Source organism: Neofelis nebulosa, chromosome 4 (assembly GCF_028018385.1).
Source record: "Neofelis nebulosa isolate mNeoNeb1 chromosome 4, mNeoNeb1.pri, whole genome shotgun sequence".
Taxonomy (NCBI): domain Eukaryota; kingdom Metazoa; phylum Chordata; class Mammalia; order Carnivora; family Felidae; genus Neofelis; species Neofelis nebulosa.
This window is the reverse complement of record NC_080785.1, coordinates 47,169,311-47,291,845: the sequence shown is the minus strand read 5'-3', so window position 1 is coordinate 47,291,845 and position 122,535 is coordinate 47,169,311. Positions and strand designations below refer to the sequence as shown.

General features: G+C 51.3%; 1 protein-coding gene and 1 long non-coding RNA gene across 8 annotated transcripts; both read left to right on the top strand.

Annotated features, from left to right (window-relative positions):
* The first annotated feature begins 7,688 nt into the window (after positions 1–7,688).
* ADCYAP1R1 (ADCYAP receptor type I) lies at positions 7,689–108,110 on the top strand. 7 transcript variants are annotated; one of them, XM_058724678.1, is made up of 18 exons: positions 7,689–7,913; positions 60,346–60,484; positions 62,003–62,108; positions 76,251–76,358; positions 78,934–78,954; positions 79,998–80,039; positions 82,429–82,538; positions 83,146–83,243; positions 83,707–83,839; positions 84,775–84,928; positions 85,351–85,411; positions 85,944–86,013; positions 90,016–90,107; positions 93,007–93,090; positions 97,098–97,181; positions 100,310–100,439; positions 101,816–101,857; positions 103,302–108,110. In XM_058724678.1, the coding sequence occupies exons 2-18, from the start codon at positions 60,434–60,436 to the stop codon at positions 103,488–103,490; spliced, it is 1,575 nt and encodes a 524-aa protein (XP_058580661.1). In that variant the 5' UTR covers positions 7,689–7,913; positions 60,346–60,433; the 3' UTR covers positions 103,491–108,110. The 7 variants fall into 7 exon arrangements, with proteins under 7 accessions (XP_058580661.1, XP_058580662.1, XP_058580660.1 ...); XM_058724679.1 differs by lacking the exon at positions 7,689–7,913 and adding an exon at positions 48,712–49,134 and having other exon boundaries at positions 97,101–97,181; XM_058724677.1 differs by lacking the exon at positions 7,689–7,913 and adding an exon at positions 48,712–49,134.
* Positions 108,111–114,808: 6,698 nt separating this feature from the next.
* On the top strand, positions 114,809–117,610 carry LOC131509172 (uncharacterized). Its single transcript, XR_009260338.1, has 2 exons — positions 114,809–115,572; positions 115,831–117,610. It is a non-coding gene; the product is annotated as an uncharacterized LOC131509172 (long non-coding RNA).
* Positions 117,611–122,535: the final 4,925 nt, after the last annotated feature.

Here is a 122,535-nt window from a genome sequence, read left to right as displayed (position 1 = left end):
GACGGCCCACACAGGGCTACGAAGCCTTCCTTCCGTGTTCTGCCTCTTTGGACTCCTCTCCTTTTTTTCTTTCCTTCATTCACTTGGCTCTTACTATGCTGGCCTCCTTGCTGTTCCTGCCCCAGGGCCTTTGCACTTCTCATTCCCTCTGCCTGGAGCAGTTTCTCCTCAGATACCCTCAGGGCCACTCCTTTCCCTCAGCCCAAATGGCACTCTGCAATTCCAGCCAACATGCCCAGCATGTCTTCTGCCACTTCCTCACTTTACTGTCTTCTCTATGGCACCTACTACCAAAATACAGTCTGATTTATCTCTCTTGTATATCACTATTCTCTCTCCATTAGAATGTAAGCTCCACGAGGGTGGGGTGTTTTGTTTAGTTTGTTCAACAGTGCCTAACACAGAGTAGGCCTTAGAAAAATGTTTGTAGAAATGAACTGAAATAGAATTAAAATAGGCGTAAAGAGGTCCAGAATTCTGATTTCTCCCATGACTTCCCTCAAGCTCCCATATCTGATTCTTTGAAGCCAAAGTCATTAAAGAACTCATTCTGTGATGTTCCCACTTTGCTCTAGGCCTCTCCTGAGGCAGGATCCAGATCTGATTTGGGGCCTGGCTCCAGCACGGCCTCCTGGGTGCCAGGCCTTGTGCTAGGCACGGTACATACAGATGTGAACAGAGATGCCCCCCTGCCCTGCTGGAGCTTGCAGCCTGTTGAGGGGAGGGGTGGGAGAGGGTGACAAGGGAATAGGCACCGATGACAGGAGTGTGAGAGGGAAGCACCAGAGGCTGTGGGCACCCACAGGAAAGGAGAGTGGTGCGGAGGGAGAGAAGAGCCTGCAGAGAACTGCTCCCAGAGTGAGGGCTGGTGGGAAGGGGGGTGCGGGGGGGGGATCACTTAAGTCCTTACAGCCTGCTTTCTCAAGGTGGGTGGGTCAACTTGGAGATTAAATGACATGACAAACTAGGGGGCACTCCAGGACTGAAAAGTGACCTGCAGATACAGGTTTTTATTTTTTGCTCTTCACATAGAGGCAGAAAGGCAGGGCAGAGATTAGTAGGCCCATTTGACAGATTTTGCCATGTTTATCTTTTCCTGTGCATCACGTCCTGCTTTTCAGTCACACGGGGAGCTCCTGCAGGCTGGGACCCTGTCTGCTTCATCTTCCCTCCTTCCTGCCCCCATCTTGGCAAAGCCCAGACTTGTCCTTTGCATGTTAGGACATTGGGACTCAGGGAGAGTGACTTGCTCGTGGTTACACAGAGAATCAGAGTCTGGGCAGGGACTGGGGCCCAGTCCAAGGCCCTCCCACTGGCAGACATGTGTTCTTTGGACGTGCCGCCTCTAGTCTGGGTTTCCCCGGAGGATGCCATGACCCCTGACCCTGATGGGCCTTTATTGATTCCTCCAGCGCTCCTGGGGCCACCACACTCAGGGTTGAGGGCCTGTTAGGGCTGGCTAGAGGTGCGGGAGTCAGGGCAAAGCCAATTCTCACTGAGGCCTTTGCATGCCTCCACCGGGGCTCTGCACTGCCCTCTCTCCTCCCCTCCTCCCTCTGGTGAGCACTCTTTTGGGGCAGACTCTCCCAAGGCTCAAGAATACTGATCTTCAAGGCTGGAAGAGCTGTCATGACGTTCAAGATTGCACCTCTTCTTGCCATACTGTAGAGAAGGACGCTGAGGTCCAGAGAAGGCGAGAGGCCTGCCTGGGTCCCGGTCTGAGAATACCTGCTCTCTCAGGGCCTTAGGTGTGTTACATCCGGGCAGCATCCTGGACTTCTGGTTACTTCTGGGCAGCATGCTTCAAATGACGGGGGACTCACTACCACTGTGTGCTTTCCCTTGGTCTTTCTCCATTTCTGTTTTTCTGACCTCTGGACCCAGGCTTTAGATGTCAAGTTTCCTGCTTCTGACCCTCCCTGTCTTCGTGGCCAGTGCTCCTAAGGCCCCACACATGCTTCTTGTGTAACCGTGTTTATAGAAGGGACTTCCTCTGGCCACCACTTGTCTGCTCCACACAGCAAACCAGGTGTCTGAGACCAGGTTTGCTCATCCTTGTCACTCCTTTATTCAAAAATCTCTGTTGAATGTATGTTCTAATACGTACCAAGTACTGTTCCAGGCACTGAGGATATACTAATGAAAACAAACAAAAATGTCAGTCAAAAAAGCACAAATACCTGAACAGTCCCTGATTTAGATACTTCCTCCCCATTACAGAGCCTTGTGCAGCTGTGAGACCAGTGGACAGAGGGGCAGACCAGTAGGGCAATAAAGAGACAGATGGACAGAAAAAGTGCTCAGAATGGAAGTGGGATGAGGCACACGGAAACGGGACAGAACCGCCGGCCCCCGTGGTTAGCTCTGGTTCCTCTGCCAGGAAATTGCAAGGCTGCCCTTTGGCCTTCTTCTGGACTTGGAGGCTGGAGAGCCCTTGGGAACATCTGGAACATCTGGAACATCTGTTAGCTGTCCTCTCCCACTGAGGGAGCCCGGGCCAGGGGAGGGGTTGGGGAGCACAAGTAGGTCCCGCAAGAGGCCCCGAAGGCCTCTTTCTGCTTCCAGATCCCAAACAGCACTTCAGAGCCGGGGCGGCCTGGCGATTCCCCAGCCTCATCACGAGACCCTTCTCATCCCGCCTGCCGCCTCCGGCCTCTCAGAGTGGGCCAAGTTCTTCCCAGCACACGGCCTGTGCAGGGTCTGGGGGGATGCCCGCTCTCCTGCGGGAGCCCCCGGCTGAGGGGAAGGGCTGCCAGCTGGGCCCAGGGGAGCTCAGTCTCTCTGGGCAGTCGGGGAAAGGGTTGTGGGAGATTAGAGCCCAGAAGGTGAGGGCAGATGCAGCTGGGAGGAGGCCTCCTAGGAGAGCACTCAGGGAGTCCTGACGGCTGAGGGCTGAGGTGGTGAAAACACAACGGGCAACTCCAACCACAGACTGAGATGGATCGAGACATCCCCCAGCCCTGCTCTTGGGGCTGAAACTGGAGGATGTGTTATGGGCTGACTTGTGTCCCCTCCCAAATCCACACGTTGAAGTCCTAGCCCCAGTGTCTCAGAATGTGACTGTATTTGGAGACAGGGCCTTTAGAGAGGTGGTTATGTTAGGATGAGGTCATTAGGGTGACCCTAATCCAGGTGACTGGATCCGGTTGAGGGCAGAGCACGTGAAGACACAGAAGGGAGGCGGCCCGCTGCAGGCCGAGGTGAGAGGCCTGAGAGGAAACCAGCCCTGGTCACACCTGGATCTTCGACTTCCAGCTTCCAGAGCTGTGGGGAAATCATTTCTGCTACTTAAGCTACCTGGTCTGTGGTACTTGTCACGACAGCCCCAGCAACCCAATGCGGGTGGGAAGCTATTTGAATATGGCACTACCTTTGTCTTAAGCAAGGGTACTTTCTGTTCCCATGTGCCACGTAAGAGGCACATACACCTTCGGGTCATACTCCTGGATTATGTCCCCATGGATCGGGGTCAAAGCTGGGGCAGCTGGAGAAGCTGGTGTTGTTCGTAGGGACTAGACAGGAAACCAGTTCACAGCGGTGAGTTGTAATTGCCTTAAGAATGTAGGAGAAAACCAGGTGCTGTTCTTGACCCCCTAGCCCCCAGTTCTGCACAGACCTGGCCGTGGAGCTGCCCTGTGGGCAGCAAGCTTGCGTACTTTTCACGCACTTGGAGGTCAGGGACTCTCGGGACAGTCTTATGCCATATCTAATTCTCCCCTGGCCACTTTACTTCCTGAGGACTCAGTTTTATATCCTGTGGTGGGGATAACAAGCTGAGACAACTCCCCCCCCCCCCCCCCCCCCCCCCCCCGGTTCATGCTCAGGGCTGTTGAGACTGAGGAGCTTGGGGGAGAATGACTGGTATTCTCTGGTAATCACCGGTCGATTTCTGTCTTCCCTTGAAATAATGCCAGCACACACTTGGACTCTTCCCAGAGAGACTTTAGGAAAGAGGAAGGAAGAACTTGCTGTTAGTGAGAAAGGGGCAAGGTGGCCAGAAGAGACCCAGCTGGCCACGGAGTCTTTCCTTCTGGAGACCTGCACAAACGGGACTGGGCTGGACGGCATGTCTCTGGGGTCCTGTTTGGAGCTGGAGCCATGATGCCCACCTCCAGGGAGCCAATGGGAAGGGCTGGCCTTAATTTCCAGCCAAGACTTGGGCTGCTTTGTCAGGGTTGCAGTGGTGGACACGCCAAGGTAGGCAGTGGCCAGAAACAACGTGATATCCCTAGGCTGTGCTGGAATTTGCCACCAAATAAACACCTGGCAAACCTAGGGTGCAGTCATGCATTTCACATTTGATAAGTATAGGGAAAGTGACTCATTGTGAAGCTGGGAAAGTAAAAAGGGGAGGGGACAATGATTTGACTGGCGTCTTTGCTGTGCCCTTAACAACCACCACCTGGGGACATGAGGGAAGGAAGCTGGCTCAGGGCAGAGTGATTTGTGTGTGTTTACTGGCTGGACTGGAAGGAGAGAGAAGAGATAGTGCGGTGGCTGCAGCAGCTCCAGGGAAGGGAAATGTGGACTTGAACTAGGCAAGGAGTGCCTGATGGCAGGAGAGGGAGTGGATGAAGTAGGGCTAATCCTCAGGAGGGGGCGTGGTGGCTGACTGGCTGTGGGGACCCTAGCTGCCCCTCATCTACCACACCTGGCTGGGGGCTTCCTCTTCACAGAGCATTCTGGGAAAGGCTACCCCTCCTGATCTTTGGTCCTGTGGGTTGGGGGTCGGGACCAGTCCCAGGAACCCAGCCTTCTTGCCCCGCCCCCCCAAGGAAGGGCTTGTCACCAGGAGAAGGATAACCCTCCCGTGTCCGAGACCTCATTTCACTTGCAGCTGGGCGCTAATCCAATTGCTGGCTCTAACCTAATTCTCCATTGATGCTTGAGTCCTTTGCCTGCCGATATTAAAACTCTTTTCATTTAATTGTGCAGAAGATAGATCCTCCTCAGCCGTCAGGTGGTAAATATAGAATAGCTGATGTGTAGCTCTTCATTTCTTCCCTGGCAGGCCTCCCGCAGCTCTGAGTAATTGGGGACCAAGACGTTCTGGAAGGAGGGGGCCAGGAAGGAGGGAAAAGGGAGACAGGCAGAGGAGCTGGGACCTTGCCGTGCTCAGGAGGTTATAGATCTAAGGGAGCTAGTCTAAGGTGTGTTCCTGACCTGGTCCATTTCTACAGGGCCAGTCACTTCTCTGGATCTGTCACATTGCCTGGTGACTGGTGTCCTGAGATGTTGTGTGAGGTGCAAGTGTTTCTGAACCAAGGGCAACCGAGGGGGAAGGGTGCTGTCCCACTGTAACGAGTATGGGAGGTCACGGGATCCCCCAGAGCTGGGGGCATGGAGAAGTGATCCTGATAAGCCCGCTTGACCTTGCTCATGGCAGAGGGCTACTCCAGTCTCTATACAGACTCACCAAGGAGCCCCACAGAGTCATGGCTTTTGATGCACCAAGACCCACTGAGATGATTGTCTGCAGCCCCCTATTTGCTGTCCACGCCTGGTCTCCCAGCCAGGCAATGAAGAGCTGGTGATAGAGTGCAGGCTTCTTGATTTCCAGTGTAGCGTGGGACCTGGTGGCCACTGTGTGTTTCCATGGTGGGAAAGGGTAGTGTCATCACAGTGAGATGTGGAGAGTGAGATGTTCTAATGGCTCATTAGAACACTTAGGCTCGACGTCCTCTTCCATCCACCCAGCAGAGGCCACTTAGAGTCAGCGCTGCCCATCTGCGTCGTGCCCTCACCCCCAACGCACACGGGAAAAGCAGGATGGATGTAGAAACCACATGGCCCAGACAGTGGGTCAAGGGCAGGGCTCCAGCCTGTTACTGACCTTGCACCTGGCCACAGGGAGGCAGGAAGCGTCCTAGGAAGAAGCACTAGTCACCAGACCCTGTTGTCTCTGGCAGCTCAGCCCCAACTGTGGCTTCCCACAGCTTCCGAGGTTCCCTTGGGCTCCGGAAGACATGGTCCCCACTCCATTTCCTGGGGGGGTGGGGTGGTGGCGGGCAGGGAGGGCTAATTCTTCCTCTCGGTTACCTGCTTGGCTCCTAGCACCTCAGAGCTGCTGTGCCTGACCATTGGTGGGTCTGAGCTCTGCAGATGGGCCCTGCTTCCCTGTAAGAGGCTTTGCTGGGCCTTATAGCTCCCTGAACCACTCCTCTCCATCACCCCTTGCCACTGGCTGGTGGGGACCTCGGTGGTCTCTCTTCTCCTCTCCTTTCCTTCCTGCCTTGGATCAAGGCACACCTCCAGCATTTCCCAAGGGCTCCTTTCTCCTGAACACCTGGGAGACTCTTGGAGCACCATCCTCTCCTGGTCCGGCCACCCCAGGGGCCTCTGGTTGAGCCTGCTCTGTCTGAGCCCACCTCAGCCACCCCCCCCACCCACCCAAGATCTGCTCGCCCTCACACCCACTGCCTCTACCCTTGCTGAGCTAGGTGATCCATGGACAAGGGGAAAGCAATGCCTGGGACTTGGGATAGCTCCCTGACCAGGAGGTCCTGAAGAAGATGACAGGGTGGCTGACAAGACCCCAGCCCCGAACCCTGTCATAGTCTTTCCCTTCAGAATTTGGAGCCGAACCCCTGACCTACTGACCTGCAGGTCACTCTCCTCCATGGCATTCTCAGAGCAAATACCGATAGGACAGGTGTCTTCTGGGAACATGGTAGTCCAGTCACAGGATCCCTGCGTATCAGGGCCGGAAGAGCCAGCGCAGCTGCTGAACCCCTCTGCTCAGAGGAGGAAATGGAGGCCCAGAGACAGCAGGTGGGTGGGTGTGTTTGCCCAGACTCATGTAGTGACTCCATCCTGAGACCCTGGCTTCCTGGCTCCGGACTGGCCTCTGGACATTTCTGCTGGTAGAGTCAGAATTACAGGGTGTTTCCAAGCATGGGGGGCAGGGTGACGGGGCACCAGTTCCAGCTCCCTCCTCTTCCAGCTGTGGGAACTCCAGCCAGTCACCTGACCTCTTTGGGTATCAGTTTCCTTATCTGCACAATGCGGGTGACAAGGACATCTATCTCATGAGGCGGCGTGAAAGTGCTTCTAAAGCCCCAGCATCACATCTGGCACATGATAAGTGATTATCAGCTATTATGCAACATTCAGCCCTACTGCATCGCAAACATCCTTAAAACTAGTGTGAACCATAACGAGCATTAGCTATTCAAGCAATGAACAGGCATTCGATTTACTCCCTCAGAAAATTGAAGGGTTCTGTGTCAAGGGACTGTTTGGATCGGTTTTCCGAAAGAGAAGGTTTCACAGATGACATTTTGCCCTTCGTGGAAGTTTCCCGGCGCACGGCAAGGGCAACAGAGCCATTCCACTCTTCCTGAGGCTGCTCCCGGGAAGCAGAGGGAGCCAGCAAAGTCAGGATCCTGCCCGGTCTTTTCTGGAAGCACTCTGGGTGTGCAGGACTGCCCTGGGATATAGCCCACCTTCATCTGAGCAGTGTTTCTCATGCTATGCCTTTGTGCAGTGATTATGCCCCACAGTTCAGGCCCTGGCAGGGTGGAAGAAACAATGCTGATGCTCACCAGGGCCAGAACTAGGGCAAGGAGAGTGAAGTGCTCGCCTGGGGTGCACGATCTAAGAGGTGCCCCAAACTCAGTAAATCAAGACTAGTGATTTAATTTCTTACCTCCTATGCCCCCACTGTCAGGAAATTATTGGAGGATGCACACCACCGAAACAAGGGAGCAAGCCCGGGAAGAGAAAGAAAGAAGATTCCAGAAATGAGGCCTTGAACATAGGAAGTCCAGTGAAGGCATGTGTCAGCAAGAAAATGAGGAGTGCCCTCACAGGACAGTTGAGTATCAGGCCCTGCAAACAACACATCCAGGTTCTACAAAGAAAATGGAGGGAAAATGGACCTGAGGTGTTTGACCGGAAACTACTATTGACAGGTGAGTGGCAGAGGTATTGAACACTTAGAATTAACAATTAACAATAGATACTAGACATCAGGCAAATAAAAGAAGGCAGTTGTGAACTCCAGAAAAAAAAAAGGGTCAGACAAAAAGAATGCAGTTATAATGCACACCTGGGCTCAGTGGTACTTTAATTCAATGAAAAATTGGAAAATGACGTTATTGGGAGGATGGAAGGAAAGGAAACAGGGGAGAGATAGGAGATTTACGTCTTTATTTACCATGGCAGGAAGTCAGGAGCTAATGCCTCAAACTGAAATATCAAAAAATACCACGTACGCCTGTATTTTTTTTTAAATGGAGCTAAATACTGGATGAACTACCCAAAAGGATTAAGGGTGATTGAAACCCAGAGGTGATGCTGAGCTTGGAGAAGGTGGAGCAGAGCTTGCTGACTTCTTTCTAACCTTCAAGTACAGTTTTACTTTAATTATGTGCTGGTATTAGTTCTGAGTTCCTCAAGTAGAATAAAAAAAAAAAATCAATCCTTGTGTCTCTGCAACCCAGCCTGTCATATAGTAGGTGGTTCTCAAGTGTGTGCTTAGGGAATACATAGAAGGAGAGATCCCAGTTGCTACAGCCAATGTCAGAGAGGTTACTGCCTATGTTCTCCTCGAGGATTTTGATGGTTTGCTGTCTTAACATTTAGGTCTTTCATCCATTTTGAATGTATTTTTGTGTATGGTGTAAGAAACTGGTCCAGTTTCGTTCTTTTGCATGTTGCTGTCCAGGAAGGGGTTTCAGGGGCTTCCTGGAAGGGGAAGAAGGGGTGAACTGGGACTGGAGTCCACAGAGGATTTGGATAAGCAGAGAGAAGGACCCTTATCACCTGGAGTGGACAGGTGGGGCACAGGGTCCTCAAAGACTCAGCTAATTAATTTATTGTATTGTTTAATCATTCTAAGAGTTTCTGAATTTTATTTTATTTTTTAAAGCTTATTTTTATTTATTTTGAGAGAGAGAGAGAGAGAGAGAGAGAGAGAGAGCAAGCAGGGGAGAGGCAGAGAGAGAAAGAGAGAGAGAGGGAGAGCATCCCAAGCAAGCTCTGCAATGTCAGCACAGAGCCCAATGCAGGGCTCGACCTCACAAACCATGAGATCATGACCTGAACAGAAAAGTCAGACCCTTAACGGATTGAACCACCCAGGTGCCCCTGAGAGTTTCTGCATTTTAAAGACAAGCCCACGGAGAAAGCCCCAAAGGAATGGAGGAGGAAAGGAAGAGTGTCAGCGCCCCTGGCAGATAGGGCATATATCTCTTAAATAGCTGCAGTCCCATTTCAAGGAGCACATGGCAGTCCCTCCCTTCCCCTCTGCAACTCTCATACCTACATTTGTCACTACTTCCAGAGCAGGAATACTCAACCTCTGTACAGCAGAAATACATGCAGAATTTCCCCAGATAGGACCTCTGCCTCCTGGAGAGTCTGACCCTCCCCTCCTGTGTTGGGCAGGGAGCCTGGCTTCAGCGCTGAGCGGGGACTAGGGTGAGGTAAGTAAGGCTCTCTTGTGTCACTCTCAGTGTCCTGCAGGGCCAGGGGCAGATCCCGTGGAATTGAAAAGTGTCATGTTTTGTTCATCATCAAGCCTTTTTTTTTTTAAAGTTAAAAATTTATTGGGCCATGACACATGACATTGTATTCGTTTCAGATGTGCAACATAATGGTTTGATATAAGGAGACATTGTGAAACGATTACAACAAGCTTAGTTGAAATTACTTTTAATATATTAAAATATTTTGGAATCCAGGAGAAGTGGAGGGGAAACAGCTGAGAGATGTTTCAGAAGTGGAATCCATAGGACTAATTTTTTCCCTGAAGTTATTTCTTGTTTGTTGCTTACTTAGTTTTCCTATACCTACCATGGTTCTTCCCAAACTCTCCAGCAAAACCTAAAACTGCTCTCAATTCTACCCGCCTCCTCAGATAATCTACACATACAAACCATGTCTCTTCTCTGGCTGTCATTCTAGAACTGTCCTTCCCCATCTGCCTGAAGAGTTCCCTCTCTTCCTCGTTAGTTGACCCCACGGTGTCCTGGACCCAGTGCCTTCCTATTTCTTGGCTAACTGCCTTTGGTGTAGCATATTCTCCAGCAATTTCTTAAGAAATACACAAAAGACATAAATTTTGTGAATCCTTGCATGTCCATACAGAATAAATATGTGTTTATTCTATCTTAAAACACACACACACGCACACACACACATACACACACACAAAACCCCTATTTTACTTACGTGATAGTTTGGCAAAGCATGGAATTGTAGCTTGCAAATAAATTTCAAAGATTTTGAAATCTCAAAAGATTTTTGATTGTTCAGTTGTTTTCTATTTTCCAGTTTTGTTGTTGAGGAGTCTGATGCTAGTCTAAGTTTTTACCCCTTATATGATCTGTCCTCCCATTTTCTCCTTTTCAGGTTTTTTTCTTTGTCTCTGACCCTCTGAATTTCATGATACTATGCCTTGGTATGGATCGTCAATGATTCATTGCTGCTGAATGGGTGCTTTCCAAGTAGAGACATCCTTCAGTTCTAGAAAATCTTGTTTCATTCTCCCCTCTGTTCTCTCTCTTTGCGCTTATCCAGAAGTCCTATTAGTGAGACATGAGACCTTATGATTTGAACCTCCAATTTCTTATCTTTTCTCTCTTATTTCCTAACTTGCCATTTTGTTCTATTTTCCAAAAGATGTTTTCAGCTTAATTCTTTGGCCTTCAATTGATTTTTTTAATTTCAGCTGTATAGTTTTCTTTTTATTTTCCACGTTCTTTTGCCCATTCTTTGAATATTTGTTTTCACTTACATACAACACCCAGTGCTCATCACAATAAGTGCCCTCCTTAATACCCATCACTCATTCAACCTGCACTTCCGTCCATCTCCCTCCAGGAGTCCTCAGTTTGTTCTCTATAGTTAAGAGTCTGTTTTCTGGTTTGCTTCTCTCTTTTCCCCCCTATCTTCACCCATTTTGTTTCTTAAATTCCACATATGAGTGAAATCATATGGTATTTGTCTTTCTCTGACTGACTTATTCCACTGAGCATAGTATTAGCATAATATTCTCTGGCTCCATCCACTTCATTGCAAATGCCCAAAAGATTTCATTCTTTTTTATGACTGAGTAATATTCCATCATCTATCTATCTAGCTGTCTATATTTATCTATCTCACATCTTCTTTATAATATTCCATTATATATATTATTTATATATATTTGATTATATTAATATGATTATATTAATTATATTATATTATATTATAATTTAATTATATTAATTTAATTATAATATATATAATTTGGTTATTATAATCTGGCTATTATAGATAATGTTGCTATAAATATCGGGGTGCATATATCCCATTGAATCAGTATTTGTGTATCTTTTGGGTAAATACCTTATAGTTCAATTGTTAGATCATAGGGTAATTCTATTTTTAGCTTTTTAAGGAACCTCTATACTGCTTTCCATGGTAGCCACACCAGTTTGCATTCCCTTCAACAGTGTAAGAAGATTCCCCTTTCTCTGCATCCTTGCCAACACCTGTTGTTTCCTGTGTTGTTAATTTTAGCCATTTTGACAGGTGTGAGATGATACCACATTGTAGTTTTGATTTGTGTTTTCCTGATGATGAGTGATGTTGAGCATCTCTTCATGTGTCGGTTAGCCATCTGTATGTTCTCTTTGGAAAAATGTCTATTCATGTCTTCTGTCCATTTTTTAACTGGATTATTTGATTTGGGGTGTTGGATTTTAGAAGTTCTTTATAGATTTTGGATACTAACCCTTTATCAGATATGTCATTTGCAAATATCTTCTTCCATCCTGAAGGTTGTCTTTTGGCTTTGTTGATTGTTTCCTTTGCTGTGCAGAAGTTTTTATTTTGATGAAGTCCCAATTGTTGATTTTTGTTTTTGTTTCCTGTGCCTCAGAAGATCTATCTAGTAAGAAGTTGCTATGGCCAGTGTCAAAGAGGTTACTGCCTGTGTTCTCTTCTAGGATTTTGATGGTTTCCTGTTTTACATTTTGGTCTTTCATCCATTTTGAATGCATTTTCATATATGGTATAAAAAAATGATCCAGTTTCATTCTTTTGCATGTTGATGTCCAGTTTTCCCAACGCCATTTGTTGAAGAGACTTTTTTCCATTGGATAATTTTTCCTGCTTTGTCAAAAATTAGTTGACCATATAGTTGTGGGTCTATTTCTGGATTTTCTACCCTGTTCCACTGATCTATGTGTCTATTTTTGTGCCACTATCATACTATCTTGATCACTATGGCTTTGTAATATAACTTGAAATCTGGAATTGTGACGCCTTCAACTTTGCTTTGCTCTTTCAAGATTGCTTTGGCTATTTGGTTCCATACAAATTTGACGATTGTTTGTTCTAGCTCTGTGAAAAATGCTGGTGGTGGTATTTTGATAGGGATTGAATTAAATGTGTAGATTGCTTTGGGTAGTGTAGATATTTTGATGATATTTATACTTCCCATCCATGAGCACGGACTGCTTGTCCATTTCTTTGTGTCTTCTTCAATTTCTTTCATAAGTGTTCTGTAGTTTTCAGAGTACAGATATTTTACCTCTTTGGTTACATTTATTCCTAGGTATCTTACGGGTTTTGGTGCACTTTTAAATGGGATCAATTCCTTGATTTCTCTTTTTGCTGCTACATTATTGGTGTATAGAAATACAACAGATTTCTGTACATTGATTTGGTATACACTTTACTGAATTTGCGTATCAGTTCTAGCAATTTTTTGGTGGAGTCTTTTAGGTTTTCTGTCTAGAGTATCATGTCATATGAAAATAGTGAAAGTTTGACTTCTTCCTTGCCAATTTGGAAGCCTTTTATTTCTTTTTTGTTATCTGATTGCTGAGGCTAGGACTTCCAGTACTGTGTTAAATGACAGTGGTAAGAGTAGACATTCCTGTCTTGTTCCTGACAGTAGAGGGAAAGGTCTCAGTGTTTCCCCATTGAGAGTGATATTAGCTGTGCATTTTTCATATGTGGCCTTTATATGTTGAGGTATGTTCCCTCTAAAACCTACTTTGTTGAGGGTTTTCGTCATGAATGGATACTCATGATAAAGCAAAAAGAGTTCCAGCAAACAAAAGTCTAGCGCCAGATGGCTTCACCAGGGAATTCCAACAAACATTTAAAGAAAAGTTAATACCTATTCTTCTCAAACTATTCCAAAAAAGAAAAAGAAAAAGAAATGGAAGGAAAACTTCCAAACTCATTCTATGAGACCAGCGTTAACCCGGATTCCAAAACCAGACAGACTCCATTGAAAAAGACAGTTACAGGCCAATATCCCTAATGAACATGGATGCAAAAATTTTCAACAAAAAACTAGTAAATCCAATCCAGTAGTATCTTAAAACAATCATTCACCCTGATCAAGTGGGATTTATTCCTGGGTTGCAAGGGTGGTTTAATATTCATAAATCAATCAATGTTATAGACCACATTAATAAAAGAAAGGATAAGAACCATATGATCCTCTCAATAGATGCAGAAAAAGCATTTGACAAAGTACAACATCCATTCATGACATTCTTTGAATATTTCTTTAAAAAATGGCATTCTGTTCATCTCTCCCCCCTGCCAGGTATGTAATACATTTTTTTGATTTTCTGAGAATATTAGCTATTTTTAGTTTTTCCCTCTCTACTTGTCTCTGTTTCCTCTAAGTTTCTTTTCCTACCTGCCACATCCCTTTCTTGCTTCCCCTTCCCTCTCTCATGTCTTTCATGTTGGAGGCCTTTCTGAAATGTCTGGAGACCCTGGGCAGACAGATAAGACCCTTCTTACTTAAGACAGAGGCACCAACAATCTGACAGGAAGCTCTGTGTGCATAGACAGGGCTTGTCCTTGGATAGGCTTCCCAAGAGGTGACTGGGTATTGAGCCTAAATGCCACTATCTCTAGGTCTTTGCTCTTGAGCTGAGTAGTATCCCCCTCTTGCCCACTCCAAGAGGAGATCTCTAATTTCTGTTGGGGGTTTTTAGCCTTCTGCAGGTGGAGTAGCAGATGGGGGCTGGAGGTCCACAATTCTGTATTCAGTCCCCGCTTCAGTATGGTGCCTTGTTCCCACCCTCCACTTCACAGTCCCTGTGTCACCAAGGTTTGTTTAGTCTCTCTGGAGAGGAGGCTTTCTCTCCTCAGCTACGTGGGAGGGAACTTGCAGGGGGGATGGGGAGGGCGGCTCTGACTGCTTTCATGCTGCCTCTTCTGTTTCCAGCCTCACTCCTGCTCTCAGAGGAATCTGGCACTTCTCCTTCTAGAGGCTTTTCAGGCATCAAGGCAGATCTGGCTTGCTCCTTGCTGCCTCCCCTCCACGGGCACTTAGGTGTCTGCTTTCTCAATTCTGCCAAGGCACTTCCGCTTTTCCAAAATTTCCTTGTCTCTTATTGTCTCTTCCCTGGTTGTCTGTCCTCTTCTGTCATTTTAGTCGGACTTTGTGGGAGTGGGGGCAACCCGCAGGGCTTACTTGTACAGGTGTCGTGACACAGCTGCATGGACCTCATGGCATATCTCCATGTCGGTGATCCCTGCTTCTGCTCTCCTGCCCAGCCTTCCCCCCTGAGCCCAGACCCGTGCACCCAGCAGTGTCCTGGAGTTGTCCTCATGTGGGTCCCCAGCCCCTTCAAACTCAGCATACCTCCAGCTGAATTCATCATGGCGCCCTCCACACCTGCCCTCCCTGCTGAGTCCTGCAGTAATGTATGCCCCTACCGTTCACCTGTGGTCCGGGGTCCGGGTCCGGGTCCTTCCACTTGCCAACGAGATAGTCAACTATCATGCACTGTCAGTTCTACTTCCTCAGCACCTTGTGAGCCCACCCACATGTCTCTACCACCACCCTGACCAGTGTAGGCCACGCATCATGTCTCACCTGGACGGCAACAGCCCGACTGCTCTCCTTTTCACTGGTGGGGCTCAGAGAAACCTCTCTCAATCTGATCATGCCCATTGGTTGCCCATTGCCCTTGAGGTAACCTGACCCTGTCACGTGGCCTGTGAGTCTTGCTGTCTGGCCCCAGCCAACCTCTGCAGCCCCATCTCCTGCTTCTAACCCTGAATACTCTAGACTCCAAACACTGTATGACGTGTTTTCTTCCTCCTAGCCTTGGAGGTAGGCCTATCTGTTCACCTTGTTCCTTCCCTGTCTCTTCTGTCTTCTCTCTTCTCCCTGCCTCTTCCCCATTCATTGTTGTAAGATTAAACCAGGAGATATGTGTAAAGTTCTTGGAACAGGGCCTGGTGCACATAAGCCTTACAAAAGTGTGGCTCATTGTAGCTAAGTAGGTGCTCAGGGAAGTTTGTGGTGTAGAACTGTGCCAGGGGTGCTGGAGAGAGGGCTGTCTTCTCCTCTCTGGACAACCATAGTCTCCTCGCTGATCTCCCTGCCTCCCAGCTGACCCCTTCCCCTCTGTCCTTGCACTGTGGGATGGCCAAGGCTGGGCTCTGCCCTCTTCTCTGCCAGCTACACACATGTGCACGCTCACACACACACCCGTCCTTGGGGTTCCCTATGCACCTGGCTGGTCCCACTCTCTAGGCTTTGGCTCATAAGGCTCTCTCTGCCTGCAGGCTGCTGCTCCTGCTGCCCCCCCCCCCCACATGACATCCTCACATGGCCATGGGTTGTTAATCCCCTTCTCTGGGAAGCCTTTTCTGCTTAGCTACCTCAAGTTCAGGTATAAATGTGCCCACCTCACACTCGCCTGCCTTGTTCCTCCTGCCAGAAGTTTCCTAAGGCAGACTCCATCCTCGCAGATGCTGCAGGGAATTGCAATTACTTGCCTGCGGGTCTCCTCTGGCATTAGAGGTGGGTGTGAACCCCCAGGGTATGGTGACTTCTTCCCTGTTCCGGCACAGGCAGCGGGGGCTGCAGGATCCTACAGGCAGAAGCAGCTCTTTAGCCTGCCCCAGGTGGCTGGGGTCCTGGCCATCTTTGGGGACAGGGGTCAGGACCATGCCTGCCTCTGCTCACCACCTCCATACCCACCGTTGTCCTAGCCCTTTCTTCCTTCCACACCCCCAGACTGAGCACCTGGAGGTCAGAGGTGAAGGGGGGATGTCCCTGCCCCCTCAAGCCCCCAGGCTTGCGGAACATCACAACACTGTTGTCTCCACAACAGTCCTGTCCAACCCCCCTCAGAACCAGGAGGCCAAGGCCGAGAGAGGGGAACAGTTTGCTAAAGGAGACATTGCTTGCTGAGGGTGGGGCTCAAAGCAGACTGTGCCTCTCTTGTGCTCTTATATACAAATACCAAGTCTGTAAGGCTGGCTTCTGCCCTCCTCCTGTTCCTCATCGTTCCTGCCCTTCCTCCCTCCCACAGGTCTTCAGGGCCCCTTCTATAGCCAAACACTGCTTCCTAATCTGGTCCATCTTAAAGGGATGGCACCAAGGGGCAAGATGTCCTTAAGCTCCAATGGTGACCATTCCTGTGGCCCTATATGCTGTGGGAGAGCGCCGTTGGGTTAACATGGCTTCTAGAAAATGTTCCCCAATGCCCAGCCTGGGATTATAGCCTTATCAGCCTTATACCTCAGGGTGAACGAGATCCTGACTCCTTCTCAAGCTGGCTTTTAATAATGGGATTTAAGGATGGATTCAGGGCCCCAGACAGGGAAATGCCTTTGGCTGAGGTCACATAGCGTGGGCCAGGTAGAGATCGGGAGCCTGGGCTTGTCCTAAACATACATTTCAGGACAGGGGTGCCTGGGTGGCTCAGTCGGTTAAGTGTCTGACTTTGGCTCAGGTCTGATCTCACCGTTCGGATTCAAGCCCGCGTCGGGCCCTGTGCTGACAGCTCAGAGCCTGGAGCCTACTTCGCATTCTGCGTCTCCCTCTCTCTCTCTGACCCTCTCCTGCTCACCTCCTGTGTCTCTCCCTCTCAAAAATAAACCTGAAAAAAATATTTATAAACATACATCCCAGGGCCATAGCTGGTCCTCTGGGCACCTGCACCGTCCCCTCTGTCCTCTGCCTGCTGCCTCAGAATGGAGGCAGACCAGGTAGCTACTGTGGAGGAGCTGCTGGGCCAGATGTAAGCAGTGAGTGAGTATGTGGAAAATGGAGGAAAATGAAACCTCCCTTCAGACCCTTACCCCACCCCACTCTGACTCTGCCAGCTGAAGATTCCCCAGTTCCCAGCCACGCACTTCCTCTGGGGGGCTGTGGGAAAAGGGCAGGACATCGCACCATGTGCCTTCCTTCCCGTTTTGCCTACACCTGGCCATTGCCTCCTCTCCTTCTAGTGGAAGGTGGAGCTTTTGTTGTTGTTTGTGCTTTTGCGGCGTTTTGGCATAGAGGGTGAACTCTGGTTGTCATGGCAACTCCAGCAGAGGGAAGGAGGGAGAGGGCCTGAGTGGGGTGAGTTTATCCCACTGTCAGCTGGTTCTCTTAGTGGGGATCTGCAGAGCACGAAGGCTGACGACCCAGACAAAGGCGCTGGCCTAAGAAGGTCCTGTGGGCCCTCATGTCTCCCTGCTCGACCCGTGTCTCAGCTGGCTTCTGCACCATGTAAGCTTTCCTTCTTTTGAGGGAAACATGGGCCTCGTCGCTGCTACCACGTGAAGTTCTGGGTCTGGAGAAGGATGTGTTAGTGGGAGTGAAGACAGGTGAGGGAGAACCCCCCCCCCGAGAAATCTCTGGTGGCTGGGGCCAGTGCTGACCCCCTGGTCCTATGGGGGCAGCAGCCAGGGGTGATGCAGGGCCAGGGGGTCCTCTGGGTGGCCTGAGACACAAACTTAACCACCATAAGCCTTGGGCTGGGTCATCACATAAGGGCACAGTATCCAGCATCTGATGGTTAAACACTCTTCCAAGGCAACAGTCTCCCCTTGCTATTTGTTTCTTATAACATATGTCCCTCCAATTCAATTTTCCACTCTTGACAGTGACAAAGAAATAGTTTTCCACTAAAACAACAGCACACGGCCAGTGCTAACTGGCAGCTGGTGTTAAGAATGGGGGCGATGGGGAGTGGTAGGGACCATAGCCAGATGGAGAGCTTTTTTTTTTTTTTTTCTGGGTGACGGGCAGTGTGCCTACTCACTCCAGTTGACTGTTGCCATGTGGACGTGCTGGCTCAGTTGCTCAGGAGAAGCCAGGAGTCCTGATTCTGCGAAATTTCCTGAATTTTACCTTTTTCCTCACCAGAGTCCTGTGCCCACCTAGACGTAGGACTTCTCAAGATCAAGACAAGGGGCCCCTTGCTAGCACCTAAACAGTTAAAAGGGACTAAGCCTTTAGAAACAATCTCATTTGCCTCATCCTGTGCCAGATAAGGGTACTGGGACCCAGATAGGGCTGGGACCTGCCTGGCCAAGGGCACGGAATACCTTGGTGGTAGGGCTGCAGCTGTAGGTGCCTGGTGCAGATCAACAGAAAGACAACCCAGACTGCATGTGCTGCCGGGACCCATGGCGAACACAAGGGGACCATGGTGAACCTTGCCCCATCAAGGTCCGACTGGAGAGGCGCCTGGGTAGCTCAGTCGGTTAAGCGTCTGACTTTGGCTCAGGTCTTGATCTCATGGTTAGTAGGTTCGAGCCCTGTGTTGGGCTGTGCCCTGACACTGCGGAGCCTGCTTGGGATTCTCTCTCTCCCTCTCTCTCTGCCCCTCTCCACCCCCCACCCCAAGATAAATAAATACACTTAAAAATAAAAAAGGTTATATGGGACCAAGAGGACCCAGGAATTATAATCATTTTAGCTAACATTTACTCGGATGGTTACCAGTCTTGGTGCTTTACCTGTATGTGTCCAACAAGCAGAGCTTGTGTCTTTTGGAAACAATTTTATTTTTGTGTCCTAGAGCCCCTTGAAAATGCATTATTGGGGAACTTGTCTCCTGTTTTGTAAGATGAGAACTTGGGCACATCCCCTGTCTTTTCTGCTCACTCTTAGGCTGCAGAGAAGATGTTAATTATAGATCTGAAATAGATTTAACAGCCCTTTTCCCTTGCCTGGCTCAGGTCTACAGTGGGAAGGGGGCACGTAGCTGGCTTCTTTGTGCTTCTTCCCTCTTCCAGCCCTTGTCCAGCTTGCCAGCCAGTTTCTGACCCCTCCTGGGTATGGGAGAGGCAGGAGGGAGGTGGGAAGGGTGAGCTGGCAGCATCATGAGCTGGCTTTGTATCCTGAGCCTGGCAGGTGGGTAAGTGGCTCTTCCTCTGCAGTACCCGAGTGGGGGCCATCTTTCTTCTGGTAGTCCAGGGAAGGAGATGGCCCTCGTGACAGGTAGCAGTGCCTATCCCACAGCCCACCACCCAGCCACAGGGGCCTTTCATCAACTGGATCAACCATCCCAAAGGAACTTGATCTGTGTAGGATGCCTTATACTTGGGTCACTTGCCTGCTGTGTGACCTTGTTAAAGACCTTGTTAAAGGCTCTCTTGGTCTTAGTTGTCCTCCTCTATAGAATAAAGAGGTTACATACTTTGCACAAGGCCATCTTTCTGCTGACCGGGAGCAGGCAGGTTCTCTGTTCTCCTGGCTCCCACCTGGGCCCCAAGCAGTAAAGCAAAGCCACTCCCCAGCTGCTCGAGGATTCTGAGTTCATGTCTCCATCAGAGCCTTCCGAGTTCCTGCTCCTTGCTGGGGACACCCTCCAGTCTCTGAAGTCTCCCTTGCCCCTCTGTGCAGTGGGAGAGAGGTCAGGATGTCCCTGCCCCTGCCCTTATCCTCCTTCTTCCTGAGCACCATGTGAGGGTGAGGAAGGGGGAGCATTTGACACCTGGTGTGTTTCCAGGCTTTCTCCTCCTCCTCGTCCTAACCTCACTCGCAGCAAGCACAAGGCCCTGCTGGTGGGGAATTAGCCGTGGAGGAGGGTGAGGACCCCAGAGGGCCAAGTGAGTGCTTGGATGTGGGGTGCAGAGGAGGAGGGTGGGTGCCCAGCTGGAGCATGATGCTGGTCTTGGGTAGAGGGAGAATTTGCTATGAGGCAAGGGGAGTGGGTGTAGGTTTCCCACCTGGTAAGGGGTTCAAGTTCTGGGGATCCGGTGCTTCCTTTCCTCTCTAATCAAAATGCTGGGGAAGCATGCCCCTGACCTCTTGTTGGCTGGGACAGGGCTGTGGGGGCAGGGCAGAGACTGGGTAGGGGGATGGGTTCATTACCAGGAGTCCTTGCACCTCCTTCAGGCCTCAGCACTTATGTCCTGCAGGTTGGGAGTTAACTTTTATTTTCAGATGAGATGGGGCAGGTCAGGTTAACCAAGAAATATCTAGGAATTGGCGCCTAACATCTTTGTCCTAACTCCCAGGGAATAGCCCCATTACCCGGGCTCCCACAGGCCTCCCTGCTAATTCCCCTGGTATAGCCCTTCACACGCTGTAGGGAAATGACCACTGTGCCCATCCCCTTCTTTGAGGCCCAGGGCCTGGCTTGTGTCCTGTTCGCCTCTGAACCTCAGCACTGAGCCCCATACCTGGCATGGAATAGGCATGTGACCAGTGTTTGCTTAGTGAATGACCAAATGCATCCAGGAAGAAGCAGGGATGGGAAGAGGGGAGATGAGATTGAAGGGGTGGGAGTGTTAGAGGAAAGTCTAGGTGTGGGTGCCAGTTCTGGCCTGCTGGTTCATTTCTGCCTCTCAGCAGGAAGCACGGGGGCACGCTGGAGGGCCCTCCAGACCTTCTGTCTGCTTACTTACGTGGGGTGGGAGGTCGCACGCCCCTAGCCCACCAGCTCTGCAGCCAGGGCAAGCAGTGAGCAGCCTAACCCTACACCCCTCCTATCTTGGGGAAGGGGAGCTGCTTTGGGGATGGTAGGGACAGGTAGCTGCAGAGATTTGGAGTCAGAGGTAGGAGCAGGTGGAAGAGGGCGGGGGGGGGGGCGGGAAGTGGGGGTGGAGACAAGCAGAAGGGGAGAGATCAAAGGGAAGAAGCAAGGATGGAGAATCCCAGAGGGTGCTTGGCCTGACAAAGAGGAAGCTACCAGTTTGTGTCCAGGTTTCCGAATCTGGCCCACCTCCTGTGAAAGTGGGTGTGGCTCCCAGGGGGCTCCAATCCAAGCACTTGGGGCATGGCTGACCAGAGCCAACCAGGCTCTTCCCTTCAGCCCTTAGAGTCAGGGAGACTTGGTAGTGAAGGAATGTGGCACTGTGTCAGCTGCTCGCTAAGTGTCTCTATGGACCTGTTGCTTAAATGCTGTCTGCCTCAGTTTGCCCATCTGTAAACTGGGGATCATAATAGGACCATTTCATGGAGGTGTTATGAGCTTTGAATGAGATAATCCAAGAAGAGGCCCTAGCCTGGGACATCATCAGGTCTCCATAAATATGTGCTATTATTCCTTGGGGTTCTGTGAATGGGTGGGGTAACAGGCGAACTTTGAACTTCTGCACACTTGTGTTTTTCTCCACTGAAAGGGTGAGAATGATCCTGGTTTAGACAACCTGCCAAGGATGGAGAGAGGATCCAAGCTGATATTAGACAAGAACATCAACAGTTCATAATCACTGGTCTCCTCCTTGACTTTTAAAAACATTTCTAATCTCTGTTTAATTCTTTGAAGAGAACATTAAAGCCCATTGTACAGGTGAAACGATGGAAATGGGGAAGGATAGGTGTTTTGCCCAGGGTCACGTGCCCAGCAAAGGAAGCTGGGACCCCCTGTGTCAGGAAGGGCTCCCCCTGATTTGGGTTCTGGGGAGGGGGTTGGGGGTGTTGAAGTGGGGGACAGGAGGAGGAAGTGCTCCTGCCTTGTCTCAGTCACTGTTTGTCCCACGTACTGCCCCTTGCTGATTCTGAACAGCATACTCCAAATCTTAATGCCTCAATCACCTAGCTATTTAAGGAGAAAATTGGACTAAAATGGCCTGAAGCTTTCAGCCTCCAGTTCAGGAGAAGGGAGGGCACTGGGCTGCACAATGGGCAGGGAGGAAGAGAGTGGCTCCTGAATGTGAGAGTGTTCTCACTGACAGCGCCTCTGGAAGTGGCCACCCCAGGCCTGGTGGGTGCCCAGGGAGGGGGTAGATGTCAGGTGTCAGGGTCCTAGACCCTGGCCTCCCTGCTGTGAGATGTAGGCTCTTAAACCCCTCCTCCCTCAAAAAGACATGGTGCAGAACTCACGCAGGACCACTGGGTCCCAAAGTTTTTCTCTGAGCAAAATAAAAATAAAAGAGTGGAGGGCGTGGGCCACCTGGGTGGCTCATTCAGTTAAGCATTGGACTTTGGCTCAGGTCATGATCTCACGGTTCATGAGTTTAAGCCCTGCATCCTATGCTGTGCTGACAGCTCAGAGCCTGGAGCCTGCTTCAGATTCTGTGTCTCCCTCTCTCCCCAACCCTTCCCATCTTGCATTCTGTCTCCCTTTCTCAAAAATAAATAAAACATTTAAAAAAAAAAGTCTGGAGGGCATGAGTGGTCCTTCCAGATACTGAAGGAGGCCCTGCTTCACACTCCCTCCCCCGAATCCTGGCCTTCATTTGCTTGACCTGCTGGAAAGACTGGGGTAGGAGACCTGGGTCCTACCCCCAGGAAGTCCCTAGCTGGTGGAGGGACCAGCCTCAGCCCAGGTCAGCCAGAGAAGAGCCCAGGCTCAGATGAGAGCTCTGGTGGGAGGGTAGGCTCAGTTGACTGGGGCAGGGAAGTGCTGAAAAGGGAGGTCAGTGGGGGTTGAGGCAATTGGGGAGGCTCCTGTAAGGGGGCGGATAGAGCCGGTTCTTCAGGACTTGGACATGGGGATTGAGGAAGAGCCCTCAGGTGGAGGCATTGTCTTGCCCTAGCTGGGGCAGAGTTAGCAATGAAAGATGATACAATGGGGGAGATGAAGGAAAACTCCACCTAGTTAGATCAGGGAAGGGTGGAGTGGCCAGTAAGTCAGGAAAGAAAAAAAAAACATAGACTTGGAAACTAGTTGCAGAGATAGTTGGGCCGGGGGTGTTAGACATGATACAATGGGAAATAGAGAGCCGTTGAGGATTCTAGAGCAAGGGAATGGCTTGGTCAAATTAGCAGGTGGCAAAACTTACTCTACCCCTGGCTGGATAGTGGGTGAGAGTAGAGGCTTGGTGACCAGTTGGGAGAACAACGTAACCGGTGAAGGGCAATGGTGCCCTGGTTTGGGCAATTCCCGGTGGTTGGAAAGGAGAGACCAGATACCTTTGTAATGTAGATGAGGGATAGGCTGGGGTGGATTAGATGGGGATGGGAATCATCGATGCAGAAAAGGTGAATTTCTACCTATGGTTCTGGTTTTGACAGGGGGATGGATGCCATTTGCAAAGACTGAGAACATGATAACGATGAGCTTGGCTTTGGACTGGCTGACTACCAAGCATCTGTGAAGCATCAGTGTGGAGACAGTCCACTGGATGGTGGGACAGATGGGGCGGGGCACAAATGAGGGATGTGGGCCCACTGGCAAATAGATGTGGAGTAGCACGTGGTGCTCATTTGGGTGGCCGTGCATAGCAGAGGCTATGGGGAACATCTCTGCCCCCTCCCACAGACACTGTGCTGTGACCCCAGTCTAAGTGCTGCCTGAGAATTTCTGCTACAAGTGAGAAGAAAGTCAGAGCCCAAGTCTGGAGACCACCGTCATTCAAGGGGAGGCAGAGGAGGAATGGCAATGGGTGGAGTCGAGGAAGCCAAGGGGCAAGGTCATGGGTGTCTGGTGTTGAAGAAGGGAGTGTGGCGAGGCCAGGGGCTAGCGGAGGTCACGAGGCCTCCAGAGTCACAGCATGGGGTTAGCTGGTGGAAGAGCCCAGAGCCCGCATGCCACCTGCTGTTGCTGGTGCCCCTTGGGTAGGCTGGGGTCTGCAAACTGTCTTGGAAGCGATGTGGGGGCAGACTGCCCTGGGCCCCCAAGGCCCCAGGGAGGCCCCCCATCTTGTGCTCATGGGTTGGAGTTGCTAACCATTTGGCCTCTCTACCCTTTCCCAGCCCATGTGTCCTATGTCTTGGCCATCTGTCCTCTTGGCCCTCCTACCCCCTTTCTGTCTTCCCCTCACTTCAGAGCCAGAGGCCTAGACCATTACAGGCCTGACTCTGTTACCAATTTCTGCACCCCGGTCTTGGGACCCAGGACTCCCTTTCCAGGGGTGCAGGAGTACCATGCAGACTAAACCTGAATCGTATGTTACCACTCAGATCTCCTATTACGTGAATACCCCATGGCAGGACTTGGGGGAGGCTCAGGCTAGGACCAGACTTTGAGGTGACAAAGTATACCAGCAAATTGGCCGTAGGGACACTGCAGGGAACGTGGATGTCTCTGTGCCTCTCACCCTGCTGCAGTGATTAAAGATCAGTGCCCACAGCCATGCCCATGACTGAGGAGGCAGTCAGCGCCCGGGTATTAGGGAGCTGATAGCACGGGCTCTGAGGTCCACACAGGGGGCACCAACCAGTCTAGGAGCGGCTGAGTCATCCTCAAAGCTGCTGTGGCTGGAACATCCAGTCCCTGCTGGTGGACAGGAGCTTATCTGGGCCACTCGCCCGCCCATCTGATGTGATCTCTGCTAGGAGATAGTGTTCTCAGCACTTGCCCACAGCACAGAGCCCTGCAGAGCTGGGCTGATGGGGGGTCAAGGAGGGCCCTGAAGTCCGTGGTCCCTGCACCAACACATAAGTCTTGGACTCAGAGGCACAAGATAAGCTCCTGTCTAGAGAGAGAAGGGACCCTAGCCCCTGCCAGGTGTGAGCCCCTGAATTGTAGTCCCTGATAAGGGGCACCTGGATCTCACCTACTGGGCTCAAATGTCCCCTGAGATCAGGAATGCCCAGCTATGCCCAAAATGGAAGCTTGGTTTTGGTAGGTGGGCCAGCAACATGGGGCGGGGGCAGGGAGGGAGGACTTGAAACATGGAAGGATTTTTACAGAATGTCTTGTCTGGTGTGGGGTTTCAGACATTTTTAGCAGAAGCCCAATGACTAAAATACATGATGGTAGTCACTCTGATTGCAGTGGGGATGGTGGGCTGGGGCCTACCTATTGACTCCTATCCTTGAAGCCCACCCCAGCAGCCTCTGGCATGTCCTTGATTAACCCCTGGGGCTCTGGGTAGCACAGTTTGAAAAACTAGTGACCAACTTCAATCTCTGAGTGATATACTTGGTCTACCTGTTTTGTAGATAGGTACACTGAGGCTTCAGAAGGGGGAGCAACTTCTATAGGTTGTTTGTGGCAGAGACAGACATGGGGACAGGAACCTAGTTTCCTGCATCCCAGCCTGGGGCCTCCCAGCTGCCTGATAGAACTCTATCTTGCCTACTGATTGGATTCCAACAGCTCTGTTTTGAAGAATAATTGTATTGTCCTAATTATGCATCCCGATATTCTAAGCCACCTTACATCTGCTTTGGAAGCAGGCAGAGTAAGCATCATAGATGCATATGTAAAACCATTATGCTTCCTTTTGTTCAACTCCGGTCTCTGCTCCCCTGTGGGGGGAAATCAAAGAGGGTGAATCTGGCCCCCCTGCCCTTGATGAGCTCACAGTCAGGATGGGGGATGGGGGTTGGGGGAGAGGGTGGCCCGCTCTCAGGAACAGCAGGCAGGTGGGGGATCAGAGCTGGAACCGTATAGTGTGCCACATGGGGGGTGGGCTAAGCAGCATGGTAGACCCCTCCTCCCTCCCAGGGCATCATTCTGGTAGCTGCATGGCAGAGGCACGTGACCCATATTTCCTGTCTCTAGCCTGAATGTCATTAAGAACATGGACTCTATCACTTAATAGCTGTGACTGTAGGCAGCTTTGCTCACTTCTCTGTGCCTCAAGTTTCCTCATCCGCAAGGTGGAAGTTATGAATTACAGACCTCAAAGAGTTCTTGGGAAATTTTAGCGTGTTATCAATTTGCAAAACACTTAGCGCTGCACCCGGCGTATGGTAAATGCCCCTGTGCAGTTAGCTGATGATAATGATGATGTATGATTGGGTTGAAATGGTCTCAGGTGGAGTGTCCACCCTGGGAGGGGAGCTGTGGTCTGAGCTCTCCCAGGGGCAGGACTTCTCGCCTGAGGCTTGGTCATCAGACCCCACTGAATGGAGCAGCCTGTTGCAGAGGACATAGCCCCTGGCCTGGGAGCAAGAGGCTTGGAACTCAGATCCTTACTCTGCTGCCAAGGACCTGGGGCAAGGCTGTGTCTTCTCTGAGCCTCAGTTTTTGCATCTGTAAAGTGGGGAACATTCTACCAAACACACCGTGGTGCTCAGTGTTAGACCAGATGAATGTGTGAAATAGTGACCACTTGACCTGCCAGATTGGAGGCATTCAGAGAAAGTTCCCTCCCCCCCCCCCCGCCCCCCCAAGAGGATCTCAGGAGGCCCTGGGTAATGTATCACATAAGGGATACGTTCCCCAGGGTCTAGGGAATTTGGGAAGAAGATGGGAACGTATCCCACCAAATTCCCTAGAATTTGGGAAGAAGGTGGGAGCAGCAGCCGGCAGCTAAGGTAGATGGAAGCAGGGAGAGGAACCAGGCTGGGACAGAGGAAACGTGCATTTTCATCCACTGAGCACATTTCTCAGACATTAACTGTGTCTGGGCCCTGGGCTGGGTCCTGGGCAGACAGACGTGGCTGACATAACCCCTGCTCACAGGAGCTCCCAAGCGAGGGGCAGTGGGGTGAAGGTGTGCGCTCAGATGAACACTAGGCCAGGTGGAAGTACAAAGGTTGGCCTGCAGGCTGAGGATCCTTTAAGCTGGGGAGGACTGGATGTGGTTTGGTTTTGTTTGGCTGGGGTTTGAAGGACAGCTATGACAGAAGAAATTCAGGCGTGCCAGTGAGGTTGAAGAGCATCCCAGGAGGAGGGGACCCATAGGCAAGTGCTGGGACAGGAAATCATAGGCAAGCTGATCTGAAACCCTGCTGCATCCCTACCTCCTACCTGGGTCACCCCATTCAAGGAGGAACAGAACTCCTCCTGGAGGAGTCAGCAAGTCTTCTAGCCCAGAATTATCTCCAGAATTCCTACAAAGTGACCAGCAGTACAACTGATGGCCCACTTTTGAAATACAGACCAAAGCTCTAGGATTATGCAGGGGAATATTGACTGAAAACTCACCGCAGGCCCTTGGGGGGGGGGGTCCAGTGAAACCCGAAGGCAGCCTGGGCAGGGTCAGCCTAGGCCCGGAAGGCTTCTCTGAGGACGTGATGTTGGCGGAAGTCTGTTCGGGCGTCAGGAGAAAGCCAGGCTGAGAAAGCTGCATGCGTTCATTCACTTCCTATTGCAATCAGAGCTGGGAGTTTTCCTAAGATTACTTCTCACTAATAAGACAGGCCTCTTCTCAGGCACGACTGCTGACATGTTTTGTTTTCCCCAGATGGGGATAATCAGCCTGTTTGGTAGTCGGGCTGACAGCTCAGGCAGCAGGCGGGGGCTGGGGGCGGGAGGCCCGGGGTGGGGGGAGGGGGGCGGGTGTGGGGGGGAGCAGAGGCTGCCTGGCTGCCTGGGCGACAGCCCGAGCAGGTGGGGATTTCCGTTTGTGCCTCGGAGGAGAGGGCTGTGGGGCAAATAGCTCGGTTACGTGAACCCCAAGAGCCCACCTGGCTGTCTCCCTACTTAATTCATGCCTGATGTCAGTGCTGAAAAGCAGCCAGCCATCTCCTTGCTCCATGAGAGGAGACCAGTCAGGATCTGCGCTGGGAGCTCCCTCCCCTTCCCTGGGAAGATGGCCACGGCTTTCCTATCCCAAAGCCCTGAACAGGCCCAGCCTCGGACTCCAGCCCGAGCCAGGCATGTGTGCTTCACCCACTCATGAGCTGGGGGGTCGGGGAGAGGTACCCGCCAGTCTTGGGGTCTCCGTGGGCAGGCCATGGATGAGCTCTTCTTCTCCAGGGTCAGTACCCAGGGCCTTGCCCAGCCCAGCATCTCCAAGCGCTTGGCTGGGTGGCTTGTGACCTGAGCACAGCAGGGCTGACGAATGGCTGTTTTAGAATCGCCTTCAGCGAAACAGCCACATCCACCTTGAGGATGACGGGCCCCTGGAGGTCTGAGGGAGGCCACAGACCTGCTTCACCCAGTTTCAAGGAGGGGAACCAGCTGGACAGCCTTTCTGGATGACTTGAACTCTTTCCCCACCCAACACACTCTGATTTCCTCCTGTGTGGAAGGAAGGGGTGGACTGCCTCAGCAGGGTGGACACCTCCGCAGCTCCAAAGCCCCGCTGCCCCCACCTCGGCACCCCTTTTCTGGCTCCCCAGCGACGGCCCAGCAGAGAGCTCAGCTCTGGTCCTTCCGTGTTTCACTTCCGGTGCATCCAGGGCAGGGAGGCTTCCCCCAACTCCGCGGCTGCTCATTCCAGTTGCTCTGGAGAGCAAGGTATACCAGTGCCCTTTAACAGCGACTCTTTGCAGAGGGGCATGGTGGGAGACTTGGCCATGCAGACAATGTGCCCCTGGCTCTGTGTTCCTGGGCTGCAGCTCCTGGGCCCTGGCCCTGTCCTTGGTTCCTTGCGACTGACCCTCAGTGTGTCAATGAGTCAGGCTCTCCCCCCTCCTCGGGACCTCAGTGTTCCCATCTGCCTTGTGGGTGTCTAGAAGACCCCAGCTAGATGCAAAAGAGGCGGTGGCCCCCGGGAGAGGCACCTCGGGGACCACCAGCCATCTGGCCCTCAGTAGCCATGTGGAGCAGCTTTCCTCCTTCGTGGTCTCCCAGGCAACGCCGAGTGCCTGCCAAGCTCGCTGCCGAGGCCTGGCTCCTGCGCACATCTTTAGTGCCACACGGAGATGGCTGATGGCAGGGGCCAGGGCAAGGCCCAGCCTCCCCAGCTGTCACAGGGAGCAAATCAGACGAGAGCTGAGTAGGGTTGGGAGGAGGGAGTGCTGGAGCCAGGGGGACGTGGGAAAGAAGCTCAGAGGCCCTGGCTGCCCTCCCCCTGCCTCATCCTCTTAACACTGCCTTCTCAGCGACCCCTGCTTTCCAGAACATTCCATTGGAATCTCACAGCCCTGGACCTCAGTTTCCCCATATATCAAAGGAACGGGGGGTGATCTCCAGCCCTCCAGACTCTAATGGCCTGAGACAAGAGCCCAGCCAAGATGTCAGGGGCCAGTGGAATGGGCCCCGAACAGTCTTTAGGAGGGTGTGTCTCTCAAGGGCATTTATTAGGCAAAGTCTCCGGGACCATTTGCTCCAAGATCCTGAAACCACCCTCTACTCTTAATTCCGTGCCCCTGCTGAGAACCCTTCTCCAGGGGGAGCTTTGCTCTGTTAGCCTCTCCATCTGCCACTCCCAGGATTTGCAGGCTCTGGTGGCTGGGCAGTTCTTTCCTAAATTATAGTCACTCATGCATGAAGGCACCATTCCACCCTTGTCCTGAGAGATGTGGAAGGCAGAGCTGGCTCTGGGAGGGGGGGCTGAGGGGGCGTGCAGAGAGGAGAGGGTCCTGGGCACTGTGGCTTCTGCATGTAAACAGCTGAGGTGTAGGGAGGGCTCCCAAGACAAGGACTGGGGAAAGGGCTAGTGTCCCACCTCCACGGTTTTCCCAGGTCTGGAGGAAAGATCCAGGCATTCCGCATCCAGGCTGGGTCCTTGGATGCTCACCTGGCCTGGGGCACCAGAAGGGACCCCTGCTATGATGGGGTGTTCCACTGAGACTGGGCTGCAGGAAGCATCGGGTAGCCACGTAAGCAAGGATGCTGTCAGCTCCCATGGCCCCTTCCTGTGAACTGGAAAAAGGCACGCTCTCTGGGCAGACATGGCTGTGCAGTGCATGGCTTTCAGTCCCTCAACACCTCCGCAGACTGCTGCTGCAGGAGGCAGACCTGAATTGCCATCCATAGGGGCCTGCCAAGGAGAAATTGGAGAGGCAGCAGCTCTGATCAACCCACTGGAGAATCAAGGGACATTGCTGGCATGGTGGGTGGGGGAGGTTTTGGCGTCTCTAAGCTGAGGACAGATGCCAGAGCAGAGAGGGAATTGATTCCTTCAACAAGTACTAATTGAGAGCACCTACTCTTTGCCCGGCTCTGTTCTGGATGTTGGGAGCCTGGTGATGCTCACGATAGACAAGGTTCCTGTGGTCCTGGAGCTTGTAGAGGAGAAACAGTCAATAATAATCTAAAAATATCAATCAGGTGGCATGCAGAGGCATACACCATGCAGATGGATGGTGAGCAAAGTGCCATGATGGATTGGGGATGGGTGGGTAAGTCTGGCAGGCCCCACTGAGCCTAAGCTGAGAATTGAGTGATAAGGAATCAGCAGAGTAAAGGTCAAGGAGAAAAGCATGGCCAAATCAAGGGAACAGCTTGGCAAAGGCCCCACAGAGAGAAGAAATTTGGCCTATTCAGATGCTGCAAGGAGGCTGGGAAGACTGGAGTGTGGTGGGCGCCGAGGAGAGAGGAGGAGAAGCACTTAGCAGACAGAGGCCAGATCTGGGGACTCTGCCAACCGTGGTGAGGAGTTTGGACTTTATCCTCAGTGTGGTGAGAAGCCAGTAGAGGAGTCTAAACAGAGGAGACCCAAGAGCAGTGATTCTCACCCAGGAGTGACCCTCCACCCCAGGATATTTGGCAGTTCTGACTCGGGGTAGGAGTGGGTGCTCTTGGCACTCAGTGGGTAGAGGCCAGGGATACTGTTAAACATCTGACATGCAGGACAGCCCCACAGTGAAGAATCATCTGGTCCAAAATGTCAGCAGTGGTGGGGTTGTGAAATCATCTAAATGCTGGTGTTCCCAGGGCTGCTCTTCTTTTTAAATAACCCAGGGTCACACTGTACTCACATCTAGCTCTTTCTATATATACTCTGGGTTCAAATTCTGTTTCCACCACTTGTGCAAAATGTCAGTGGTGCACAGGTTAAGAAACTCCACTGCAGAAGAAGAATGGAAACATGGACACTGCTTAGACCTGCATTGCCCAATGCGGTGGCCACTGGCCACAGGAGGCTTTTGCACATTCACATGTGATTAGCCTCAGCTGAGATGGGCTGTGGGTATAAACCATGCACTGCATTTCAGACTTGATACAATACAAATGGTGTAAAATATTCACATTTTATGTTGATTGCATGTGAAAATCATACTATTTTAAAAAAATTTTAATGTTTATTTATTTTTGAGACAGAGAGAGACAGAGCATGAGCATGGGAGGGACAGAGAGAGAGGGAAATACAGAATCTGGAACAGGCTCCAGGCTCTGAGCTGTCAGCACAGAGCCCGACGTGGGGCTCGAGCTCACAGACCGTGAGATCATGACCTGAGCCGAAGTTGGAAGCTTAACCGACCGAGCCACCCAGGTGCCCGAAAATCATACTATTTTAGATATATTGGGTTAGATAAAGTGTTTTATTAAAATTAACTCCGCTTGCTTCTTTTTATTTCTTCAAATGTGGCTACTAGAAAAATTTAAACTACACATATGGCTTCCGTTTGTAGCTCATATTATGTTTCTGTTGGATGGTGCTGAGTTAGACAGTGATAATGTTGATGAAATGGCTTCCTATGTGCTGAGCACTGTTCTTTTTTTACATACATCACTTGACTTAATTTTAAACTTAATTTGGCAACTTTGTAAGGGAGATATTGTTATTATCCCCACTTTGATGTGAGGAAGCTGTGGTCCAGAGAGGTTAAGTAAGTTGCCCAAGGCCACACAGGGAGTAAGGGTAGAGCTGGCTCCAGACTCTGTGCTTAACCAGGTCCCGTGAAGATGATGGCTAGCTTATCATGGAAAAGATGGAGTCAGACAGAAGTGGGATAATTCAAGATCTACTTGGACTCCACAGGACTCACTGATGGGTGGATGTAGGGAAGGGGGCAGGGAAGGGAAGGAATCAGGAATGCCCACTAGGTTTGCTTTGAACAGAAGACAGGGGGTGATGCCATTCACGGAAATGAGGTATCTGGAGAAGGAAGCCCGAGTGTTCCGTGCTGGTCCTGCTAAGTTCAAGATGACTGTAGATATCCAACTAGAGACGTCAAGAAGGCAGTGGGGTTTGCAGGGAGGGAGGCATTTGGGACGGACATGGACATTTGGGAGTCATCAGCAGGTCAAATTTAAGGACACGGGGGATGATTTTATCACCCAGAGAGAGTATAGATGTTGAAGAGGAGGTTGCTCTGGATGGAGCCTGGGAGCACACCAACATTTGGAGGGTGAGCCACAGAGAAAGAAGCTGAATGGGAGACTGAGAGAGAAGCCAGTGGCTTAAGAGGAAAACTAGGCAGGAAAGGAAGATGTCTGGGGAAGGAGGGTGAGGTCAGTTTTCAGGCTCAATGGACAGCCTGTGAGCCTCTGGCTGGTTGGAGCAAGTGGGGAGGAGAACTCACTGGCCCAAGGTAGGATGTCTGGGCTGGAGCCTTGCAGGCTGGCCAGATTCATGCCAAGTCCCTAGAACGAGGTATCCCTGGTTTCTGAAACATCAGGGAAGGGCCATGTCAAGTGGCCCCAGCTAAGGTAAAAGGAAGGCCCAGGGATGTGGGAAGAGCGACCCAGGCAGCTTGTTTCATTTGTCAGGAAGTCCTTCCTTATGTCTGACTGTAATCCTAACTGCTTCCAAGTGAGCCTACAGTTCTTTGTAGCTAAGCCGAGTAGACCACCCATACGCATCCTTCCAGGGTGGAAGACAGAAAATGCTTCTCCCTCCCTCCCCACCACAAACCTGCCAGCCCTGTCTTTCCCAGGATTCTCCTTTCTTCACCTAGAGAAGTTTCTCCTCCTTCCAACAGCTCACAAATTCAGCTCTGGGCTCGGACAGTTTGCAGCTCAGGACCCATGAGGAGCAATAGGTAGAAACTCTGATCTGAGCTTCTTGTGTCCTGCCTCTCAGACGCTTCCAGCTGGCCCGCATCCCTAACTTCACCATCTCTCTCAGCCGATTAAAAAGGTCTCTGTCTCCAGGAATCTGTTCTCAAGAGCACTTGTTTCTGGTTTGGCAACTTGCTCTCTGCCACCTGGCTCCTGACTGCAGCCCAACCTGGCTTCTGTCCTTGGTCTGTTCACTCTTGGCCATTTGGGGCACCGCCGTCCCTAGTCCAGGCCTGATCTTGGCTCTCTTCCCACTACCTCAGGGCCGGCATCTCAGCGCACCAGCCCCTGTATGTCCCCCATCGCTAATCTCTCCATCAGCAACTTCTCTTCAACCGCACTGCCCACAGGACCAAGTGCTTTGTCGATGAAAAAGCCCTTTGGGGGCAAACACAGGAAATTAAAGCTTCGGAGCGCAGTAAGAAAACCCATTCTTTTTCATGGATTTCTGCAGCCCGATTGTGTTAGTTTCTGCCGAGTGCCTGGGATATTCTGGTGTTGCTCACACCCACAGGGGCTGGCTGGGGGCGCGTGACGTTAATAGGGAGGGCCTCTGTCTGAACTCCTGCCAATTCTGTTCATACCTTTGGGGCCGCGGGGCTGACCACTCAGTTGCTGGGGTGTCCCTGGCAGGAGGGAGCTTTCAGGGCATTGTCGGAGGCTAACACCTGGAGTAGATTTGTTGATGGCCAGCTGAGAAGAGCGTATCCTGCCAGAGGAGAAGCTGGCAAGGCCAGCTGAGCTCTCTGACTCTGGGTGTAAAGTAGGAAGAGAGTGGCCCTCTGCAGGGACAGGGGGGAACCGCCATCTACTCTCCATGACTACATCGCTCAGTCTCAAAATGAGGGGAGTTGGAGGGACAGTGTTTAAACTCCCTTATGGGAATAATGTATGCAACAAACGTTAGTAGAACTCCATTCATGTGCCAGAACTTTCAGGAGCCTTCACTAAGAGCTCCCAGAGCCCCAGCTCCAGGCAGCAGCTACTTCCCTTACATCCCTTGGCTGGCCACCACTGAGACCAGGCTCAGCCTGCAGCCCAGCATGTGAGCTCACTGGCCTGGATCTTTGGAAGCCATTCTGCCACTGAGGGCCTCAGGAATGCTGGACTCCAGCAGGCACGTTCTCCCTCTCTGAGAACCTCAAGACTCCACCAAGGGCACTCTAATACTGTGGCTGGGCTCTGCAGACAGAGGTAGTGACTGGTGGCCTGCCTGAAAAGGTAGGCCAGGTGCTGGGGGAAGGAAGGCAGGGAGTGCCCCGGAGGGAAGCAGCAGAGTGCAAGGAGACGTGGCCTCAGTTTGGACCCTAACTTCTCATTTGGGGGAGCAGAAAGAGAAGGAATAAAAGGGGAAGGTGGGAAGAGCAGGACTTTGGGGCCAGATACATGAAAAACGCCTTCAAGTTATTCAGGCCCTGCTGACATGTCCCAGTGGGGGGACTGTGGGCTGAGGTCGCAGCCAGCCCTGGGAAAACCCTCCAACTCAGGGCTCTGAGGGGTGACTCCGGGCCGGGCATTGGGAGAGCAACTCCCACCACGGCCCACTGCACCATCCTGGCCCAGGGGAGCAACAGCAGTCAGAGATAGGGGCAGGAGGATCTGTTAGCCTCAGGGCAGGTGCTCAGAATCTGATTATTCAAGTCTGCCAGGTCCTCTGGTCCCAGCGGGGGCCCTAGGATTCCATCCATTCATGTACCCACCCATCCAAGAGACATTGTCTGGTAGGCCTTCCTTTGCCCCCTCCCCGACCCCATGCCACCACTGACCTCTTGCCCCAGAGCTCCTCCTCACCCTGCAGGCTGCGCATTTTATTCCCTGGCCCTGTGTCTGACCTTTCACATCTGCTCCTGCAGGAGTAACCCCAAGCAGAGTGATTGACTTCCCACTTTGTAGATGGTCATGACAGGCGCTGGTTCTCAACGCCCTTTCCCCCACCAGCCCATGACACTGGCAGAAACCTCACCCTTACAGAGAACTGGCAGTCTGCAGACTTTACACTTGCACCCCGCTGAAGGTTTACTTGATTAAACTTGAAGGAAGAAAGGGAACCAGTATGCACTGAATACATACTCCAGGTCAGGCATTTTCCTGACATATTAGCTCACAACCCTCTCTGAATTTGGTAAAATCCTGTTAAGAGCAAAAGTAGCTAATATATATTATTGACTACTGCTATGTTCTAGGTTATATGCTAAGTAATTTGTAGATGAAGACACAGGCTCAGAGGGGATAAATGCTGCATAACTCACCCAGTGTCACACAATGGGCACGGCAGCACGGATGTTCACACCAGATCTGGCTGACCCTTGCCACCTTCCACTTTCACCTCCCAGAACATACATTGGCCATGTGCTGTGGGGACCCAGTGGAGGGATATTTACAGATGAGCAATTTGAGGTCCAGGAAAACAAGATGGCTAGAAAGAGCGGAGGCGGTAGATGTCCCGATGACTCACTTGTGTGTGTGTGTGTGTGTGTGTGTGTGCGCGCGTGCTCACTGCGCAGGCCGCCCTGACATTGCAGACAGAGCACGTGGCTGCAGTGACAGCCTCATGGAATTGCCCTGGGCAGGGGGTCCTTCCCTGGAGGGAAGGCGGAGCCCCTTGCTAGCAGGCTCTGGCCAGGTCAGCTTCCAGGTCCAGTGAAGGCTAGAGCAGCTTCCTGAGTGAGTAATGAGTGACAAGTGACATGCAGGGAGCCCCAGGAAGGAGGAAAGGAAGGAGAGAGGAGGGGAAAGTACCAGTTTTTGTTGCTTTAAAGCCTTGTCACTCCTGAGAGGACCATTGTGGTTCCTATTTGGTTCTCCTTACTGCAGTCCATGCGAGGACTAGGATGGGGATAGCTGGGTGGCTGCTCTGGATCATTCATTCTCTCCCCTCCGCTGTCCTGGGAGGCATGGGAGGGAGGGCAGGTGGATTCCCTTCTCACTCCACCATCCTTCCTGAGGCATCTCATCCATTCCTGTGGTTTTGGTTATGGCCACACCCCTGCTTCCTCTGCCCACCCCCTGCACCGTGAGGATCACCTGGGGAGCTTTTTTTTTTTTAAAGTTTATTTATTTTGAGAGAGAGAGAGAGAGAGAGAGAGAGAGAATCCCAAGCAGGCTCCACATATACATGCAGAGCCTGATGCGGGGCTTGAACTCACAAACCACAAGATCATTATCTGAGCTGAAACCAAGAGTCTGACACTTAACCGCCTGAGCCACCCAGGCACCCCACCCGTTTTAATAAACATGGATGCCAGGCCCTGTCCCAGACCTAATAAATCAAAATCTCGGGGATGGGCCCAAGAATCAGAATTTGTTGTCTACTCTTATACAGTCAGGGTTGGGAACTGCTGAGTCCTCCAGGAACTGCCTGGTTGCACTTTCTTCCAACTGCCTCCTGTCCTTGAAGCTCCCTACCTGCTCCCTTCACGTCTGTTCCTGTCTCCTGTTAGGATGCCTCCAACTCAGCTTGCCCATCAAGTTCATAATCTGTACACCCCATCTCACCCCACCATGCAGCCTGTTTCTCCCTCAGGGCTCTCTGTGTTAGGAACCTCAATCACCTGCATCCAGTGGCATAAGTCCAAGACCTGAGGGAAGCCCTGCCTTTCTTGTCCATGTTCTTAGTGTCTAATTGCCACTTGATGGAGGTCCGATTCAGCACCTAGGACAGAGAGACCTAAATATGCGGTGCCCAGACAGAATCGAAGTTTCCCTCTTTTTCACATAAAAGTCTGGGTGGACAATTTGGGCTGCTGTGGCTGCTCCATAACCACTGGGCACCCAGGCTCCTCCTCAAACGGGTGCTTTTGCTCCTCTTCATAAGCAGCCTTCTTCTCCTTGTCCAAGATGGTGCTCTCGTTCCAACCATCACATCACCATGGCAGCCAGTGGGAAAGGACGACAAAGAGGTCATGGCCCTTTTTGGGGGCACAAATTGGACGTTGTTCACATTATTTCTGCTCGTGTCCCATTGAGAAGGATTTTGTCACAGGCTCACACTCAGCTGCAAGAGAAGCTGGGAAATGTAGTCCTGCTGATTTCATCTCCTCAGATGGTCTCCAGCACCCCACTTCTCTCTACCTCTTCCACCATTCCCTGAGCCCAAACCATAATCTCCTTCCTCCTCCACTGCAACAGCTTCCTCATTGGTCTCCCCACATCCTCCAGCCTGGTTTTTCCTTTGCATCCTGGGTGATATCATTTAAATTTTTTTTTTAATGTTTATTTATTTTTGAGACACAGAGAGACAGAGCATGAACGGGGGAGGGTCAGAGAGAGGGAGACACAGAATCTGAAACAGGCTCCAGGCTCTGAGCTGTCAGCACAGAGCCCGACGCGGGGCTCGAACTCACGGACCGCGAGATCATGACCTGAGCCGAGGTCAGCCGCTCAACCAACTGAGCCACCCAGGCGCCCCTGGGTGATATCATTTAAATGCAAAGGAGACCTGATCATCTCCTCAGCAGCTTCTCTCCACTGCTCTTAGGGTAAAGTCTGAGGGCTTTTGTTGCCCTTTGATCAGCCCCCAAGACCCTCACAATCTGATCAGGCCTCTGGCCTCAAGTCAAGCCTCTCTTCCTTGCTGTCTGTCCTCCAGCCACACTGGTCTGAGTCCCATGTGTTGAGTGAGGCCACCTCTATTCGTGGCCTTTGCTCTTGATGCCTTTGCTGCTGCAGCATTCTCCTCTTCCCACCTTCTTCTACCCCCTCCCACCTCCCTGCACTTGTCCTTCAGATCTGAGATAAACTGACAGTTACTCTAGAAAACTCCCTTAACTCCTAGGCTTATGGCCCCCTATTCTTTAATTTCAGCATAGCAAGTTGTATTATATTATTTGTATGATCATTGCTTAAGTTCTGGGTACTCATTTGAGTGTAAGCTCCAGGAGGGCAGGGCCACTGCAACCTCGGTGCCTGGCATGGGGCCTTGCCCACAGAGCATCCTTTACTAAATGGTGGTTCCCTAGATGAATCGTGAAGGATGGAGAAGTACCAAGAGTGATTCTCTGGTTTTGGGCTCATCAAGGAGTTGAACGTGGTGCCATCTGTGGAGATGGGGCAGTGGGAAGGGGTGCAGACTGGAGCAGGATCTTGCATTTCGTGTTGGAAGCACTGGGCTGGGATGTCAGCTGGGCCGTTGGACATACGGATACGGACCTCTGGGGAGATGTCCTACTTGAGTCAGTTGACCTGGGACTCTCTACCCAACCAACGTTATCATAAGTCAAGCGACCAGAAAGGCAGCCATTTGGGGTGGGGGTGGGAGGGAATCCTGGCAACGTGTTCAACCTTAGAGGGGAAGAAATGGGAAGAAAGCACGAGAAGAACTCCCTACTCCAGTTCTCCTTACTTCCGAGTTCTACTTTCTTCTGAGTTCTAGTCTCAGAAGGGCTTGCTCGGCTCCCTTGAGCCTGTCAGGGAGGTTGAGGCGCTGAGTGGCATGCACAGTGAGCATGGGAAGGGCTGGGGTGTGCATTCGCCCACCTGGTGACAGTGCACCCCCCCCCCCCGCCACCACACGCCACGGCTGCAGGCACTCTAGCTCAACAAACACAGATGGAGTGTCTATGGAATGCCAGGCCCTGGGTCTGGGGGAGGTGGGAGGGGGGAGATCAGTGAAGCAGTGGGAGGGGCAGGAAAGTAGATGTAGTAAGAGCTACTGTTTACAGAGGACTCAGTAATACCAGACACCATCTAGGCGCCGTCTGTTTAAACATATTTAATCTTCACGACAACCCCGTAGCATAACGACATGCCATTATCCTTCACATTTTACCTCTGGGAAAACTGAGGTAACACAAAATTAGAAATACGACCACGGCCACTGAGTGGCAAGAAGGAGAAAGACCCCCTTGCTTAAACAAGCTTAGGGGTGCGGGATTATCTCCTCGTGGTGGCGAGGATGGCTATTGTCGCTCCCACTGGACGGATAGGTCCATAAAGGGGTTTCTCGTGAATATAACACGTGTGATCAGCACTAATTCACTCCACCCTCCATGTATCCCCAGGGGTTTTCGTTTCAACTTCTCGCCTTCTCTCATAAAGCCTGGAGGTGGGTGGTGGGCTGATGTTGGCGAAACAGTTTCGAGGCTGTTCCCCTTGCAAGCCCTGCAGAGACAACCTGCCCAAATGGTTCTCAAGGGAGCAGAGAGTGGGCAGCGCTGAAAATGCAGAGGCGCGTTTTGAATGCCACAGTGGCCGGGCAACGCCACTAGCACTTGGAACGGGATTCAGGACGCCGAAGGGTGCGCATTGCAAAAAACAGCCTGGCAATAAAGACGTGTCCTAACCCAGACGCCCCCCCCCACCCCCGTACTGAATGCAGTACTTGCGAACTGAACGCAGGGGTGGGTGGCAGAAGCATCGGTCAGAAGCAGCGCTGTGACCCGGATTAGCAGGCAGGCCTCTTACCACCAGACAACGGCGCTCTGCACTGCACATTCCCACTCGTCACTGAAGAAGAATGAGTCCCGGTGGGGAGATTCGGGCAAGGCACTAAACGAGGAAAGTTGTCGAGGGGGTAGAGGGCCTTGCCCTGCAGCCTTCACATCCTGGCCACGCTGCGCCTGGGTGGTGTGGCTGGCACAGCCCCGGCTCTGGGGTCTACGGTTTCTCACTCCTCTGTCCCGATGACTGCAGCTGCGGGTCCATCCATCTCTTCCCGCCAGGACTCCTTTGATCTTCCTGGGAGCGAGTGGCGTGTGGGTCGGCCGTGTTAAGGGCCCAAGGGGGGAAGCAGCCATATTGATGGAAGAGGCCAGTTTGTCCCCCCACCTTGGAGATGCAGAAAGCAGAGCAGGAGGCATACAGAGACTCAAGTTTATTTGTTGCTTGAATTGGTACAGAGTTCCTCCTCGAAAAGTGCCAGGCTCACTGAGGAAAACAGTGACCTACTGCAAGATGCTGAAACCAGCCACGCTGAAGCCGAGGTGGCAGAAAGGAGGACAGTGCGACTGAGGAAGGGAAGTTAGGAGACCCGTGTGGGTAGGTGGCTACTGCCAAGCTTACAGATACTCACGTGTATTGTCATCTCTACTGTCAGAAATCATCAAGATCAGCGTCCCCAGGGCCACTCCACCTCCACCACCCCCAGGGCCACCTCTTTGGTCACTTCACCCAACCTTCTCACCACGGTCAGCGTCTCTGCCTCCAACCTCTGGGTCAGGTTAACCCCTGGTCCATCAACCTCCTTCCAGACTCTCTCGCTCACGTTGGAAGATGCCCGGGGTGGAGCAGAGCTACCTCTGGGCAGAAGACCCCTCCACACAGTGAGGGTGAGTCAGCTCGCTCTGGGCTCTGAGTGGGAGTTCAGCTCGAGTGGTCTTTGTAGTTGTGAGTTTCCAAAAGCCAGGGGGCTTTATTTCACTGTTTTAAAGAACGCTGCTGGTTTTTGGGGTTCTTTGAAGTGAAGTCTATTTTCAGAGATCTGTGTGCTCACTAAGGAGGAATCCATAGCTGGGATCAGGGATTGGTCCTGGGTGAGGGCAAAGGGTTATAAGTCAGTCTTGGCCAGGGCAGGGACTTCCTCTGAGACTAGGATTAGAGGCCAATTTGAGACAAGGTCAGGGTTCAGTGTCTAGATGGGTCAAAGCGTTGCCTGGGGCTGAGATAGTTCTCAGGGTAGAAGTAATGTCAGGTGTCCATTTATTGGACACGTCGGGTCCATTATGAACCTCTGTTTTATATCCAAAATTTCTTACAAAGTACTACCATTTTACTCCGGGTCAGTCCATTTCCTTGAGGGATTCCTCCACTCTCTAGTCCCCTTGCCACCACCTCCCTTTTAGCTCTTAGTCCCCTGGGGCTCAGGATGCAGCCATACTCCTGTTCTGGGGTATGGACTTCAAAGTAAGATAGAGAACATTCTGAATCCAAAGTCCTCAGCAGCCTGAGACTGCAATTGGAGAAAAGGGCACAGCCGGGCCTGGTGCCTAGCCAGCCCTGGCAGCTGGATGACCAGTTGTAATGGGATTAGGGTTGGCCATGCCCGCCCCACTGTATGCCGCCCCAAACCTTTCCCTCCCATCCTCCCCCTGTATCCTGATTAGGATGCAGCCCTGGGCTCTACCTTCCCCGCCAGCCGCATTGTCTCGGCCAGTGCCAGCGCCTAGCAACCCTCACAGGGGAGCCCTTTCCCACCGCCGTCCTGGCCCCTGTCCCTGCCCCTCTGCTCTGAGCACCGGCATCACTTGTGTTTTCACCACTGCAAAGAAGCCAGCAAAGCGGAGCCAGCTGGTCGCACCAGATTCTCCCAATGACCCGATTCCAACAATCTCTTCTGAAACTCTGGGCCTCCTTTCCAAGATTCCTAGGTCCTATCAGTAATTCTCAGATGACAAGCTGAGATTCCAGAGTTCTGTTCTGGAATTCTCCAAATCCTGGAGTCCATTCTGGGAATCCATGAATTCTACGATCCCCAAATTATATGACACGGGTCTCAGCGCATTTGAGTGTATTCTAGAATTTGGCTTTTGTATTACAGAGGGGTCTGTGGTTCCAGAGTGAAGTCATGAACCAGGGTGACAGAGGTCAGAAGGTGATGAGGGCAAGAGAGCTGCATTTTTATTCTCTTTAAGGAGCAACTTTCAGAGAATAATAAAACTGTTGCCTGGGAAGATGGAAGGCGGGACTCACCCACTGATTCAACAAACACTGTCCAAGCCCTCTAGGTGCTGAAATAGAGCAATGAGCAAAGAGAGACCCTGCCCTTGAGGGGCTTCCACTCTCTTAGGGGAGACAAATATTGAACAATTAGATAAATAATATGCAACTAAGTGCAGGCAGCATTAAGTGCTGTAAATAAAAAGAGCAAACAGAGGAATAATTAATATTTTATTGCACTTGCGCTGTGCTAGGCACTGTTCTAATGCCTTACATAACTTATTTAAGTTTTATAATAATGTGAAAAAATAGATGCTATTGTTTAGTCCCACTTTAGAGATGAGAGAATCAAGGTACAGAAAGTTACATAATTTATCCAACTAGCAGAACCATGATTTGAACCCAGGAGTCTGGCTCCAAAATCTATGCTTACCCACTGTGTTATAATGCAGGGTAAGAGGGTAGAGTGTGATGGAGAGAGGGTGCTGTCACACAGGGAGGGCAGGGACATCTGACCAGAGACTTCCCAGAAGGTGAGGGGGTGATGTAGGTGCATGTATGGGGGGTAAGCCAGGTCCAGTCCTCCAATGTGGAGGACCCTTGTTCTCTGCATTCTGGGGCTGGAAAAAAAACTTCCCATGGGGATCTGGTGGGAGGGGCAGGCTCCAAGAGGTGCTTGTCTCTGTGGCCATAAAAGGTCCCTTTGCTAACCCAGTCAGATTCCCTTGTGTTCTCCCTGGTCACGCAGATGAGTCCCCTCCTTTCCAGAGAAGTGCCTTCAGAACACAAAAGAAATAACTGAAAGAGACAATCCTGTCATGACAGGACTAATCAGGCTGGCTAATTATGAATAATTAGAACCCCCCACACACTGTGGCCCAGTGTGAAATGGAGTGATAACGTGAGGACTAAATCCCCCTGGGAAGAAGGAGGGTGGTGATGGTGGTGAGAAGCAGGGAGTGGGGGGGAGGTGGCTGAGCATCCTTGACCATCCCGTACACCTGGCCTTTTGATGATGCTGTCTGTCCGTCCCGCCCGTAGACACAGGCAGTGCAGCGTAGAAAAGGGGGGACATCAGGGACACTCGGATCAAGCCAAGTGAGCTTGAGTTCTGGCTTTATGATTGTGCTAATAGCATCTTTGGACGAGTTATCTTACTTCCCTGAGGCTTGTTCTCTTTGTCTGTAATCCTGGGGTAATCATAATCCCAAATCCTACAGCTTCATGATGACTCAAGGAGCTAATAAAAAAGCTGAACAGGGTGCTTGGCATATAGTAAATACTCAACACATGGTCGTGCTCATCATTGGTTCACCATTGTCATCTGTTGCCTTGGGTGACTTGAAACAGTTCTTTGTTTTCTCTGGGCCTTGGCTGTCACACCTGTACAACGGAGTTAGGAGTTGGTGACTCACTTATTCAACCAAGAAAATATTTCCTGAGCATTGACTCCATGCCAAGCACTGGAGATGGAACAGAACTGACACAGATTCTGGCCTCAGGGATCTTTGGTCAATGGGTTGCCCCCACCCCACTCCTCACATTCCAGGCTCCAGGTGATGGGGACTGTGGTAGACAAGAGTTGTGAGGTCCTCAAGATTGCTGCTGCCAGTATACAAGCCCATACAAGCCCTTCCTCTTGAATATGAATAGGAACTATAAATATAATGGGATTTTACTTTCTTGCTTAGGCTAGTAATGTGGCAAAGGGGAAGGGATTTTGTTGATGTTGTTAAAGTCCCTAATAAGTGGACTTTAAATTTGCCAAAAGGGAGATTACTCTGAGAGGGTCTGAACTAACCTTTTAAAAGAGGGTCTAGAAATCAAGGGCAGAGAGGCAGTAGGCTCTTTCCTGTTGGCCTTGAAGAAGCAAACTGCCATGTTGTAGAGAGGACCAGATGGCAGGGATGGCAGGGGCCCTCTAGAAGGCGAGGGCTGTAGCCCCACAACCATGAGCAACAGACAGCCAACAACCTTGAGAGAAGAGCCCCAGCTTCCTTTGAGACCCCAGGCCTGGCCGACACTCTGATTGACTGCAGTCTTGTGATGCCCTAAGCAGGGGTCCCGGCTGCAGTCCTGCCCCAAGGAAAGCGAGATGATCAGTGTGATTTGTTTTAAGCCCCTAAGTTTGTGGTAACTTGTTACACAGCAACGGAAACCTGATATACAAACCCTGCCCTTGAATGTATGCAAGGCCTTGGGTCAACCCCATCCTGCCGGCTGCAACTAGTTTCCCGGCCCCTGCTCAGGGCTAGAGCCCCCAGTGCCCCAGTGAATTCCTTGCAGACAGTGCTCCCATCTGCCGTGGCAAAGAGTTGTTTCATCAGCTGCCAACCTGCTCCCAAAGTTGGTCGTCAAAGAACGTTCTATTTGCCCTACTTTTAATATAATTATCAGCATCGTTTGCACGACACCGAGTCAGGGCTCAGCCTGTTTCAGGCCCCTATTATCCTGAGCTGCTTTTCTGGGAACGGCTGTATCCGTGCCTCATGCTTGCTGCTGCCTCCCACACAAATTATCTGTAATTTCCACACCTCCGTGCTTGCCGAGGCCCTGTGTTAAAGCCAGGACTGGTGGTGGGCTGGGTGCACTGTTATTTTCAAGGCAGCCAAGTCAGGCTCTGAAGAAACTGGAGCGAGAGCAAGTGGGACTTGGCTTTGAGTGTGGGATCTGCAAGGGGGCGGGGAGGGCAGGCAGAGGGGAGCGGGTATGCATCCCAGTAGGAGTTGGAGCCAGACCCAGGGCAGCGACCAAGCCCCTAGCAATCAGAGGGCAGGGCGTGCGCAATATGGCTCTCAAGCACACACAATATGGCCCATTTGTAGGATGCCCAGGAGGGGTTCTTTCTGCAGAAGACGAATACTCTATACCAACTCCAGTGTGCCAAAGATGGAGGAGGGGACGGGGGCAGGGATGAGCAAAGGAAGTCCTGTGGATAGAGAGGAGTTGGAGAGGAGAATAGACAGCGCCTGCTCCTTCAACCAGGGTTCCCTGCAGGGTAGTCAGCTCCCACGGGAAGACAGCTGAGTTCCCCGGGAGGGGACTATGGAAGATGAGCAAGAAATGTCACTGGCTGACAGTGAAGAAGCTAGGCCTCCGCAGACAGACCCACAGCCTGCATGCAATTCTGCAGGAGAGAGAACATCTCTCCATCTTGGTAGACAAGAGGTACTTTCATACCGCAGATCTGTGGATGGTGCCCTTGTGGGTGCGTGTGCGTGTGCGTGTGCGCATGCTTGGACCCTCTGTGACTGTCCCTCTGGGCATAGATATTGGATGGAAATACACACGTGTATGTGTGTGGAGTACATTCATGTGTCACAAGTATGTATATTCAGGAGTATGCATATTTGAGCCTGAGGCTGCATTTGAGTACTTGTGAACATGGGGGAGGAAGACCGCATCTCTCGCTTTTACTCTGGGCTTTAAGGGATTACTTCTTTGGCCACCAGACTCCCAATACACCCACGTTTCCCAACTCTCTGAGTTATCATGGAACAGGGAAAAGTCCAGAGATGTGGTATGTGGCCCAGCTCTGTCACCAGTTAGCCTTGTAACTTTGAGCCAGTCGCTTCTGTTCTCTGAGCCTCATTTGCTTTGTCTGTGAAATGGGGTGCTAACCAGTCACAGCTGCACTTAGAATTTAGGGTTCCAAGTCCCTGGTCCCCTGGTCCTACCTCTCTCGACACCAGACAGGTTCATCCTTATCCCCTGCCATGCCCTGCGGGGGCGGGGGGGGGAGGCAGGACAGTGAGACTCAGGACTCCTCAGCTGTGAAGATGAGTCTCCTTTCCTCCTGTACTCGAGGCCTTCCGGTGAGGCAGCTTCAAGGATTTCCAGGGCTCCTGGAGCACTGTTTAAAAACCATGGATATAGGCAGCCTAATGTTCTCTGCCTTGGTTTCTCAGAGAATCCCGAGGGTCCTGAGGACCAGTGTCCACAGGGGAACTGAAAAGGTGCTTGATGATGGCATTGGTTCATGGGATAAGGATGCTGACCTCAGATGAGAGGGCAGGGGATAAGACAGTACCTGACCTGGTGGGCTTGTTTCTGGAATGGAAACCATCCCAGGGGAGCCCAGGCCCTGACACCTGCAATGTCCCTGTGGCCTGTGTCTCTGTGGGGGAGGGGACCTTGATGGTGGCAATGGGCATCATTTACCCACGTGCAGGGGGGCTGAGCATTCCAAAGCCTCCCTGCTACTTGTCCTATTGTGCTTCCAGGCCTTCCAGTAGGCATTCCCTGGTGTACCTGGGGCTTCTCAGAGCCTCCCTGTGCAGTCTGAGTCCAGCACGGATGCAGGAGGTGATCAGAAGGCCTTCGGAATCAAACTTTCCCTGCCTAGCAGGCTGAGGGACAGTATCCCAGCACACATATAACCAGTTCTGGACATGCAAGGATGCCACCTTGGGATGCCCACATGTGAAGCATTTAGCAGAGGGCCTATGACAGTGGTTCTGAACCTCAGCTGCACATTGGAATGAGCTTTAAATACTTTTGCCCAGGCCTCACCACAGACCAACTGTCTAATGATTTCGGATGAGGCCCGGGCATAGGTATAGTTTCAAAACTCCCCAGGGACTTTGTAGCACCACGATTGTTGAGAAGCACTGGCCCCAAGGCAAGGTGACTGTTCAGCAAATGTCAGCTATCTACAGTGAAAATGCCTCCGTGTCCTCCCAATGTGTGGTCTCCTTGACTGAGCAGTGTAAGGGCTGGGATAGGGGGCCAGGAGTCATGGAGGGCACTGCTGCGCAGGAGAGATGAATGCTGGGTAGGGCAGCCCGACATCCATCTCCCTCAGCCATGTCTCAGTAAATTGAATTAAAACCCATATTTTTCAGCTGCTGCCCGCCTGGCTGGCTGGCTTGTGGAAGGGAGCTGAGGCAGGGAGCACCTCAGGGTAGGGAATAGCTGTTGAAAAGACCCCCAGCCTCCCTCCCTAGGAGAGAGAAGGCGACTCAAGGGGCCCTCTGGGAGGGCACCATTCCCAAGGGTGGGGCCCTCAGCCTCCAGTCTTCCCAAAGCCAGGCAGGTAGGGTGAGAATGGGCTGGCTGGCTCAGAAGAAGCGGGAGACTCTGGCCCTGTCCTTGGGCAAGCCCAGCCTGGGAAACAGAATTGGTGTAGCTGCTGCTCAAGGAGAACCAAGCTTATTTGGAGAGACCAGAGCCTCTGCCTGGATGAGCAGAGAAGAGTGCAGGGTGTAAAAAGCCCAGCCTGGGCCTCCGGCATAATGGGGGCAGCCTGCAGGTAGAACGCCACAAAGTTGAGCACGAGGACACAGGCTTTAGCCCCCAATCTGATGACTAAGTTGCCTGTGTGTCCTCAGGTCTAGTCCTGTGGTCCCTCTGGGCTCAGGCACTTCATTCATAGGAAAGGCGGGTAGACAAGCCTCCTGGACCCCAGCTCTGATGTTCACCTCCATGCCTCCCCCAGGCTGATGTTACCAGGCAGTCCATCTACAAGGTCGGCTGGCCCAGACAGCACTTTGGAGAGAATTAGAGAGGTGCCCCCTCCAGGACCAATTAAAAAAAGCGCTCACTGCCCACACCAAGACATACATGTGGGGACACAGAACAGACAGCAGGGGATCCAGAACCCTGAGTGGGAACTGGAACACTAAGTATAAAAAGAGGGAATAAACCTGGAACAGAATGCAGAACTTCAGAGCCAAGGGGACCTCTTCTGGGGCCCTGGTTATTGGCATTTCCAGCTTGAGCTGGCCTGCCATAGGTGACTCTTGATTTCCACCCTTTCTCACACTCCCAGGCCCCCTGCTATCCCGAATTCCCTGTTTTCCTCCAGACTCGGAGACTCCTGGCAGGCTTTCTTCTCTCTCAAGACACTTCATAGTTTACAGAGCACCTTCATACACAGCATTTCATTTGATATTCACAGCAGAGGAAGGAAGCAGGCTCCCAGGGGTTAGGGCAACAAGCTAGGAAGGGGTGTAGCCAGGTCCAGAGGGAGGTCCTCTCTGTGTCTGACTATAGTGCAGCACCTGGCTCTCTTCTCTCCAGAGAGATGTCACTCTTTATTGACACAGAGAAGGACTGACCTTCTTTTCCTCCAGGAAGTTTTCCTGGACTGAGAGGAATGTGTTTCATGCAGACCCACAGTGTAGAGTACCAGCAGGGGCTAGTGTTCAGTGTGCAGTGAAGAGAAACCACCAAGTCGCTGTGTGAACCTAGGAACTCCTTGCATCTTTCTGGGGCCTCACATACCTCCTTTAAGTCTCCGTCATGGATTCCTCTTCTCATTTGGAACCAAACCCCCAAGGAAAGCCTCATGTCCTTCTCCTCCCTCCTCCTTCTTGAGGCTTCCTTAATGAGGTGGCCACACCCAAAGTTTGGCCCAAGGGAGGCTGGACAATAACTTACTTGACTGGGGAAGGACAGGCTGGTTGCGGAACTGTGGATGGGGGTATGGAGGGAGGTCTTGGAATGCTCAAGCCTGGGGTGTGACCAGAAACCCAGGAGCAGGGACAGGCAGGAGCAAGGGGGTGGGAGTGGGGTGGGCAACTCTTTTCAGTTAGGCTGCAGCTCCACTCCTGACTGGCTATATGACCTTGACCAGTTTGGTTCCCTTCATTAAACCTTAAACTGTACTAGCAGGAGGTTGTGCAGGACTACAATAACAGTAGCAATAGTAATTTATTCACTAGTGAGTAAATAAAACCAGTGAGAACCTACTATGGGGTACATGTACCATTCTTACTTAATGCTGTTGTCAAGATGGGCCTGGGGCAGGGGCAGGAATAGGTATTATGATTCCCATGTACAGGTGAAGAAGCTGAGGCTCAGAGACATCAAGTCAGCAGCCCAAGCTCACAAAGCTAGCCCTGGCACAGTGAAGACTGGAGCAAGCAGCCTGACCCCAGAGCAGTGTCATTTTAAGTGCTGTAATCCCCCCCCCGCCCCCTTCCCCCAACCTGTCTCTAGCCTTAGAGCTGCTCTCCAGGGGGTCACATTTGAGGACATCCAGGCTGGCCAAAGCTAGCTGACCTTACTAGGCCCAGGCTGTGGGGGGCAAAGAGTAACCAGAACAGAGTCTGGGACTTGCCTGGTAAGGAAGGCTTCCCGGAGGAGGAGGAAGTACAGGCTCAGCCAGATGGACAGGGACTCGTGAGGACCTGGAAGGGAGAAGTTTGAAAAGGGCTTTCTCCCTCTAGGTATCTTGGGGAAGGAAGGTAGAAAGGAGGGCAGTGAGCCTCAGCGAAGCCCAACCCTGAGCTGTGGAAGGCCGGTGACAGAGTGGGAGGGGATGTCATCGCCTCCGCACATTCGCTCGCTCTGGGGTCTCCAGCCGCAGCTCTTGCTGGTGTCTGTCGCGAGGCCCGGCAAACCCGGCGGGCGGGGTCCCGCTCTCCAGCACAACCCCGGCCTAACCCCTCCCCCGGTCGCCCATTGGTCTGCACGCCCCTCCCCAAGCCTGCGAAGTGCGCGGCGGAGGCGGTGGTCGGTAGCCTCCCTCCGGCCCGGGGCCTGGCTTCGCGGCGGAGGCGGCGCCTCTCCCGCAGGCACAGCCGGCTGGGCGGCGCGCGGCGCTAGCCGAGCGGGTGCAGACTGGGGGCGCCGCGCTCCGGTCCCGGGCGGTGACTGACGGCGGCGGCGGCGGCGGCGGCGGCGGCGGCGGCTCTAGGCGAGCGCGGTCCCCGCGTGCGCGTACGCACACGCCGCCGCGCAGGGACCACGGACACCCGCCGCCGGTCGACACACGGACGCGGAGACCTGGGCTCGGCGCGCGCTTCTCGGCGCACACGCTCCCCATCCCCAGGCGGCGCGGGGCGCGGACTCGCCGCTGTGCGCCTTCCCCGTGGAGTCTGCCCCGGGCCGGCCCGCCGCCCGCAGCCCCGCAGCGAGGCCAGGCTGTGAGCAGGTAAGGGCCGCCCAGGCGCCCCTGCCCCTCCACAGCGCGCTCGCCCTCCCCTGATCGGGAACCTTTGCCCCCCGGGGACCGCGGACTCCTTCTTCCAGCTCCGTGATTCCCCCCCAAGCCGCGTCCTCCACCGACGGAGAGCGGGCCAGGGCCAACGCCGGCCAGCCTCCCGATTCCAAAACGAAGCCCCCTCCTACTGCTGCTCCTTTCGTGCGCGACAATCTGACAGCCTCTCCCCACTCCCCTTCCCCCCAGTATCTGGGATGGTACTCGGGGCGAGCGATCCCTGCATCCCCCAGGGGGCCACTTCCCTCCCCTCCCCGTGCCAGAGGGAGGACCAGGGGCTGGGAAGGCACTGCGGCCGGAGGGACCCAGAGGGGACCTGTCTCCCTACTTCCAAGGCAGACGGACGCGCCTACGCGGATCAGGAAGGTGACGCTGGAGGGTCTCTGGGAGCTGGCTACCGCAGTCCTCACGGGGCTTTAGGGGTGGGCTGGCGATGTGCTGGATGCGTGGGGGACAGGGCCCGCCTAGAATGTCCCCACATTTGGGATTGCTCATAAGAGCATCCTCTCTCGGTTTCCCGCGGCGCAGAGGGGCTGGGGTCTTGATGCTTGGGCTTCATTGGTCTCGCAGAAAACGTCCTAAGGGGGCTGTTGGGAGAAAAGCACCGGCCTTCCCGGGCTGCCGTGGGCCAGTCCAAGACCCCTGCCGACTGCCTTAAAGGCACAGGCTCCCGCTGCAGCTGCAGGAGGCGGGGGGCCACATCCTGGGCCGGACATTGGCGGTTTGAGGGGGCCAGAACGGGCGGTGGATGAAGCTAGCCACTCTGGAGGGAACCCGGGCCAGAAGCTGATTGCATTTCACACGGAGCTGGGGAGTGGAGCCTCACCACTGGAAGGAGTTCAGGCCCCCCTTCCGGAAACTGCAGGGGGAGGAGAGGGGTGGTGGACCCCTTGGAATTCTCCAGACCATTTCTATACTTTTAGCACAGTTAGTCTCCCTGACTTTACCCAGGCCATATGGTGTCCCACAAAACACCCCCCTCCAAAAAAAAAAAAAAAAAAAGACACAGCATTTAGCTTTTCTAGTGAACAGCCCTGGGGGTGGGGGGCGGATGGTGGCTAGGGAATGGGATGGGGCTACACTAGTCTATGGAGGGCCACTTGCCTTGGGACTGCTGTTGGGTGGAAGCAGACAAGCATCAGGTCAGGCTAGAGGCTTTGGAATGGATGTGAGCTAATGGAGGGGATGAAAAATTGTGAGTTTGGGGGCTGGGCAACAGCAGCACCCAAATTTTTCTCAGGAGGTCCCAGTCTCAGTTTGGTGCTGGCTGCAGGCGGGGTTGGCGGAGCCCCCAGTTCCCAGCTGAATCTGGGGCTCCTGCTCCCCACTGACTGACCTTGGGGAGGGCAATGAGAGGTGCCAGTCTGGACACAAGCTGGAATTGGAACATATGATTAGAGACAGAACACATGGGGGTGGGCCCTTGGTCAAAGCTTCTAACCAATCCATCAACAGGTGTGCAGGCTGACAGAGGATGCAGACCTGGCCCCTTCTTCTCCAGATGGTTCATTGGTGGGTCTGTATCTGGGCCAAGCTACCTCTAGTCTGTTTGTCCCTGTGTGCAATGAGGACAGGAGTCTGTGGGGAGCCTCTCAAGGGACCCTTCCCTACATTCTGAGGACTAATCAGGCTAGAGCGTCCATTAAAGTTCTCTTTTGTGTAAAGTTCAGGCCGTCAGGGGATTGATTGGAGAAATACTTTGGGACACTTTTTTTTTTTTCATGTGACCACCCCTCCCTGCCAGGCTCCTACTTTGGGACGCTCCCTCAATTTGTGTAAAATAAACAAACACATAAAATAGGTATTTACAGATCAGTATATGCAACTAAGAGGCTAAGAAAGATAAGAGCTAAGGCCACAAGGTGGCTTTCTTCCTGGGGATGTGGCCTCAGATTTAATGTCCCAGGTCTCTAGCCTCGCAGGGACGAAGACTTCATTGACCAAGGGCTGGCTGGCCCCGATTAAGTGGAAGACACTTTGTGCTGGCTGCCCGAGGGCAGAACCAAGGTGTGCCAGGCACAGAGCGGGGGCTCAGCTCAGTGCCAGGAAGGCCTCGCTTCCCTGAGAGCCACCCAGCATGGAGCCAACACCTGGGGTGACAGCGGGTTTCCCGTCTGGGGAGGTATGTGAGCAGAGGTCTGATGCCCCAAACAGGGCCGCCTGGGGGGCTCTCCACACTGGTAGGGCTAGAGGCCCTGGAAACCTTGGCCCCTCCTGAACAGAGCAATCTGAGTGCAGAGACCGAACGTGCCTGTCTAGTGGTCCAGCTGCCTGGCAACATACAGGCTTGGAAACTCCTCAGCTGCGACATTTGTACTGAGCCCTGGATGCCGTCAAGAGGCACATGGTGACAGCCACCCCCACGGTGACACACATAGAGGGAGTGACACACTGCCTGGGAGGCATGTAGGTTTCCAAAGACACCTGCCAGAGAGGTGGGGCAGAACATGCAACAGCAGAAAGACATATGGACATTGGGATACACCGTCTCACACAGAGCTGGGCACACAGATACCTGGGGACTCAGCCATTTGCTCGAGGGAGATCACAAAAAGCTTCCTTAATGAAAGTCCAGATGCACGTGGAATGGAGTGGAGAAAAGTGCGTGTGTTGAATGAGACTACATTGAGGGTTGGCAAGCTTTTTATGTGAAGGGCTAGATAGTAAATATTTTAGGCTTCGCTGGCCATACACCCTGTTGTAGCTGCTTAATTCGTCTGTTGTAGCATAGAGGCAACTAGAGATGATGCGGAAACAAAACAAACGGGCATGGCTGTGTTCTGATAAACTCCGTTTACGAATGCTGAAATTTTTGAATTTCATACAATTTTTATGTGTCATGAAATATGAGTCTTGTAATTTTTTTCTGACCATTTAAAAAAATGGAAAAACCATTCTTGGCTCACTGGCTGTACAAAAATAGGTGACAGGCTGGCTCTGACCTCCTGGAAGTGTTTGCCAACCTCTTGGCTGTAAGGTTAGAGGAGAAAAGTGGTTTAAAAGATTGAAGAAGGAAAGGCTTAGTCCTGGGAGCCCGAGCTGCCCTAGGTGGCCTTGGATGCTTCCCTCCACTCTGGCTGGAGCTCTGAGTGCCCATCTGCTTAATGGGTGAGTGCCAGGAGAGGCTCCCTGCCTAACCTCAGCACCCCTGCTCCAGACAGGCCTCCGCTGTGTCCATGTGATAAATCTCCTATGCTGAGGACACCTGGAGACAACATTCATGAAAATGAAATGACATCATGTCACTTCAGCTCACCAGACAGGTCCTGAACCCCCTTACCCATTCACCCTGCATGTCCAGGTCCATGCCACCTCCACCAGGAGGGAGATGTGAGAGCGCCTGGACATGCCTCATGTTTCCAACGGGACTTGAAACTCACAGGGAGCAGAATGAGGCTTGAAACGGCCCAGGCGGGAGGGAGGGTCTCCTTATCGAGGGCCGGTGGTTCTCAGACAAGGGTGAGATCAGCCCAGGCAGATACAGCCAGGGTGGTGGTGGGAGGTGGGTTTGACCTTGAGGAGTAGCTGGGTGCTCTCATTTCAGTGCTGTGGTGCCTTGCCTGTCTTCAACATTCCCCCCCTGACAAATGGGCACTGCCGAGGCTTGACCGAGAAAAAAAAATAAATCGCTCCTTTGTAGGCTCCTTCAGATTTCCCAGCTTCTGATTTAAGGCTGTGTAGTGACCCAGGTCTTGCCTTTGGTTTCTTCTCCTCCCTCTTGTTCCCTTCTGACATTTCCTGCCTGCCATTTTCCCCTGAAGTGGGCCAGGGAGGCTTTCGTCTCCTGTTTTTCCTGTGTCTCTGGATCCTGCCCAGGCCCCCATCACCTCTACCCTGAATCCAGAAAATGGCCTCAGTGTGGGTTTTTCCCCTTCTGCTCAGCTTGCCAGCTTTCTGGGGAGTATTGCTTCACCAGGAAGCTTCTCACTGCACTCCCCTGCTTACGGTTCTTTTGTGCTCCCACCCTATCCCAGGGACCAAGGCGGCAGGGTCTCCAGCACCTGCAGACTGGCACCAACCCTCTTGTCCACCCCCACCTCCTGACACCTTGCTGAGCCCCTCGGCACCCCCAGGTCCCCTTCCCAAGCCCACTCACCAGGCACTCATCAGAGTTCTCTGGGTCCCCACCCTGTATGGGGGCACGTGCCGATCAGAGCCGGCCCTCCCTTCCAGGGGCTCATACCCACTCAGGAGGGACTGCTGGTTACAAGCGTCAGACAGATGGTGAGACGCTCTCAGTCCCTCTGTGCCTGGGAGGGGCTCACTGGACTGTCAACAAACAGGACTCTACTCCTGGCTTCCCTTCCCCTCCCTTTCCAGCCTCTCCCGCCATACCTCCTACCGCCTTCCAGGATGCCCTTCCTGCTGTACACACTCTTTCCCCTTCTTCTATCTTCTGCTTCCTCCTCCCCCTCTCTTCCTGTCTTGCTGTTGTTTGGTGGAGGGGGGCGGGGCTCTCCCTGGCAGAGAACTCCCAGGACCCCCCTCCAGGACAGGAGATGTGCCTGGACTAGTCAGTGTGGAAAGGCTTTGCAACATGACCTTGGGAGAGTCTCCTAGTTTCTTAGGGCCTCAAACCCTCACAAGTGAAATGCGATAACATTACCAAGGTGCACATGTGTTCCAGCCTAGCCCTTCCCTGCCCTGAGCCCAGGTTTCTCACATGTAAAATGAAGGGTGTGGGTGGCACCATGGGGGCCCTTCTAGGGACCTGCGTTCTGTCACCTACTGTGCACAGGACCCCAGTGGCCAGGTTCTGAAAGGGGAAGGTTTGAATACCCAGAGGAGCATCAGCATTAACGATTTATCCTGCGATTGCCAGGCTGCCCCTTACCCAGGCATTGGGTTCTGTTCTTCATCGGCTCTGCCCCTACCGAGGAGGAAGAGGTTCTAGAGTTTCCCTGTTCCTTCCCAGAAGCAAGTGTAGTTCCCTCCCTTTGAGGGATGAGCTTGACAGGGGTTGGGGGGGTAATGTTTATCTTTCAGTCTTCCCTCCCTGGTTTCCTGCACTGGGAGGGAGAGAAGGAACCCCTCTCTACCACCTGGGAGGGAGAGAAGGAACTGGGGGGGGGGCAGGTTCATTAATAAAGGGAGTATGTGGCGAGCAAGGCTCTCGTGGATCATCTGTCTTAGGTCAGGCTTGGCACTGCAGGGTGACAGGGAGGGATGCTGAGTGGCCAGAGGAGTTCAATCGGGGATAGCCCAGATGGCCCCAGCCCCATGAGGGCAGGAGGACCTAGATCTGTGTGGCCTAATGGAAGGTGAGGTGCTGCCCTCCCACTGTGGGAGCATCCGTAAGGCAAAGCTGGCCCAGAAGAACAGGGTGGAAAGGCATCAGGGCTTTCCCCTGAAAGCCCTGGACCAGCCGCTGGAGAGAGGTGAGCACCCCATCCCGGGGGCTGGGCCGTCCTCAGCCGGAGGGCAGCAGAAAGCATCCTGTAGGTGTGGGGCAGCGAGGGATGGCTAGAGGGTCTCTGAGTCCCCTCCCATTCCATGCAGAAAGTTGGGAGCCTGGTGAGTCACCGCTGGCTCCGGTGTGCTGACTGATGACGCTGTCTTCCTGTGTGCTTGGCGCAGTGGCTCACCGGAGGACACGGCTGCTCTTGTCTGTTCCCACTGCCATCAGTCACTGGGCTGATGGGGCCTGAGGAGGGCCTCCCCAGTATGGAAGGGGGAGCGGACTCCCCGCTAGACCAGGTATCTGTCACACACCCATTCTTGTCAGACAGGACTCCAGTAGTCTCTGCTGTGCGAACTTGGGAAGTATCTCCCCCTCTCTGGCCTCAGTCTCCCCATAGGTAACTTAGTAGTAATAATGGAAGGTGGCCTTTAAAGCCCATATCAGGTGTGAAATGCTGTGTCTATAATTCACTCTTCCTAAGCAAGGTGTTTCAGATATAGAAATATGGGCAAGGGGTAGCAGAAGTTCTGGTAAGTCCCCAAAGGTGTGAGAGGGATCACTAGTAACATACAGTTGAGTTCTGAGCTGATCTTTCTCTTGCCAAAGGCAAAAAATAGCAGGAGTGTAGGGAAGGCGTGCACAAGCTATGGGGCCAGGTTGCTTGGGTTCCCTTCCCAGCTCTACCACCTATTTGCTGTGTGACCTTGGAGAAGTTACTTAGCCTCTCTGTGCCTTAGTCATCTCAGCTATAGAATGAGGATAATGCTAGTGACTACCTCAGAGGTTTGAGCAGGTGAAAGGAGTTAATGCACATGTATCACTTGGAAGAGTGCCTGGCACATACTGAGTGTTTAATAAATGTTAATCATCAGCAAACAAAGGTACAGCAGTCTGGCCATTCCCGTTTGGAATGTCACACAGGGCTATGGGGATAGAGGTGATACCAAGAGGTGCAAAAACTTGGACACAGGTAGTAAGAAATTTAATAATGGTTAACGCAGGTATAGCCCTCACTGGAACCAGGCTATGCTATATACTCTGTAGTTTACTTACATGAATTTGGTGGTATCACAGAGTAATAGCTCTGAGGTAGGTATTATGATTATTTCTATTTTACAGTCAAACTGAGGCACAGCAAAACTGGCTCGCTTGAAGTCCTAAAGCTAAAACCTCTAGCAAAACGGTCCCCAAGTCCACCTCAATAAATGCCAGGGAGCAGAGTTGAATTGTTCTCAGATCAGTTGTAAAAGCCAGTGGCCCCAGCAGAGCCCGGACCCAGGAAAGCGAACCTGGGAATATCAGTGACCAGGTCATCCTGAGTCCACCATGTGGCTGGGCCAAAAGAGCCCAGTGTCCGTGCTCAGGGAGGGGAGAGTCCAACCCCAGACCACAGTGGCCAGGCCTGACCTTGTCCTGTGTGAAGATCACTGGCAGGTTGGAGGAGTGCAGAGGAGGGAGGCAGCCAGGACGAGGGGGAAGAGGAGCAGCTGACAGGGCTGCAGGTGGCAGACCCAAGGGACGCATGTCAGAGGGCAGGGGAACCGTGCATGTGGCCCACAAGAGGAGCGGGTTTGGGGCAGGTGGCCAACAGCTGGAGACTCTGAGCGCCATCCAGCGAGGGTGGTGCAGGTGGGTGTCAGGGTATGGATGGGGGGAGGGCAGGAGTGCCAGGAGGGGCTGAGGAGACCTTTGTCTTGCAAAGGCTGGAGGAGGTGATCCCTGAGGTCTCCAGCTGAGGTGAGGGAATGGGAAGATCAAGGCCTGGGAGCTCCCACCCTCTCTCTCACTGGTGAGTCCAGTTGGGCAGGGGGCGGACTGTAGTGGGTCGGAGGGGGAGGGAGAGTGAATAAGAGAGTGGATCTTAGGAGTTCTCGTCACGAGAAAAATAAATGTTGTAACTGTGTGGTGACGATGATAACTAGACTTATTGTGGTGATCATTTCATAATACGTGCAAATCTCGAATCGTTACGTTGTGCACCTGGAATTACTATAACGTTATATGCCAGTTATGTATCTCAATAAAAAAAAGAGGGCAACAGTGGGAATTGGGAAGACTGGTCGAGTCCCAGATGAGGCCTTATGTTTGAGAAGACCCCAGCCCCTCCACCCTGCTTCACTGGGCTGCTTCACATCATCGCCTAAGCAGCCTGGTGACAAAGCAGAGCTGGGGGATGGTTGGGCTGGGGCCTCTGCTCCAGCTTGTTTTTAATTCAGCGCAGCTGTGGCCGAGGAAGGAGCTGGCCTGCGGAGAGCAGGCGTGAGCATTCTGCAAGTCTGGCGTTCCTGGGCGAGCGCGTGAGCGTGCGCATGTTTGTGCGTGTGTGCCCGTGCCTGAATCCAGACATTTCTGACTGCCTCTGTACATCCGGATGCCTTTGCAGAATCAGTGTGTGTATTGGGGCACAGATCAAGAATCTGATAAACACGCGTGAATCTCTGCGATGCTGTGTGGTCGCATCTGTGCGTACCTTTGTTCTGCATTCTGAATGTGCCTCTGCATTTCTGTGAAGGAGTGTGTGAATGCGCGTGGAGTTGTCTGGCAGTCCCTGAAGGAGCTTCCACTTTTGTGTATTCCACACGTGGCGGTGTACTGATGCCTCCAGTGGGTACCCTGGGGATAAACATCTCTCTTTGTCTCTGTGGGGTTGACAGGTGTTTATGCTCTTCTCCGTGAACCTGTGTGTGTGTGTGTGTGTGTGTGTGTGTGTGTGTGTGTGTATGAGAGAGAGAGGAGATAATCAGAAATCAGCCTGCTCTCAAACATGAACTCATTCTCTGCTTGCCTGCTACCACCCACTTGCCCCTAAAGCAAGCAGAGCCGTGGAAGCTGCCTGCTCTTCCGGACCAGCTCTCTTCGTTCTAATAAAGGTCAAAACAGGGCTTTAAAATCCTACTCTACGTGAGAGTTACCTGGACAGCTGTAAACAACATTGATGTCGGAGCCCCGGCCCCGGAGAGACTGACTCAGTTGGGCCGGGGGTATTTTTTTTTTTTAAGTTTATTTATTTATTTTGAAGGAGACAGAGACAGCACGGGCAGGGGAGGGGCAGAGAGAGAGGGAGAGGACCCCAAGCAGGCTCCGCACTGCCAGCACAGAGCCTGACGCAGGGCTCGATCCCATGAACTGTGAGATCATGACCTGAGCCAAAACCAAAACTCAGATGCTCAACCGACTGAGCCACCTAGGCGCCCCAGGCCAGGGGTAGTTTTAAATGCTCCTCAGTGGTTCTGTGGGCATCCCGGTTGAGTGTGAGCATACCTTCGGACCAGGGTCGGGGATCGGGGAGCAGGAAGCAAGTGTCCGCCTGTGGGAGCCCCATCCTGAAGGAAGCTGGTGGTGCCTTTGCCGTCTCAGGGTGTCACTGACAGCAGGGAGCTCTCTGCTTTCACTTCTGAGTGCTCTTGCCTGCTGTCTTCCTCCAGGAACGTCGCTCTGTGCCCCAGGGCAGAGGCCTCCCCCAAGAGGGCTGAAGCAGCAGCTAGCTCATGTTTGTGGTGGCGCCTTGCTGGGAGTATAGGAGAGGTGGCCCCTGAGGAAGGAGCACTACGTCCACTTGGCGACACGGGCTGTATATTCACTTCCCTTCTCTGGCTCTTGTCTGGGCCCTGCTGGCCACGAGGGAGCTGAGGTGAGGAGTCACCTTCCTCTTGGCTAAGAAAGTTGAGACCCACAGAAGCACGTGGTCTAGATGATGGCTGGCTGCCGGAGGCTGAGGCTGCTGGCCCCCCGCCAGAAGGGCTGATGCAGGTGCTGGGGCTACCTGGCATTGCCCGGGGTGGAGGCCCACCTGCCTTCACATCTCACCAGCCTTCCAGCCTGTCTGACACTGTCGTCGGTGCGGAAGAGGCAGCTCAGATCTCAGAGGCTTTCTGCCTTACGGTGGCTTCTCTGAGCCCTCCGCTGGCCGAGAGAGGGACAGCCTGCAGCATGTGCTGAGGGGCAGGGGGCCAGACATCCCTCTGTTCCAGCCAGGCGGGCACGAGTGTCGGCTCCTGTTTCAGCAGACAAGGCTGTAGGCTCCCACGGATGGTGCAGGTGCCCGAGCCCTCTGGGGACCACCAGTGCCAGGTCATTGCCAGAAGCAGCCCGTGATCACCAGAGGTGTGGAGGGCCCTGGGAGTGGGTGCAGAAATTAAAGCCTGCGAGTCCAGCACAGCTGGTGCCCCGGGACGCCTGGGGATGATGGGATCAGCGCTTCCCCAGCCTGCCCAGTCCTTCCTGGCCCGCGAGGGAGAGCCTGCGCCAGCACCTTCAGGGCCCCCGGGGCCTCTCAGAGCATATCTTGGGGATACCCAAGGCCTCCCTCAACATCTCTGAGTGGGCCCTGAGTAGGTCGAGCAAGAGGCGGGCAAGACAGGGCCGCCTTTTGTTGCACATTCCTGTGGCTCATTTTCTTTCTCCTTTTTGGGTACTTGCTTGTCACCAGATTGCGCTTGGAGAGGCCAGCAGAGAAGGAGGATGCGTGGGTGCGCAGAGGGCCAGGGGCACAAAGGAACCGGGGTAACGGCAGCTCTGGCCACTGTGGGGGTGGGGGGTGTACGCAGTGACTAAGGACGCAGCCCCCACGGGTCTCTGAACCAGGCACCTATGGGTTAGTGGTGGCCCTGACACAGGCCTATGGAATTGTTTTATTAATAATTTAATAGTAATAAAAATAACAATGTTTAAATTACTGTGTAGTATTCCATTGCATGGCTACTGGGACCTATTAACAGTGCCTGCTTGATGAATGCTTTGTTGCTTCGTTTTTTGCTGTTGATGCTATTTTAAGCCATGCTGCAGTGAATACTGTTGCATGTGCTTTTTTTCTTTTTTTTGGGGGGGGGCAAGTGTAAATATTTCTCAACAGATACCCAGATGCGGAATTGCAAGGTTGAAAGGAATATGCGTTTACGATTGATTTGAGAAGCAGACCAGGCTCTTCCCCTGGGAATGTGCCAGGGCTCCCATGCCCTCCGTACTCGACTCCCTGTACCCTGTCTGGTGCCCACCAGCAGCCCCAGTCCTCTAGAGCCTCCCCCCTTGGAGCATGCTTTTCAGCACTCACTTGGTTTTGTATGTTGCGGTGGCAGAGGCTTTATCCTGGAGGTCAGGTGGGCTGAGGCAGGGTGAAAGGAGGTTCTGTTTGCTAGCGGGCCAGGCTCGGCAGCTGGAACACAGTGACCCTCTGTGGCGAGAGGTTCTTTCTCACGTAGCAGTCCGGCGCTAGGTAGGCCTTCCAGGCTTGTAGAGTCCAGCACCGGGAAAGGGCGAAGGCGCAGAAGCGGAGAGCTCGTGCTGCATTATGGACAGGTGGTACAGAGGTGACACGTGGCCCTGCCAGCTGTATTCCGTAGGTGGGAGCTTGACCGCATGCCTGCACCTGAGAGCAAGAGGGACCAAGAAATGTCCCTGCTGGGTGGGCACACATGTGCCAGCTAAAACTCTGTCTCAGTGGAGGGAGATAGGGGGAGACAGTCGTCCCCTGCAGAGGGGAAAGCCATCCAGACCATTCTGGTAGTCTGATGGGGGCCTGAGCCGGTGTGTTCCCACTGTGTCCCCAGAGCCTAGCACTGAGTAGGAGCCCAGCAGGTGTTTGTTTGATAGAAGAGTAAAGAATGCATGGACAAAGGCGGGGGGTGGGTTACCCTTGGAGACTGAGAGCCTTGCTACAGGTAAGGGGGGGGTGTCAAGAGGAAGGGCTGTCCCTGCCCCTCCTCTGCCACTGGACCCACGGGACTCATGCCTTCCTTTCTCTCTAGCCTGTAGACACCTTGGGGCTGCCCAGCGCTGCTCTGAGCGGGAGGCGAGCAGTGCTGGCCTGAGCCTCCTTCCGGATTGACAAGCGTCATGGCCAGCATCTTGCAGGCCTCTCTGGCTGCCTTCCTCCTGCTGCCTGTGGTAAGAGCCCAGGACCGTCCCCTCTGTGATCATTTGGAGCCCCAGGCTCATCTGAACCCTCATCCCAGGGAAGAAGCTGCGTCTTTTGTATGCCCTTAGCCAAGCTCAGTTCACCTGGCTGGTATCTCTGCCTGAACCCCCACTGGGCCATTCAGTGCCTTTGTGTGAATTACAAAGGGTGCCCCTTCCTCAAGACCCTGTACTCATTTGGCCAGAAATTATGACACAATTTATAAATCTATTATGTTGGTGACATGTGTGGCAACCTTTAGAGTTGTGCAGTATACAACCTGCTTGACTGTATGCAGGGGCCCTAGTCACAGCGGCAGAAAGCATTTTGATCCCAGTCCCCAGCCCATGAGTCTCTGCTAGGTTAGAGCTCAGAAGCCTGCTCTTTGCTCATGCCTCTTCCTGAACATGGGAAGGGTCAGGGAGGAGGGTTCCTAGGCATTGGCTTCTGCCTCTCAACCTGGGAATTTAGACCAGCAGTGGATGTGCTGTTTTTGGAGCCCTGGATGCCAGTCCTGCCTCTTTCCTGCCTTACTGCGTGACCACGGAGAAGCTTGCCCCTCTCCCTGGAAGCCTGCACATCTGTGAATAGTCAAGACTAGACTGGATCCCTCAACATGTCTTGTGCCTGCCTCCGTATTTGCAGACATCCCTTTGAAGAACCATCCCTGCCCCAGAGTTTTAAATTAAAGTGATAGCATTAGAACACAGCTGTCATGATAGTAATGCATGGGCTTTGAAGTTACTTGGTCCTATGCTTAAATGTAGTACCTGCCACTAGCTGGCTGTGTGACCTTGGGCAGGAACTTTTTAATATTCTGAGTCTTGGTTTCTGCTTTTGTAAAATGTGGGCAGGACTAAATGAGAGCAGCTAGTAGGTCCCGCTGAATGCAACCACTGCTCCCTTGCCTGCCACCCCTGGGAGTGCACTTCCTTTCTGAGTCCCCAGAGGAGAGAGAGGATGAGCTTTCTAAGCCCCTTCTGTGTCCCACCCCCTACTTGCTTCCCTAAGGCACACCAATAGCCTCGTGGTCTCTGGAGCCAGACTGCTCTAGGTTCAGAGCCTTGCTGTATGGTCTACTAAGCTGTGTGACTTCGAAAAAGTTACTTAATGTCTCTGTGCTTAGATTCACATCTGTCAAATGGAGAATGATGAAAATAGTACCTACTCTGTAGTGTTCTTGAGGTGCATACGTGCATATGACAGAATAACGCATGTGCGTAATATAGTGTTATATATGTGTTTGCTAATATTATTATAACACATGGAAACTGAGACCCAGGGTGGGGTGGAGTCCACTGAAGGCCACACATTGAATTGGTGAAGAAGAGCCTCAGGGAATCTGTGGTAAAGTGGAGTCCGGGGCCCCTGCTGCCTGGAAATCTTTCTGGCACTATTCCTGCTTCTGCTTCCCATCCATCACACACTGCCCCTGGGGCTTAGGTAAAAGGGCTTGTACATGAACCTCCCAGCTCGCTCCTACCGTCCATCCCATGTGTCCCTCACAGGTCACTGCCATGCACTCTGACTGCATCTTCAAGAAGGAGCAAGCCATGTGCCTGGAGAAGATCCAGAGGGTGAACGACCTGATGGGCTTGAATGACTCCTTCCCAGGTGAGTAGGGTGGTGAGGAAGGCCTGGCGTCCCCAGCGTATCCAGCCCAACCTTTGGAAACTGGCGTCCCAGCCTCTGGCCATTTTGTAGAGAATTGTGGAAGGTTCAGGTACCTGGGTCCTTCTGAAAACCCTTCGGGGCGAGGTGTCCTGGATCTGCTCTGGGCAGGACCCTCAGGTTTCCCTCCTCGGAGACAGCCTGCCCTGGATGTCTCATTCTGGAGGAGGCTGTTCTGGGTGGCTGGCTGTGGCCACTTCTTTCCCATGGGGGCTGGTGTCTGAGCTGGGAAGCTGCCGTTAGAGAGCTCATTAGCAAGCAGCCCGGGCCTGGTGGCAGCAGGGACACAGCTGTTGCCAGTGGCCGAGCCAGAGAGCACCTGGGCAGCCCAGGGCAGGCAATGTGGGGTCATTTCCCTCTTCCTCTGCTCACTGCATCAGAAGCCAGAGAACAAGGCTGCAGGAGGAACCCCACTCCTGGCTGCAGTCCTTCTCCTGGGGCTGCCGTTAGCATTGTGGCGGGGCGGGGGTGCGGGGGGTGGGTACTGCTTTCTGGTGCTGGATGGGGCTGTGCGCTGCGGGACGCTTAGCAGCCAGAGCTCTCTCCGTTAGATGCCAGTGACAACCCAAAATCCCTTGCACCTTTTCCAAGTGTCCTGAGGGCGTGGCATGACCCTTGGCTGAGAACCAGGGGTCTGTGTAACCCTCCCTTCCCGACTCCCCATTGCAGATGGCACACTGAGGCCCATGGGGCCGAGGCACCCTCAGCTTCCTGAGTCCCAGTGGGGCCAGGAAGAGGGTCTGTGTGGGAGCTTGGGGATTTGGGGGTGGGGGCATCCCTGGAGGTCTTGCCGGCCTCACTTGCACCTCAGTTGCTGGAGGCTGGGCTCTCTGCCCAGGCTAGAGGGCTCCACTTTTCCCTCTGGATCCTCCCCATTTATGAGGAGCTCTTCTGAGCACCATCTGTTTAAATACTTGATTAATCGGCAGCCCAGTTAAATGTAACAGTCCCTCTGGGCTGAGCTCCCTGTACAGTCAGTGAACATTAACTGGTAATGAAGCTGCTCCTGGCCATGCTGGCCTTTCCCTCCGGGCCGGGCTCTGGCTGAGCCCTAACCAAGGCCGAAAGTGGATTCTAGGCCCCGCCATCCAGGGAGGCTGAAGCAGGGGTCCCAAATGGGCACAACAGTTGCAGGAAACCAAATGAATATCTGGTCCAAGCCTTTAGTCCAGGAGATGGGAGGTGGGGAGCCCTGGGGGCAGGGACTCTTTAGACCACACAGGGGTGGGAGTGGGTATCAGGCTGAGGTGCCCTGCTTCCCAGCCCAGGGCAGGTCTCAGATACACTTGGGGTTGAACAATGAGAAGCATCCAGGAGGGAAGAGTAGAGGTGGAGGGTGGGGTGCAGGTTAATTGTACAGCAATTTGTGGAGCCCTGGGTTAGGAAAGGACATGAAGGCCTGCCCACAGGGGTGTTCTTGAAGAAGCATGAGTGAGACAGATGTAGCGATGGACTCCCTCCCCAGGGGGAGTGGGGGGAGGGGGTCTCGCTGTCCCCCACACAGTGCTGCTCAGAAGAGGGGGAAAGGAGTTCTCTGTGGGGAAGATAGGGAAGGATTTATGGAAAAGGGGGTATTTAAACCAGATTATTGGTTCTCAAACCTTGCTGCACATCAGAATCACCAGGAGCTTTTAGAAAAATGTACCCAAGCCACAATCCAAACCAATTAAATCAGAACCACAGCTCATTATAGTCATGATTTTTTTTTTTTTATTTATTTATTTTTTAAATTTTTTTTTTTCAACGTTTTTTATTTATTTTTGGGACAGAGAGAGACATAGCATGAACGGGGGAGGGGCAGAGAGAGAGGGAGACACAGAACCGGAAACAGGCTCCAGGCTCCGAGCCATCAGCCCAGAGCCTGACGCGGGGCTCGAACTCACGGACCGCGAGATCGTGACCTGGCTGAAGTCGGACGCTTAACCGACTGCGCCACCCAGGCGCCCCTAGTCATGATTTTTAAAGGCTCCTCAGGTGATTCCTGAGGTTGAAACCCGTAAGCTAGGCTTAGGGAGGAGCAGACATGTGATGGCAGGTGAAAGCCCAGGGATGGATGAGTGGCAAGAACATTCTAGGCTGAGGGGACCCCAGCAGCAAGAGGAGGGGGAGGGGAATTGGTAACTGCCTGTATCTGGAACCCTGAATTGGAGGGGTGGGCTACAGAGAGGGTCTGGCTGAGAGTCCTAGGGGCCCTGTGAGTCAGGACTCACCACAGGTCACCCTCAAAACTGGACTTGGGTGAGGGACCCCAGGTCTGTGGAAGAAATTCACTCATCCACCCACACACTCATTCATTGACTCATTCATTCATTCCTTCACTTGCTCATTCATTTGTTCATTCATTCATTCATTCATTCACTCATTCATTCACTCACCCATTCTCTTATTCAGGCAGTTACTCATTTGCTCACTTATTTGCTTACTCATTCATTCACTTATTTGTTCACTCATTCATTAACTCACTCATTCACTCACTCGTTCACTCTCAGTCACTCTCGTTTATTTCGTTCACCCACTCATTCACTCACTCATTCTTTCAACTCACATGATAAGCTGAAACCTTATTAAGCAAAGTCAAAAGGCAGCCAACAGGTGGAAAAGAAAAGGAGGCTGAGGGCCCAGCCGGACCACCACCTCTGTGGCCCTTTCTTTCTCTGTGGCTTAGAACATTCTCTATTAAAATGTGGGGGTGGGATGGATCATGTTAATAGTCAATATTTACAAAGACTTACCATGTGTTGGTCACTGTGGTAGTGCTTTTCTTCTCCCTCTGCAGCAACGTAGGAGGTAGGGCCTATTATTACCCCTATTTTATAGATGAGAAAACTGAGGCACAAGGAGGTTTTATACCTTGCTTAGAGACAGTTCAATTAAGATGCAGAAGTGAAACTTGTATCCAGGCATTCTGTGCCCTCAACCACTGGGATACACTGCCTCAGAAGAAGGATAGGATACCCTGAGGCCTTAGTCCCCATCACCAGCCAAGTGACCTTGTGAAGGGCACTTAACACCTTCATTTTTCGGTCTGCAAAATGGAGGGGAAAATAATATCTATCAAATAAGATTATTGCACTTAGTGCCAATCGTGGAGAGTGCTAAGGGTGACATGTGACATTCGCTGAGTACTCGGCAGAGATGTTACAGTTAGAGTTGTCATCTTACAGTGTGGACTGCCTCTAGGGTGTCCCTCCCATCTTTTGCTAGATCTGAGTTCTGGGGAAGTGTGGAAGTCTCTGCAGGAAGCAGGGCAGTACATTTTGGAACAATCTGGAAAGGTTTTCTGGAAGACCAGAGGAGGGGCTGGGAACCAGATCCAGGCTGCAGAAGGCCGATGGAGAAGCATGGGAAGGGGAGAGAGACCTCCAGGAGGGGGATGACCCGATAAAGGTAGGAAGGGAACAGTGAGTAGGGTGGGTGGGGACCGTAACAGCTGGCACTTAAATACCAGGGGCAGCTTCTGAATCTTCCCACGCACATCGTTGCATGGTGTAGCTCACATAACCTCAGCCACCCATGGGCTGGGCAGAGTTTTCCCTCCCATTTTACAGCTGAGGCTCCGCAGACTCACAGAAGTGAGCTTGTTAGCCCGTTACCTGGTAAGTCCCGCAGCCAGGGAAGGAGGGGCCGGCGTGTGCCTTTGGTAGTTCTGGAGTCCTTGCTGTTAACCTCTACATTGTTCTGTGGCTCAGAAGACGTGCGGAACCACACCCTCCTGCCTTGTGCAGTGAAATATCACTTGGCAAGAGGAAGTTGCAATGAGGCTGGAGAGAGAGGTAGGCAGGTGAGGAGGGCTTTCAACGTGCCCCCAGAGGCCTGTACTTCACTTGGCTACAAAAAGGCTAAAGGGCATTTGTGTTTCTAGGGGCCAGGATAGCATGAGGCCTCAGCTTCCAGTGACCCGCTTGGCCGGGTTGCCCAGGCCCCAGCGCCAGGGCCGTGGAAGGAGAGACCCAGGAGTGTCCAGCCCGGTTCACTGCAGGCCCGTGGTCAGCAGGGGTTTTCCCCTACAAGCTGAGGTTGGAAGAACCCCTCCTCAGGGGGCTTCAGAGCATGTGGCCTCTGGGCATCTTTCTAGTGTTGAAGTTCTGGGAGAGCACCGGTCTTGCTGTCAGCAGACAGGGGAGAGTTTGCTGGCCCCTTCATTTCCCCCGTGTGTTCCATTTGAGCCTCAGGTCCTTGCGGCATCCTTGTTGCTGTGCAGCCGAGCCAGGCTGCTGGACCTTCCGATTCAGCCTGCTTGTGAAATACAGGCAGCAGTTCGTCTCTGTGCTGTGTGCAGTGCATTAGAAACCCCGGGGGGCACTTAAAGATGCTGATATCCAGGCCCTTCCCGGGCCCATGTGATCAGCATTTGGGGGCAGGGAGGGGGAGGGAGGTTATTAAAAGTATGTGTTAAAAGCCTTCAGATGATTCTACAGGATATCCAAGTTTGAGAACCATTGGTGTGGGCAGAGGATAGCATCCACGGGGTGCCCACGTCGTCTTGGATGAGGGAACAGGTCCCAGAGCACAAGCAAGCCAGGCTGGGAGCTCATTCTTAGCCAAGAGTCAGATGTAACGGAGAATTGGCAGTTGGCATGGGGTTGCCAGTCCGTGCTTGGGTGAACTGAGAGAGGCCAGCCCTCTCGCTGCACCCCTTCTTTGCCCCTCCCCTGCCCCTTCTGTCCCTAAGCGCACGATGCACTTGCAAATGGAAAAAGATCTGTCGGCTTGTTCCAGTAACTGTGAGTTGTGAACTCACAGTAATGCACTGACCTGTTTTAGAAATATATTTATATGTATTTCGTATGTTTCCCCATCATCTTTTAAATCCAGTGAAGTGAGTGCATTGGAAGGAGGACACTGGTCTGCTGGAGGTGAGGTTGTTCCATGCTACCGTGTGTGTGTGGTTGGGGCTGTGGGCAGCTCCCACGAAGGCAGCTGTTTCTGGTCAAATCCTTGTCTGTCCCTGGGACACCCCAAAGAGGACATGGTAATGCACAGAGTGGCCTTCGGAGTAGAAGCCAAGGGACAGAGAGATGTAGGGGTGGGATTGGGGTAGCGGGGAAAGGTACCGGAGCTCAGCAGACAGCTGAAGAGGGTAGAAAATACAGGTCAGGCCACAGACCACTATGTGGTTTTGTTCACAGTGTCCTTGGTGTGTTTTGAAGATGTTTATTGAGACTGTTATTGAGGAGCTATATTTAATGGTTTTGTACCTCATCCTAAGCCCTGAAAGCTCAATGGGGCTTGAGACAGCACTGAGTCCAGCTCTGTCACGTGACACAGGGAGAGGTCGAGGCTGGAGGTGGCAGTCACTGGCTGAGTCACACAGAAGGCCGGAGCCAGCTCTGGGACAGGACCCAGGTCTGCCCTTCTAGCTGGGGGGTGCCCTTTGTGCCGCAGTGCTCTTGTGCCCAGAGAGAAGGAGAAAGGACTCCTGTGCGTGGGAACGGTGTCTCCACTCTTGACAGTCCCCGGGACCCACACAGGTCACAGGCGCAGCCTGCTGGGTTGGTGGCTTTGTTCTCCTTGCTCAGTCCAAGTGGCCTGCCCGTGCAGGGTGAGTCCAGCCAGCACCTCCCCTTTGCAGGGCTGTGGGCTTCCACAGCCTGGAGGCCCTCTCTGCATTTCAGTGGGCTTTTTGGGTGTGGTCCTCCTTGGGGGTCCCCCCTACTCTGGAAAAGATGGAAGAGGCCTACGGTGGCCATGGCTGGGGCAGGAGGGAGGAGGCTTGGAGGGAAGATGAGAAAGCCTGCTTGTTGCTATTCTGATCCAGTCCCTGAGGCCTGTCCTGGGTGCAAAGTGTTGCGTCCCAGCCCCCACCTCCACTCTCACCAGAAGAGGAGAGGCCCGGAGGAAGGGGGGCCACTTCAGGGCTGGGCCCAGGCTCCTCACCCCAGGAGCAAGATCAGCTTCTTGACTGCACCTCCCTGCCGCTCTGAGACTGAACAAGCCCTCAGCATGAGAAGTGGGGTCTACAGGGACCCTCACCCGGAGGAATTTACTGCCCCTGTCTGACAAAGGGTTCCGTTTCTGTCCAAACTGGTTTTTCTTTAGTCTTGTAGTTCTCACACTTGAGCCTGCATCAGAACTTCCTGGAAGGCTGTTAAAACACAGAATTACTGGACCCAGCCCCAGAATTTCTGACTCAGTGGGGCTGGGTGGGGCCTGAACATCTGTATTTCTGGCAAGTTCTCTATGGTGTTCCTGGTCTGGGGTCCCCACTTCGAGAACCACTGACTTCCAGAGGGGAGGGCTGCATCTTCAGTCCCCAGCCCCCGATGCCCCTTGCACTGAGATCACAGCTGGTCCCCATTTTACGGATCAGAAATATTGGCTGTAAAGTAAATTGCAGTAAATTGAATCATTTTTTACCCTTGAATTGTGTGCTAAAATGAGGGGCTTGTTCTAACAATACCCAAGCATCCTCAAAGGGAGGACGGCGTCTTTGTCTGAGTCCCTTTGGTGCCCCTGGTCTCATGGGTTTTGAGCACTGTGGGGAACTGGACGAAATCATCACCATGACAACCTGCGATTAGCTCCTTATTTTGTTCCAGTTGAGGCTAATGGCCCTGTGTTCTCTCTCTGTTCAGTGTGCCCAAGTGGTCTTTTCCCCTCCTGCTGTTGCAAGGCACTTCCTGTCGTTGGCTGCTTTGTGCAGTGTCTTAGTGGGAGCAGCTCCCCAAGAGTGCACAGGGCTATCCCCTGGAGCAGGAAACTTGAGGTGTCTGAATTCCTCTGACCTGGTGCCATAGAGACTTTGAGTTGGGGTGGGGGGTGGGGGCGGGCCAACTGACTGAGCCAGGAGGGCACAGGTGGACTTCGTAGAATTGGGGAACCAGAGGAAAGGTGAAGCGGGAGGCTTGGGGGCGTCAAAGCAAAGAACTCTCGCAGGGGATAGGAGCCATTCTGATTTTTGACCTCTTCTGCAGGGGGGAGGAGGGGAGGGAAGCAGTGTATGATGTACTTGACCGTGTCCTCCTTGGAGCCTGCTTTCCTGGCTGCTATGTCACTAACGTCTGGTTTTCCCTATGTTTCTGGCCACCCCTCCTCCGTCTTCTTTGCCAGCCCCTCCTCTGAATGCTGGCATGCCTTCTTCTGTTGAGGCCAGGCCCTATTGTCTTCCCTTTTCTTCTCTAATGCACACCGCCTCACGGGACCTGTCATCCAGGTCCGTGGCCCTACCATGCACCCCTGTGCCAACCGCTCCCCGTTCCCTGCTTCCAGTTCCGACTTCCCCTCTGCACTCTGGACTTTTATCTAACCGCCTATTTGAAATCTACCTCCACTTGGCTCTTGGCACCACCTCAAACTGAACGCGCTCCAAACGAGACTCCTGAGCCGCAGCCCAATACCCTCCACCGTTTGCTTCTCACCCGGTTCTCTCCCCTGTGGGGAATGGCGAACCTCTCTAGCCACGCAGACCCTCAAGCCAGAAATCCAGGTAGCATCCTTGGTACCTCCTTCTCTTTCACCGCATTAGTCAAGGTAGCCTAGACTTCTTGCTGCAGTAACAAAAACCAAAAACCAACCAACAGAAAAAAAAAAAAAAACCCTTAAAGTTGCAGAGACTCAGCACACACCAGTCTTGATTGCTTGCACACGTCATAGGCCGGTGTGATTGGCAGAGGTGGGAGGTGGGGCTTGACTCTGCACAGTCGTTCAGGGATCTGGGTTCCTTCCATCTCAGGACACTGCCACCCTCAACGTGTGGCCTCCAAGGATGCTACAGAGAAGGGAGAGGGAGAGAAAGGGCGCGGACTATGTGAGGGGAGCCTTTGAGAGCAGTTCATCACCTCCACATACTGTTGGTGAGAACTCAGCCGCATAATGTGGATGAGTGCACTTGCCAGCCGTGTCTGGCCTGTCTGTCACCAAGCCCATCCGTTCTGCCTCCCAGCTCACCTACACAGAATGCCTTTTCCATCTCCGCTGTCCTGGCTCCACATCAAGTCCCTCCGCCATCCCCTGGACTTCTGCCATATCCTAACAGACATGTCTCCATGTTTGATTTGCTTCTCTTGAAATGTATTACCTTCCCACGCAGCTGAATCAGACCATGTGACTCCTTGTCTTAAAACGCATCTGTGGGAGGCAAAACAATGCCCCCACCAACGATGTCCACGTCGTGATCCCCAAAGCCTGTGAATGTATTACCTTACATGGCAAAAGGAACTTGGCAGGTGTAATTAAGTTAGGGATCTTAAGATGGGGAGAGTTACCTGGATTATTCAGGTGGATCCAATATAATCACAAGGGTCCTTATAAGGGAAGGAAGGAGGCGGGAGGGTCAGAGAAGGAGAGATTTGAGGATGCTTTGCTACTGGCTTTGAAGATGGTGAAAGGGGCCACAGGGCAAAGAATGTCTTGAATCTGGAAAAGACAAGGAGATGGACTCACCCTAGAGCCTCCAGAAGAAACGCAGCCCTGCAGACATCTCCGTTGTAGTCCAGTGACGCCTATATTGGACTTTCTGACCTCCGGAACCATAAGAAATTGGGGCAGTTAGGTCACTGAGTCTGCTTTGTTGCAGTAGCATAGGAAGGTAATTCATCATCTGAGCCTTATTCTTAGCATTTAGCATAAAATGCAAAATGTTTGTCATGACCCCCAGACTATAAGCTCTGTGCAGGCAGAGACTAGGGCTGTTTTATTCACTCCTGTATTGCTCTGCAGCGTCTGACTCATAACAGACACAGAGTTTCTTGAATAAACGAGAGAATAAAAGGGAGGGTGAGGGGAGAATGCGAAGAAAGAAAAGGGTAAAAGGAGGAGGGAGAAGAGAAGGAGAAAAGGTGTTTCAGTATCCCGAACAGATGGGGATAGAGAAGCTGGATATATTCTGTGGGGGTGGGAGGAAAACGAGTTGCTGTCCTTACTTAGAGAAACTCAAGGCTCTTTCCAGAGCCCAGATCCTATCCTCCTCATCTCCCCAGAAAGGGTTTCTGGGGGGTGATTCAGAGCAGGCCCCATCAGAGCCCACACCACCTCCCTCAGGGACGGGCTGAGAGGGGGAGCTGTAGAAGTGTGCATGGGCATTCTGGGAAGCCTTGATGTGGCCACTGGAGTTTCCTCCTGCCCCCAGTGGGCAGAGGTCTGTGAGCTCCCGATGGGGTCAGGGACATTCTCCCCTAAAGGAGAACTGTGTCTCTATTCAGAGCATTTCTGACATTGAATATGTGAGTTTTCCACACCAAGCAATTCTCCAGTTTTCTGTGGGACCCAGGTGGTCTCCCTACAATTTAATTCACTTCTGATACTAACTACCTGGAGTTAGCATGGACCGTACTGGTTAAGGGTCTTAGTCTCAAGACTGCCCCCCCACCCCACCCCTGCCACTTCACACACCAATTTTGCAAATCATGAGTCCCCATGTTACACACTCTTCTGTCTGACTTGACTACAAATTGGGGGTTCCCATGACCCCCTTGTCAGGTTCAATAATTTGTGATCATGGCTCACAGAACTCAGGGAAACATGTTTACCAGTTTACTCTAAAGGATATAAATGAACAGCCAGACGAAGGGGTTCACAGAGCAAAGTCCAGAAGGATCCCAGGCGCAGGAGCTTCTGTCCCTGTGCAGTTTGGGGTGCACCACCTTCCTAGTATGTGGATGTGTTCACCAACCCAGAAACTCTTGGAACCCCATTGTTTAGGGTTTTTATGGAAGTTCTGTAATGTACGTATGATTGACTACACCCTTGGCCATTGGTGATTAGCCCCTCCTCCTCTGAGGTTGGTGGGTGCGGCTGAAATCACGTGGTTGGTTCCCCTGGCAACCAGCCACAGCAGCCAAGAGTCACCTCATTAGCATAAACTCAGGAGTTGTTGAAAGGGGCTTATGAATAACAAAAGACAGTCTCATCCTCTTGAGGAAATTCCAAGGACTTAGGAGCTCTGCCTAGGACCTGGGACGAAGACCAAACATATAGTTCTTATTATATCATGATATAACAGTCTTCTAAGTCCAGGTACTGGGATTGGGCCCAGTTTGTGGAGCGTGTCTGGCTCTGTCACTAAAATCGAGTTACGGATTTTAGTTATAGTCCTTCCATCTGCCCTGACGCTGTAGGAATTGCTCCTAGGACCCTTAGTCCCTGGAGGGGAACCATGCTGGGAGCCTAAGGAGGCACGAGGAGGGCTTTGATAGTGTGGCAGGCCATGGGGAAGGGTCGCACACCTTGGCAGATACCCCTTGGTAGATGTTTGTCTGGGCAATGGGGCCAGGGAGGGCAGCCCCGGACTGAGAATGCATTTCCCACCATGCCTGTGCACCTCTGGCCTCCAACCTGGGGGTCCCCTTCTCGCCTCCTGGCACCTCTGCCTGAGCCCTGTATCCTTCCCTGCCCTTCAGCCCTCAGGACTATGCTCCCTCTATTGAAAGTGGCTTGAGGGGTGCATGGGTGGCTCAGTCAGTTAGGCATTCAACTCTCGATTTTGGCTGAGGTCATGATCTCTCGGGTTCCTGAGTTTGAGCCCTTCCTTGGGCTCCTCGCACTGACAGTGCAGAGCCTGCTTGGAATTCTCTCTCTCTCTCCGCCCCTCCTGCACATGCTCGCTCTCTATCAAAATAAATAAATAAACACACACACACACAGAACAAAAAGAGAAATTAGAGTGGTCTGAGACCTTGGGAATGTCAGCTGGCAGTAGCAGCTGGCACTGCCAGGGCCTAATGTTCCACATTAAGGGAACATCTGTTGGCTGGGGCTTCTAGGGCATGGGCCAGACACAGCCACACTCCACAGCCATTCCACCATCAGCATGGACCGTGGCAGCCAAAGATGTGCTGTTGGGTCTCTTTCAAGGACATGATGTCATAAGCAGCCACATGCCGGCTGGATGTCCTGCTGTGAAGGGTGGACAGGAATCGGCGATCACTGGATATTATCGGTGGTCCCAGTGAGGCCTGGGACCCTGCTCCCCTCTGGCCCCAGTGTCCTTGTCTTCTTGGTTTGTTACCTTTCAGAGTTTTCTATGGTGCTTCCAGCTCCCAAGCTTGGTCATTCCAGGAGCAGGAGACTATATGCCAACGTGACTGGGTGTGAATTCCAAAATAGTCAGATCTGAATTCTGAGAGACTGGGTTTTCTGCACTTGGAAGCTTTGGGTACCTTCTTGTCCAAACGCCCCCCATAAGTCTGTCATGGGCCCCAACAGAGAGGCTGGGAGCACATGAGGCCAGTCCTAGACCCCCTGTCCCGGCTAGTGCCTGCCCAGGCATCCTCTATGACCTGTTGGTGGCACCCCACTGGCATTTCTCCTCACCTTGCAGGGCTCTGCTGCTTCTCCCTGCCTGGGCCTGTCTCAGGGGAATGATTCTCAGGGACACCTAATTGAAATAATGAAATTAATGACAGTAACAACGGTGAACACGCATTGAGTGAGCCTGGAGTTCTAAGAGCTTTACATGTATGAATTCATGAATTGTCACAATAGCTCTGTGGGGTGGGACACTGTGGGTCACCCACTGGCTGTCTCTTATCTGGTAGAGAAGCCCTCTCTAAAGCCCTTATTTATAGACCCCTCAGCAGGATGTGGGTCTCTTCCTGAAACTGTATTCTGCTGTCAGACCCGCCCCCCCCCCCCCCCCCCCCCGCCCCATGCAGCCACCTCTCTCCTCCACCTTTGTCCCCTCTTAGGAATTACATCACCACATGTACCTCTACTGCCCACCTGGTAAGTGTGGGATTCCCTGGGGCTCCCTCCTCCATGCCCTTCTCACTTCATGTCCCTTCCCTGGGTGAACTGCCAGGGGAAAAGTGAGGGGAAAGTGAGGGCCGGGCCTTGGGGGCCATATTAAGGACTTGAGGTGGGGTGGGCTGTATGACCAGGCTGGATCTTCCTTTTGGAAAGATCACTGTCACAGCTGTGTGGGGTGGAGGAGACTATGGTCCCAATGAAAGGTAGGTTGCCCCTTAACTAGGTGGGGGTAGGGGGATGGAGAATAGGGCATGGATTCCACAAATATTTGGAACTCAAACCAACAGGATATGGTGTTCAGTTAGATCTGGAACAAGAAGGAGAAGGAGACCTAGCAAGGGTGGTCTGTTACCAAAACCCAACTTCAGCTACCCTTTGCTCAAAAAGCCAATGCTCGAGAGATGAATTTTGATTGGAAAGGAATATAGGCTTTGTTCAGGAAGCTGGCCACTGGGGAGAAGGCAGCCTTGTCCAAAGGCCACTGGGGAGAAGGCAGCCTTGTCCAAAGGCCACTGGGGAGAAGGCAGCCTTGTCCAAAGGCCAACTCTGAGGTTTCTGCCTGGCCTAGAGATTTTTTTTTATTTTTTAAATTAATTAATTAATTTTAATGGTTATTCATTTTTGAGAGAAAATGAGTGGGGAGGGGCTGAGAGAGGGACAGAGGATCTGAGGCGGGCTCTGCACTGACAGCAGAGAGCCCGATGTGGGGCTCGAACTCGCGGAACTGTGAGATCATGACCCGAGCCGAGGTCACACACTCAACCAGCTGAGCCTCTGAGGCAACCCCCCCACCCCCACCACCAACAGGGATTTGTTTAAATGGGTATAGGGCAGTTAATCAGTTAAGGGAGTGTGGTGGTCTGTTACATTTCTTGATTACATGCCCACTCGATGGTGCCAGCTATAAAGACAACATTATGGTGCTCGGAGGTTGGCCAGGTTGGTGACATGCAGAAGGGCTCTGTTCTTTTCTAAGAAAGAATGCGTGATCTACAGATTTACAAAGAGAGATTTAGCTAATTATGCGGGCTAAGGGTGCTTGCTAAGGTTTGAAGACGACTAGGTTAGCCAGAGGGTCAACCGAGGCGACATCAAGTCTAGGTGTCTAGCTGGGGCTGAGACAGGAGATCAGGCTTTAGTAGGAGATGCTGAGTTGAGTCTTGGACATGCTGGGTTTGGATTGCCCCGGACCCTTTATGCTGGGGATATCCAGCCACGGGAGGCTGCTTTCAGGGAGTGCAGGACTCGGGATGGGGAGGTTGTCTGTGTGTAGCTCTGTCCTTAAGTCCATGAACCAGTGGTCTTGTCCAACGGGAGAGGGGAGAGGCCAGGGCCAGGGTGGCCGCCAGCACCTGCATTCACACAGGGTCAGCAGGGCAAGCCCTGCCAGGGTGATGAGGTGGGCTGTGGGCGGCTGGTGGCCCAGGCCAGAGACATTTCAGTGGAGAGGGAGGTAGAGTCAGGAAAGGGTGGGGCATGAAGGGAGGTGAGAAAGTGGCCACAGGGAGTGTGGGAGCTGGAAGGAGAGAGAGGATGCATGGTGGGCAGAGGGGCAGGAGGGTCTGCTGAGCCCCCAAATAATATCTGGTTCGTCAAATAATATCAAATTATATCAAGTTCGTCATGCTCCCAGCAGTGCATGTCCAGTGAGACCCAAATCTGGATGATTCCCAGACACCCCTCAGCCTGTCCTTGCTCCCTCCTCCCTTTCCAGCTCTCAGTATTTGCCTGAACTGGGCCCGTGTCCCCCCTGCCCCCACACTGCGTCCCTTCACAGTCTCGGGCCGTGGCCATGCAGGCCTCTGCCTGGATGCCTCTGCCCTCCTCCTTCAGGTGTCAGAGCCTCGCCATCTGGAATGCAGGTGCAGCCCTGGAGCAGCACCCTCAGGCCAGCCAGTTCCCAGCCCTCCCCTTAGGGGCAGGGAAGGCCCACCAAGGAGGCCGAGCTGAAGCTGGCCCCCAGAGTGATAGTGGAGGCCTGGAGGACTGGGGGGAGCTGGTGCGGGATGATGGGAGGTTGCTGTAAAGACCCCCGGCCTCTCATGCTTACTGATCCCGCCCTGTCCTGTTGCTGCTCTGTTTCTCTCTTCCCTGCAGTCCTGCCAGCACCGTGGGGCTGTGGGAGATGCAAAGTCAGATGAGCGCTCCCTCCCCACCCCAGGAACTCCTAAATGTCCCAGCTCCTCTTTGAGGGGTGTTCAGGGATGAGGCTGAGCCCTGCCTCACACAGTAAGCCTCACCTTCCCTCCAGGAAACTCTTCCCTCCCACTGCAAGGGCCTGGCTCACAAGGGTGTATGTGTGCACATGTGAACCCCTGCATGTGTGCATGCGTGTGGTGTGTGTGGTGCATGTGCATGTGTGGGGCTGGGCCCCCCTCACCACGGCTCTCTTCCGCACAGGCTGCCCCGGGATGTGGGACAACCTCACGTGTTGGAAGCCTGCCCGTGTGGGGGAGATGGTCCTCGTCAGCTGCCCTGAACTCTTCCGAATCTTCAACCCAGACCAAGGTGAGTTTCCCCCTGGGACCTCTTTAGGCCTCGATTGGTCTAGTCTGCTCCCCACACTTGGGCCCCCGACCTACCTGGGACACCCTGAAGGCCGATATTCCCCACTCCAGAGCTCCCATACTGGTGGGAGGGTGAAACCACAGACCCTGGTCCACACGGGGCCACGGAGGCACCTGCAGACCGGGCCCCCAGGTCGACGTGGAGATGTGCCATATGCATGAGGCAATGTGCTCTCAGATGTGGGCTCTATCACTTACCCAAGTGGGGCCTGGAGCAAGGCAATTAACCCCTCTGTCCCTAGTCTGTCAAATGGGAATGTGGCATAGTGACTGGGGAATCAGTGGAGGAATGCATGTGGTAGTCACTCAGTCCAGGCCTTGACACATTTTAATGGTCAGTAATGTTAGTTGGTGTTACTATCAATATACCTCATGCAGGGGTGCTCAGAGGCTCAGAGAGACACCCAGATATGGACACACAACAAGACACCCTTAGGCAGCTGGATGTAAGACTCTTCACCCACGTCCACACTCACATACCCACTTAGATACTGGGTATGTTGTCAAAAGAGCTCAGTTTGGGACATGTCTGTGTTTTAGGTCTTGGGGGGCCATTGATATGCTATGGAGATACTCAGGGGCCCCAGACCAATTTGAGAGTCCTAGGGGTGGGCAGTGGCTGAGTTGTATGCCTCAAGACGTAGGGACAGGAGGGGTGCCTGGGTGGCTCAGTCGGTTAAGCATCCAACTCTTGATTTTGGCTCAGGTCATGATCTCACAGTTTGTGAATTTGAGCCCCACGTTGGGCTCTGCGCTGATAATGTGGAGCCTTCTTGGGGTTCTCTCTCTCTCTCTCTCTCTCTCTCTCTCTCTCTCTCTCTCTCTCTCTCCTCCCTCCCTGCCCCTCCTCTGCTCACGCTGTCTCTGTCTCTCTCAAAATAAATAAACTTAAAAAAAAAAAGATGTAAGGACAGGAGGCAGAGGAGAGGGGGCAGTGCTCTGCCTAAAGGCACAAGGCCTTAATGACTACATCTCCAAGGGCAGGGGTCTGAGGAAAAGGGGATCATGCAGATCTCTTCTTTGGGGGTGAGTCCGCTGGGCTTTCCAGGCCAGTTCCCACCTTTCAGCTGGGACCTTGTAGCTCCTAAGAAAGGCTGCTGTCCAGCCAGTCCACACTGACTCTGGGAGGGGCCTATAGCCAGACCCTGGTCCTCACCCTACTCCTTGTGGCCATCAAGGGAAGCAGGGCACCAAGGTAGTGGGGGCAGGGAGAGGAAGCAGGGCTGGACTCCAGGCAGGTGATATCCTGAGAACTGGCCCACTGACTGCTGAGCCCTGGGTTGGAACCTTGTTTAGAGGAGGATGGAGGGATTAGAGGGATCTGAGTCACTTGTGTGGTCATGCACAGGACCTTGCCACCTGGCCCTCAGCTTCCTGTTTCACCTGCCTAAGGCTTAGGCCAATGCCCTTCTAGAACTAGAGAGTTCCAAGTTCCAGTCCACTAGGGAGTCTTGCCTACCTCCGTCCCCCACCCTGTCTGTGAGAGGCAGAGGCATATTTTCTTTCACTCTTGGGACTTTTACTCTACAACATCCCTGACCCTGCCCAGAGGGGAAGGGGCTTGCAGAAGGTGGCAGTATGTTGGGGTGCAAGGCCCCATGCAAAGACCACGGAAGCAGGGTTTAGCTACAATGCCCCACCTCCCCTCCCCCCCACTTCCCCTTGTGGAGCTTTCAGCCACACCTCCCACCTCCAGACCTGCCAGCCCAGAGGGAGGGTGGCAGTTGGGCTGTCTCATCCTGAAAACTGGGGGACTGGGCGTGACCCAGAGCAGGACAGGAAATGAATTTGAAAGCGGAGACAAACTCAGGAAGCGCTGGGGTGCGGGGTACCATGTGCATGGCGGGGCATCAGGTGTGGTGACCGCAGGTGACTCAGCCGCATCTCTGATGCGTTCCTATGGAAACTACCTTCATCACTTCCTCCGTGCATGTATTCCTCTCATTCATCGTTTACTTGAAGTTTCTTACACATCCACTTTGAGTCAGGTACCATGGCAAGACTGCTGCTTTTCAACAACAAAAAAGGCAACATGAATCAGCAGTAAATTAAGATTTTAAGATTTAAGACCTTCGCGCTATATCCCTCCCTCTGGCAATTGCATGATGAATGTGTTATTTACACCTGATTCTTAATGGCTCATTAAGGCAGGGCCTTTTAGCATCTCTGTTCACAAAGCTGGATCAGTGAGATTTGCCTTAAATAGTTAGAAAGTTGAGAATGGCATTTCTCCTTTTGTTTTGCGGTTTCCAAGGCTGAATCTGTTCGCTGTAGTAGTTGTTGCTTTGCAGGTTACTGAAGATACAAGAGCACTGATCTCTCTCCTCCTCTCATTTCTCCTTAACTGGGTCCCGTGTCTGGCCCACCCCCAGCCTGTAGTCCTCATGGCCTTGGGTCCTCAGCAGAGTCTGGGAGTAGGGAGCAGGAGAGGGAGGAAATCGACAGGACCCAGTGAGAGCAGACTCACCATTAGCCCCCTTGTTCACCTCTGTGTTGTCTCTCTTTCTCTGTTTCAGTGTGGGAGATGGAAACCATTGGTAAGAGGAACCTTGGAGAAGACAGGCTGCTGATCATCTATCTGTCCATCTGTCCATCCAGCGAGAGCCCAGTTCTGACTGCTGGGAATGGGTGGGGGCGGAAGCAGAGGCTTATCAGAGACCAGGTTCTCCCCACACCAGCCACCTTTGGCCATCCGGGAGGTGGGGGACACAGGCAGATGGAAGGCACAGGTGCCTTGGTGTTGGGTGCTCACGGGCTGATTTGGGAGTATGAGACACACGCATGGAGGGGTTGGAAAACGAGCCTACCCGTGTGCCCAAGCATACATACAGGCCTGAATGTGTGTGTGAGCCCACGTAGATACTGACATCCTCGGTGGCTGTGAAGTTGAAATGTAGGGCAGGCTTGAGAGCATGGGAGACCTCGCTATGCAGTATGCAGGCGGGATAATGAGTAGGTCCAGAGAGGCTTCCTGGAGAGGGTGGCATGTCAGCTACGTGTTAAAAGCAGGACTTTGAGAAGTGGAAAGGAAACGAGGGTTCATTGCCAGCAGGGGATTCTTGATAAGAAAGGATGGAGGTGAGAATAAAGAGTCAGGAGAAAGAAAAAAAAAATGTCTGAGGATGAAGTCCTGGGGTCATCCAGGATGAGATAGGTTTGGGGCTGAGATGGAGGCTTGCAGACCAAAGAAGAGACCCAAGGCCGGGACCCATATTGCTGCTCCTTGCCTTTTTCTGGAAAAGGGCCAGTCATCCTTTTCCATTCCCCTCCCAGTCCAGAGGCCCTCCCACCTTCCTGACAATATCCCGTTTCCACTTCCTGTTGCCCAGTGGGGAGAACTGAGTCATGGGCCATCATTAGCATCACGGAAATACAAAGCAAATGAGATTGATGCTAGAAGGCATGGTGTGTCAGAGCAGTGTGTGGCTGCCATGTGCGCTGAGGCCTTTTGGCTAAGACCCCACCTCTGGCGTCTGGACCAGGGATGGCCTTGGGCTACCAGGGTGGAGAGTATACCATGCATGGCCCCACACGTGGATGGCTGTGTGTGCTGACTCATGCCCACTTTTGTGCTTTGCAGGAGAGTTCGATTTCCCTGACAGTAACTCCTTGGATCTCTCAGGTGAGGTTATGGGTAAGCTGGGGCCAACCAGGGGCTGGCTGGAGGGAGGGCACCTGCTGACACGTGAGCTTGGGGGCCCCTATTCCAGGGCAGTCAGTGCCTTTCTGTGGCTGTGTGATCTTTGACAGGTCGCTCTCCTTCTCTGAAAAAGCTGTGGATTTTCTCCAGGGAAACTTGCCCTCGTGTGCTCAGATAGAACATTGTGCATATAATTTCCAGGAGTGCAGATGTCTCAAAGCTTCATTGTGGACTCCCAAGTACAGATCCCCTAGATCAGATGGCCCCTGATAGTTTGGAACTTCCAAAGGTGCAGTGGTGGTTCTCGAACTTTCACTGTGATCTGTCACCTAGTGAGCTTATTAAAACTCAGATTCTGGGGCGCCACCCCCAGAGTCTCTAATTTAGTAGGCCTGGGGTGAGGCCTGAGAATGTTCATTTCTAGCCAGTCTCCCAGTTGCTGCTTGATGGGCTGGTCTCGGGGAGGGGGCCCACTTTGAGAACTACTGCCCTAAAATTCTGTGCTCCTATGAAATTGCTGGGGCAAAATAGCCTAGTGAAGTAGGCACAGCCACTACAAGTTTTTGACATTCTGGAGAGTACTCCATCTTCTGGAGATTTCCATCAGAACAATAGAGTGGCAAATTCGTGGAATAGTTCTGAACAAAATGGTTTACACGCTTCTGTGCCCACACTGTCTTCTAAAAAGAAACAGAGAAAGAAGGAAAATAAAAGAAAGGAAATGGCTTCTACCTCTAGGACACTTTTACAAAATTGCTTTTCAAAGCAGCTTCCCTTTCCTCTTCCCACCACCCTGATGTGGGCAAAGCAGAGAAGAGATGAGGTCCAGAAATGAGAAGGGACTTGGCCAAGGCCCTGATTCCCCCAGGACATGCAGACTTTCAGTGGGACTTGGAAGGAGGTCGCCAGCCAGTAACAGCCTGACATGGATTTGCTGGAAGAAAGAATTTGGCATCAAAATGTGGGACAGAAGTGACTCCTTCTTTCCCTGGGCCTGGCAGACGTCCTCCTCATCCTGTGTCACAGGACTCCAAACTCGAGAAGCAATGGAAACCAGTAATCCCCCACTCGGGGCAGAGCTGTCTTCTATGGAAGGGGTCACCCACCCTCTGCTGCTTCCCAGAGTCCCAGGAAGTATGTTTCTGACTCTCTTGGTAAAAAAGAATTGGCCCCAGCTCTTCCAACTCAGCTGGAAAGGACATGAGGTTGGAAAAGTGCGGAGGGGTTTCTGGTCTTGGTCTCTGCCCTTTCCTCCTTCCTGAGCTCCCCAGAGGTGGCCTTGGCCACAGCAGGGGGATCCTTCCAGAAACATGGGTTCTGGAGCCCCCTTTTCCATAGATGTTACCTGTTGTACACAATTTTCTGGCCCCTGAATCCTGTAAAAGAAAAAAACATTCCCATGTGTCCTAATACACCAGGTAAGCTCCCAGAAAGCCAGTCTGGGGACAGGGGACAGCCTGGGGCCACACTCAAGTGCAGGGATGGAGGCGGAGGGGGCTGCTTGCCTTCTCCCCTCCATGGGGTATCTGTGGTTCACCCTTACAGTCAGGAGAGGGGAGGATGAAATGAGCAATCATTAAAGGCTAAAAGGCCCCAGGCGGGGCAAAAACCAATCTAGATTCCACTCTGTAGACAGGAAATGACTCCCTCTGCGCTGGTGTCCTGCAAAATGGCCTTTAAAGTCTATCAAAAGAAAATTAAAGCGCATTAGTGACAGAAAACAGACCTCTAAACCTGGGAAGACAAAAGTTTTTTGTTTGTTTTTTTTTAAAACTTAAATACATATCTTAATAAGATCTGGCGCTAGGTTAATGGAGGTCTGGTCCTTGTTAATTAAGCAAGCCGTGTGTCCCCTTTGTGCGGATATTGCTGCTGGAAGGCTCGCAGCTCCCCATGTATGACAGGAGCTCCTACATCACAGACACCTGAGGTGGTTACTGGACCAGAATCTGGGGGTTGGAACACAGCGGGGTTTGCAATGATGACCTCACATCATTCTTTTCTGCCCATTGCAATTTGACAAGTGCTGACGCAGGGCCTAGGCAAGGGGCTCAGGCCTTTCCCGGGTGAGCATTTGCCAGTTCCAGAAGAGGAGGAGGCTGGACTCAGCCTGGCTCGGTCCCCTCACTGCTTGTTAAGAGATCTGCAGTGCCTGGTCCTCCCCAGTGTCCTTTGTGTAAAGGCTTAAGGGCACCAGCAATCACTATTTTCCCTCAGACACTGGAAGATTTTGTGAACCTTCAGTCACCATGCTTCCCGGATGGGCATATGGGTTTCCAGAAATTGCCACTGAAGAAGTAATTTTCCAGTGAGAATTTCAGGGTCCTTTTAAATCATTTCCATGCCTCACTGAGTTTTTGTTCTACTGCAGACATGAGGGTGGTGAGCCGGAACTGCACTGAGGATGGATGGTCGGAGCCGTTCCCTCATTATGTGGATGCTTGTGGGTTCGATGAGTATGAATCAGAGACCGGGGACCAGGTGAGTATCTGTCCCCACCTGGAGGTGGTGGGGGTGGAGCCGAGGAGGCCCGTAGCAGGGTGTTCCCAGCAAAGGCCTTGGCTCCTATTGGGACTCCAGGAAGGTCAGGTCCCCAGGCAGTCCACGAGCACCTGCTGTGTACCCAAGGCGGATACACAGAGGGCAAGACTTTTATTCATTCATTCTGGGCCAAGAAGCATCTGGTTTGCTGTCTGAGTTCCTCCAGCCCCCACCACATGTCCCCTACCTCTCTGGCTACTCTTCTAGGGTGCTCATCCTTCCTGTGGCCCGACAACTGAAAGGTTGATGCTGGGCTCAGCAGGGGGTCTCCTGGACACTTCTCCAGGCTAAGGCTATTCTGATTGGTTGGTGCCCCTCTATTTAGCCAGCATTTACTGAATGTCAGCAGAATACAGACACTGCAGAGGGGGGTAAAAAACTCATGGGGGATGGGGTGAGGGGCAGAGTAGTAGAGGGAGAGGAGGAGGCAAGAAAGAAAGGAGGAGCTGGGTAGTGGTCCCCGAGGTGGGAAAGCCCTGGCCTGAGGGGGCTGGGGGATTGGGGCAAGCCCCGTGTGGAACGCTGAGTATTTTGTGCTTTGCTCCAGGACTATTACTACCTGTCGGTCAAGGCCCTGTACACAGTTGGCTACAGCACATCCCTTGTCACCCTCACCACTGCCATGGTCATCCTGTGTCGTTTCCGGTAAGACCCTCCCCCAGCAGTGTTTGAGCTAGTGCAGCCCACCCTAGCTCAGAGCCCTTTCTCTGTCCCACCCACTCCCCCACCCCTGCCCCTGGATATCAGCCCTGGAGGTCCCTTAGAGGGCAAGGACATTTCCTCCACCCCTAGGCTAACAGATGGGAAACTTGACCCCAGAGACAGCCACTGACGTGTCCAGGGCCACCAGCAAGGTAGACCTATGTTCCTCCCTTTTATCCTAGATAGACAGAGCTCACAGGAGGGGAAAGTCTGGCGTCTCGGAATAGTGGAGCCAGGCAACAAAGGCCTGGCAGTGAATGAGGCTTTAGAGAGGTGGGAAGGAGGTGGCAAGGTGGGGACCCCCTGAGACAAAACCGTGGAGTTGGCCCAAAGCAGACCACAGAGTGGAGGGGTGGAACAGGTTCCTTGCTTCAAGGCCTCTTCCTCCCCTGGCTTGCTGGCGTAGGAAGCTGCACTGCACCCGCAATTTCATCCACATGAACCTGTTCGTGTCATTCATGCTGAGGGCCATCTCCGTTTTCATCAAAGACTGGATCCTCTATGCGGAGCAGGACAGCAACCACTGCTTCATCTCCACCGTGAGTGAGCCGGGCCCTGGCAGGAAGGCCTCCTGCCCTCCCAGGACTCCCTTCCCTGCGACACCCGGTCATCCAGGTGTTTTTCTGCAGGTTAAGGCATTGTCCCCAGTGAATGCGGAAATCCGGGAATGACCGTGAGGTTGCTAGTAGCCAGTGAGATCCCCGTATGATGTCGTTTCCTGTCCCTCTCTCTGTACATGTACTTGGCAGAACAGATGTGGAAGGGAGAGTGGAAATGCCAAGTCCCACTTGCCCAAGAAGGAAACTAGGTTCAGAGAGAGGGCTGGCCTGGCCCCTGGGCATTTAACTAACCCGTGACAGAGCCAAGGGGCTGCTTGGCTTGGATTTTCTCCAGACTACCTCCCCAATTGTCATACCTTTTGGAGGTAAGCAGAAAATACAGGCTTTGATGGAATAAGATGGAAAGAACATCCCAGAGCATAGGGTCTTGATCCAGGAGGGCATACTTGGAGCCGGGGGGGGGGGGGGGGGGGCGGTGTCTCTCTGAGATTTCTGGGGGCCAAGAGCATTCCCCCTTGATGTCCAAAACCTTTATTTTACCAAGGAGCCTCCTGCAGGGTCCTCTGTATCCACCTTACCTGGAGGGGCTGGAGAAAGAGCAGGAAAGACCTGGGAGAATGAGCCTGGGGAGGGGAGAGAGTCCTGTGCTCGCCCCCGGCCCAACTCTTTTCTGGCATGTGTAGAGTTGCCTCCATGGGCAGCTTCGACCCAGAATCATAGGATGCTACATTTTTAACTCTTCAAATCCAGGAATGTTGAGTCTTTCAGCCCCATGGGGTGTTTGAATCCCAGCATGTCAGAGCTGTAGGGCCTTCAGGATTCTACCCGGTCCTGTTGGGCTGGATTTCCAGGGCTGGGTGGGGGCCAGCAGTGGGAGCTTCATGCCTCCCTCACCCTCCCTGCCCTCTTTGCAGGTGGAATGCAAGGCCATAATGGTTTTCTTCCACTACTGTGTCGTGTCCAACTACTTCTGGCTGTTCATCGAGGGCCTATACCTCTTCACCCTGCTGGTGGAGACCTTCTTCCCTGAGAGGAGATACTTCTACTGGTACACCATTATAGGCTGGGGTAGGTCACTGGCTGTGGCCTGGACAGGCTCAGGCCTCATGGCCAGGTACGTCCTTGGTCCCGCAGTCAGGGTGTGTTAGGTCAGAGGAGGGAGGCGCTGTCCTGCCCTGCAGCTGATGGTGTGCTTCTGGTTCTTGGACCCTTTCTTGCTCTTCCTGCCTATAGAAACCCACCATCAGAAAGAGGTGATAGGCTCAGGAGTCCTTCTGAGAAGTGAGATAGCCCAGGGTCTTACAGGTACATGAACCCCCAGGAGGCACTTAGGGTCCCCAAGACTCCAGATCTAAAAGGGAGACCTGCCCCATGGGTCAGAACCCCCTGTCTGAGTGGGGACAGCGTCTTCTGGGAGCCTCAAATCTGAGGGGAACCCAGGGCCCGTGGGTTTTCCTGTTATCACCGAGCTTCTTTTCTTACTCTCCCAGGGACCCCAACTGTGTGTGTGTCTGTGTGGGCTGTGCTGAGGCTCTACCTCGACAACACAGGGTGAGTACATACCCGAGGGCCAGGGCGAGAGCCCCGACGGGCCTCAGTGGCTGCTCTGACCTAACATTGACTGCCCACCCCCACACCCTGACCCTACCACAGGTGGACCACATGGTCACATCTCAGCCAGAACCTAGTGAGAATGTGCAGGGCTTCGGAGTCCCTCTCTACTTTTGGGCCCAGCTCTGAGTGTCTTTTTTCCTTTCAGGGAGAGGAGGAAGAGTGTTGGGGGTGAGATCACCCCTCCACAAGCCCTGGGCCTGAAGGGGGAACACGGCCCTTGCCCAGGAGCCCATTGGTGACTCCAACTCTTGTGCTCCACTTCCTGCCTTGACAGGGAGCAGAGGGAAGGCCTGGGGCACTAGAAGAACCAGAACTGGGCTCGGGTCTGCAGCATGCCTGAGCACTTTCTTTCCAGCCAGCCCCTCCTCGGAGAGCTGTAGGGGAAAAGTGCCACAGTGGGGCCAGGGGCATTGTCCTGTGGGCATCCCAACCCTGAGCTTAATCTCTCTTCTTTCTCTCTGTCTCTCAGCTGCTGGGATATGAATGACAACACAGCTCTGTGGTGGGTGATCAAAGGCCCTGTGGTTGGTTCCATAATGGTGAGTATCCTTGAGACAAGGAGGGGGGAAGAGACAGGGCCTGGGCAGAAAACAGGAGAAGAGGAGAAATAAAGAGGTCGCTTTACAAACCATCCTCTTTCCTTTTCATGGCTACATTATATTCTGGAACATGGATACACAAGTTGTTTAGCTATCCCACTAGTGTTGGACGTTTGTATTATCTCATTTTTCCTCATAACAATATGCTACTTGGAGCAGTTGTGTGCATAATTTTGAGCATGAGTATTTCTTTAGAATAAATCTCTAGAAATGGAATTGCTGGGTCGGAACGAGTACCTCTTATCATTGTCTGCACTTAAAATATCAAACATTTACATTTTTGCATACTCTTCTGGGGAATAATGGTAGCTCATCGTTTTAACGTGAATCTCTCCACATTGCTGGTGCAGTGAAGTATTTTTTTTGCAAGCACTCATTGAAAATTTGTTTTTATTCTGGTCATTACCTGTTTATTTCTTTTGCTCATTTTTCTTTTACTTGCTTTGATCACTTGTCTTTCTAACTGTTTGAAAGATAGTAATGCTTTGTCGGTTAAACACGTTGTGTGTTTACAAGACTGCATAATTTTATTACAGTCAAATTATCAGGTTTTGACTTCATGAATTCTGAAACTTATTTCTTGTTTGTGGAAGTCTTTTCCCATCCTAGGATATAAAAGTATTTTTAACTGTTTTATAACAATTTTATGGGTTGGATTATTATATATATGTCCTTAATTTAGCTAATTTTTTAAAGTTTATTTATTTTGAGAGAGAGAGAGAGAGAGAGCGAGCGCACAAGTGGGGGAGGGGCAGAGAGAGAGAGAGAGAGAGAGAGAGAGAGAGAGAGAGAGAGAGAATCCAAGCAGACTTCATGCTGTCAGCACAGAGCTTGACGTTAGCCTATGAAACTGTGAGGTCATGATCTCAGCCATGATCAGGAGTCAGACACTCAACAGACTGAGCCACTGAGGCACCCCAGTCAAGCTAAATTTTTATTTCTTTGTCTAATCTGAAATGATATCTAATCTTCCTTAGTTTTTTTCCCCCAGTTGGATAGACATTCCACCCTTTTAATTTTTTTTATTAAATAGACCATCATTTCTCTATTATGTTAAAATGTTACTTTTATCATGAACATTCAATACATTCTTCTTGTATTTAGTTCCAGACTTTCTATGTTATATTACTAATCTATTAGGCTATTTCCATGGTGAATGCCCTCTTGTGTTTGTTATTATTAACCTGGTAGCAGGTTTTGAGATCTGGTATGTTAATATCCCTTTCTTTATTCTTTTTTCCTTCAAAATTTTCTTGCACACTTACTTGTTCAAGTGAACTTTCAAATATCCTTGTCAAATGGCAAAAAAAAAAAAAAAGTCTGGTCAAGAGTTTTAGAGAAATTGCATTGAATTTATAAATTAATTTGGAGAAGTGATTTTCTTAAAAATATGGAATCTTCCTCTCCAAGAACATGACATGATTCTCCATTTATTCAGCCTTTCTCATAGAGTCATTTGTATAGCTTTTTAGTTGTCTTGTCCTATTTACCTGCAAGGTATTTTCCATTCTGTGCTTGTATTGAATCTGGGACTCATTCTGTCATTGTATGTTCTAATGGGTTACTAATAGGGAAACTATTAGTTATTGTGTATTTTTGGTTACCTTTTCTTGGTTACCTTTTTAAACTTTCTTATTAGTTCCTGTCTCTTTTCAGTTGGTTTTCATGGGTTTTCTAGGTAGAACATTACATAATCTGTAAATGAAAATAATTTTACTCTTTCTAGTATTTATATCATTTATTCCTAGGTTTTGATGAGGATGGTGTTTGCTATATAGTTTTGGGAAGTTATTCTTCATTGAACTAGGAAAGTTCCTATTCCTGGCTTGTTTTAGTGTGTATTTTTTAAAAATCAGGAAATCCAATATGTTTTGGAAACATTTTCTGGAGTGATCCCTTCCCTTCGTGATGGACGTTTATAATATTCCAATTTGTCTTCCTAATAAACAATGCTACAATGGATATATTTGTGTGTATCTTTGAATATGTGTGAATATATCTTTTAGAATTAATCTCTAGGAGTGGAATTTCTGGGACAAAGGGTACGTACATTTAACATTTTCATAGATATCAAATGAACAGAATACAAGAGTGGTCATTTCTCATGTCTTTGTTGATGTTTTGATTACTGAACTATTCACCAATCTTATGGGGGATAAGGGTAGTTTATTGTTTTAATCTGTTAATGTAACAAATATTAGTAGATTTGTTTTTTTTCCCTTGAACTTTCGGTGTAAAACCTTTATGGCCATGATCTGTTTGTTCTTTTAATACACTGCTAAATTCTATTTGTTAACATTTTGTTTGTAGTTTTTGCATTGTTCTTTGTATGTTCTCTAGTGTGTGGTGTGTGTGTGTGGTGTGTGTGTGTGTGTGTGTGTGTGTGTGTGTGTGTGTGTGTATTCATATGCTTTCTTCATTGTCTGGGATTTGGAGTAGAGTTTTGTTAGCCTAATAAGTAATTTGTGGGGTTTTCTTTTTATTTGCTTTTAAACAAAAGCAAATGAGGTAGTTTGTAAGTTACATCTTCCCTGAAGGTATTAAGAAACTGGTCTGTAAAGTTATCTGCATTTTAATGCCTTTTAATGCATCCATCTTTGATTAGTTTATTTAAATTTCTCCTAAGGACATTGCTCTACTCAGATTTTCCACATCTTCTTTTAACTTTTTTTAAGTTTATTTATTGAGAGAGAGAGAGAGGGAGAAAGAGAATCCCATGCAGGCTCCATGCCACCAGCACAGGGCCCCACACAAGGCTCAAATTCATGAACCACGAGATCATGACCTGAGCAGAAACTTGAATCAAACCCTCAATTGACTGAGCCACTCGGGCACCCTCTATATCTTCTTGATTCGATTTTGTTAATTTCTGTTTTCCCATTTTGTTTGATTTTCCCTTGTGATTTAAAATATTCTATACATCTGTTGTCTTGTCCTCCTTCTGATCCCTAAATTTGTTTAGTTGTATTTTCTCCTTTTGGATTGACTAACATTGGCAGTGAACAGTGTTCTGTGCTGAATTCCAGGTACTGTGTAGACGCTGGGCTTGTAGTGGAGATCATTGAGAGAACCCTGACGTCATAGAGCATGTTTTATCATTCTAATTGATCTGTGGAAACAAACAAACAAAAAAACAAAGCCCCCAAATAAAGTTTTTATTGATCGTCTACCTTTTTCCTATTTCTTTATAATGCATTTTTATCTTTATTAATTTCCTTCTTGTGTAAGTTAAAATTGTGGCACTTTCCCCCCTAGCTTTTGATTTGAATGCTTCATTATATTATTGTCGATATTTACTACGTTTTAGTAAGTTAGTGTCACGTTCTGCCTTTTTCTTTTCTCCAGGCACTGCTTTGGCTCCATCCAGATGATGTCACTGTATGGTCCTTTCACTGCACCTTGTTTCTATTAGTTTGCTCCCTGTCCTCCCCTTTCTGTTTACAGAGATTTTGTCCCTGATCTTCATCTGAAGGTAAATGCTGTCATTGTCGTTCCCAGGCAGCTTTTTAATTAATAATACTTATGGTTGTCCTTTCTGGTTCCCCATGTTCAGTTACTCTGAGCTTGGAGTTTCTCCAGAGGACAGCTCTCACCTCGGCAGGAGCCTCTTCTCTGTCTGTTTGGCATTGTTTTCCATCACCCCGATCCGATTTGCTTTCTCTTCTAGAAATTGCCTACTTTTCTGGCTCAGTCATGAGCCAGAAATACTCAGTTTTTCTCAGTACTCTTATGAAACTCTTTTTCTTCTATCTCTTCTGTCATTTCAGCAATAGTAAATGGGAGGTAAACAAGTGTTCTCACGTTGCCATCCTGGATTCTAAGTCTAGATGGGATTTTGACTGATCAGAGAGGGTCCTCCTGGGTCAGCAACAGTCCATGCAGAGGCGAGAGCTCTGACAAGTCTTTGCCCAGAATCATTTCTGTCTTTTCTTTGCTCTTCAGGTTAACTTTGTGCTCTTCATTGGCATCATCGTCATCCTCGTGCAGAAACTTCAGTCTCCAGACATGGGAGGCAACGAGTCCAGCATCTACTTGTAAGTACCATTGTGTGAATGCCATAGTCACTTCCAACAGCTATGTGGGCCCTGCAGTGAGGTCACAGGAGAAGGTCTAGGTTTTGCTGACAGGGTAAACCAGCAGCGGCATTTGCAAGACTTCTTTCTGATCAAAGTGCCTTTAAAATGTAGTTGCCTTGCCTATCCTTTAGCCAGCCCAGGAGCTAATCCACATGGTGATTACATGGAAGGGAAGAGAGAGAGAGAGGAAGAGATGGTCAGACCCTGTGTCACACGAGGAAAAGCAATATGGAAGACACCAGATTCCTTAGGGTAGTTAGGGTCTTAGTTGTTTCGCAGTTGGATTTCCTTTGGGGATCTTGGTTCTGTGGGAAGTTCATGAATGCCACTGGATGCACTCTTGCCTGATGTCCCCACCCCAGCCCAGTGGGGCTGAGCAAGTTGCTCAGCTCCGACTAGCGAACCAGGTGGACATTCTTGCTGGCTATTGGAAGAGGGGATTCTTTCTCTTCTCCACCTTCTTTCAGGGAAGCTCTATCTTTGGGCCTGGTCTTCCTCCTATAACTCCCTCCTCCATGACCAGAGGGACAGCTGATATGTTTGACATAGCTGGGGTTCCCCAGGCAACACTTACCCCTACACTTACCATTGAGTGTAGGGTTTTCTCCACCTCCATGGCTGTTTGGCTTTGCTTCCTACAAATCTTTTTGCAGTCACGTCCCTAACAGCTTGCCCCACTTGCTCTGCCACCCCTCTCCCAGCCTTCCACTTATTCTGAATCAGACCGGAAAGCTTCCATTTCACCCTTCTTGCCTCATGATCAGGAGAATGACCAGCTGGGTGTGTGGGGTGTGGGGACACTGCTGCTGCTGGGGGGAGATCGAACCCCTGTGGTTGGCTGGTGGGGTCAGATGGGCACAGAAAGTCTGAGGGCATTCTCTGGGGTCTGTCCATGGGCAAGGTGGAAGCCATATGTGTTGCCTCTTTAGTTTTTAAAGGAAAGAGCAGATTAGAAGGAGCTGAGGTATTCTCATGGCGTCAGTGGGGGCTTGGTCCTGTTTTCATTGGAGACTCCAACCCAATGGGGCTCAGAACCTTGAAGGCTGCCAGTGGACAAGTAGAGCAGCAGAGAGACCCCACCAGAGGGTTCTCCCCACCGGCCATTCTCCTGGATAGACGGTGTGGCAGGAACTACCCAGAGACCCATCCCAGATCCTTAGGGCTTCCCCAGAGATGCAGAACTTGCCCTGGGTCTGTGTGGTCAGCTTGGGCGCCTGCCTTGTAGAAGTCCTTCCCGTGGGGCTGGGGGATCTGCATAGGGCCTGGCTTGGTCAGCCTTGTTTCCCCTGCATTTGAGGATGATTACATTTCATTGGAAAAGACCCCCTACCTTTTTTTTTTTTGGTGTCCATTTACTGTCTTTTTTTTTCATGTTTTTGCAAGTGTTTTTTGTTTTTGTTTTTTTACCAACCCCTGCTTATCTGTATGTGTTTATGTAGTCAAAAATTTGTCATGCATATAAGTCATAAAGTCTCTAAGGCCTTGCACTAGGGGACCAGTGGGACTGGCTCCCTGTGACTGACTAACTTCCCTAGAGGGATCATTCCTACCTTAGTCTCTAGCACCCACAAAACAGAGCCCTGCCGCTCCCTTCACCTCCCTGTCTGGCGTCAGCTCTCATGTCCTATGTCTAGCCACACGGGGGACTGCTCTAGGGCCGAATGCCTCCCATGCAGTTGTTTCTGACATCTGAAGCTACTGGTAGCTAAATTGGCCTTTTCTTTCCTTTGAGCTCCAGCCTTGGTCCCCCTACACTCTCTGCTTGCTGCTGGGAAGGGTTTCTTCTTCTGGGGTTTCTGGGATCTCTTCTCTGGGAGGCTCCCTCTTCCTTCCCTCCCACAGGGACACATACAGGGGTCCAACTGCAACCTAATAAGGACACTCTGCTGACCCCAACACACCTTCACCAGCTAAGACATCTTGTGGTAGGCAGCCAGAAGCTCCCCAGGTCTGGTGGGAGGGAAGTGTGAGGTCAGGGTTTCTGAAATATTCCCAAACTGGGAGCTGTAGGATCCTGTCCGGCCTTCCTAATGCATAGACAACCATTTGTAAGAGTGATTTATACATTTAAGTACATTTAAGAACCAGCTGGTTGGTTTGCTTCTGCTGTGGACCAAAAAAGTCCCCTTGCAATCTCAGAGAATCCTCTTTGGTGCTAGTCTCAAGCCCCAAAGACAAAAAACTCAGGTGCGGTTGGCAAGCCAGGTGGGAGGGCTAACACAGGATGCGGGGCCCTTGATCCCCTGACATTTAGCAACCTACATGAGTGTTTCCAGGGTCAAGGAGACCCTGTTGGTGGAAGGTGAGGGATAATCAAGGAGACGGTGCTGCTGAGGACTGCAGGCTTTTTGCCAACACTTGCAACTCCGTCCACGCACATTTAGTGCCCACGAACACCCAGTGATCTGGTGGGCTGAGTAAGCATCCCTTTTTACAGCTGAGGGAACTAGTTGTCAGTGTAGTGCAGTGAATCCAGTAGGAGCAAGTGAAGCCATAGCTGTGGTGCCGCCAGCCCTTGGCTCTAAACTTGACTACAACATCTTTCCTGTCCTCGAGGAAATGACAGATGAGAGATGGTGTTCAATAAGTGTATAAGCAAGGCTTCCTGGAACAAACGGCCCCAATGGGATCCAGCCTTGTAGAGAACTGCCCCCCTCTCAGAGTGCTTTGGGCTGGGAGGTGTCTGCTGTGGGGGGAGGGGAGACTATCGGGGGGATGGGAAGGGGCAGGACCTGGTGGGAGAGGAGATTTCAGGGCTGTGCCTGAGTCCCCTTGGGCCACCAGAGTTATGTGTGGGGTGGAGAGGCCCCTTCAGATCTGCCCACAACAGCTTTCCGATTTTTTCCTCTGTTTCCAGAACAAATTTAAGCCTGGGAGTCCCCAAGAAAGCCCGAGAGGACCCCCTGCCTGTGCCCTCAGACCAGCATTCACTCCCTTTCCTGTAGGTTGGTTCCAGCTGCTTAGATGATAAGGGTTTGAGATGGCGCTTCTGTTGGAGGCTTGGACCCCCGTAGGGGGTGGTAGCACTGAGCCACCCACACTCTTTCACCTGGTGCTCCTGATGAAATGAGTCGCTGGCACCAGGACTTGGGCAGGGGCCAGGCGTGGAGTGTGGGCCTGGGTCAGGGCTTGGCATGTGCTCTGGCTCATTGTGGTCTGGGGTGGGGGTTAGGGCTCAGCCTGAGGCTGGGATCAGGGTTAGTCTGCTCTTTCCTGCCCTTAGCTTTGCGAGAAGCCGGCTGGCTCAGAAAAGGGAGGGTGAGTTCCCACACAGACATGGACTGTGCTGTGCTGAGACCGTCTCCAGGAGCTGGCTTTACTCCCAGCTGTCTCTCCATTACAGCATGGGCATTGGAAGCTGGGTCTGGGCTCGGGGAGAGAACCCCCATCTGTATTTCCCTCAGGGACCTTGCAGAGCAGGTCTGCACAGCCCCTTGGGTGAAGGAAGGAGATGAGAGCAGATACCATGATGTAGATAGCAGGGCTGTGACATACCCAGCGTCTGAAGGATGACCTCGACTCCACAGACAGGCTCTGTACTGGCAGAAATGCAGCCAGGAAGCCATCAGTCCAGGAACTCAGCCCACAGCCTAAGGCTTCCAGTTCACATGGGGCTCCATTTTCCACTTCCAAAGCACCCCTTCTCTGTCTAGGAGGGCCCGTCCTCACAACTCCTGTTAGGGATCAGCAGCGGGGGAACGGTTACTCCTATTTTGCAGATGAAGAAACTGAGTCCCAGAGAAGGAAAGTGACACCACCTGAGACCACCCAGCAAGTCAGTGTCTAGACAAAGCCTTGAGCTCAGGTGCCCTGACCCCCCAGGCTGGGGAGGGGGCACAGAGGGTGAGCTTGTCCTCAGTGGTGGGGGAGGAGGGAGAGGTGGGCAGAGAAGCTCCAAGATCTGCTGAGCTGAGCTGAGCTTCCGGCCAGAGTACCAGCATGGTGTGCAGTGCTTGCCTGGGGGGTGGGCCAGGGTTCTGGGGCTTTACAGCATCTTGCCATCATGAGGGACCCTATGGAGAATGTTCGGTTCAGACTGAGACCTTCTGTAGGTCTGCCAACTATCTCAGTGCTTCAGTGATCACTAGGAACAAGGTGAAATAGACAGGGATGCTGCCTCAAAGCCGCCCCACCACCACAGGATGGGGGTCTAACATTCTATTGGGCATTTCCTGGGGCTACAGCAGCTTTGCACACAAAAGTCACCAAAGCTCCAAAGCTTCCATGGAGTTTAGCCTGTGACCAAAACAGGGGTCGAAGAAACCATGTGCTGCCTCCCTGGGTTACAGACTGAAGTGGTGAGACCTGGAAGTGGCTTTGACCTTCCTGCAGATACACAGCAAAGCCTTGGCAGAACCAGGCCCGGGAGCCAGGGCTTCCTGGTTTCCAAATGCAGCCATGGGCCCTGCACCTGCCATGGAGATCTCCAGCCTTCTGATTCAGTTCCCGTCCAGCACCCTTGTCTGAATGTCTTATCCTCCTTTGGGTCCAAATCAGAACTGAGTTCACCAGCCAGTCTGGGTTTATGTCTTCCTTTTGATTAAATTCCTTTCACTAATTGTAGTGACTTTTTAGAGGTCATGACATCTCTTCCTTTCTCACATCTATATCTGGCTTTTCTGCCCCTCTCTTGTGTCATTTCAGTGGGTCCCTTTGCACAGAGCCATTGAAGGTTTGGGAGAAGTGGAGTATTTGGGAAGAAGGCCACTTACCTCTTTCCCCAGATCCTTCTCCCGAGAGGCCTCCCGGGCATCAGGTCCCCCCACTTTGTTTACCCTTCCCCGTCCGAGACCCACATCTTTACGAGGGGTCTGATCTCCCAGCTAACTAAGTGGCCTCTAAGGAAATCAGAGGAGTCTATATTTACTGTGTCCAGGGCCCAGGAAGGTCAGGGACAACAACTTGGGAGCTCAGAGACGGAACAGTCTCAGAAGAGAGTAGCTGAAGCTTTAGAATTCAGGGTGAGGGCTTAAGCCTGGTGGGGACAGGGCGGCATCTGAGGTTTGGGTTCCTGGGCCCTCAGCCAGGCCATGGTTGAGGGATCAGGCCACTGGCTGTAGGAGAAAGTAGCCAGCCATTCAATCTGGACCAGGTAGAGAATAAATTTAGAGGCTACAATGGTTCCCATTCCCGAATACCCAATTAAGTTGTTTTAATTTGTGAGAAAAAGCATACTTATGTGTCCATCTGTCTCTTCGTATGTGTATGAAACAGACCTTTGACATTCACTGAGGACACATGAAGAAACTTCTCAAATATGGGACTTCCTCATGACAGTGTGTCTAGAGCTTCGAGTTGTATGTGGATCACCTAGGGACCTTGTTAAAATGCAGATCCGGAGCCAGCAGGGCTGGGGCGGCACCTAAGATTCTGCATCTCTAAGAAGCTCTCAGGTGGTACTGATGCCGCTGATCTGGATAGCAGAGCCTCACGCAGGACCTCACATCCCATGTCTGTAAAGTGGGCCAGTAGTGCCCTCACAGAGGGGTGTGAGCTGAGAGGTGCCATTTGTTAAGTGGGAACACCACGCTTGACTGTGGCAAGGGTCCTGGGTGGACCTCGGCTTGCCTCCTCTTTGAAGTGTGTGATTCACATTCGTGCCTCAGCAAATTGACGTGTCTCCACATGTCAAGGACCTTCAGACTTCCTCTCAAAGATTGGGAATCACAGATTACAAATCAGTGAATGCCCAAGGTCTGGTCTCTTCATGTGTATTTGTTCTCATGTGTATCAGATCCCTGCAGATAGATCCGTTCACCAGCAGGTGCCAGGAGCTCGGTACCTCATGGTGCCTGAGGAGGGTTCGTGAGGGAGGCTGCTCTTTTGAGGTCTGATGAGAGAACGCAGCTCTTCATCCATGTCTTACACGCTACCAGAGAAGGAGAAGAAGTGTCTGTGGCTTGTCCCCACCCACGCAGAAGCAGGACCGTGATGAGCTAGAACAGACGGAAATTCTGCCTGACCCCTCTGATGGGGTGGAATTTCTCAGTGCCTCACCCAGGCTAGTAGGGCCAACCCGGGGCTCACCTGTGGATGAGGTGTTTCTGCAGGCAGTGGGGCGGTACCCAAAAGGTGCCCTTCTCAGCCTTCAGCCCCTGCCCTTTGAACTTCAGAAAGTCTAGCCCAGCGCTGTGCTGTAGACCTCTCAGCAGGGACAGCAGCGCCCTAGCCTGTGCTCTCCAGTATGGGAGCCACTAGCTGCACGTGGCCATTGAGTCCTGGCAAGGTGGCTAGGGGAACGGAGGAAAGTGGATTTCTAATTTGATTTAATTTTCATTCCAATAGCTGCCGATGGGTAGTGGCTGTCCTATTGGACAGTGCAGATCAAGACCAATTAACAATCTCTTCCAGCCATCCCGCCTCTTTTCCCCCCACCCCGTATGCCCGCACTGAACTGCCTGGGGGCTCAGAGAGGACAAGGTGCAGGCAGAAGAGTGAGAGGTGTAGAGGAGAAAGACCAGTGGACACCCAAGCCTAGGACTGGCCTGATTCAGGCTGGGTGGGCCCAGGCTAGGCAGCATGAGGTCCACGGGATGTGTTTCCAGCTGCCCACTTGGCTGAGTGACCTCCGACAAGGCTGTGCTCTGAGCCTGGACCTGACTCAGCCAATTTCTGGGGCCTCTGCTTGAGACCCAGCCCCGCCCCCACCTTCAGAACACACGTTCCCGCCAGCTCCCCTTACCTGAATGTGGACCCAGCGTGAGCGCTCGTTGCGTGCACGTGTGTTCGTGCACACACCTGTACACGTATGGGCATGCATTTCTGTGTCCAGAGCTGACCATGTCTTGGCCCCTGGCTTCCTCATCCTCTTCCATGTCACTGCCCCAGCCCTGTCTCCATCCCTGGGCTCCTCTGCCCTCCCCTGAGCCTTGTCGCTCCAGGTCCACCTCAGTTTCTTCATTGCCCGATGCCCCCAGCTGACAGAAGTGCTGATCTTGTCACACCCAGCAGCTGCGTGCAGAAATGCTACTGCAAGCCACAGCGGGCTCAGCAGCACCCTTGCAAGATGTCAGAACTGTCCACCATAACTCTGTAAGTGTGCGTGGCGTGGCTGTGGCCGGGAGGCCCGGAGGGGAGGGGGCCGCATGCTGCTGCCGCTGCCCGGAGCTTGCATCCCGCCGGCTGGACGAGAGCGGAGAGCGAGCCTGTGCCTCCAGCCTGGCCCTTTCTGCACTGTTGCATGTTGTTGTCTGTGTGTCTTGTGAGTTCTCTGCAGCCTCGAGGCCCTCGGGGCGGGGTAGGGTGGGGTGGGGGGAGGTCGTGGGGACGGAGTGGCAGGGCTGAGGCCTGGAAGCCTCTCCTGCAGCCTCCCCGATGTGTGGTCTTCTCAGAATCCCCAACTTCCCTGGGCTCGTCTTTGCAGCTGCCAAATCAAGTTCTAAGACCCTTAGAGCTTGAGTTCTCAGAGACTGTCCCCCTGCACGGGACAGGACCCTCACCCTGAGGAACCTCACTCACGCTTCATGTGCCAAGTGGCTTAATCCCCACACTGACCCTATGAGATGGGTTCTTGTAGAAACGCCATTTTACAGATAAGAAAACTGAACGCAGAGAGGTGAAGTACTCACTCAAGGTCACATAATTGGCTTCTCTAAGTGAAGCTCAGTCTTAACTTGGAAATTGCTTGAAGTGGAGGAGCCCACTGTAATTTGGGCAGCTCTGACCAAATTGGAAGGTCTTCTTGGTATTTTTTAGGCTCTCTGCCCATTCATGCCTCTTTTGGACAGGACAGAGGCCGAGGCCTGTGTCACTGTCTCTGTGGCTTAACCAGATCATAGGGTGATTCTGTGACTGACCTCCAAGGGGTCCCAAGGCTCACACCATATGTCCCTATTCCATGGCCTCTGGTCAGCTCTGAAGTAGAGAGGTCCCAGAAGTATGGGCCCTAGTGGCCTCCTCATCTGCCCTCTCTGCCCTGTCTACCAAAGGGGTCACCGGGATGCCCTGGGTCCCTGACAGAAGTCCCCGTCCATTCCAGGGGACGGCTACAGGGCCACCAGGGAGGAAAAGTGTTGCCGTTGCTGCCATTTGCCACATGGCCAGGAAGTTGGAAGGACCTGAGCTCGTGTCTGAAAGGGCCCTGCTTCTCACACGATGGGCCCATCCATCCACTGCCACCATGAAAGCTGGAGAGGCTTGGCCATTTGGTTTCCAAGACACTTTGGAACTGTAGGGTCAAGTCCCTGCAAACAGGCCCACGTGTGTAGAGGAGGCAGGGAAGGAGGAGGGCAGGGACAACAGGCACACCCCAGGGCTGCCTTCCCTCCTGAGCCCCTTCAATTAAGCTTCACTTGTAAAGTAACCCCTTTAGGCAGGGTTGCAGAGTGGTTCCCCAGGCGCCCACATACCTCAGTTCCAGGCCACTTGCCTCTCCTTTTTGGACCTTCATTTTTCAGCCATCACTCCCTGTTGCCTCTGGTGCTAACCACCGGATGCACAGAGATGAATAGGACCCGAGCCCCGGGTCGTGGTCAGGTTTCAGAGCTCTGAGGCTTTCGTATGGTCTGGACGTTCGTTTGCCCTTTCACGGCAGGCAGGTGCCTTCTGAGCGGGAAGCCCCCAGCCTGGCATGTGCTGGGTGCTGGCCAGGGAAGGTAACTGATAAGCACCATGCCTACCTCCAAGGAGCCACAGTCTGAGAGAGGATAGACCACTCAAGAACCACACCTGGGCTCAGAGTGGGACCTCCTCACATCCTGTTGGCTCCAGCTCTGGTTCTGGGGCACCTGGGTCCTACAGAATGGGCTGCCTGTGAGCAGGGACGGAAGGCATGGGCACTGGCTCTCTGGGGGGCTTCTTCCTTCCAGGGCTGAGTGGTGGTCCACCTGAAGGTCTTCTTAGGCTACCCTTCCTCTTTCCTTTGTGTCGCCTTCTCTGCTTTTCTTTTTTCCCTTCCCCCTCCCTCCTTCCTTCCCTCTCATTTGAAACTGGGAAGCCAAGGGCCTCACTCAGACTCCATGGATTCACCTTCTCCTAAAATCTGGAGCCCCCACATGCAACAGAACATTCTCTCTCACAAAGGCTGGGATGGGGAAGAGGACAGGGTACATATGTAACTGCCCCAACTCCAAGGGCCATCCCACACCCGGCTGTCCATCCCTGTGGACAATAACTGAGAGGGAGGGGAGCCGAACCTCCCACTTATCCCCAACTCCGATGGCCCAGGGGGCAGACTGCACCTGCAGGGCAGGGCTGGCTCTTCCAGAAGATCCAGAGGGAGCCAGTACACTGGGGTGGGCGAAGATGGGGTGCTACTCTTGGAGACTCCCTGGGAGTACCCCTTCTGATAGAAGAGGACCCACAAGGATATGCAATATTTACCCTCCAGATGTTATACCATAGCTCTGTGCCGCCGCCCATCAGAGCAGAGCCCCACCCACTAGGCTTAGCAGCCAATGGCCAGCAGCCTCAGGGGGCACAGAAGTCCCTTTGGTCCTGTCTCTCTTTAACCCACAAGCTCCGAGCAGATAGCCTCCTCTCTCTTGACTGTTTCCCTGGTGGCAGGTTCCTCTGGCTTAGTTGGTGCTTGTTTATTCCCAGTGTCAGTAAATCCTTCCTAAGATCCCTCCTAGGTCTCACCCACTGAGTACCGCACCTCTCCCCCCGGCCCCCCCCCAGCCCCACCCTGGGCTGCACTTCCCCATCACTCTCCATGAGTGTCCTGGCAACCCCAGACTCAGAAAGGCCCACTGCCTCTGTGGCCCCTTAGGGGGTTGTCTTTTTAGGCACGCGGAACTTCCTTCCAGAGCAGGAGAGGGTTTGCTTTGCTTGAGGGTCCATGATGTCATTCAAGCCTTCTGAATCCAATCCCTCTATTTGCACTGACTTCACTTTTCCCAGGGGGTTTGCGCCTCCCACAAGGGGTGTCTGTCAATCACACACTCCCGTGTGCATTTTTAGTGACTTTACAGGATATGGACATGGCCTAGAGGGATGGGATGTCCCCTGAGAACCTCCCAGGGAGTTCTGGAAGGCCTGCTCTGTTGGCCACCATTCGTCCCAGGCCCCATTCTTTCTAGGAAAGAATTGCAAGAGGGTCTTGGACAGCAGCCCCAGCCCTGGGGGAGAGCAGGGAGCTGGGACCGGCGTCTCTGCCCTCCCTGGTTCCAGCATCAAGACTTGGCAGTTCCCCAGAACAATATCTTGTTCTCTCCTGACAGACGGCTAGCCCGGTCCACCCTGCTGCTCATCCCACTATTTGGAATCCACTACACGGTATTCGCCTTCTCCCCGGAGAACGTCAGCAAGAGGGAGAGGCTTGTGTTTGAGCTGGGGCTGGGCTCCTTCCAGGTAGGTGTGGCAGAAATGGCAGGTGGAACTCGTGGAGAGCCAGGGAGGGCCCTGGCCCCTGACCTGCCAGCGCTTCTGACTTCTTTAACCCAGTCTCAGCCTCGTGTTTCTGTCTCTGAAATGAGTGCTAGAAGAGAGGGGAGCTGGGCGAGCCCCTTCTGCCGTGTACCCTGTGGGCTCCCGAGAGAACACACACTGATGTCTTGTTGCCGCATCTGGGCGTTCTGAGCAAGGCCTCCCTTGGGTGCCCATCCCTCACCTTCAGCCTGGGACGTGAGCAGAGTGCTCTCCAGAGACCTCTGTGTCTACAGCCTGACTGCAGTCTACAGACCATGTCTCTTCTGAGCGCTGGAGCTTGGTCTTACCCCGGTTGGGGTCCCCAGCACAGGACCTGGCCACAGAGAGCAGAATGAGCTGAACAGGTAGATGAGCAAAGAGATGCATAAATGATCCAGGGACTAGCAAGTGGGGAGCCATGAATCCATGCATGGAGGCATAGGTAGGTGGGGTTTTCAGTATGTGAGGGAAGGAGTGAGCGAGTTGGTATGAGGATGCACAGTGACTGCATTAACAGATGGCAGCCCAGGTGGCCAGGGAAAGTAGCAGTGGCAACCTTGGGTCCCCAGGACGGAGCACCTCTCCCTAAGCCAGCTGTTGAACCCAGCTTCTTGATGGTCAGAAGGTTACTCTGTGTATCTGACTTAATCTCTTGCCCCACCCCGCCCCCATTTTAACCCAAGGCCATTTCACCTGTTAGAGTTCTTAGCCTGGTGAGGCTGGGAGTTGTACAGACACAGCCCCAGCTTGGGAGTCAGAACCCAGGGCTTCTGTCTTAGCACAGAAAATTCTAAATGCAAAGAATATGCGTAAAGGTAGGAAGAATAGACAGCTGCCTGCTCTGTGCCGGGCATTTACTCGTGTGTGTTGTGTGTGCTGTGTACAAGAGGATCTGGCCAAAGTGGGGTGGGATGGGGAGGTATCAGGGATAGAGACATAGGTCTGTTCTATCCTGGAGTAGTGCCGTCCTCAGGGTCCTGCAAACTGGTTAGGGGGCCCAGAGAACATCCAACGGACATCTAGGACAAGCTTCTTGTAGAAAGTAGGATAGAGCTGGCCCTTGGGAATGGGAAGGATCTGACCTAGGAAATGTGAGATCCAAAGTCGGGGTGTAGCCATTTGGCCTCATGGGGACGGCCATCTTGGTTCAGCAGAACTTTACCCATCTTACTGCAGGTTCCTGGGCAGGTGGCCTCCTATCCAGTTCATTATATTTTTCTGCCTTCTAGGGTCATTCCCCTTTTCCTCCACCTCCTATACTCCCAGTGCACAAGGTCCCTTGCTAGCATTCTCAGGTTATTTTTGCTCTTTCTCCCTAGGGTTTTGTGGTGGCTGTTCTCTACTGTTTTCTGAATGGGGAGGTAAGACTCTGGCCCTCTGACTTCTTAACAGTGGAGGTGGGGATTGCCAGGGAGCAGGCAGGTAGGGACATCGCCTGCTGCCTACCAGAGCTGATTCCCTAGACCAGGGCAATGCCAGGCTCCCAGCACCTGGACGAGGGGGAAGGCAGTGGTGCTAGGGTCTCCTGACAGCCTCCACCCCGTGCCAGAATCTCTCCCACTTTGCCTACTGTGCAAGGCATCAGCTATGCCTGGAAAGGCATTGCCTGCTGAGCACAGCCCTTCCTGGCAAGGCTTGCATAGTAAGACTACCTTAGTAAAGAAAAATGGAAAGTGAGGAAGGGTGAGGTACAGACAATGGGACCTATAGTTTATGACGCTGTGATGAGCAGGGCTGCTGAGGAGGGACTCTGGGGACTTGGAAGACACCCCGGGAGAGGCCTAGAACCTTCTTGTATTGTTCCATTCCCAGGATGATGCTTTTGAATAGAGCCCATTAACAGAGGTGCTGGGATAGGGATGGGGACTGAATGGGTGGGATGGGTTTAGAGAGTGGGCAGGAATCATTGCATCTGTGCTGGCATCTTGCTTGCATGACCTCAGCAGGCTCCCCCTCTTTTTGCATGTGAGAAACCAGAAGGTAGGGTTCAATGATTGCCAAGACAGTCTATGGGAAGGTCAGATGAGGATAGATAAGGAGACAGAGCCCTGCAGGGGGTGGCTGGGAAGTGGGAGTGTGTGGAGCTTACCAGGAGCCTGTGGGGGAGGTGGAGGCTGGAATTGGAGGGCTGGATGCTGGTACCACTCACTTCTAGTCGTGCAATTCATGCACTAAGCAAACGTGCTGGACTGAGGGGGCATATGAAGGCTGAAACTGGCCATGCCCTGTACTTAACCATGCTAAGAGCAACATGGAGGGTGTGTTCAGCCAGAGAGTGCGTTAGTGGTCCTCAACCCTGACTGCATATTGGAATCCACTGGGAAGCTTTACAACCTATGGATGCCTTACCGCAGAGATTCTGATGTAATTGTTCTGGGATATGATATGGGCATCTGGACTTTTAAAGCTCTCCAGGTAATTCTAATCTGCGGCCCACTGTTAATGGTCTGAGAGAGTGGGGCTCCTTGCCCTGATCTGTCTGACCCAAGGGCCTGCTTTTTAAAGATCCCGTGAGCTGGTCTCTGACTATGGAGCACCAAGGCCCAGGAACAGAGGCCCACAGAGAACAAGAAGCCACAGGAGGGTCTTGCTCAGTGACTTGGGAAAGGGGCTGAGGTCAGAGAAGGCCTCAGAGGCCTTCTTTCCCATTGGTGGCCTTGAGGGCTACAAGTGCCATTTGGGGGTTGCTGGGTACTGCAGGAGGCGGCAGGGCCAGCCTGGGAGGGGTCCCGGGCAGAGCATTCAGGTGGATGAGGCTAGAGAAGGTGTCTGTCTGGAAGTGACCGTCCAAGTTGCTCCCTGCAGGTACAGGCGGAGATCAAGCGTAAGTGGCGGAGCTGGAAGGTGAACCGCTACTTTGCCGTGGACTTCAAACACCGGCACCCATCCCTGGCCAGCAGCGGGGTGAACGGGGGCACCCAGCTCTCCATCCTGAGCAAGAGCAGCTCCCAGATCCGCATGTCCGGCCTCCCAGCTGACAACCTGGCCACCTGAGCCCGCGCTCCCCTCCTCCTCTCCTCCACACGCAGGCTGGGTTTGTGGGCAGGCGCCGGCCCACGCATGTTGTGCTTCTTCTCTCACTTCGGGCGGGCCTGAGGCTGGAGGCTGGGCTCCCTGAGGTGGGAGAAGGATGCAGGGCGCAGATGGGTTATTTCCTCTCCCCATTTGGCGCTGGCCCCACCCACCGTGGGCCGCTGGGCCCTGATCCAGACATGTAAATACGCCACAAATTTTGAAAAGTTGTCTCATTCCCTACCCCTTCGCCCACTGTCCCTGCTCACCTCAAGCAAGTCCCCAGCTTTACCCTGCCCTGTTTCCACCAGCCTCAGTGATCTCCTTGACCTTGTCAGTGAGGCCCTGTCAACTGAGGCTGATGACCTTGCTTTGGGGGCTTGGGGTGGGCATGTCCAACAGCCACCCCCCCCACCAAGTGTCTGACTTTCAGCGTGTACTCCTTGAATCTTCTTGCCACCTGAGGCCCTTCTCAGACCTGGCCCAGTGTCTGAGGCCTGCCAGAGGTCCAACTTGGGCTCCCAGAGCATCCTTTAGTGCGGGCGAGACCTGAGTCGAGACTCCTTCATACCCTCCCCCAGCATCTTGGTGTCTAGGTGCCCAGCTCCTGGGTACAAGGGCAGTGGGATAGCTCCAGAGTTTTTCCATTCAGAGACTTCATTTTGGGTGTGGGGCTAAGGGTCCCAGAATGTTCTGGTGCTCTTCATTTGGTAGAAGAAAAATTGCCAAGAGCCAGAAATGTGGATGTGATTGGAAAGGAGATGGAAAGAGTTTGGGGCTCCCATGGAAGAAGACCTTCACTGGCTCCATTATTTTACCCCCAACTCAAGGTGAGAGGGGGTTCATCTGGTAGCCTCCCTTCTGCCCCTCCCATCCCCAGGCATCAGCTGCGGACTGTGAGAGATGGATGCCTCAGAGACACTGCTCCCTACCCATGCCTAAGCCTTCCCCCTCCTCATTTCTCCTTAAGTTAAAGCCATGATTAGGATGAACCAGCCGCCTTCCTGTGATGTCAGTGAATCCTGAAACACCTTATGCCTCCATGTGCCCGAGTCCAGGGCCTAGATTTCCCCCTCACCCCACCCCCATGGACAATGAGGATCCCAGCCACCAGCTCTTTGGCTTGGGCTCAGCTACTGAAATATCTCTGAGACCTTTGCAAAGACTTCCCTCTGTGTATTCTTGACGTTGAATCACCACGGACGCTAGAGTGTCCTAGAGTGTTGGGAGGGGAAGCCACACGTGCCATGCCTGTTAGCAGAAGCTGCGAATGGGAGCGATGGCAGATCCCCAATGCCTATTATGGTTCTCCAGATGCAAATTGCTTGGCCACAGTCTAGGAATTCAAGATGGGGTGCAACTGGGTTGGGGGAAGATGGACAGAAGTGCTAGAGTGCCATGGCCCGTGTGGGGGGCCCATTTCATTCTATGTCAACTTTTGGTGGTGTTCCTGTCCAAGTGTGTTTGTGGACTTGTTTCATGATCATGTTCTGGAATGCTTGGGGAATTTGCGTGGAGAGGAAATACTGCTTAGCTTGGTTTTATAAAGAGGAAGGGGCTTGGGGGTCTGTTTTTGGAGAGGTCTTCAAAGTGACTGGAGAAGAACTTAGTTGCTTTGTTTGGAGACAAGCCCTGTGTCCGCGGCCAGTGAAGCACTGTGGGTCCCTGGGTCTTTGGCAAACTTAGAATCTGCCCTAGTTGGGCTCAGACTACTGATATTGTGGACATGCAGCTCCCTGTTCTGGGCCTTGGTTTCTCCATTTGTGGGATGCAGGGACTTCTAAAGCTTCTCTAGGCTCTGTACTTCAGTAATTCTCCAGTTCAAAAGTAAGCAGATAAAAGGGCATGCGTCATTGTTATGTGTACCATCTAAGGTTTTGAAGTGTACATGTTTGTGTATATGTGGAGGGAAGGGACGATGCTGTTTATTTTCTCTTTCTTAGAAAGGAAACATCTGTTTCTTCCACTGGGACACCCCAGTGGAAGCTGGTGGGCCAGAGGGAAAGGTCATGACAGGGACAATTGGACAGGTGCCTTGGGCGTGATGTGCTGATCCCCCATGTGCCTAGCCAGGGCAGGGTGCCATGGCTGCTTGGATAGTAGCCACCTCCAGATCCTAGGAGCAGTCCCTTAACTGGACCCCATTTCTTCACCCCTGTCCCCACCAGCAGATCTGCTTCACTGTGGAAAAAGAGACTTTGATTTTATATACACATACACACACACACACACACACACACACACACACACACACGCATGTCATCACAAAACAGCAAAAACATCATCAGGCCTGAATTCCATGTGCTGTGCTGTCACCTGAGCCCTGGGTTGCATCCTTGTAGAGGTTCCAGGTTCCCGTTGGTCTGTGGTTTGTTTTTCTGTCTGAATGAATTATTGCCAGTCTTGTGAACTAGATGTACCCAATGTATTTCGAATGTTCCAGGAGGTTAGGCAGCTGGCTTAAAGGTCACTGGCAGTGGGTGAGAAGCATAAGGTTTGGGTAAAAACCTTCCCTCTCTAGTCTTGGTTTTCAAATCTGTAAAATGGGAAGTAAGACTAGATGATTGGTGTAGCCCAGTGCATGTTTGGAATTCTCTGTCTAAATACCAGCCATCTAGTTGCTGGGAATGGGCCCCAGGCAGGGATTGTGGTATTTGCCTGACTGGAAAGGATAAGAAATCCTGTGCAGCCAGCAGGGGTTGAGGGCCTTGGGAATGGTTAGGTTGGAGAAGAGCAGAGGTATCCAACTCCTTGACTCTAGAAGATCATTACCAGGAAGGGTTTTTGTTTCTTGTTTTATGCAATCCTAAAGGGCAACCGTCACCCAGGGGAGGCTGAATTCTCCTTGGAATGAAGCGATTTTTCAACCTCTTCCATGAATGTCCCGCCATGGGAAAGGCCGTGTTAGGAGAGAGTCTCCAGCCCTAGGGGAAATGGGATTTCAAGTCAGGGATGCTGAGGCTGTCAGGGAATCTGAGAGGGAAGTGTGTGTGATTTGGGCAGGGGGGAGGGGTTCAGTGGCTTTTTGGTGGTACCCAGCACTGTGGGCTTCTTAACCCCCTACTAGAGGCTGGGCTACTTTTCCTGTCTTGGTGGGTAGCTCTGTGGCCCTCCTTGACATATCCAGTGGCCTGCAGTGATTCCTTCTCTGACCCTTACCCCTCCCCAAACCAGCTTCTCCAGGGATCAGGGCCAGGCAGCTGGAGCTGGGCCCAAGGCTCGAAGTACACATCATCACTCACCAAGTGTGCTCATTCACCTCCTTCATCTGACCCTTTCCCTTCCTGGAAGGAAAGCTAGAAGAGGCTTTCTTTGTGATTCTGTGAGTACCCTTGACCCCTTCAAGGTCACTCCAAAGTGAAAGCAGTGAGTGCTTTGTCATCGTAAATTCCTGCCTGAGCCCAGTGACCATGGAAGCCTGCCAGAAGAGCTCAGAGCAGGGAGCGGGGAACCCAGGCTTCTCCCAGCTTTGTCACTGACCTGGCCTTGACCCCATCCCCATATATCTTCAGGGAGACTCACGAAGCACTAGATCTGGGAAAGAAAATGGAGATCTGCAGGTCAAACCTCCCCGTTGGGCTGATGAGAAATCACTTACCAGCAGGCCTAGCACAGTGCCTGTATTGTGTCGGGATCCAATATGCTTTACAAACCTGAGTGAGAAAATGGGCCCACCAGCATGTGCCCAGCCCTGCACGTGAGCCAGAATAAAGTGTCCGTACAGAAAACATTCAGCCTTGCACAAGAGACGGGCTCTGGCTACAGAAGTTGTTAGGACTCCATATTACAGGAGGAACAATGGCGTCAGTGTGGCATGGGGACACCTGTGTTGTAGCTCAAGCCTTACCACCTGCTCTGTCCTCCAAGTTTTAGCCTCTTTGAGCCTCTGCTTCCTAATATGAGACATGGGAGGACATGATTTGCAGCCTGCTCCTCAGGCCAGGGATAAGGTTGAAATGAGACATTCTTGTGTGTAAAAGGGCTTTGGAAACTACACAGGTAGGGGCTGGTTTCTGGGGTGAAGATCCCTGAAAGGGATCCCATGCTGTTTGTCAACTACTTTGAGCTCTCCTGGGTTAACCTTTGCCCCACTTGTAAAACCACCAGCACCGGGGGTAAGGGGAAGGCCAGTGGGCTCTGACAGACACAGAATTCCAGGCTTATCTCTGCCAACAACTGAATAGTTTGTTCCTGGCGTTAGGATGGGAGAATTTCATGTGGGTGGTGATTTCCATGTCACTTGCATGGGAATCCTTCAAGGATCTGGGATATCCCTGAAGTGGGCTATGTGGCCCTTTCTTCTTTCCCTAAATGTGAAGTCCTGGGATGCGTCTGTGCTTGGCCATTTGTGTCTTGTCTTATGTCCGTGTTTTATAGTTTGCCCTGTGAGGGCTGAAGTGGGGCAGTCCCCAGCATCCCAGACGTGGCTCCAGGCTTGCTTGTGCAACCAGGCTCACCTGTGTTTCATCTCCCACAATAAAGATAAACCCCGCGGACCTCACTGCTACTGCTGCCGCCATTAATGCTGTGCTCACAACCTTGTCCTGGATTTTAAGGATGTCAACCTGCTGTAGATAACTCAATAAATGTATTATCATTTTTCCTGGTGGCTGTAACTTGGCAGAAGTGGAGGGCAGGGAGGAGAGGAGGTAAGGAGGGGAGGAAATCTGATCATCCAGAGTAATCTGGTTTACACAGTCCTGTGGCCTTCTGGATTCCAAGGGAGAGGTGTGAGAACAAGCATAAATGAGCTTAGGTTGGGCTTGGAAGAGTCAGGTCCTAGGATCATGCAAACTGAATGGAATGAAGGTGTCTTGGATGTTTTGGGTTCCTAGAAATGGAAGTAACTCACCCCATGGTCTCTGATGCCTCGTGGCCTTCATATTGTTTTATCAGCATGGCTACCAGATCCCTCAAAACTTGCCTACAGTGAGCATTTCATTCCAGGTAAGCACAGGTGCATCATTGGCTGCCAGAGTCCCTCCCCCTAATCTGGATATTCAGAACCATCATCCCAGGCCAGTCCAGTTAATGGATTCCAGGTAACCTCCGTTTCCTTGAATTTCTACCGATTGTCACAACTTCCGGTGCCCGTTTTTATATGAGTCAGAATTTACAGTTGCCGGCAACAGAAGATAATTTTGACTGATAATTCAGAAAAGGGGTTTAGGAGAAAGATGTTGGGCACCTCCTAGAACTCTCTTGAGGCTGGAGAAAAACAGCAAAGGTGTTTCCAGCTGGAGCATGCCATGGAACTGGTGGCAAAGCTGCTGCTTCCAGCCCAGAAGCCTCTTCTGTACCAGCGACCCCCCTCATCATAGTTACCAGTTCTGAGCAGGGAGCTTTGCTGCCATCCTCACCAGCAAATCAGATTCCACGTGCAGCCTCTTAAGTCTCTCACTTCTGAATTGAAGCCTCACATGAGTCCATTAGATTGGCTGTGTTCCAGCTGCAAAGGAGGCTGGAAATTTGACTTTTCTGGATTCTACCTTGGGTAAGTCAGGCTCCCCAGTCTAGGAATTTCCTAAAAGCCCTGAAATAGCAAATGCCCATTACAGCAGGCCTGAGGTCTACAGCTATGGCAGAAAGCCCTAGCACCCTGTAGCGATTGGGTGGGCCACTCTGAAGAAGTCAATGACAAGATAAATCCCAACCGGATAACATGTGAGCCCCACAAGCAGAGAGGCCTCTTGCCAAATGCACCAGGTATCTAGTGGGGGTGTACCCCAGCTATTTCTGCTTCCTAGGATTGCCCCTCTTTTTTCCTCTCCAGGTCTTCCTCTTCTTGAACCCTAAAAAATATTACCAGGCTTATGTCTTATAACCCACTTAGCAGATATCTTGAGCTGCTTTCAAAATGGAACCTACCCTCAATGGGTGAAAATCAATCTCTGCATGTCAGACTCTGTTGACCACTCAGAAGACTTCTCTAATGCCTAGAAGTCTAGTGTCACTGATGTGACCCTGAAAAAATGAGGTTCTGTATGTTTCGTTCTTGGAGGTCACATTCCAGAAGCAAAGATAAGGAGCCAGAAGTAACTGGAACCTTGACTTCTGTGTTAGGCTTGAATTTCTTGGCAACCGTGAAGATCATCAAACTACTAAATCCTGTCCAATCCATTTCACCAAGTCTATCAACTATTCCAGACCTCTTTTCTGCCAAGCCCCTTAAAAGAATGCCTTCAACTCCGGTTATTCCTGATGATGTTCTTTGCTACTGGTAGTGTGAGAAATTCCTCTTGGGTACCCAGTGGTTCTCAAGCATTAGCATGTATCAGAATCACCTGAAGTATTGTGAAAATGCATACTGCTGGACCTAAATTTCTCATCCAGCAGGTATGAAGTAGGGCCTACCTCATATTCTGCATTTCTAAAAAGTTTCCAGGTGCAGGTGCTGCTTTGGTCTGGAGACTATACTTTAGGAAGCACTGTTCTAGACACTCTACCAAGGACACCAGCTGGACATCACAGTCCCTTTTTGTGAACCTTGGGCCTGGACAATGATTAATTTCCCAAGGTGGGGAGGACAAATGCAGATGTCAGCAGCATAAGCTTTAGTCAACTTTTCTTCCCAGGCCACTGTCTTAGGGAAAGGAGGCAGAAAGTTCCAAGAGGAAATCAGCCCATAGATGTACTTTTAGTCTCAAAGTGTAAGATCATCTCTGAACCAACTAGGATGGATTTCAGTGGGCTATAAAATAAAAACATAAAAATAAAATATGTGGTTTAACAAAGATAGAAGTTAATTTTTACCACATTAAAGAAGTCCAGTGGTAAACACTCCAAAGTTGGTGTGGTGGTGTTATGGTCTCTCTGAGGACTCAAACTTCCCTCTTTCTGCTCCTGCGTTCTTAGCATGTGACTTCCAGTCTCAAGGTCACATGATTCAAGATGGCTCCTGGAGGTCTGGACATCACCAGATTCAGGGGCAGTCAGAGTAGGCAAGATGCCCCTCCTCCTAATTTGTTCATTTTGTTTTAAGAAGCCTCACATCTGCTTATATCTTTTTGGCCAACAATTAATCACATGGCCATAGTTTACTGCAAGGCAGGCAGTATTATGCACCCCTAAGAAAATTGGAAGCAGAGAATAGATACTGTCTCGCAAACAGTAATTTGTGTGCTAGTCTCAAACTCCCATAGGTGGTGGTCACTGAATTCATCCACACCTGTGAAAAACCAGAGGCTGAATGATCCCACTGATGTCCCACTCTCCAACAGTGGGAACAAAGTGAGGGATGCAGTCTCCAACCTTGTCCATAGAAGGACTCTGGGGGGCCCCACTCATAATTGAGGGAACTTTTTATGCCCACGTATAGGAAGGTCTGGTGTGAGGCGTGAGGGCATGTCTGCATTGTTTCTGGTTTTCTCCACCACCCTGCTTGCTCTCTCATGACTACATTTCCTGAGTGGATCTGCTCTGCCATGGATTCTACATTATATATCTTTTTAATTGGGGAGATCATCAGAGTAGTGATGTAGTTATATAGTTCACTTTTTTTTTTGTCTTTGAATTTTTGTCAGTTGCTCTCAAGTGAACTCAAGTGAGGTACTTCTGAGCTTCCCAACTTTGTTGGACTGCACCCTGGTGATGTCCATTGCCACTGTTCTGGTCTGGGTGTGCAGATGGCTTATTCCCCCTGTTCTGGGTGCAAGATTATGATTTTGATGTGTGAAACTCAGTCACAAAGAGCTCTTCTAATTTTTAGAATACTATCTTGTAAATGCTCATGTAAAGATAGTTTTTCCTTGGCCTCTGAAATAATTGTTTCCTAAATTTCTATATGGGAGAGCTTACGGGTATCAATGTTTTTAGAAGACGGATGATGGCAGTAGGATATGTGCCTTTCATTTGTTTAGTTAACAAATACTTGTTGAGTATCTAACTCCTCATTTAGCAAATATCACCTCAGTGCTTACTGTGTTCCGGGAACTGTTCTGTCACTGGTAATCATCACAGATGAGGGCCCTGCTCTCCAAGATCTTACATTCTAAATAAGGAAAGAGAGAGATGAGGTGATTTCAGATAGAGAGAAAGTGTTATAAAGAAAACAGCTATTGATAAGTAGAGAGTACTGGGATCGGCCAGCCAGGGGAGACCTATTTAGGATGCAGACATTAAGTACCTGAACATTCTGCCCCTCTCAGACTCGTTAACCCATCCCCTGTGGATCTCTGCAAACACCAAAGGGAAAAGCATTCCATGTAGAGAAACCAGCAAGAGAAAATGCACCAAAGTGTGAAATGCATATTCAAAGAAGGGCATCTACTTTCCTAGGGCTGTTGTAACAAATTACCATAAACAAGTCACTTAAAACAACAGAAATTAATTCTTTCACAGTTCTGGAGGCCAACAGGCTGAAATTAAGGTGTCAGCAGGGTACCCAAATGCTCTAAAGGCCCTGAAGGCTCTACAGGAGGATCTGTTCTGTACCTTTCTCTTAGCTTCCTGTCTTGCTGGCAATTCTTGTATTCCTTGGCCTGGAGAGGCATCACTCCAGCCTTTTCTCAGTTATCACATGGCTTTCTCCCTGTATGTCTGTCTGTGTATCTGTGTCATCCACTCTTACAGGGATACCAGTCATATTGGGTTTAGAACCCACCCTAATCTAATATAACCTCATATTAACTAATTACATCTGCAAAGACCCTATTGTCACATAAGGGCACATTGACAGGTATCTGGAATTAGGATTTCAATGTGTCTTTTGAGGGGACATGTTTCAATGCACAGCAAAGGGCAAGAAAGTTTGAACCTTCACTGGTTAAGCTAATTCACTGCTTTGACTTTGATAATTTGGCAGAGGTAGGGATTGATGATGGAAATGTGGGGCAAAGGTGGGTGTCACAGCCTCCTCTCATCCACAGTTACCCCTCAGCACCACTAATGCATTCGAGTAAACAAAACAAAACAAAACAAAAACATGCATCAGCCCTGGCCCACCCAGTCCTGGTCTGGTCTTTTGCTGAGAATTTCTCATGTTTCCCATGGAAATTGACTGACTCCTCAGATTCCGTTGCCAGATCACAACCCCCACAGCAGCATCAAAACGCTTAGGGGACCCAGTCTCAGCAGGTGAAGCTGGATGAAATTCATTCAGGAAGGCTAGACACTGACCTTGTGTCACTGTCCAAATAACCCCAGCTTTCAAAGAAGTTGAGTGCCCATTCCAAAGCAGAAGCAAAAGCAAACTGAAAAAATGACAGTCAGCTACACATACTCATGGATGCCAGACTTGTTTAAAACCATCATTTACATATATTCCAACTCATACAGACTTTCACATGGAGATTTAGGAGTGAAGTCCCACCACGTCAATGGGAATGATCTTTGTTTTGGCCCTCGGGCTTACTCTCAGGCTACCCCTCTCAGTCATTCTCTCTCGTTTCCCTTCAAGACAGTCCGTGCCCCCAGTCTATTACAATCTCTTCACTTACTTTCTCGCACCCTGGGTCCCTCCTCTCTGCCTTTAATCTAGATTCAGGTATGGGCTGGTGGTCAACATTTTCCTTGAGATAATACCCTTTTTGTGTCCCTGTGTTTTGGGTTTCCTGATATTTGAGAGTCATCTGTGATTTTCTCCACAACCCTCTTCTTCTTAGACACTCTCTCCATGGGCAAAAACTTTCACTTTTATTAATTAACCATGATCTCAGTTGGTCATGAAGAGTTGAACCCCAACTCTTCATCTCCAGGCACAATCTATTGGCAAAGGCAGGGGTTTGTGCCATAAGTACTATGGAGAGAGTTGAGTGAACTTCAGGTCCAGCACCACAGACAGTTCCAACATACTATAAGTACTTGAGAGTCAAATCTTTTTGTGGCTAATTTATCCAACTTGATCAAAGGCAAATCTGGGATTTATAGAGCCTGAAACACATATAATTGGGGGGAGGCTCTTTAATAAAAAACGCAAAATTTAAATTCAAATTTAGTTATAACAATGAGATGTTCTTTTTTAGAATGAGAAAATTTGACAACTGTCACAAATATTTTAAAATCCCCCCCAAATGGGGGCGCCTGGGTGGCGCAGTCGGTTAAGCGTCCGACTTCAGCCAGGTCACGATCTCGCAGTCCGTGAGTTCGAGCCCCGCGTCAGGCTCTGGGCTGATGGCTCGGAGCCTGGAGCCTGTTTCCGATTCTGTGTCTCCCTCTCTCTCTGCCCCTCCCCCGTTCATGCTCTGTCTCTCTCTGTCCCAAAAATAAATAAAAAACGTTGAAAAAAAAAATTAAAAAAATAAAATAAAATCCCCCCCAAATGTATAATATTTATATTAATTATGACACTTTTGTCTACTTTTTGGGCTATACACTCTTTGGTTATATCTTATTTTGGATAATAATTTTTAAATCATTCTCTATACAGATAATTGAAATCTAATTTAGTCACACGATTAATAAAATATGTAGTTTACTATTGATAATTTGGTCTCAGTACCAGTAAGAACAGGATCCTCCACTTAAAATGTTACATATCTGGTGATTGGACGATTATTTTCACAGACCAGTGCCTGGCCCCATATATGCCAAACTTTGTTTCTCTGCAAACAATGGAGTCACAATGACAGACACTGTAGGACACTTTCACATTTTGATATGATCTCTAGCCCTCTGTTTTTATATGTAATGCTGAATGAAATATAATAGTATTCCTAGAAGGCTTAGTAATAATCTAACTATATAATGAAGCGATGGTACATTTCTTAATTGTAACCCAAACTGGATGTATCTCTAACACTACTCAACATGTGACATGGTGCTGCATTTTTAGTCTCTTGAAACATGTAGTATTTTGACTGTTAGAGACACCTGCTAATAGCTGGGGAAGGGGTTTGGTAAGTCAACTTTTCCAGGAGAATTTTTTTTAAGTCTGAGTATTAATGAACAAATGGATAAGAAGAGAGGAAAGAAATACCATTAAAAGCAGCAAAAGTAGTATGAGCAAAGACTTACTGACTTTCTTCTGAAAAGCTTTCCATGATCCCAAATCTGGCTAAATCCTCTCTGATATTTTCCCCTAGAATTCTGTACTGAAGTCCTACTGAATGCGAGCATTCATGCAAAAAATATTAATGGCATGTCTATTAAGTTCTATATGTTTTAGATGCCTGGGATAAAACCATGAGTTAAGGATAAGATTTTTTTTTTCTTGTAGGGAATACATTCTAGTCAGAAAAGCAGAAAAAATATAGGTAAATAATAACATAGTTTCAGGTTGTGCTATATGTAGTACTACAAAATAGGGTAATGGGATAGAGCAGATTTTAATAGGGTGCTCTGGGCAAGCCTCTCAAGAAGGTGACATTTGAGTTGAGTGCTAAAAGACAAGGGTATGGCCATTCAAAGATCAAAAGGGCAATGATCTGAAGAGTGCAAAGATCCTGAGGTAGGTACAGACTTCGTGGTGTTCCTAGAAACAGAAAAATGACCAGTGTGGCTAGAATGTCTGATGAACAAGGCTGGTAAGCAAACTTTAGTTTCAAATACATAGAAATTATGGGTGAAGAGTGATATGTATACATATGTACATGTTTAGAAATATAGCAGAATGAATGCAAGAAAGGGAAATCTCCAGGGGATGGAAATAAGGAGAGTGGAAATAAGCAATGAGTGCAGCAAGTCCTGGGGAAGGTCGTAATGTTTGAGAAGCAGGCAGTGACCGGGTCATGTAGTGCCTTGTAGGCCATGATAAGAAATCTGGAATATTTCTCAAGAGCGGTAGAAAGTCTTGGGAGTGTTTTAAGCTAGAAAATGAGGTCATGCACTTTATATGTTCAAATCACTCTGGCAGCCTTGTAGAGAATGGACTGTAGGCTCGTCCAGAGGCAGCTACCATTGTCCAGATGAGAAAGAGGATCTCTCAGCTTGGAGTTGAGCTGTAGCAGTGGACATGGTGAGAAACTACTGGATCAGGGGCATTTGGAGCTCAAGCCAGTGGGAGTTGCTCTTGGGTTGGGCATGGTAAGGGAAAGATGATGATCAAGTTCTTGAACAATGGCTGGGGTGGGGGTGCCATTAGTGTAGATGAAGAGGAGGAGGGTAGACTGTGGGGGAGACTCGAAGAGTTCTGTTACAGAAGGGTCAACTTCTTTTTTTTTTTTTTTTTTTTTTAATTTTTTTTTTCAACATTTTTAATTTATTTTTGGGACAGAGAGAGACAGAGCATGAACGGGGGAGGGGCAGAGAGAGAGGGAGACACAGAATCGGAAACAGGCTCCAGGCTCCGAGCCATCAGCCCAGAGCCTGACGCGGGGCTCGAACTCACGGACCGCGAGATCGTGACCTGGCTGAAGTCGGACGCTTAACCGACTGCGCCACCCAGGCGCCCCAACAGAAGGGTCAACTTCTAATGTCACTGACTTTATCAGTCAGGAGTCAGGAAAAAAGAAGCCATTCTGGGTATTCCAAGTATGAGGAGTTTTAATAGGGGGAATTAGAGGCTCAGAGAACACTTGGACAGGCTGAAGGAGTGAGACTCAGCCTGCACTGAATCCCCCGCCCCCAGCAGCACCAGGACCTGAGGCTGGGCCTTGGCCCACAAAGCAGGCACCATGGAAACACAGAGAGTGCAGAAGACCGGTGTCCTGGTCTCTACAAGTGGCCTAGTGAGTGGACCTGCCTCCTCATTCATCTGCATCACGAGCAGGGAAATACTTAAAACAGGTCACGACCCAACCTGTCATTTAAGCTGAACGAGCAAGTGAGGCAAGAGCAAATATAAAAAGCCCAGGAACTGAGAACCCATTTGTCCCCCAGTCAATACATCTAGAGGCACGTTTCCTGATCTTGAGTTCTTTGGGAGGAAAATTAGTGCATGGGTCTGCACTGCCCCCTTCTGGTCACTCAGTTATCAACAAGGCAGCGCCACGCTCCTTTCTAGAAATCGCAGGAGCCCTTCCCAGCACGGATTTCTCTGCCAACCCGACTTGTTTTTACACAATGACTCATAAATGAGATAATGAAGGGCAAAAGCAAGTTAAAATATTTACTATAATTAACATCGGGATGAAAAACTTACATCTTAAATTGCCTGCGGAGAGACTGTGGCCTAGAGAGGATTTTGCATTGGGTTTAACCCTCTGCATTTTTGGTTGGCAAGAATACACTTACGTTTTTTTTCTCATCATACAGAAAGTTGATTTCTGAAGACCACAGAAATATAACAAACATATGTTCAGTGTCATTTAGGAGGTAGATATGTGCCTAAGACTTTTCACACTCAGTTGTAAACATGAATATACGCATTTATTCATTCATTCGTTCCTCAGATTTCCACTGAGGTGTCTGCTGTGTCCTGCCTCCCATGCTGTGGGAGACACGGAGGTGAAAGAGGTAAGGACTCTGATCTTGAGGAGCTTGCTGTTTGTAAGGAAGTAAATAACTAAGGAGGCAAACCGGGAGATGTGCCTTAACAGACACTATTGGTACCCACCCAGGTCCAGATGCTGCAGGTGTGGGCTGCTGATGGTGTCCCTGCCCCCTTCTCCAGATGGTCGCTGAGGGATGCCCAAGGGGTGATATCACCCTCCCTCCATACTTCCCATCGGGTGAAGCCTGTGTCCAGGGACTGACGGATGGAGGGATAGAACAGCCCAGTCCCTTGCCTCTGTGTGGCACTGTGCAGGGGCAGGAGGGGGCTGATTCTGCTGAAATGACATCTCTGCCCATCCCTTTCCTCCGTCCCTCCCTGTTTTCCTCATTCCACGACAGTTTCTCCCAAGGGCACCCCTCTCCGTAAGTTACTTGCTCAAGATTCTCCGTTTCAGGCTCTGCTTCTACAGAATCCAGATAAAAACATGTGCCATTGAAAAGGCTCAGGAAAGACCATATCTAGTTTTAGGATCAGGAAAATGTGCCTGGAAGGTTAGGTTAGATTTGAGCACTTTAGACATGATCGTTCATTCCACAAACACATATTGACGGAGTGCCTTCTACGAACTGGGCAGGCTTCCAGGCCTTGGGGACCCAGCAGCAAATATGGTAAAGTCTTGTTATCACTGGCATTTGCAGTCTAGTGGGAAGGGAAAGAAACAAGAAAACAAGTGATGGACAATTAGATAAATTGAAGTAAGTTCTGTAGTGAAAATAAAATATGCCAACTAGTTAATGTCACCAAGTTTCTTTCCTACAATTTTCCAAAAACTTGCCCATGGGGACAAATGTGCTAATTCTTTTCATCCAGTGGTTGAGGTCTCAGTCAGTGTCAACTCCCAGAATTCCTGCTATGGATGGTTAGTTTAAACCATGGCATTGACCACTGAGCGTTTTCCACACCGTTTCAAACAAGCACTGTATTTGGTTTCTTGGAACATTCTCTAGGCTTTCCACATTTAAGGCATTGAAGTCTTTCATTTAGTCTCTGGATTCAGAGCCAAGAGTCCCTCTAAAGGACCAGGGATGGTGTAAACCAGTAGGAGACAAGTCTCTGCCATTTCTGGTAGTGAATGCCTCTGGTCACCTGATGAATGGCCCTGGTGACAAAGGCAGGTGGTCTTTGTGACCTAGTGGACCTTGGGTCCTTCTGGGAGCCCAGGCTGTCCTCGTTCTGCATGGCTATCAGTTCCATTCTCCATGCCAGTGTCCTGAGAATACGCTGTCCTTTGATCTAATAAGCCTTCCGAAGACCTGTGGCCTTAAGACCTAAAACTTCTCACTGGTCTGTAAGCTCTCGCAGTAGGGGTGTGTTTTATTCATCTTTCTTTACTGCACAGGAGTTAACGAGTGATGTTTGTGGAAGTGAGTGACTTCCAGAACGCTTTTTAATCCCCATTTGCTTGCCTTACTCATGATCCCCAAAGGCCAGGCCACAGTCCTCTCTCCATTGGACAAGCCTCATGCCCTTTCCAGCCTTTGCTGCCTTTTCTCAGCCTGTTCTCCTGCTCAGTGGCTGTGTGGGGAATTTAAAGAAACCCCTGGGCTTTTGAGATAGCTAGCCTGCAGTGGAATCCCAAAGTCTGTGACTTAGAGCAAATGGCTTCTAAGCATACAGTCTCCCACTCCTGCCTGTACAGAGTAGCTGCTCAACGTATTTCATTCCCCAGCTCCCATCTTCCACCCCCTTCACTTCTGAAATAGTCTCTGTTCGCAATAACAAAAGGACTCACCTTTCCAATCTCACCTCTTCCACAAAGGCTGTCATGATCACTGGGATGGAAGAGTGACCTTAGAGCCAACGTTTTTTTTCTTTTTTCTTTTCTATAATTTGTGTAGGATAGGATCTTCCTAATGCAGCAGTTATCAATCCTATGAAACATTTCTTTCTCATAACACTTTGAGTGGCTGTTAGGGCTTTTCTAAATATTTTGAACCTTCTCTTTATGGGCACACAATTGGATGGCATACACCCTAGTCCTTGAAGTTGGGTATGGCCACGTGACATGGACTAGCCAATGAACCGTGAACAGAAGTGAGCCGGGCCGCTTTGCTATCGAAGCATTCAAGAGCCATGTGAGATCTGTCATGTTCTTGTTCCCTCTGCTGCAGCAAAGATCAAGGCGGAAATGCCATTTGTGCCAGAAATAAGCTTTGGCTGTTTTAAATCGCAGAGATTAACACAGAGTTGTTAATTTCTGCAGCATAATTAGGTCATTATGATTGATGCATCCATTATACTTTCCTAAAATGAAATTCACATAGTATATATGTGTGTGTATGTGTCTCTATGTGTAGGCATATGTACTTATTAAAATTTTTAAAAAGCAATATAATGGTCTAACTGCAACATAAAAAAGAATGGGGGCATTAAACTGTAATGATATTTATTCAATAAGTACATGTCAGCCCTCAGCTGACAACACTATAGCAGACATACGGAAGTAGATGCTTTTGTCCATGTACGTCGTATCACCATAAATACAGCCGCTGCAAAGACAGGCTCTTAGAGATGTGCCAGTGACCCAAACGCCACCAGCAGAACTATTGTCATTGACACAATTATCTAAAATTAGGAACACATCCCGGAGAGTTTTGGACAAGAGTTTAATCCTCCCCTGATTAACAAAGCAGTTGCTCTGCTGGGAAATGTAAAATCTTTTAAAACCATGCTCCTAATACTTTGCCTTCCAATATAAACAGGAATTGAGTTCTTGGTCCAGGTTTGAATGTAAACCTATACTGGCCCAGGTTTTAAGTTAAAAACCTGTATGTTTTTGCCTACACAAAGGTCCTTTAGGATATTGGAAGGCTGTCCAGGATGTGGGACAATTCTTCAGAGGGCGGACCTGCCCTGGGTATTGCGGGATGTCCACTGTTCTTGCCCCTGCCCAGTAGATGCCAGTTGTGCTCCAGCTCTCATTGTTGTCATTATCCAAAATGCCCCCCACCCAAATTTCCAAAGTAAACTTAGAGACGGGGCTTTTTCTTCCTTGAAAGCTCTTGAGTCTTCCTGAAGAAGGATGCTGCCCTATATTTCTTCAGGTTACCTAACACCACCCAGCACTGACATGTGTAAGAGTAGCTTCCTGACTCTGTTGGACTGATTTTCTAAAGCTGATTCTATTCAGCTGAGTTTTTCTTATTAGCACACACTGAAGGATTGCTCCTATGGCCAGGTCCTCCAGGACTCTGTCTCTGGTGGCAGCACGAGGACTGGCATATAGGGCAGCACAGTGGTGCGCAGAGGGCTGGGTACGCCATGCCCTGCTGGCCAGCCCTGCTGGGTTGTTAGAGCTCATGATGCAAGTCATTTCCCCACCTCCAAGGAGGATCTCTGGGGTTTCCACCTCATCCCAGTGCCTTCCCGGTATTCCCAGTGTTAGATGGCCCAGACCTGGTTCAGGACATAGTGGTACTTGGGCTGGGCTGGCTCAGATGAAAATAGTCCATGGGGAATGGGAGCACACTGCGGGCAGCACATGTTCTTAGCTGCTTCTGAAAAGGATGGTGTTCCCAGATTCCTGTGGTTCTCTGTGCCCTCCTCTCCCAACCCACCATTCGCCATACGCAGCTGACCTCAGCTTCACCCTGGAGGGACTTCCCTCGTGCCTTGATTTCCATGGCGATGCTGGAGAGCAAGATCCAGGAGGATTCTGCTCCAAGTGCCGTTATGCTTCAGCAGCTAAGTGTGGGCATTGTTTTGGGAACCAGGAGATGGTCTTGGGGATTAGTAATCTCTGACCCCCCCATTTACCAGTTTTGGGGATTTTCTAAAATGCTGACTGACAATCTGATTCTTGGAAACGCTGTACTCTGCTGTCCAATGTCCTAAGCCATGTTGTATGGTGGCCTTGGACTCGGCATCCTGCCTTTGCAGTTCGTGCCTCCTAGCACAGGCTCTCACTCTATCTTCCATCCCAGTCCGGTGGCTACTTTCTTGACCTCTGCCTCCGAAGGTTAAGCAATACATTTGTGTTTTGTGGGGGAGGGTAGAACCCATCCATTCCTGCCTTCAGACCCCATTTCCAGCTGGCATTCCTTGATGGCAACAGGCATTATCTCAGGCAGATAGCAGGGGGCAGGAGGGGGCTGGGGATCTTATGTCTCCCATTTCTTTGGTTCTCTAGCCTGAATCTTACGTCCAGCCGCATTCCCACTTTCTGCCTCTGTTCAGACAGGCTTTAGTATACGTGTGGCAGACTTTTAGCTTTTGCAGTTCTGCAAGACGTTTGATTCTCTGACTTTTTACTTCCTAGACCTTTTTTTTTAGTTCATTTGAGAGTGAGAGGGAGAGAGAGAGGGGAGAGTGTGTGTGTTATCGGGGGAGGGCGAGAGGAGAGACAGAATCCCAAGCAGGCTCTGAGCTCTCAGTGAGGAGCCCGACGTGGGGCATGACCTGAGCTGAAATCAAGAGTCCCACACTTAACTGATTGAGCCCCCCAGGTGCCTCATTGACTTCCTAGACCTTCTTAACAAGGCTAAATCCTGTTTCCATTCTCATTTTGCATAGGCCAGCTTGAACCAAACCATATAGCTTTCAAGAAGAAACTTACTAGATAGAAAGAAACAGGAGGGGCTAAACTATAGTGTTTATGGATATACACTGGTATAATAAAACTTTAAAGAAGCCAAGGAAATGATTACTATAAAAGTCAAGATAGTCATTAATTTGGGGAGCAGGGACAGGACTGTGATTGGAATGCCACACGGAGGAGCTTCTGAAGGAGCTAATGAAAGTTCTGGGTGCTGGCTATGAGGGTTTTACCTAATAACTTATTAAAACTATACATTTTTGTATAATTTCTTTGTATTTATCGTACAATGAAAAGTTAGATTAAACAATTCCATCAAAAGGTAGAGATTATCAGATTGCATTAAAAAACACGATCCAGCTACATTCTGGCTACAGGAGATGCACTTTAGATTCTAAGTGACAAGTAGGTGGGAAATAAAAGGATGAGCAAAGGTATATCAGGTGAACAGCAACCACAGGAAAGCTGGAGGGGCTATGCTGATATCAGACACATAGACATAAATATTGTATAATGATAAAGAGGTCCATCAGTCAGGAAGATGTAATGATTACATATGTATATGCATCGAATAATAGAGCACTAAAGTACATGAAGTAAAACTGACAGAAATGCAGGGGGAAATAGTTCAATAGCCATAGTCTTGAAAATATTCATAGCCTTGAATAACACTGTAAACCAAAGACCTAACATGTGTGGAACCCTCTTCCCCACAAGAAAATACACATTCTTCCCAGGTACACATGGAACATTCTCCAGGACAGACCATGTGCTAAGCCATAAAGTAAACCTCAATAAATTTAAAAGGATAGAAATAATACGGAGCATGCTCTCCAGTCACAACGGAATGAAATAAGAAATCAACAGCAGGAAAATAATTGGGAAATTCACAGACTTGTGGAAATTCAACAACATACTCCTGAATAACCTACGGGTTGAAGAAGAAATCAAAAGAAGTGAGAAACTACTTTGAAATGAGTGAAAACAATGATACAACATACCAAAAACTTATATTATGCAGCTAAAGCAGAACTTAGAGGAGAATTTATAGCTATACATTTCTATAGTGAGAACGAATAAAGATTAAAGAAACCCTTATACAAGAATGTTTCTGCAGCATT

Coding starts and splice junctions, on each gene's coding strand:
- ADCYAP1R1 (XM_058724678.1), top strand. CDS start 60,434: ATGGCCAGCATCTTGCAGGCCTCTCTGGCTGCCTTCCTCCTGCTGCCT. Junction 62,109..76,250: donor CTTGAATGACTCCTTCCCAG/GTGAGTAGGGTG, acceptor TCTTCCGCACAG/GCTGCCCCGGGATGTGGGAC. Junction 101,858..103,301: donor ACTGTTTTCTGAATGGGGAG/GTAAGACTCTGG, acceptor TGCTCCCTGCAG/GTACAGGCGGAGATCAAGCG.